The 124,574-nt window shown below is 43.1% G+C and overlaps 12 protein-coding genes across 12 annotated transcripts; 5 read left to right on the top strand and 7 right to left on the bottom strand.

Annotated features, from left to right (window-relative positions):
* Nucleotides 1-46,825: 46,825 nt before the first annotated feature.
* MYCFIDRAFT_127629 (phosphatidylinositol 3 and 4-kinase) lies at nucleotides 46,826-52,672 on the bottom strand (the record flags this gene model as incomplete). Its single annotated transcript, XM_007923440.1, has 1 exon — nucleotides 46,826-52,672. One exon carries the CDS (start codon nucleotides 52,670-52,672, stop codon nucleotides 46,826-46,828), a length of 5,847 nt encoding a protein of 1,948 aa, XP_007921631.1.
* Nucleotides 52,673-54,289: 1,617 nt separating this feature from the next.
* Nucleotides 54,290-55,147, top strand: MYCFIDRAFT_87555 (uncharacterized protein). The gene is made up of 2 exons (XM_007922762.1): nucleotides 54,290-54,680; nucleotides 54,734-55,147. The coding sequence occupies exons 1-2, from the start codon at nucleotides 54,414-54,416 to the stop codon at nucleotides 54,812-54,814; spliced, it is 348 nt and encodes a 115-aa protein (XP_007920953.1). The 5' UTR covers nucleotides 54,290-54,413; the 3' UTR covers nucleotides 54,815-55,147.
* Nucleotides 55,148-55,946: 799 nt separating this feature from the next.
* Nucleotides 55,947-56,666, top strand: MYCFIDRAFT_201633 (uncharacterized protein). Its single transcript, XM_007923439.1, has one exon. It carries the CDS (start codon nucleotides 55,985-55,987, stop codon nucleotides 56,390-56,392), a length of 408 nt encoding a protein of 135 aa, XP_007921630.1. The 5' UTR covers nucleotides 55,947-55,984; the 3' UTR covers nucleotides 56,393-56,666.
* Nucleotides 56,667-59,383: 2,717 nt separating this feature from the next.
* Nucleotides 59,384-59,795, top strand: MYCFIDRAFT_80084 (uncharacterized protein; the record flags this gene model as incomplete). The annotated part of the gene is made up of 2 exons (XM_007922352.1): nucleotides 59,384-59,464; nucleotides 59,526-59,795. The coding sequence occupies 2 exons, from the start codon at nucleotides 59,384-59,386 to the stop codon at nucleotides 59,793-59,795; spliced, it is 351 nt and encodes a 116-aa protein (XP_007920543.1).
* An 866-nt stretch (nucleotides 59,796-60,661) lies between these two features.
* MYCFIDRAFT_80083 (uncharacterized protein) lies at nucleotides 60,662-61,409 on the bottom strand (the record flags this gene model as incomplete). The annotated part of the gene is made up of 2 exons (XM_007922351.1): nucleotides 60,662-60,811; nucleotides 61,083-61,409. 2 exons carry the CDS (start codon nucleotides 61,407-61,409, stop codon nucleotides 60,662-60,664), a joined length of 477 nt encoding a protein of 158 aa, XP_007920542.1.
* An 81-nt stretch (nucleotides 61,410-61,490) lies between these two features.
* Nucleotides 61,491-61,873, top strand: MYCFIDRAFT_170287 (uncharacterized protein; the record flags this gene model as incomplete). The annotated part of the gene is made up of 4 exons (XM_007923438.1): nucleotides 61,491-61,506; nucleotides 61,558-61,718; nucleotides 61,749-61,812; nucleotides 61,839-61,873. The coding sequence occupies 4 exons, from the start codon at nucleotides 61,491-61,493 to the stop codon at nucleotides 61,871-61,873; spliced, it is 276 nt and encodes a 91-aa protein (XP_007921629.1).
* MYCFIDRAFT_213380 (uncharacterized protein) lies at nucleotides 61,864-63,409 on the bottom strand (the record flags this gene model as incomplete). The annotated part of the gene is made up of 2 exons (XM_007923437.1): nucleotides 61,864-63,073; nucleotides 63,301-63,409. The coding sequence occupies 2 exons, from the start codon at nucleotides 63,407-63,409 to the stop codon at nucleotides 61,968-61,970; spliced, it is 1,215 nt and encodes a 404-aa protein (XP_007921628.1). The 3' UTR covers nucleotides 61,864-61,967.
* Nucleotides 63,410-63,618: 209 nt separating this feature from the next.
* MYCFIDRAFT_71981 (uncharacterized protein) lies at nucleotides 63,619-66,755 on the top strand (the record flags this gene model as incomplete). The annotated part of the gene is made up of 2 exons (XM_007922143.1): nucleotides 63,619-65,651; nucleotides 65,725-66,755. The coding sequence occupies 2 exons, from the start codon at nucleotides 63,619-63,621 to the stop codon at nucleotides 65,945-65,947; spliced, it is 2,256 nt and encodes a 751-aa protein (XP_007920334.1). The 3' UTR covers nucleotides 65,948-66,755.
* Nucleotides 65,863-66,755, bottom strand: MYCFIDRAFT_209877 (uncharacterized protein). The gene is made up of 2 exons (XM_007923436.1): nucleotides 66,025-66,755; nucleotides 65,863-65,969 (listed from the first exon to the last, which is right to left on the bottom strand). The coding sequence occupies exon 1, from the start codon at nucleotides 66,582-66,584 to the stop codon at nucleotides 66,249-66,251; it is 336 nt and encodes a 111-aa protein (XP_007921627.1). The 5' UTR covers nucleotides 66,585-66,755; the 3' UTR covers nucleotides 65,863-65,969; nucleotides 66,025-66,248.
* Nucleotides 66,756-68,074: 1,319 nt separating this feature from the next.
* On the bottom strand, nucleotides 68,075-68,881 carry MYCFIDRAFT_87553 (uncharacterized protein). The gene is made up of 3 exons (XM_007922759.1): nucleotides 68,781-68,881; nucleotides 68,492-68,713; nucleotides 68,075-68,435 (listed from the first exon to the last, which is right to left on the bottom strand). Exons 1-3 carry the CDS (start codon nucleotides 68,829-68,831, stop codon nucleotides 68,154-68,156), a joined length of 555 nt encoding a protein of 184 aa, XP_007920950.1. The 5' UTR covers nucleotides 68,832-68,881; the 3' UTR covers nucleotides 68,075-68,153.
* Nucleotides 68,882-68,923: 42 nt separating this feature from the next.
* On the bottom strand, nucleotides 68,924-71,655 carry MYCFIDRAFT_185271 (uncharacterized protein; the record flags this gene model as incomplete). Its single annotated transcript, XM_007923435.1, has 7 exons — nucleotides 68,924-68,974; nucleotides 69,761-69,859; nucleotides 69,912-70,468; nucleotides 70,541-70,973; nucleotides 71,026-71,384; nucleotides 71,439-71,542; nucleotides 71,624-71,655. 7 exons carry the CDS (start codon nucleotides 71,653-71,655, stop codon nucleotides 68,924-68,926), a joined length of 1,635 nt encoding a protein of 544 aa, XP_007921626.1.
* Nucleotides 71,656-72,665: 1,010 nt separating this feature from the next.
* Nucleotides 72,666-74,039, bottom strand: MYCFIDRAFT_192802 (uncharacterized protein; the record flags this gene model as incomplete). Its single annotated transcript, XM_007923434.1, has 3 exons — nucleotides 72,666-73,466; nucleotides 73,527-73,766; nucleotides 73,950-74,039. 3 exons carry the CDS (start codon nucleotides 74,037-74,039, stop codon nucleotides 72,666-72,668), a joined length of 1,131 nt encoding a protein of 376 aa, XP_007921625.1.
* Between the last annotated feature and the right edge of the window lie 50,535 nt (nucleotides 74,040-124,574).

Raw genomic sequence — 124,574 nt, 5'->3', positions numbered from 1 at the left:
CGCTCTTTCTAGTACTAGAGCTAGCGGTAGTAGTAGTAGCCTTCTTGCGTTAATATACTATACTCGTTCTACTACTTCCGGTCTTATTATAACCCGTAGAAGTAGTAGGTCCCTTCGTACGAGTCGTTATAACTTAGTTAAGTAGACTCGGTATTATAAAAGTCGTCGAATTAATAAAGAAAGTACGTTACGAAGGTATACGAAGGCGCGCGCGGAGCGAGGATATTACGGAGGTAGTAGATATAGAGCGTAGAGGTATAGGTATCGATACGAAGGTTAAATATAGCGAGAGAGGTAGTATCGCGGTATCGCTAGGTAATAGAGTAAGCGTCGCGCAAGCCTATATTATAGTAACGTTAGAGCAAGAAAAGAAGTTAGATACGGCTAAAAAAGGCAGGTGCGGCAAACTTTGAAATATAGCCGGTATATATAGCCGGTATAGTAATAGGCAAAAGCCTCCTTTTAACAAACACTCGGCGTAATAATAGTATCCTACTATAGTATAGATATTCTTTAGTAATTGCCTTACTAGCTACAGTAATCTTATAAATAACCTAGGCCTATTACTAGGAAATATGAGAAATGTTAGGTAGGCTATACTAAACAAGCTAGTTATTTAGTAGGAAAAGGCCTACTACCATCTCTGTATGCCGGCTACGAGTGCCGGCTATCGCTCTAAATTTAACTCCGCCCTATCTCGGAGGCTAAGGTACCGAGCGGAAACCCTATAGCTTATATTTACTCGGTTGTCGCGGAGCGCTTATAGGTAAGGTATTAGAAAAGAGTATAAAAAGTATAAGAAGAGTATCCTAGGATATAGGTCGTAAGTAAATAAGAGTCGCACGCCTAGTTATTTATATAGTACGTTACTCTATACGACCTAGAGCCTATATTATCTCGTACTTCGCTTATAAGACCTCGACTCTACTAGTATACTATCGATCTCTTCCTTAGTCGCTATCTTAATCTTCTTCGAGTTGCCGGACTTAGTACGTATCTGTCGCTATATAATAGCGCTACGTATTATAGAGAATCTCTTATTAAAATTTCTCTCTCGTAGGCTTACTATCTGCCTCGTAGTATAGAAGATTAAAGTGCTAATACTAAAGAATCTCTTTATAGTTAGTATATTAGGGCTCCTTAGGACCTTTGTATTTTAGGTCTAAATAGATACGTATTATAAACGTTCTATCGCCCTTTCGCTAACTATCTACTCGGTCGCGATATACGAAGAAACTAATTTAAATATGGCTCTTCTCTATAATAGCCGAGTAAATATAGGGCGCTAGGTTTCTACTTCGTACCTTATATCTAGGTATAACGCGGGAATAAAACTAGGAGTATAGCCGGTATATATAGCTAGTAAAAGGATGCGAAAATAGGCCTCCTCCTAGGTTAATCTAACGACTAAATACAAAGTCTAACTAATCCGCTATAAACCGACGCCGAATTTTAGCTAGAAGCTATATATCTTTATATTAAAGAGTACCCCGCTTCGTATAAATAGCAAGGAGGTTATAAAGCTTAAACTCGGTTACAAGAAATGCCTCCGTAGCTTCCTAAAGAGCATTAATCGCCTTAGCCGTAAATCGTATACTAGACTAAAAATCTAATATAATTTCTCGGACGAGTCGCTAGAAGAGAGTCTTAGGGATTAAAAACTCGGTCCCTCTTTTGTCTTAGAATAGCCGGATCTAGCGAAGGGTAATAGTACCTAGTTTAAAGTACTACTTCTTTATCGTCGAGTCCTACCTTATACCCTTTTTTAATAGAAGAATAACTTTTCTTTACGATAGTCTTCGTGTACCTACTCCTTTTAGCCTTCTCTTATCTATCTAAGGCCTTCTTGTTTTTCGGTACTGTTTTCCGAGGAACCCCCTTCCCTTATATATACTACGGAGAGTCTTACTCTTCCGATATCTGGTTCTCGCTACAGTCTCCCTATACTTAGCTTGCTTTAACCTTGCGCTTTAGGCTCTAAAGGTATCTTTATATGCGCTTAGACGACGAAGGTATATCGCTAGGACCTAGAAAATTAATAAGCCTATAATCGTAAAGAGATATTCTATAATACTTCCTAGTAAGGACACGGACTATCCTAATTACGAATCTAACGATAACCGACTAGGACGGTTTAATAGAAGACTATTTAGTCTAGAGTATAAGAAGTATAAATATCTCTTTACAATTATAGGCTTATTAATTTTTCTAGGTCTTAGCGATATACCTTCGTCGCCCGAACGTATATAAAGATACCTTTAGAACTTAGAATAGAGTACGAGTAAAGTAAGCTAAGTATAGGAAGACCGTAGCGAGAACGAAATATCGGAAGAGGAATACTATATATAGTATATATAAGGGAAGGGGGTTACTCGGAAAACAGTACTACGAAATAAGAATACTTTAGGTAGATATAAGAAGGATAGAGTAGCTAAAAAGGTAGACAGACGAAGACTATTACGAAGAAAAGCTATTCTTCTATAAAAAAGGGTAAAAGGTAGGTTTAGACGATAAAGAAGCGGCGCCTTAAACCGGATACTATTACCCTTCGCGAGATCCGGCTATTCTAAGATAAAAGGTAGACCGAGCTTTTAATCTCTATAACTCCCTTCTAGCGACTTGTCTAAGTAATTATATTAGATTTTAAGTCTAGTATATAATTTACGGCTATAGCGATTAGTAATCTCTCGAAAGCTACGAAGGTATCCGGGGTTTCGTTAGTTATACTTTATCCCGTAGTCGCGGGGATTTCAACTATATATAGAATCGCACTTTCTTAGTAGGCTATACGTAAACCTCGATATAATCGTATATTCTAGTCCTATTCGGATATCTAGGTAGGTATAGTAAGGAACCGCGAGTCTAAATATTATATATATAGCCTTATCCGAGTATATTATAGCTATAGACTTTACTACCGCCGTTTTCTTATATAATCCTTAGTAAGCTAGTCTACCTTATTCTAAGGCGCGTATTCCTCGCATTCTTTCTTTCTAGTATATAAAGAGTATAGAAAACTTAGTATAGGGCGTAAAAAGGGCGAAAATATAAAGAGGGTACGTACTAAGCGGTTAACTAAGGCAGAGAGGGCGGAGAGGGTAGTAGATTATATAATAGATATATAGGCCGATATATAAAGTAATCGATTATATAGTAGACTAGAGTTTTGCTAAGAGGCTAGATTAAGGTCCTTAGTCGCAATTTACTAGTTACTAATATAGCGGAAATCTACTGTTTCTTATCTCTTATCGTACTTATATTTAGTTTCCTATTATATTTACTCTATAATAGTGCTATCGTCGACTTTTACGTATAGCCTACTTAGAAAGTGCGTCTTTATGTATAGTTTAAATCCCCGAACGTAGGCGAGGGGTAAAGTAGACTAACGCAACCCTAGATATTTCTTATAACCGAGTTTAAGCTTTCTAACCTCCTTACTATCTATACGAAGCGGGTTGCTCTTTAATATAAAAATATATAGCTTCTAGCTAAGATTTGGCGTCGGTTTATAGCGGATTAATTAGGATTTGTATTTAGTCGTTCTATTAACCTAGGAGGAGGCCTATTTTCGCATCCTTTTACTAGCTATATATACCGGCTATACTCCTAGTTTTATTCCCGCGTTATACCTAGATATAAGGTACGAAGTAGAAACCTAGCGCCTTATGTTTACTCGATTATTACAGAGACGAGCTATATTTAGACTAGTTTCTTTCTATATCCCGGCTTGCCTTAATAGTATTCGTAGTTTAACTATACTAAGAAGTAGAAGTATATATAACTAAAGAAGAAGAGAGATCGTTATACGATCTAGATATTATCGCTTACCGCTACTCGTATAGCTAGGATAACTAGGGAGGAGATCGATAGTATAAGTTAGTAGAGTCTAGCGACGACTCTACCTACGAGTCTAACGAAGAAGAACGTATAGCCCGTATAAGAGATTTTAAGATATATAGAAGCCTCGTTCTAAGATACTACCTCTACCTCCCTACTATACTTACCCGGTCGTATATAATATAGTCTTATAAGCGAAGTACGAGATAATATAGGCTCCTAGTCGTTTAGAGTAACGTACTATATAAATAACTAGGCGTACTACTATTATTTACTAACGACCTATATCCTAGGATGCTCTTCTCGTATATTTTATATACTTTTTTAATATCTTACTTATAGGCGCTCCGCGATAACCGAGTAGATATAAGGTATAGGGGTTCTACTCGGTACCTTAGCCTTCGAGATAGGGGGGAGTTAAATCTAGAGGCATAGTCGGCACTCGGAGCCGGTATATAGAGACGGTAGTAGGCCTATTCCTACTAAATAGCTAACTTATTTAGTATAGCCTACCGTAGTATAGATATTTATTATATTTCCTAGTAATAGAGTTAGGTTACTTATAAGATTACTATAGCTAGTACCTCTAGCCGGGTCTTTATACTAGATAGTTAGACTATATATAGTAGTATTATTACTATTAAAGTAGTAACTGCGGAAGATATCTAGGTAGAATTTCCTACTAAATTCCACTACCTCTTTTGGAACTATACTAATACTATTTTAGCTATTGTCCTTATAGCTATCTACGTAAATCGCGTTACGACTATAGGTAAGGATTTTAAAGCCCTAGATTAGATTCTTAAGGGTTAGAATATCTAAATTCGAGATAGTAGTAGGTAGGATAGATATTCTAGTAGGATAGATATTCTTAGTATCCTCTATAAGCGTTTCTATATACAAAATATGCCGCTATTATACGGCGCTATATAGTGCGCTATAAATACTCTCTAAGTATATATATAGTATATTATGCTTTATTAGACGTCCGAAATAAAAGTCTTCGAAAATTCTATTAGTACTAGTCTTAAAAAGGGCTTGCTTTAAGTTACATATATATTCCTATACTTGTTAGAAACCGACTAATTCTATAGTTCTAACCTGCTACTCGTATAGTTGCTTAGCAAACTAATATTAGCTAGTAACCGGCCCTATACCTATAGGCCAGTTTTGAGCCTATATAAGAGGCCTCCTTCTATAGAGTAGACAGATCATCAACCTCGTATAGTATATTGTTTATATTACACTTCTACAATGCCTATGTTATAGGGCTCTAGTTATTAGCCTAAGCGACAGTCTCGTTATCCTATCTTGCTAAATATAGCTGCCTATATTGCTATAGGTTATATTACCCTCGGTAGCCTATACTATTGCTATAAGTAGTAGTAGTAGTATTAGTTTCCGTCCTTTATTAGAGCCGAAGGTAGGGCTATCTCTTTATATCTAACAGGTTCGGGTGTATTAAAGGTGGTCTCTAGGTACGAATAGCTATAACCGAAGCGAGGGCACGATAAGAGCCTACGATACGGACGATACCGAAGTATCTTAAGGGGCCGTTACGACAAGCAGAGAAACCTCTTAACGAGGGCATCGCTTTAACCCCGAAAAGCTATAAACCCTTAGGACTGTTACAGCTTAGGGCCTAGTCTATAACTATAGCTAGCTTCTAAGGACTCGGCTCTAGGTCGAAGACCTATTTAGTACCGCTTGCTCGAGATAAGCTACCGCCCGCCTAAGGAGGAGATAGATTAATTACCTATCGGCCTTGCTTAGTTTACTAAGACTATCTATACGATAGCAATTTCTAGATTATAGGTCGGATGCCTAGACAGTTCCCCTATTAACCGGGTAGATTGCTTCGGGATTCGCTACCTCGTTCGGATAGTACTTAGCCTTCTACTAGAAAAAGAAGGTCCCCGCCCCCCCGCCTAGCTAAAGGAGATAACGATAGTTAGTAAAGTAGCTAGTTTCTAGGATCTAGGTATAAATAGAGATTATAGTTCCTTCCTCCGAGCGGCTTTTGTCTAAATTTACTAAATTGAAGCTCCTAGGGGTATCTAGGCGACCCCTAGGAGGCTAAACTCTAATGCTACCCTAGGGGTAATATTAGAAGAAAACAGCCTAGCACACTATTTTCTCGTATAGTAACATCGAAACAAACCTACAATATATACTAAAAACACTTTCCTATAGCACTTTATTTTAACTACTTTATAACAATCGAATAAGCTCTAGCGAAAGCGAGTATTACGAATTAGCGGAATCTTCGGAATCTAATAACCTACCGGACCCTATTAACAAAGAAATCAGGCGACGACTAGTTATTATAAGCGCTATCGACCTAGGGGCTATCGAGCCTTCTACGCCCGAGGCTCTCTACAATATCGTTATAAAGATAATTTAAGGGCAAACTAACCTTCTCTATTAGAATAGGCGTCGCCCGCTAGAGCCGGGAAGTAGTAGGAACCCTTTGTTCGAAGGGTAGAACGCTACGGCGTACGTAGAACGCTTTAAGGACAACTTAGCCGAGTACGGACTCGAAGAGGAGTCGGACTAGTATAAGGTCCGGTCCCTTATAAGGACTACTATTACTAAGCTTTACCGAACCCTTAGAACCCTAGTTAGCTACCTAGAAAAGGACGACAAGTCTAATACCGACTAGGAGGTCTTTAAGTAGGCCTTTATAAGGGAGTATCGGGATCGCGATAGCCGTCGCATTAAAGGCAGTCGTACGTAGCTTAAGAACCTCTATATAGAGAGGCGCACCGAAGATAACGACCTAAAGGAGCACGTCCGCGAGTTTGTTAAGTTAGCGGACGGTATCGACTAGTAGGACCTCGAGAATTCTTAGAGAACGAGGCTACTCCTTAAAGGGTTGCCGTAGTCTACGGCTAAGCGTATCTTCTGTCGCTATAAGCTTAGCGAAGCTAATCCCGAGACCTTTAGGAAGTATAAAGAGGTCCTAGAGGCTATTAAGGACGATATTAATAGCTCCGCCGATATAAAGAAGTTCATTTACGGCGAGGACCGGAATAACCTAGCCTAGGTAAGGAACGATGCCTCGGGAACTAGAGGGCTTAAGTTTCTTCCTAAATCGCAAAGTAGTCCTAGTACCGTAACTCCTACTATTACTAAGCATTCTTAGGACGTTGCGGACTTAGCTAAATCCCTAGCCTAGCTCAACCTTAATACGAAAGCACTATAGCGAGTTAGGGAGGTCCTTAATACTAGTATACTAAGGGATATACTACTAGTCTACTAGGTCTCCGATCCTAACTACCCTAAGGCCCCTTTAGTTAACGTCTATACTATACGGAAGATCTATTCTAACTTAGATAGCAAGTACTAGATATACGGCGGTTTCAAATATATTTAATTAGACTGCCCTATCTAGAAAGAGCTTCTTAAGAGGAAGCTCGTTATATAAGTAAATAGTCGGTTCTACTATACCGATACCGGCGATAAGATTGACTTCGAGTAGGATCGTAGAGCCCCGAAGCTGCCTTAACTAAGGAGTCTTCTAGAGAAGAAGTATAGTAGCAAGATCGAGTTTAAGGATACTAGGAATAGTACCCTCGCCGCTATTGCTAAACGAGAAACTTAGAAGGTTAGGGTAAAACAGGTTAAGGAGCAGAGTAGTAACGGTACTACTAAGCCTATTAAAGTTAACTTTGTTTCTTAGGACCCGGACGCAGTTACTAATGTTTACGCGGTTACTAAGAACAGCGTAGATATCTACGCTACTATAAGGTCCTAAACTTAGTCGTCCTAAACCTAGTCCTAGGGCAAGGGTAAGAGCCCGTAGAACCCTACCCGCCCTAGTACGGCAGCCCCTACTAGGATACTTAAGAAGCAGGCAGCTAATAAGGCTAAGAAACAGCGAGAATTAGTCGCTAAGACTAAGACACTCTAGACAGCCGAAGACTGTACAACCCGAGCTAGTATAGCCTCTCTAGAGGTCCTAGAGACTCCGGATATCGATATAGAGGATAATACTACCGACCTTAGTAGTACCCTAGGCCTAGCTAACCCGCCGGCCTACAAACGAAAGTTAGCCGACCTAAAGAGCTTTCGCTTTAATAGGTATATAAAGAAGTATAGTGCCGGGCCTACTAACTCCTACGATATAAAGGCAAATGCTCTCTTCTAGGCTTTATAGTTCCTAGACCTTAAGTCTAACGTGTTTATAGGAGAGCTATTAGTATATAGTTTGCCTACTAACCTGTTCTAGAGCCGAATTCCTAACGATGCTACCTTTATAAAAGACCTTGTAGCCCTCTAACGTAAATAGGGGCGAGAGGACTATATCGACGTCTCTTCCCTATAGTTCCTTCCTAAATTTTTAGGGGCCTAGGAGTTAGTAGAAGGCGAATTAGTAACCTACGAGAGCTAGGAGACTATCGATAATGCTAACGAAGAGGGGATTAAGGAGATAGGCCGAGGGGATAATAATAATACCGACCCTGCTTCGGTTTCAGTTTCTATTAAGGCTGTCCGATTTACTAGCTAATAAATCGGTCGAGTAGGACCTCCTCGACCTAAGGAACTTTACTCTATCCCTAATAATATAGACCTTTCCGTAGTTACCCGTTCCTTTACCGTCGTTCCCGCTATCTATATTTAAGTTACTATCGGAAGCTATAGTTAGTAGTTACTAGTAATGCTTAATAATAGTTTAGAGTTACTTATTATAAGTAAGCGCTAGGCTAAATAGCTCCGACTACTAATAAATAGAGATATTTCCCTTAGTATATAGGGAGTAAATAGGGAGGTTGCGCTAGTAGGTGCCTACTATAATATTATAGTAGACGCTTTCGGCATATGCTTTTCCTTTACCTTCTAGATTGCCGCTAACCCGAATACGCTAATTATTCTAGGTCGTCTATAGTCTCGTATAACCCGGGGTATCTAGCGCAACTACGACGATAGCTCCTAGGAAGGAACTATCGCTAACTAGAAGGGTAACCGAGTCGTATTTACTAGTTATATCGGAAACACTAGCTACAAGTCCTACGAGGATATCCTTGCTACTTCTAAGCGCTCTTCGGGAAACGCTATAGCGCGGTTATAAGACCGGCAATCTGCGCTATAAGTTAGTATAGCTTAAATAGGTTATATCTAGAGGTACGCCGCTCCGTACGTTAAGGCAAGTTTCTAGGCTCTATACTAAGGAGGCGAATGCTCGAAGCGATAGCGAGTATAACAACCCGGCAACGACAACCTAGTATACGAATCTCGGTAATAATGCTATCGCAATTATCGCCGCCGGAAGCGGATCTACCCGAGCCCGAATCCGAACTAACTAATTAGAGCGCCGATCGAATACTACCCTAGGGGTATTATTAGGAATCTAACGTTTTCGCCGGAATTATAAATTAGGATTACTAGCTATATACCTACCGACTTAAGGAGACTTCCGATAAAGTTTACGCGCTATTCTATTGCGCTAATCTCCGGGCCTAACGTTAAAGAGAGAGGGCTCGGGTATTACGCGCGGTTAGTATATATACCTTGTATAAGAGGGTAGCTAATAAGATTAAGCCTGTAAAGAGTAGTATATATATAACCGATAGGTCTAATCCTAGCGGAAATTCTAACTAGCGACAAAAGTGCCTTAACCGCGAAGCGATATTAATACCTAGGGATAGTCTATACGACTAGAGGTATATTACTAAAAAGTTCTCCGCTATTCCTAGGGAATCGAGGCTAACGCCGGAGAGACTATATGAGAAGGGTATGTTAGCAGGTAGATAGGGTAGTAGTAGGTACAGGTAGTATTCGATAAGGATCTAGGAGGAGAGGGAGGAAGGTAGGAGAGTTGGCCTAACGCTAAGCGCTAAGCCCTGCCTAAGGTATCGAGACCCTAGCTTCACTCGGCCTAGTTATATACTAATCACGTGTAGCCTCTTTAGCCCTAATACACGCTTCCCTTCTAAAGGCCGCGCCCTCGTAGCCTGCCTATATTCCAATCTCGACCTCTATTGCCGCCAACTTAGCAAGTCTAATAAGCTACTTAGCCCGCGCTAAATTGAACACTCAACTACCTAATTATATAACTATATCAAACCTCACTTCTAATATAACACAACATGCAACTCTAACTGCGCTATTCTTACATATAATAAAGTGATATATAACTACAAGAATTGAGGACTATCGACTAATTACAACACGAGCGCGTCTTCCCTACTGTAATAGGTAGACGTACGAGGTATTGCAGCCCTACCTCCGCTCTAAGTAATGTCGTACCGAGTTCTCTACGTCTACTCTAAAAGACCTAGAAATGTCCGCTCCGAGGGTTTGTCCGTTCTAAGGGTTGTTCTTATTGTTCGTAGTTTCGCTAGCCCTAATTAGCTAGGTTTAGTAGCCTTTAAGTGTTAATCTTATCTTATCTTTTTAAAAAACACAGCTCGTCTAGTTTCTATAGGTAAAGGCTATTGTAAGTGCAGTAGTAGAGGCTCGCCTCGCTTAAAGGGTTAGATAGATCGAGGAGTAACCTATTGTCCGCAAGATCGACCCCGGCTAGCTTAGCTCTATAGTTTTGCCCTTAGTTAGTCTATTAGTCGCTTAATCTTTTAGCTTAGTCAAAGTTTTAACTTAGCCTCAAAGTTTTAATCAAAGTTTTAATTAAAGGTGCCTTAGGCTCGTAGTGTAGGTAAGGTTGTGTCTATAGGCGTAGCGATAATAGCAAGTAATATTGACAATAGCGGCGCTAGTCGTCTTAGCGCTAACTTCACCTCGCTTCTAATCTTCTTCCTTAACTAACAATACACTCCGTAACACCGTTACTAACATAGCCGCGCCGGCCGCGCCGATTGCCTAGGCCTCGAGGCCTCGACGGAATAAGGGAACAAAAGGGGGCTCTAAGAGAAGGGTCTTATAGGGTGCGCTAGTAAGGAGGTAGAGTCCTCGAAAGAGTAGGCGATTGGTTGATGGACGCGTCGTAGTACGCCTAGTGTAGTCTTATTGTCCTAGTTTGCCGGCCTCTAATTAGTTAGCTAATAGCACCCCGGGGGTAGCATTGTTCCTAGGCGACATTATAGGCCCTTAGCCTTCTTCTTGTTCTTTACACTAGTCTAATACTTATCTAACAACTTAGTTATATCCTTAAACGAGTCTTCGGCCTCCTACGAGTCCTATTTAGATAAATAGCCTTGCTATCTTAGGAGGTACTCCTTCTTGCCTCGCCTAGTCCGATAATCTAGGATACGTTCTATAGACTACAGCTCTTTACTATCCGCTAGTATGTCTTCGTGTTTAGTAGGGGCTTCATCCCCCTCGCGTAGGTAATATAGCTTAAGGAGGGATATATAGAAGGTATTATAGATAGTGTAATAAGGAGGAAGCTACAACTAATAGGCCTATGCGGAGGAGCCCTTAACTTCTCGAATGCGGAATAGACTAATGTACCTTAGTGCCAGTTTAGGGCGTGTTTTACTATTAGGTAATAGGTGTTTGCGGATGCGGAGGTTCTTCGTACTAAGTATAACTATATCGCCTTGTTTAAAGGTTATTAGCGTGTAGTGTTTGTTATAGTAGGCCTTCTAATAGGCCTAGGCCTTTGCTAGTTTATCAGCTATTATAGCGTGAATTTCTCGCATCTTTTGAACCCTCTTAATAGCCGCTAGCGTCTTAGGTGTTGGTACTTAACGCGCTTCCCTTTCCTTGCGCTCGGCCTCGAGCGATAGGGGGTCTTATAGCATAGCAGCGTTCTAACCTATTATAGCTATGTATAGCGAAACCTTAGTAGATAAGTGTACACTATTATTGTATACGAATTCTACAGGCTATAGGAGGTTAACCTAGTCGTTAGGGTTCTCGTTAATGTAACTGCGCAGGTACTACTATAGGGTAGCATTCTGCCTCTCTGTTTAACCGTTAGTCTGTAGATGGAAGGCTATTAATAGCCGATGCTTTAGTCTCAGCTATAGGCATATCTCGCTCTAATAATAGGATGTGAATGTCGTACCCCGGTTAGAGACTATCCCCTTAGGGGTCCCCTAATAGGTATAGAAGATGTTGCTCTATAGAGCCTCTGCTATGTTAATAGTAGTCCAATCCTTCCGTACCGGGATGTATCGAGCGCCTTTAGTAAACCGATCTACTACAACAAGGATAGCATCGAAGATGTCCTTACTGCCCCTACGTTTAGTAGGTAGAAGGCCTATAATAAAGTCTATTATAAGCTCTACAAATGGCTTGTAAGGGATTGGTAATAAGGACAACTCGCTAAAAGGCTAATGTTTTAGTGCCTTAACACGTTAACATACGGCATACGTGTTAACGTATTCCTTTATATCCCGCTTACTATTTAGCTAGTAGTATGTGCGCGATAGTAGCTCGTGCGACCTCTCTATACTATAGTGACCGGCAAGCTCACTATCATAGTGTCGCTTAAGAAGCTCTTGTCGGATCGAATGTTTAGCGGGGACATAGTATCTGCCCTTAAACTTTAAATAACCTTTGTTATCGATCGACTAGTTATTACTCTTACTAGATCGAGTCTTTCGCCTACTTACAAGCTTGTCTATACGTTTAGTAGCAAAGGCGTCCCTCTGCTAAGCCCGTAATAGCTTATCTATAAACGATTGACTATCCCTATTTATAAGGTTATTTAATAGCACCCTCGCTATTAAACGAGGTACGCATTATATACATCTAATAGCACTAGTAGCCGGATTAACTGCATTAGTGCTTTAATCGCTATTACTGTATATAGCGATATCGACTAGGGAGTTATTATAACTTCTCCTATCTGTGTCCTTAGCTCTTACCTTAACACGTACTATCAATATAGCAAGAGCATTAATATGCTTTAAGCCGTCGCGGAGTCCGGTAAGCCGCTTATCCTACGCTTGCTTATTAACAATACGGGCTATAGCAATCTTATGCTATAGGGTTGGAAACAATGAATTAATAGATTGCTAAGTCCCGCTATCGTAATTAGGTCGCCTCGATAGGCTATTAGCAGGGTTGCTTACGCCTAGCCGATATAATATATCAAAATCAAACCTAGCGAGGTAGACGGCCTATCTAGCCTATCGACCTATAACCCTAGTAACCTTAGTAATGCTACGGAGGTTGTTATAGTCTATATAGACCTATATCGTATATTAGGCCCTATCGAGGTAATGCCTCTAATGCTTAAAGGCCTTAACAATAGCTAAAAGCTCTTACTCGTAGGTCTCGTAGCGACGCTCTACATCGATTATCTTTCGTAAAAAGAAGGCAATTAGGTGCTAGTAATAGTCCTTATCTGATTGCTGGGATATAATAGCCGATATAGCGAACTGTGAAGCGTTAGTCTTAATACGGATCTGCTTGCTTAGTACAAAATGGTACAGTAAGGGGACTTTAGTAAAGCGCCGCTTCAAACCGTTAAAAGCGGCTTATGCTCTGTTAGTCTATTTAAACTCTCTAGTCGGGTTAGCCTTGGTTTTAGTAAGCTCAGTTAGGGGCATTACGTGTCGTAAATAGCCCTTAATAAAGCGACGATAGAAGTTAGCAAAACCTAGGAATGATTGAAGCTCCTTAATGCTAGTAAGCGTTAGCCACTTAGTAATAGTCTTAATCCGGTTAGGATTAGCCTTAACACCCTTAGTTGACACGATAAAACTAAGGAAGGCCACCTCCTTAGCAGCAAAGGTGCATTTAGAAGGCTTGCAATACAAGCTATAGGCCCTTAGGCGATCGAGTACCTTACGGACTACAGCCTAGTATTCCGCAATGTTAGGAGAGTGTATGTAAACTAGGATGTTATCTAGGTAAACTATATAGAGGTAGTCTAATAGGCCTAACAGGGCCCGATTAATATAGGACTAGAATGTAGTAGGGGCATTAGCCAAGCCGAATAGCATAACTAAGTACTCGAAATGCCTATAACGAGTACGAAAGGCTGTCTTCCATTCATCGCCCTTACGGATACGGATGCGGTAATAGGCGTCCTTAATGTCTAATATAGTGTAGTAGTAAGCACTAGAAAGGCGATCGAGGGTCTTATTAATAAGAGGAAGTAGGTAGCGGTCTTTAATAGTAACAGCGTTAAGCCTACGATAATCAACATATAGACGTAGGCTACTATCCTTCTTTAGTATAAACAGGATAGGTACACTAGCAGGGCTATTACTATATCGAATTCGACTATTAGCTAGGTTTTCCTCTAGGTACTTACGTAGCACAGCAAGCTCTCGTTTACTAAGGTTGTAGAGGGGACTAAAAGGAACCTCTTTGCCCTCTATAATGTTAATCTTATAGTCTGTCTCTTTGAATATAGGCAATATCGATACTAAGTAGTGTTTAAACATATTAATGTAGGTCTCTCGAATAGGCTCTAGTATACGAGCAAGCTAATTAGGGTCTATGCTATTAGGGGGCACAGGTTTATCGTTATTACTACCGAGCAGGTCGGCAGTTAGATTAGCTAAGGCGGAGGCTAGTGTTAGGTTACTAATAAACAGGACCCTAATATTATTAGGACACTCGCTAATGTCGATGTATTTAATATCCTCTTTCCGAGCGATTCCAAATCGCTATTGTTAGCTGCCTAAGTCTATAACTACAGCATAGTACTTGAGAACAGGGTTACTAATAACAATGTTAGATAGGAGGCTGTCTATATCCACCGCGTAGGCAGTAAAGTTTAGTAGGCGCTTATTGCCGAGGTCGTCCTTTAGGGCTATATAGACATAGTAGGCCCTATAGGTTAAGTGCCGAGCGTCATTAAACTAAGCAAGGGTTAGTAGGTTAGTCCTAGGCAGTTGTCGAAGGTCTAATTGCTTAGCTAGGCGATGGCTAATAAGGGCACCGACTGAATTTCCTAGATCTAGTGTAACCTTAGTCTTGTAGTTAGTCCTATACGTATCCGATACGAGACAGGTACGTATAATAGCTAGCACAATGTCGATAGTCTTACGCCGCACAAGGCTAACAGTTAGTGCGGCGCTTACTCTTTTTTCAACTAATAAGAAGATTGGCCTATAGGGGTAGCGTTGGCTGCTAAAAGGTGCTTTCGGTATTCGGCGGCAGTACGGTCGATTCGGGCCTAGTCCTTAGGTTTGTCGCATTAGCCTAGTAGATAGCTAGTGCTATTACAATTGAAGCACTTTAGTCCGGTTAGGGGATTACTATAGCTGTTGCCGCTATTGTTAGCCGAGCGATTAGTACTATAGGGATACGAGCCCCTTCTACGGCCCCTATCGCGGCCTCCTCTATATAGCCGCCGGCTACGGCCTCTTCCACGATCGTTACTGTTCCTATTATTAGCATTGTTGTCCTAGTAGGAACCTTAGTTTCCTCCGCGGCTACCACGGTTGCTACGGTTAGTACTAGCTAGTCGGATCCTTGATTCTAGTCGCTGCTAGAGCTAAATAGCCCGTTCGGCTGTTTCTACTTCGACTATGAATTGAATGCGCGTTAGATTAGTCTGTTCGAACACACGGCGGCGGTCCAATTTAAGGACTAATTCCTATCTCAATTTAGGGCGTATTTCGGAGATCTAGATAGAATTAGTTTTAGTCGGAAGGTCATCTTCGAGGGTCTTTAAATAGGCCTCAAATAAGCGAGCCGATTGATTAGTCTTTTGTTTAGCTCGAAGGTACTAATCCTAAGCGTATTGTTGCCTTAGTATAGGGTTTCTAAGGGTGTCTAATATAATGGTTTTATAGGTCTGCTACTAAACAGTAGTCTAGTCATTAAGGGAGTCAAAATGGTTATCCTAGGTGCGTTTTAGGTCGCCGTTAATGTACTATATAGTATAGACGACTAGTAAATAGTCATTTAGTAGAGCCCTTAGTGCATTTCGTTAGTTAAGCTTATAGTTACGAATATAGTCGTTGTATTGCTTTCGACTAGAGCTATTAAATACAGTGCAATCCTTGAGTTTAGCATCCTTCTTCTAGACTAGGACTAATAGTGAGGAAGGCCCTACTGTCGGCTTAGTGTTAGTTGTTAGGGCTTCCTATAGGCGGCGGATCTCGAGAAGATTATCCTTTAGCTATTGTTCTTAACGTAGGGCAGTAAGCCTATTTTAGGTAGCTTCTTAAAGTCTCCCTACTAGTTGAGGACTAAAGGCTAGTTGGCTATATCGACGATTAACAATGTTGTTAAGAATGTCGTCGATAGGCAATTCTAGGTCGTTACCTAGAACTATAGGTTCTTCGGCAGGCCTAGTAGCAGGCTCTTTAGTAGGCACCTTAGTAGGTGCTTCGGTAGGCACTCTAGTAGGTACTGTGCCGCTAGCGTTGTTATTACTAACGCTGCTAGCGGCAGTACGGTTGTTGTTGCTTCGTAATAAGCCGGCTATTGTAATAGGGGGTAACACTAATAATGTATTATTAGCCCCTAAGATGCGGAAGTAGCGGAATTAGTAGATATCGGTCTAGTATGCTTAACTTAGTGTAATAGGCCGTATAGAAGGCCTTGCTTGATAATTGGTACGGTTGTTTTAGTAGAATAGTACGTGTAGGTCCCGTTCTTCGGGCGTAATATAGTTAAATCGATAGTTTTCGTAGCTATACCGCTAAAAGCTTAAAATAAGGACTATCTAGCTGCTACCCTCAAAGGGTAGATCGAATACTATATAAGAAGGGTATATTAGTAGGTAGATAGGGTAGTAGTAGGTACAGGTAGTATTCGATAAGGATCTAGGAGGAGAGGGAGGAAGGCAGGAGAGTTAGCCTAACGCCAAGCGCCAAGCCCTACCTAAGGCATCGAGACCCTAGCTTCACTCGGCCTAGTCACATGCTAATTACGTATAGCCTCTTTAGCCCTAACAGACTAGCGAATATTAAACCTAGTATCGAGCTTTCGGATCTTAAACTAGATTTGCTATACGAGCTTCTATACAACCGCGAAGCCGTATTAGTATATAACTTTACGCATCTAGGTAGGATTAACCCGGAGGTTACCCCTCTATAGAGGATCCGAACGATCGAGTATAAGCCTTAGGCTTACCTAGGGTTTAAGCTAAACCTAAGCCTAAGAGGTATAGTTAAGGACATAATACGGCAGCGTATAAAGGCTACACCTTAGAGCCTTCCTATGCCTCGTATCGCAATCTATACTTCCTAGTTTAGAAGAAGATAGCTCCTAGGGAGCTAAAGAAGTATCGGCTAATTAACGCTACCTAGAAGTTTAACGTAGTTACGATTAGAGATACTAATCTTCCTCCGGAGACTAATAGGTTCTTAGAAGCCTTTGCTAACTGTATAGTAGCCTCGCTAGTTGATATATTCTCGGGCTACGACTAGATACCTCTCTACCCTAATAGCCGGGACCTTACTAGTTTCGAGACACCTCTTAGGCTATATAGGCAAACTACCCTTCCCTAAGGGGCAACTAACTCCGTAGCCTAGTTCGTTCGTATTATAAACTAAGTCCTCGCGGCCTATATCTCCTATATAGCGATGCCTTTCCTCGACGATATCGGTATTAAGGGCCCTAAAACTAGGTACGATAATAAAGAAGTAGAGCCTAGCATCCGTAGGTTCTTTCTCGAATATATTTAGAACCTCGATAGTGTCCTCTACGACCTAGAGCGAGCTAACCTAACGGTATATAGGGAGAAGCTTTAGCTCCTATACAAGCGTATAAACATTATCGGGTTTGTTACTAATAAGAACGGCCGCTATCCTAACAATGTACGGGTCCTAAAGATTGTATCCTAGCTAGACCCTACCTATTAGAAAGATGTCCGGATCTAGCTTAGAGTAGTCTCCTACTTCCGTATCTAAGTCGAAAACTTTACGTTAGTATATAAGCCTCTATACGCCTTACTTAAGAAGGATACAGAGTTTAAATAGACCTCCGTTTACTAAGCCGCTAAGGATAAGGTTACTAAGGCACTTATTAGCGCGCCTGCGCTTACCTCTATTAACTACTCGGAAGGCGCGGGTCTACTAATTGTTGCTATCGACTCGAGCGGGGAAGGCTACGGCGAGATACTAATATAGTGTAATCGTAAGGAGCCCTTCTTACGTTACCCTATCCGGTACGAGTCCGGTCTATAGAAACCTATCGAGGCCCGATATAATGCTAGCAAGCGGGAGTGCCTTAGTATCTATAAAGCTCTTAAGAAGTTCCGACCTTAGCTCTTTAGAGTATTCTTTCGCCTAGAAGTCGACGCTTAGACGCTAGTCTATTAACTTAACCGTATAGCCTCCGACCTACCTAACTCTACGATAGCTTAGTAGGTTGCCTAGATCTATTTGTTTAATTTCGACGTCTTCTATGTTCCTAGTAAGAAGTATACTAGACCGGATAGCCTTTCTAGAAGGCCTACTATAGAAGAAGATATCGCCGAGATAATAGAAGAAGAGGATATCGACGCGGTTATTAACCGCACCTTCTTTACTACCTTCTATATTAATGCTATACCGGTAATTACTAGGCCTACTACCGACGACTAACCTACTAACTAGACTAACGAAGACCCTACTACTAACGACGAGGGCTAGGACGATACTAAGGCGGGCGAACTAGGCAGAGATAATATCCTTAATAGGGTCTACTCCGACGACTCCTATAATATCGCCTACTTCCTTACCTATACGAAGAGAGCTCCCGGTCTATTAAAGAGTTAATACTATCGTATTATTCGCTATTCTCGGAGATTCCTTATTAAGGATCGCATCCTTTAGCGATAGGCTATAGTTAATACACCGCTCTAGCGTATTATTAACGATCTGGCAGCCCGATAAGAAATCCTTCGTTCCGTTTACGATAAGCTCGGCTATCGGGCAGCGGAGGGCACCTTCGATATCCTTCGTCGACGCTACTAGTAGGACGGCGTATAGGCTAATGTCTCCCGCTACTATAAGAGCTATCCTAAGTGCAACTTTAGGAACAGCTACCGACGTCTAGGAGAGCTACGTATCCCTACTACCTAGTTAGTTAGGGAGCGGTAGTATAGCGATAGGGTCTATCTTAGCCGCAATAATAGCCTATATATTATTCGAGAGGGTCTTTCTCGATAGCCGGAGGCCTATTATTTCTATAAGGGTTGCGGTGCTATTAATGCCTGTAATATAGCTACCTTCCTATTTAAGGATCTGTTTTACCGCTAGGGAACACCTTACGAGGTTATCTTAGACAACGCTACGAATAATATAGCTAAGGAGGTTTAAGCGCTACTTGTTTCGTACGGGGCTAAGAACGTTCGTATCTCCCTATACTATCCCTAGTCGAATACTATTATTAAGCGCGGCTATCGGTCGTTAATTAATGCCCTGTCTAAGATAACTAATAGTAGCGACAGATTAGTTCCTATTTCTACCCGCGTCCTAGCCCTTCTCTAGGCGGACCGAACTACTATTGTCGATACGACTAGACTTATACTAGCGGAACTTATAATTAGGAGGGACGCCGTTCTTCCTATTAAATTGTCCTACCGCACGCACGGCGTTTACGATTAGGGGTCTGTTCGTACTAGGGTAGATCTTCTTACCCTACGGGCTAAGGCTCTTAAGGATATAACTACGACTTCTTAAGAGGGTCTTGCTCGACAACGTCGGCTTCGGGAAGAGGCTAAGCAGTATTTTAATAACTATAATGCTATTAATTAGGAACCTCTAAAGGTTGGCGATATAGTCCTTCTATACCGGTCCGAACTAGAGTATAGTTACTCCTATAAGCTAGCCTTTAAGTAGAAGGGTCCTTATAGAGTAAAGGAGGTCCTTTACTCGGGTTCTGTAAGAAGGGTATGTTAGCAGGTAGATAGGGTAGTAGTAGGTACGAGTAGTATTCGATAGAGAACTAGGAGGAGAAGGAGGAAGGTAGGCTAGTTGGCCTAACGCTAAGCGCCAAGCCCTGCCTAAGGTACTAAGACCCTAGCTTCACTCGAGCTAGTTATATGCTAATTACGTATAGCCTCTAACACACGCTTCCCTTCTAAAGGCCGCGCCCTCGTAGCCTTTCTATATTCTAACCTCGACCTCCGTTGCTACTAACTCAGCAAGTCTAATAAGCTGCTTAGCCGCGCTGAATTGAACACTTAACTACCTGATTATGTAACTATGTCAAACCTTACTTTCAACACAATGTCCAACTCTAACTGCGCTATCCCTATATACAATGAACTATGAAGTAATATGTATCTATAAGAATTAAGGGCCTTCGACTAATTACAATACGAGCGCGTCTTCCCTACTATAACAGGTAGACGTACGAGGTATTGCAGCCCTGCCTCCGCTCTGCGTAATGTCGTACCGAGTTCTTTGCGTCTACTCTTAAAAGACCTAGCAATGTCCGCTTCCGAGGGTTTGTCCGTTCCGAGGGTTATTGTTCTTATTGTTCGTAGTTTCGCTAGCCCTAATTAGCTAGGTTTAGCAGCCTTCAAGTGTTAATCTTATCTTATCTTTTCAAAAAACACAGCTCGTCTAGTTTCTATAGGTGAAGGCTATTATAAGTGCAGTAGTAGAGGTTCGCCTCGCTTAAAGGGTTAGATAGATCGAGGAGTAACCTATTATCCGCAAGATCGACCCCGGCTAGCTTAGCTCTATAGTTTTTGCCCTTAGTTAGTTAGTCCATTAGTCGCTCAATCTTTTAACTTAGTCAAAGTTTTAACTTAGCCTCAAAGTTTTAATCAAACCTTTAACGGGCTTAAAGCTTTGATCAAAGTTTTGATTAAAGGTGCCTTAGGCTCGTAGTGTAGGTAAGGTTGTATCTGTAGGCGCAGCGACAATAGCAAGTGATGTTGATAATAGCAGCGCTAGTCGTCTTAGCGCTAACTTTACCTTCTTCAACCAATAATAGCTCGGCAATACCGTTACTAATATAGCGGTATCCTTCCTTTCTCAAACAGTACACACCCCGCAACACTGTTACTAATATAGCCGCGCCGGCTACGCCGGCCGCGCCGATTGCCTAGGCCTCGAGGCCTCGACGGAATAAGGGAACGAGAGGGGGACCTATAGGGCGCGTTAGTAAAGAGGTAGAATCCTTGAAAGAGTAGGCAATTAGTTAACGCGTCGTAGCGCGCTTGTTAACACTCGGTGCGCGTTTACTATAGTAGTGTAGTCTTATTGTCCTTTGTTGCTGACAATTGCTTGCTTCTAATTGGTTAGCTAATAGCACCCCGGGGGTAGCATTAATCCTAGGCCTTAGTAGTGACATTATAAGCTTTTAGCCTTCTTCTTGTTCTTTACGCTAGTCTAATACTTATCCAACAACTCGGTTATATCCTTAAAGGAGTCTTTAGCTTCCTATAAGTCCCATTCTAGTAAATAGCCTTGCTATCTTAGTAGGTACTCCTTCTTGCCTTGCCTAGTCCGGTAGTTTAGGATACGTTCTATAGACTATAGCTCTTTACTATCCGCTAGTATGTCTTCGTGTTTAGTAGGGGCTTCATCCCCCTCGCGCAGGTAATATAGCTTAAGGAGGGATATATAGAAGGTGTTATAGATAGTATAATAAGGAGGAAGCTACAACTAATAGGCCTATGCGGAGGAGCCCTTAACTTCTCGAATACGGAATGGACTAATGTACCTTAGTGCCAGTTTGGGGCGTGTTTTGCTATTAGGTAATAGGTGTTTGCGGATACGGAGGTTCTTCGTACTAAGCATAACTATATCGCCTTGTTTAAAGGTTATTAGCGTGTAGTGTTTGTTATAGTAGGCCTTCTAATAGGCCTGGGCCTTTGCTAGTTTGTTAGCCATTATAGCGTGAATTTCTCGTATCTTTTGAACCCTCTTAATAGCCGCTAGCGTCTTAGGTGTTGGTACTTAACGCGCTTCCCTTTCCTTACGCTCGGCCTCGAGCGATAGGGGGTCTTGTAGCATAGTAGCGTTCTAACCTATTATAGCTATATATAGCGAAACTTTAGTAGATAAGTGTATACTGTTGTTATATACGAATTCTGTAGGCTATAGGAGGTTGACCTAGTCGTTAGGGTTCTCGTTAATGTAACTACGCAGGTACTGCTACAGGGTAGCATTCTGCTTCTCTGTTTAACCGTTAGTCTGTAGATAGAAGGCTGTTAATAGCCGATGCTTCAGTCTCAGCTATAGGCATATCTCGCTCTAATAATAGGATGTGAATGTCGTGCCCCGGTTAGAGACTATCCCCTTAGGGGTCCCCTAATAGGTATAGAAGATGTTGCTCTATAGAGCCTCTACTATATCAATAGCAGTCTAATCCTTCCGTGCCGGGATGTATCGAGCGCCTTTAGTAAACCGATCTACTATAATAAGGATAGCATCGAAGATGTCCTTGCTGCCCCTGCGTTTAGTAGGTAGAAGGCCTATAATGAAGTCTATTATAAGCTCTGCAAATAGCTTATAAGGGATTAGTAATAAGGACAACTCGCCAAAAGGCTAATGTTTTAGTGCCTTAATACGTTGATATACGGCACACGTATTAACGTATTCCTTTATGTCCCGCTTACTATTTAGCTAGTAGTATATGCGCGATAGTAGCTCGTGCGACCTCTCTATACTATAGTAACCGGCAAGCTCACTATTATAGTGTCGCTTAAGAAGCTCTTATCGGATCGAATGTTTAGCGGGGATATAGTATCTGCCCTTGAACTTCAAATAACCTTTGTTATCGATCGACTAATTGTTACTCTTGCTAGATCGGGTCTTTCGCCTACTTACAAGCTTGTCTATACGTTTAGTAGCAAAGGCGTCCCTCTACTAAGCCCGTAACAGCTTATCTATAAACGATTGACTATCCCTATTTGCAAGGTCATTTAATAGTACCCTCGCTGTTGAACGAGGTACGCATTGTATGTATCTAATAGCACTAGTAGCCGGATCAACTGTATTAGTGCTTTAATCGCTGTTACTATATATAGCGATATCGACTAGGGAGTTATTATAACTTCTCCTGTCTGTGTCCTTAGCTCTTACCTTAACACGCACTGTTAATATAGCAAGAGCATTAATATGCTTTAAGCCGTCGCGGAGTCCGGTAAGCCGCTTATCCTGCGCGTGCTTATTAATAACACGGGCTATAGCAATCTTATGCTACAGGGTTAGAAACAATGAATTGATAGATTGCTAAGTCCCGCTGTCGTAATTAGGTCGCCTCGATAGGCTATTAGCAGGGTTGCTTACGCCTAGCCGATGTAACACATTAAAATCAAACCTAGCGAGGTAGACGGCCTATCTAGCCTATCGACCTATAACTCTAGTAACCTTAGTAATGCTACGGAGGTTGTTATAGTCTGTATAGACCTGTATCGTATGTTAGGCCCTATCGAGGTAATGCCTCTAATACTTAAAGGCCTCGACAATAGCTAAGAGCTCTTACTCGTAGGTCTCGTAGCGACGCTCTATATCGATTATCTTTCGTGAAAAGAAGGCAATTAGGTGCTAGTGATAGTCCTTATCTAATTGCTAGGACATAATAGCCGATATAGCGAACTGTAAAGCGTTAGTCTCAATACGGATCTGCTTACTTAGTACAAAATAGTATAGTAAGGGGACTTTAGTAAAGCGCCGCTTCAAACCGTTAAAAGCGGCTTGTGCTCTGTTAGTCTATTTGAACTCTCTAGTCGGGTTAGCCTTAGTTTTAGTAAGCTCAGTTAGGGGCATTACGTGTCGTGAATAGCCCTTAATAAAGCGACGATAGAAGTTAGCAAAACCTAGGAATAATTGAAGCTCCTTAATACTAGTAGGCGTTAGCTACTTAGTAATAGTCTTAATCCGGTTAGGATTAGCCTTGACACCCTCAGTTAATACGATGAAACTAAGGAAGGCTACCTCCTTAGTAGCAAAGGTGCATTTAGAAGGCTTGTAATACAAGCTATAGGCCCTTAGGCGATCGAGTACCTTGCGGACTGTAGCCTAGTGTTCCGCAATGTTAGGAGAGTGTGTATAAACTAGGATGTTATCTAGGTAAACTATACAGAGGTAATCTAATAGGCCTAACAGGGCCCGATTGATATAGGACTGGAATGTAGTAGGGGCATTGGCTAAGCCGAATAGCATAACTAAGTACTCGAAATGCCTATAACGAGTGCGAAAGGCTGTCTTCTATTTATCGCCCTTGCGGATACGGATGCGGTAATAGGCGTCCTTAATGTCTAATATAGTGTAGTAGTAAGCACTAGAAAGGCGATCGAGGGTCTTATTAATAAGAGGAAGTAGGCAGCGGTCTTTGATAGTAACAGCGTTAAGCCTACGATAATTAACACATAGACGTAGGCTACTATCCTTCTTTAGTACGAACAGGATAGGTACACTAGCAGGGCTGTTGCTGTATCGAATTCGACTATTAGCTAGGTTTTCCTCTAGGTACTTACGCAGCATAGCAAGCTCTCGTTCACTAAGGTTGTAGAGGGGACTAAAAGGAACCTCTTTGCCCTCTATAATATTAATCTTATAGTCTGTCTCTTTGAACATAGGCAATGTCGATGCTAAGTAGTGTTTAAACACATTAATGTAGGTCTCTCGAATAGGCTCTAGTATACGAGTAAGCTAATTAGGGTCTATGCCATTAGGGGGCACAGGTTTATCGTTATTACTACCGAGTAGGTCGGCAGTTGGATTAGCTAAGGCGGAGGCTAGTATCAGGTTACTAATAAACAGGACCCTAATATTATTAGGACACTCGCTAATATCGATGTGTTTAATGTCCTCTTTCCGAGCGATTCTAAATCGCTATTGTTAGCTGCCTAAGTCTATAACTATAGCATAGTACTTGAGAATAGGGTTGCTAATAACAATATCAGATAGGAGGCTGTCTATGTCTACCGCGTAGGCAGTAAAGTTCAGTAGGCGCTTATTGCCGAGGTCGTCCTTCAGAGCTATATAGACATAGTAGGCCCTATAGGTTAAGTGCCGAGCGTTATTAAACTAAGCAAGGGTTGGCAGGTTAGTCCTAGGCAGTTGTCGAAGGTCTAATTGCTTAGCTAGGCGATAGCTAATAAGGGCACTAACTGAATTTCCTAGATCTAGTGTAACCTTAGTCTTGTAGTTAGTCCTATACGTATCCGATACGAGACAGGTACGTGTAATAGCTAGTACAATGTCGATAGTCTTACGCCGCACAAGGCTAACAGTTAGTGCGGCGCTTACTCTTTTTTCGACTAATAAGAAGATTAGCCTACAGGGGTAGCGTTAGCTGCTAAAAGGTGCTTTCGGTGTTCGGCGGTAGCACGGTCGATTCGGGCCTAGTCCTTGGGTTTGTCGCATTGGCCTAGTAGATAGCTAGTACTGTCACAATTAAAGCACTTTAGTCCGGTTAGGGGATTGCTATAGCTGTTGCCGCTATTGTTAGCCGAGCGATTAGTACTATAGGGATACGAGCCCCTTCTACGGCCCCTATCGCGGCCTCCTCTATATAGCCGCCGGCTACGGCCTCTTCTACGATCGTTACTGTTCCTATTGTTAGCATTGTTGTCCTAGTAGGAACCTTGGTTTCCTCCGCGGCTACTACGGTTGCTACGGTTAGTACTAGCTAGTCGGATCCTTAATTCTAGTCGCTGCTAGAGCTAAATAGCCCGTTCGGCTGTTTCCACTTCGACTATGAATTGAATGCGCGTTAGATTAGTCTGTTCGAACACACGGCGGCGGTCCAATTTAAGGACCAATTCCTATCTCAATTTAGGGCGTATTTCGGAGATCTAGATAGAATCAGTTTTAGTCGGGAGGTCATCTTCGAGGGTCTTTAAATAGGCCTTAAATGAGCGAGCCGATTGATTAGTCTTTTGTTTAGCTCGAAGGTATTGGTCCTAAGCGTGTTATTGCCTTAGTATAGGGTTTCTAAGGGTGTCTAGCATAATAGTCTTGTAGTCTTGCTACTAAACAGCGGTCTAGTCGTAAAGGGAATCAAAATAGTCATCCTATATACGCTTTAGGTCGCTATTAATGTACTGCATAGCGTGTACGACTAAGGAATAGTCGTCTGGTAGCGCTCTTAGTGCGTTGCGCTAGTTGAGCTTACAGTTACGGATGTAGTCGTTGTACTGCTTTCGGCTAGAGCTATTAAATACGGTGCAGTCCTTGAGTTTAGCATCCTTCTTTTAGACTAGAACTAATAGCGAGGAAGGCCCTACTGTCGGCTTAGTGTTGGTTGTTAGGGCCTCCTAAAGGCGGCGAATCTCGAGGAGATTATCCTTTAGCTATTGTTCTTAACGTAGGGCAGTAAGCCTGTTTTAGGTAGCTTCTTAAAGTCTCGCTACTAGCTAGGGCCCAAAGGCTAGTTAGCTATATCGACGGTTGACAATATTGTTAAGAATGTCGTCGATAGGCAATTCTAGGTCGTTACCTAGAATTACAGGTTCTTCTTTAATAGGCTCTCCGGTAGGCCCTTTAGTAGGAGGCACTTTAGCAGGCACTTTAGCGGGAACTGTGCTACTAGCGTTATTATTGCTAGCGCTGCTAGCGGCAGCACGGTTGTTATTGCTTCGTAATAAGCCCGCTATTGTAAGGGGTGACACTAATGATGTATTATAGGCCCCTAAGATGCGGATGTGGCGGAATTAGTAGATATCGGCTTAGTGCGATTAACTCGGTATAATAGGCCGTATAGAAGGCCTTGCTTAATAATTGGTACGGTTGTTTCGATAGAATGGTACGTGTAGGTCCCGTTCTTCGGGCGCAATATAGTCAGATTGGTTATTGTAGCTACACCGCTAAAAGCTTGAAATAAGGACTATCTAGCTACTGCCCTCAAAGGGTAGATCGAATACTATATAAGAAGGGTATATTAGTAGGTAGATAGGGTAGTGGTAGGTACGAGTAGTATTCGATAGAGAACTAGGAGGAGAAGGAGGAAGGCAGGCTAGTTAGCCTAACGCTAAGCGCTAAGCCCTGCCTAAGGTACTAAGACCCTAGCTTCACTCGAGCCAGTTACATGCCAATCACGTATAGCCTCTAACAGGTTCCGTATACCTTCTTTAGGAGCTAGATAGTGCTACCTTAAAGTACACTTACCCTCGGGCTAATCTAAAGAAGATCGTTAAGTTACGAGAACCTACCCGCCCTCCGCCGACCGAGGAGGAAGTTAGTGCCTCTATAGACCCTCTACCGTCCTTAGATACCTATCGGGAGGAGGATCCTACCGCTATTCTAGATCCTGTTCTGCTTAAGAACTATGCCTATCCCTAGATTCGTCTTAGTAAGCTATTAGGAATAACTTAAGAACAAAGGGAGGGTTATATACGGATTAACTATATATAGAGCGTTTCCGATATTAATTCCGATTCTAATAGTAAACTAGACTTCTAGCTATCTAACTCTAACTCCGAGGAACCTAACTAGTCTAGCGATAAAGACCGCCTAGAATTATAGCTAGACGACCCCGAGACTAAATAATCGCATATCCTTTCCTACCTCTACTACGTTGCTTTCCTTACCTCTATTAACTATTCTCCGCGCTGTTAATATAGCGCTGCTCTTTAGCTTTAGTCCTTACTACCTGTTCCTAGTTCCTACGGATGTTAATACTCTTAGTTATTACCCTCCTTTGCTTTTACCTTATCTATTGTTTTGCTCTTTTGTCTTTTGCCTTCGATTGATATTACTATAGGTTTACTCTTTTTGTGTTTCCTTAGAAAAGAACTATACGAGGCATAACTTCCGAATAATACCCCGGGGGTAGCATTCGGAAGCTAGCCGAACCTAATCTCCCGCCCTTCTAGGACTACTTCCCTCTAGTTTCCTAGTCTCTAGCAACCGCCCTTAGGTAGCAACGATAATAAGATACTCCGCTAGAGAAGATTGTTCCTACCCTAATTAGTATTAGTTACGTAGGACACTAAGAAAGAGAGGATCCCTCTCCCTTCCTAGCTCTTAGATAGACGTAGTAACCTAGGCCTATAGCCTCTAAGAATAGGGACCTTAGGCCGCTAAGCTTAGTGTCTAGAAGAAAGAAGAACGTACGGGCTACGTTTATATACCTGCTACTATAAAAGGTAATGCTATATCTATAACGATAGTGCTATAGGCTAATATAAGCTATACTAGGCCTAGGCGATTTGCTCCTAGTTGCCGAGCATCTCTAGAGAAAAGCTAATGCTACCCCGGGGATATTATTAGTCCCGCTAGCCTTACTACTATAGATTACTACTAGGTACTCGAACTAACTAGTTACATTTCGAGTACGCGGGAATCTACGAAAGCTAGAGGTTAATAAAGGCGCATAGTTGCTACTAGTAATTAGCTAGATCGATTGTTAAACTTTAGCCGCTCTACTAATAAAGGAGTCTCGTATATAGCTTTACTTTTTAGGGTCTATATATAATCGTTATCCGTTTGCTTTACCGGAACATACGGACTACGCTACCTTCGTATCCTATTTAAGGCGAGCCTTCTAAGCTCTTTCTTCTACTCGAATACTAACTAACTTACTACCGCCTACCCCCTCCCCCCCTCTTCTATCTAAACCCTTTAATTATTATTAACAAGCTACGAACGTTTTTGCAAGCTCGTTACTAACTCCTTTCCGCTCCGGTCGACTAAGATGTCTTCCGGCGCCCTAAATCCGCTAGGCGCTAGTAGTAGTAGCAACCTACTAGCCCTAAACCTAGGCGTACTAGTCCCGATCGAAGCCCCCTCCGATAGCGCCTTAGTCGCTATAACTAGCCTCGAGTACTGTTTCTAGATCGTTACTACTATCGACGACCCCTAAAAGAAGATTAAGACCGCTCGTACCTTGCTACGCGTTATCGATCGAAACATTAAGAAGGCTACTATCTTAGTATCGTACGGTATAAACAACTTACGCTAGGACATTAGTAAGCGTATCTTTAAGCGAGACGTTCTTTAGGATATAGAGCTTTATTAAGCCTTTCCTATCGTCTATAGCCTCGAGACGGCGGGCACTACGATTCGTATACGCTTTACGAACCTTAATTAAGCCTTCGAGTAGTAGGGAGGTCCGAGTAGTCTCCTAAAGAGCCTTATTAACTTCGCCTACGATAGATAAGAGCGTACTAAGCAGGTTGCGTCGTTCGTTAATAAGTATCCGGTCTATCGCGAGGGAGTAGAGTACCTTTCCCGTACTATAATCTATCGAGTCTCTACTACTAGTAAGAAGTACGGTAAGTAATTAGTTAACTTAACCTTCGTACTTAACGACTTTACGATAGCCTACTAGAAGCGGTATAAGGACGCTATTACCGAGGTAGATCTTAACGCCTAGTCTACTAAAGATCTACTAAAAGAGAAGGGCTATCGTATTAATAGTATAGGCTTTATTGTTAAGGGTTAAGAGGCTCCTATCGTAGATATTCTCGAACGTAAGGTCCTTCGCCTTAAGATAGAAGCCGATACGGCTACTAGTCTAGCGCTCGCTATAGAAATGTAGGTATAAGATCGCCGCTCGACCCGCAACCGTAAGGTCCCTTAAGAAGTTTAAGATAAGCGCGCTAAGGTAGAAGCAGCGCGTTAGAAGGCGTTGCAGGCTCGCTAGGCATTCTAGAAGGCCGCTAAGAAGTCTACTACACCTTCTAGTACTAACTATAGTAACTCGGATATTAATATACTAGATACGCTACTAGAAGATAGTGTTTCCTCCGAAGGTTCCTCTAGTAAGCGTAGGTATAGAGGCCTCTCGCCGATGCTATTAACTAAGAACATCTATAGTTCCTATAAGGGTAACTCTATCGCATATCTTATTACCGAGATCGATATAGTTTATAAGGCCGATATAGGCAAAGTATCTGTCGCTCTGTCTATCTATTAGCAGTACGACGACCTTAGTAAGCTAGGCGAAGATCCGTTTACTATATATACTAGCTATATTAAGAAGGCCGCTAAGGCATATAGTCTCTATGCTAGTGCTAAGACGAGTGTCCTTATTAGCCGCCTATTAAAGATTAGACGTAATGTCGCTAATTAAGATACCTTCGCTACCCTTAAGGCTAATTAGGCCTATACTAACTAGTTTCCTAGACGCCCTGTTGCCGCCCCGATATCTCTAGGACTCTACGCGTTTAATCCTACTAGTACTATTACTCGCGCCCTTACGCTAACGGATCGCTAGAGCAAGTTCGTTACTAGTATCCTTAGCTAAGGTACCTCCTTCGACCGCTTTCGCTAGACTAGCAACACTATCTTCCCTTAAGTCTTTAGTTAGTTATAAGAGCCTTATAGAGTATACCTTCCTTTTCTTATCGATCTAATATAGGAGGAGTTTAAAATATACCTTTAGTATATGTATATAATGCCTAAGTCTAAGTAAGAAGGCCGCAATGCCCTTTAAACTTATAGTATAAGCAACTAAATCGTCCGCTAGTACCCTGCCCTATAGCTCTTAGCCGTCGCCCTTCGACCTAATTACGTATACGAGCTTATCTCCGTCCCTAAGCCTACTAAGTTCTTTAAGGTTAGCGGTACTTATAAGAACTGTCCTTCTAAGGAGTCTGCTCGTCTCGGATAAGGTATAGTTAAGCTCGCAGCTAGCGAGGGTGCTAGTTACCTATATATTAAGGTCTGCCTTATATCTAAGGATAAGACTAGCTACTCTACTATTGTCGAAGGCATATATTAGCCCGAGGTCTTTACGAACTAGGTTAAGAAGCTTAAGGCTCGTAGCCTAGTCCTACTAAGCAAGATCGGCAAGCTTACTAATAAGTACCTTACCGACGACGACCTCGACTATATATTCGATAGTTAGCCTAATAGTAAGGGGCGTAAAGCGGAGTAGATCCTTAACCCTCTAAAGGAGTACGAGGTCTCTATTTAGATACTACACCTACTATATAGATAGATATTTCATTTGCCTATTGTAGTGCCTTCCGGCCTATATAGGTCTGTTTCTATAAATTGTTTTAGGTAGGAAACCAACTTAGTTAGTAAAAACCTCCCTCCTATCCTATTTATAAGTGTTGATCTTCCTCGTTTCCTTATTTTCCTTCCTCTAGGATATACTAGTATTATAGTTGTTACCCTCTAACTACCTTGCCTACTGCCTTACCCTTCTTTCCCCCTCTTCTTCCCTCCTTCTTATCTACTCCTTAGTTTCCCTTACTAGTGCGAATTGTTGTACGAATCCCTGTTTAATAATCTACTTTACTATCCTCTTTAGGTCTTCTTTGCTCTAGATTAGCTTATCGTATTCCCTTTCTATTGCTTTTTGTCTCTAATTACTTCTACCTTCTAACTATTAAGGGCAGACTAGCAGTATATACTTAGGGTTCTAAGATTGGTAGCTATATTAGCAAGCTCTGCTTTTAATTCCTAGGACGTTTCTTCTAAATAGGTAAGATCTGAGTCTAATATGTTTAGATCTGATTTAGATAGCTAGGCTTGCTTCGGCCCTATTTAGGTCCTTATAGAGCTAGTAGTTGTATTGACCAAATTTGATTAGTGCCTTTAGGGTTCCTAGTTTAGCTTGTATTTTATTCCATTCCTACTCCTATAGGTGTCTAGCAATTGATTCTACTAGGCTTTGTTTCTCTCCCTTTGGCTTGTCTTCCTTTAGCTTTATATTTAGTCCCTAAAGCTCTTTCTCTAGCATTTCTCTTATTAAGACTCTATATTGCTCTAGGTCTTTAACTTTCTAGGGAGTTATTTGTAGTCTGTCTCGCCTCCTAGTCCTAATGCACTAGGCTTTTATCTTGTCTAGTGCCCTTTAGATAGTCTGTTAGACTAGGTATTCTATTATCTTTGCTGCATATTAGTGTCTTAGTCCCTTAAAGTATTGTTTGACTAGTAGGATCCCTAATTCTATTTCTACTACCCTTATTAGTATAGTTTTATATGCTCCTAGGATTTTCTTTAGGCTTTGGGTTTAGGACCTGCTAACTAGTTGCTCAATCCTCTTTAGTGTTTTCTCCTAGGCTATCTATATCTATGCTCTATATAGTATTGCTAGCTTGATAATTGCTTTGTATATAACTTTGGCTTTCTCGAATGTAGCCCCCTATATAGAGGCTATAAGCCTATTAATGGATTGTATATTAGCATCTGCCCTCTACTTTACCTTCTTTACTTATAGTCCCTAATTCAGTTTTAGATCTAGCTAGATCCCTAGTACCCTAAGCTCTACTAATAGTTAGGTTTCAAAGCCTTAGATAGTAATTGATTGCTTTATATTATAGGTTGATTTAGCCTTGCTAAAGTAGATAAGCTAGTACTTTTCTAGGGCGAATTTTGCCCTATACCTCCTTGCCTATTTTTTATACTCCTAGTACTTCTCTTCTAGGATCTTGCAGTTAGTTTCTATTGTCTTAAACTAGGCTAGGATGTTTGTATTATCTATAAACCCTAATGCTAATGTGTTTTTTAATTCTAGGAGTAGGAGTAGGTTGTTACGGATCTGATTGGTTAGAGTCCTTACATAATCTTAGAGCGACGCTAAGACTAGTAGGCTGAGCTATCGCTCTATCTTACTAGGAGCGATAGGAGCGGTCGAGAGCGACAGCGTCGCTTACGTCGCTTACGACTATAGACAAGATGTCTCCTTTGTATTTAGGAACGCCGGAATGCCCTTATAGCTCGAGGCGTTCAACTTATATTACCTATTTACTAATTGGAATTACCTTTATACTAATTATTCTGTCTCTACCTCCCGCTTATATTAGCCTCTCTAAAGAAGCCTCGGCTTATACGTAATAAGAAGTCACCTAACGATCTGTCGCGAGTAACCGTAACACTTTAAACGCCCTTAGGATAAGTGCCTTATTATAAGTCGGAAGGGGAACTCCCGCCCTTAGCGAGACAGGCAGTACTCGACGTACTACCTCTAGTACTAGCAATACACTCGGAACCTATACCGGAAACGATTCTCTCAAGATCGGAAAGCTAGACTTTTATTACGGCGACCGAGACAAGTTCGATACCTAGGTTAGCTAGATAGATATGTATTTCATGTTCAATTAGGTTTAAGATAACTTAAAGCCAGTCTTCGCAACGACGTTTATACGAGGCAGGGCTCAGTATTAGGTTAAACCGTTTCTTAGGACCTATCTAGATAGCAACGGGACCGACAATTCGGATAGAATCTTCGCAAGCTACGAAAATCTTAAGCGTGCGATAAAGAAGGTCTTTAGATCTTCTAACGAAGTTGCTACCGCAGTTAGGGTTATCTAATATTTGACTTAGAAGGGGTTATATGCCGATTACGCCGCTAAATTTTAGGAATACGCCTAACTTACGGATTAGGACGACGAAGCTCTTATAACAATATATCGGCGAGGTCTTAAGGATAACGTTAAAGACGAGCTTATACGCGACGGTAGAAAAATAGATAATATAGGAACATTAGTTAAGGTTACGATCGATCTCGACGATAGGCTCTACGAACGAGCTTTAGAACGACGTTACGATTCCAAAACTTCTAGAAAAGCTAGTTATACTCCTAGATACGATAATAGACGAAACTATAGTACCTACGATAAACTAAAGGGGAACAACTACTACGGTACGCAACTAATAGAGCTAGACGCTACCTAGAAGGGTCGAGCAATTAAAGGAAGAAAAGGCAAGAGTTCGCCTAAGAAAGCAGGAAGATTAACTTACTATACGTATAGCAAGGAAGGCTATATAGCACGGAACTACCGCGGTAAGAATATAGTGCGACGCGAACAGTTTAATATAATATAACGAAAGGACTCGGGTAGAGAAGGCTACCGAATAGTAGTAGAGCTATACTCTATTAATAACGCGCCGAGGACCTACGTAGAGGTCGTAAAGAAAGAGCTACGACAAATCTGTATAATAGCACGACGATAAGAACCCGTATATAGAGCCCTTTACTAGAGATTCTATTACGACGACTAATGCTAAATTCATTATTCTACTAAAGTAGAAGCAGGATTCTTCCCTTAGATTAGGCGACTCGTACGAGAAGATACGAAATCCTAGTTAGAAGAAGAAACGATTAATAAATCTTGCTTAGATGCCGACGATAAAGAAAACCGAGATCCGGAAGCTTCATTCCCTCCCGGGGAGGAGTTAGGAGCTATCCTAGAAGTACCGGAGTCCCCTTAGCAAGAGGAGGAATAGCAAGAAGATTTAGAAGGAAGTCTAGATACCGAGGAAGAAACTACGAATAAAGAAAGTAAAGACGAATTCGGGATTAACGACGATACGATCCTTACGTTTACAATAGATACACCTATAGCAGCGCGAACAATCGCCTTACATTTAGTACGCAAATACGAGGAAATGTTTCTAAAGGTTAACGGACAACGGAGGGTCGATCCTATCCAATTTGATTATTTCTAGATAAGCTTACGGGCAAAATTCTAGAATCACCCCTAGATACCTATAGACTATACGTACTATAACTTCATTACGGAGCGAGTACCGATAGGAAGCACAATTACGCCCTACGGATACGTCCTACCCGACGAAAGGACGATTATTACTCAAGATATACGTTAGACGGTCTAGCGATTAAATTAGCAATACCGAAAGGCTATAGTAGCGTAGGGACGGGATGAATGCAACGATACCCTCGAGGAAAAATTATATACCGAAGAAGCACGAACGGTAGGACTACGGATCCGTAACTAGTTAGAACAACGTTAGGCTATTAATTAGTCGGGAAACGGACTAACTCTCTAGATTAGAGCGTTCTAAGAGAGTTCCTTAATACCGAAAGCGCTTAAGTATTAATAGTAGTCTTCCGCACAAAAGTTATCGTTAACGGGCACCCGACGAGTATATTAATAGATTCCGGAGCGAGCGGGAACTTTGCCTCCGAATTATTCGTTAAAAGCTAAGGGATCGCAACCCGAAGTAGAAGAGAAGGAGCGTATAAACTTATAGTAGTAGATAGGTTACCGCTACCTAGTATAGAACGAGAAACGATACCGTTACTACTAGCTATCTAATAGCACTACGAGGAGATTGTCTTAGATGTTACTAATATAGCTAGTTATAACATTATATTAGGTATACCTTAGTTGAGAAAGTATAACCTAGTCGTAGACTAGAGAAAAGGAGTACTTACATTTAAGGAATGCGACTGTATAATCGGCATTCAACCTATATAGCGGCAGCGTTCGCAGGCAGATAAGATTGACAAACGCAGGGCGACTCGTAAGACGTTTACGTCGACAGGAATTACGGAGAACCGTATTCAACCCGGATCGATACTACCGTTAGGTTAGGAGGGTTACAATAATAATTATAGGAAGGATAGAAGTTATACGCTATCGAAGAATAAAGCTAGAATCTCGGACCTAGACATTCCTAAAGAGTATACTAAGTAGAAGCGACTCTTTAAAGAGGAGAGAGGCAAGGTAGCCTTACCTAAACACTAACTATAGGATTATAAAATACACTTACAGCCTAGGAAAGAGCCTCTATAGGGACCCTTATACGCAATGTCTAAGAAAGAGCTCAAAACCCTAGACAAGTAGCTAAAAAAGAAATTAGAAAAAGGCTAGATACGGAAGTCGACATCCTCGGCAGCCTTACTAGTAATGTTCGTTCCGAAAGCCGGATTAGACGAAGGACGGCTAGTAGTCGATTTTAGACGACTTAACGATATTACAATTAAGAATCGGTACCTACTACCGAATATCGAAGAAATGCAAGACCGATTAACTAGATTAGACTAGTATACGAAGATTGACCTACGCGATGCGTTTTACGCAATACGTATAGCAGCTAGATACGAATAGATAACAGCATTCCGAACAAGATATAGGCTTTACGAATTCTTAGTTATGCCTATAGGACTTACAAATGCCCTAGCGTTATATTAAGACCTTATAAACGAAGTCCTCCGAGACCTTCTAGATATATGCGTTATCGCATATATAGACGATATCTTAGTCTATACTAAAGGAGCTCTCGCGGACTATATACGAATAGTGTAGGACGTCTTTAAACGATTTACTTAAGTAGGATTTAAGACTGCACCTAAGAAATGCGAATTCTATAAGAAGGAAGTTAAATTCCTAGGATTTATTATTAGTACTACAGGAATCAGGATCGATCTAGAAAAAACCAAGTTAATACAGGAATAGCTAACGCCTACATGCGTTAAAGACGTACAATTATTCCTAGGATTAGCTAACTATAATAGAAAATTCATCGAGGGCTACTCTAAGATAGCGGCACCCCTTACGGAGCTTATAAAGAAAGATAAGAAATAGAACTAGAGCACGAAGGAAGACGAAGCGTTTAGGCAGCTAAAGAAGCAATGCGTTTCTACGCTAACGCTACGATTATTCGATAGGAGTAAGGCGGTCTAGATAGAAATAGACGCGTCGGATAGGGCTATAGGAGCATACCTTATATAGGAGCATAACGGGAAACGATACCCGGTAGCCTATTACTTAAGAAAGATATCACCCGCGGAATAGAACTACGATATCTATAATAAGGAGCTACTTGCAATAGTTGCATTACTGCAATACTAGCGAGTATACGCGGAAGGAGCACCGAGTCTTACGATTCTTTCTAATTATAAGAATCTGACTTACTTTACTACGACTAAAGTACTAACCCGAAGATAGGCCCGCTAGTCGGAACTACTAGGGCAGTACAAGTTCGAAATCCGCTATACCCTAGGACGCGAGAACGGACGAGCCGACGCACTAAGCCGCCGTAGCGACTATATAGAAGGTTACGAACTAGTGTAGCAGCAGATATTAAAAGCAAACTAAGACGGAAGCCTTAGTACTAATACAAAAGAATTCAACTATATTATACGAGTTCTTTAGGATATAGAAGAACAGTTCCTAATCGAATATAGGAAATACTAAGTACCTAAGGAACGAGTTACGGAGTGTATACGACAACACTACGACGGACTAGAAAATGGACACCCTAGAGTTTCAAAAACAATAGAACTAGTTAAGCGAAGCTTCGGATTCCTATACATACAACAACGAGTTCTAGAATATATTAAGAAATGTCTACAATGTTAGCGTAACAAGGCTAATAGACACGCTAAATATAGACATATCTAATTTAGGACGCTACTAGATAAACTATAGGACGAAGTTACAATAGACTTTATTACGAAACTACTAAAGTCTAAGGATCCGGTTATAGGACATAGCTACGACATAATACTTGTTATAGTCGATAGGCTTACGAAATACGTACACTTTATTCCTGCCAACGAAGCAAGTACGGCAGAGCAACTCGGATACCTCGTACTAGATAGACTTGTACGATACTACGGATTTCTAAAGACCTATATTACGGACAGAGACAAGCTCTTTACGTTAAACTACTAGAAGACGCTTACAGCGACGCTTGGAATTAAGCACAAGCTATTAACGGCATACTATCTACAGACAGACGGCTAAACGGAAGTTAAGAATTAGGCCTTAGAGGTATACTTACGGCACTACGTTAATTACGTATAAAACAATTAGGCATCGCTATTGCCTATAGCATAACTTGTACTAAACAACCAACAATCTGAGACTACGAAAGAGACACTATTCTTCGCTAATTTTAGGAAACATCCGCAGCTATTCGGGGAACAGTATTTATAGCATCTATATACGGATAAAGCGATAGTCGCTTTAGAACACTTAAAGCAGGTATATAAGGAATTATAAAGGGCAATTGCCGAGTCTTAAGAAAAGATTACGGGGCTATATAATACTAAACGAAAAATAGCACCTTAGCTAAAGAAGGGGGATAAGGTCTACCTCCTAATAAAGAATCTGAAAACCCGGAGATCGACTAAGAAACTAGACTACGTTAAAGTCGGGCCATTTCTGATTAATAAGCCTAAAGGACTAGTTAATTACCGACTTAAACTACCGGACGACGCGAAAATCCACCTAGTATTCTATATCTCTATGCTAGAACCTATAGACGCCGAAACACTATATTAAGAAACATTTCACTTCTAACCTAAGGAAGAAAACGAGTTTAAAGTCGAGGAAATCCTAGATTAGCAAGGTTAGAAATACCTTATTAAATGGAAAGGATACCTACATTCAGAAAACACCTAGGAACTAAAAGAAAACCTGCAGAACTGTTAGCAGATAATCAAAAAATATTAAAACCGGACAAAAAAGAAATAACTAGTATAGGAATTGAACCTACGACCTCTTAGACCCTATCGATTATAGCGCCTTAGAGTTCTTAACGACCTAGGGTAGTATAGCTCGAGGAGCGGGGACTCTAATAGCGTACCTAGCAACCATGTCTTTTATAGCTAAGAATTATACTACTAGACTAACTAGCTAGAAGATAAAATAGACAGGAAACATTAAAAATATATACCTTTAAGACACTAGACTCTCGGCACTCCTACTAGGAATTTTAGAGGTAGGCTAGGACGTCCTATCTAGACGACTCTAGTTATAAAGCGACATCTATAATCGGCTATCTAGGGGAAACGGCTCGTTAGTAGGCAACGAGAATATTATCGGCTCTATAGGCGAAGAGCCTAGCTCTCTTTCGAGCTCCTCCGCCTATTAAATAGAGGCTTCCTCTGCCTTAAGAGCTTGTACCTCCCGATCTTCCTTTATACGTAGCGACTTACGTAAGCGACGGACCTTTGCGCGATGCTCGAAAAGCTTCCGCGTAAGGAGGTCTTCCTCCTCTTCGGCCGCTTCGAGATCTTTAGCTATCTTTAGGCGCGCCTTCCGGATTTTTTTATACTCTATACGAGTAACTTATATATTATAGGACTAGCCGTATAGGGCGTACTCGGAGCAGCGGCCGGAACGGAGATCGACTTTGTAGGATTTATCGGCCTATTCGCAATAAAAGCAGCGGATCGGCATTTCGAGGCAGTCGGCAAGGATATTATTTACGATATTTTCCTTACGCTAACGAGAAGACAAGTCCTTTAATAACTTTAGTATAGCAAAGAAGTTAGAATTAGAAAGTTCCGGAATAAGGGACTATCCCGCTTAAGGAGGGGGATAGTATTACGGATCTAATTAGTTAGAGTCCTTATATAATCTTAGAGCGACGCTAAGACTAGTAGGCTAAGCTATCGCTCTATCTTACTAGGAGCGATAGGAGCGGTCGAGAGCGACAGCGTCGCTTACGTCGCTTACGACTATAGACAAGATGTCTCCTTTGTATTTAGGAACGCCGGAATGCCCTTATAGCTCGAGGCGTTCAACTTATATTACCTACTTACTAATTGGAATTACCTTTGTACCAATTATTCTGTCTCTACCTCCCGCTTATATTAGCCTCTCTAAAGAAGCCTCGGCTTGTACGTAATAAGAAGTCACCTGACGATCTATCGCGAGTAACCGTAACATAGGTCTACTATAAAGATAAGGAAGAGGATTAGGGAGAGTATTAATCCTTAGGGGATTCCCTTTTTAGTTAGCATTGGGTCTGATTTGAATTTGCCTAGAATAAGCTATGTTGATCTTTCCTATAGGAAGGACTAGATAAATTAGACTATCCAGTTTAGTATAGCTTTCTGTTTAAGTATATATAGGAGCCTTTTATAGGAGACATTATTAAAGGCTCCTAAGATGTTAAGGGAGAGGAGGGTTACTACCTAGTTTTGACTATAGTGCTAGATATGCTTAATCTATTCTGTAATTAGTTCTATAGCTATTAGTGTTAACCTCTTCTTTCTTCCTCCTATCTAGCCTTTAGGAAGGATGTTCCTTTCCTCGGCAAAGGTTATTAGCCTTTTAGCGACAATTTTTTCTAGCACCTTGCCTATTATGTTAAGTAGGGCTATTAGTCTGTAGGCCTTAAGCTATATATAGTCTTCCTTCTAGGGCTTCCTTAGCACTACTGTTAGGGACTTCCTAAATAGTCTTAGGTAGTGTCCTAGTACTAGGCTTTATGAAAAGATATTGGCTAGTACTAGGGCTAGCTCCTTCCTATATGCTTTTAGAAGTTTGTTATAGATCTTGTCTTCTCCTAGTGCCTTATTGCCTAGAATTTTCTTTAGGATCCTTTTAATAGTTTCGGGTTTAACCTAGGTGTCTCTTAGTATGCCTAGTAGTAGAGTCTCCTATTCTTTCTCCTTTATATCTAATAGGTCTGCTTATACTTTTCTATAGAAGAAGTGTTAGCCTAGGGCTCTTACTTTCCCTTCTATTGTAGTCTGTATTTGTCCTTATTAGTCTACAATGTCCGGGAATTGTAGTAGCATATCCTTGTCCTGTTTAGGTCTCTTTACCTATTTAGCTATTCTCTATATCTCCTCTAGTTTCTTTGTAATCATTCCTATTATAGATCTCTATTCTTGTATCTTGTATTTCTTAATCTAGATCTTCTTTTCCTAGTAGGCTTTATTATAGTTGTCCTATACTTCTTAGGTATAGGTTTGTGTCTACTGCCTCCTAGCCTTCCTTACTACTTTAACCTTCTTTATATACTTACTAGTCTAGTATAGTTGCTAGTATAGTGAATGTTTCTTTGCTAGGGTATACTTTCTAGCTACCTATTTTAGGATTCCTATTAGTTCTTCTACTGCCTTGTTAATGTCCTCTAGCCTTAGTAGGTGCTTTGTTAAGAGTTCCTCTAGTTTTGGGTCCCTTTCTAGTTCCTCCCTAATCCTACCCTACTAGGTACCTTTCTAATTGAGCTTCTCCTCTAGTTCCCTTTCCTAATTAGCTTAGACATTCAGCTCAATCTGTACTAAGAAGTAGTCTAATAATTCTTCTAGTTCCTAGTTAACCCTATATCTTATAATCCTGTTCCTAATCTAATGTAATATAAAGTATAGGTCTAGTATACTACTACTTCCTCTTGCCTCCTAAGTAATTAGTCCCTTTAGGGTAACAATTTCTATTCCTTCCCTCTCTAATATATCAATTAGTCTTCCTACTAGGAAGTAGTAAGCTAGGGTAAAGTCTAAGCCCTAGAGGGGGTAGTAGAGGTTGAAATCCCTAAGTAGGATTTAGTAGGTATTCCCCTAGATAACTCTAGGTAGTCTTTCTAGGGTTTTTAGTTAGGTACTGCTTCTTAAGTCTAGTAGTAGGTTGTATATATAGTAGACTTAGAGTATACCTTAGGATGTCTCTACTTAAACTAATATTAGGTCCCTATCTTCCTATAGTATAGCCTACTAGGTTTCTATATCTATCTCCTTGCTAATATAGATGTATATCCTTAGGGCTCCCTAGTTATAGATAATTAGGTAGTATCTTAGGTCTTTGACTATTGCTAGTCTCTTTATATATAGGTTGAGCTAGGGCTCTTAGATTGCAATAATGTAATGTTCTTTTAGGTTTAGTACTTAAAGGAAGCTCCTCTGTACCTTATCTTTGCTCTTATTAACATTGTACTGTATAATGTTTAGTAATGTTGCAATGTTTATTAGGTTTTATCTATATCATTTCCCTATAAGTTTTCCTTTAGTCTTCCCTTACTTTAGACTAACATTTGACTAAGCTTTGTCTGCCCTACTTCCTTTCCTATAATGTTAAGGTATCTTAGTCTCCCTAGTTGCTAGTGACTCTCTTATACTAGTAAGGCCCTAAATGTGAACCTATTATCTTACCTAGACCTCTTTTATAGCACTTAGCTAGGTTGCTTCTGTACCTAGCTGCCCTAGCTTATTGTATATTTTTTTAGTATATTGATTCTAGCTTCCTTTGCCTTCCTTGCTGCCTATATTCTTACTAGGCATTCCTTCGCCTAAGAGGGGTATCTTTTAGTGTAGTATATATATCTTGCTTCTCCCTTGTATGCTTTATATTCTTTGACCTAGTAATCCCCTATATAATAGGAGCAGGTATTAGTTGTCTTTATACACTTAGCTGCTAAGTGTCTATAGTATTAACATTTGAAGTACTGCATTATCCTATAGTTGCTTCTATATATCTCTGTTTCCAATCTTTTAAAGTCCTAGAACAACCCTTAGTCTAGCACTATATTAGCTTGCTCTACACTCCCTACCTAGATAATTAGGGAAGACTGCTTCTTAGTCTCTTCGATTTTCCTTTTAATCTATGCCACTTTTGTAATCTTTAGGCCTAGGTATATAGCTTAGTTTTGTCTTTATAGGCTCTTAATATCCTGTTCTTCCTTAAAGCGTCTTATTATGCCGTAGGCTATAATTATGAATTGTTATTAGGAGACCTTTGCTGTTTTCCCTATCTTGGTCGTCTATTCTTTTTGTGTTTCTAGCTTCTTTTTGTCCTGCTCTTATACTATAAATAGCTTGATTACCCCTTTACCTTCGTTCCTAGCCCTAATTACCTCTTTAACTACAATTCTTTCTACAATCTCTTTCCCTATAAGTCCTTAGATGTCCTTTTGCTCCTATAGGTCCGTAATGTAGACTCTAACTACTGTCCTCGGGGGTTTTAGCGCCTCCTAACTAGCTACTGCTATCTAGGTGCGGTAGTTTAGGCTTGTCTCCTATTGTTTCTTCGTAATCCTTGCTGCGACTGTATTAGCTACCTTTGTAATTACGTAGCTTGCCTAGTTGTAGATTGCTTTCAGTCCTCTAAGGAGTTCTAAGATTATTATCCTATATGCCCTCTTAGGGGTTCTTCTATCTTCCGCCTTTAGTACCTCCTCTGCCTTAGTATATAGTGCTTTCTATTCGTCCTCCCTTCCTTCTTAACTGTCTTCCCTTCGTCTCTAATTGTTCGCTACCATTCGTACTACTCTAGGCTTGTTCGAACTATATAATTTATCGGTTTTTAAGAAGTGTTATACCTACTATATAGTAATCTAAAGACTAAGAGCAACCGTATATTAATTAACCTAGGCTACTCTCGCGTTATTAACGGTACTAAGGTTAAGGGCTACGAGAACTTAATAGTCTCTTAGGTTGCTAAAGCGCACCGCAATCTAACCGCCCTCCTAGCCTCTAACTCCTTTATACTATTCGCTTTCCCTACGGCTATCTTAGTCGAAGGCCTCGGCTATATCTCCGACGCCCTAGTTAGTAGGATTCCTTAGTTAAGTTACGTTATTTAGAACGAAGTTAAATAGATCCTCTAGCCTAATAACGAAGGACTTAAGGAATATCTATACGATTAGGAGAATGCTACGACGGAAAAGGCTACTAACCTCCTCGTTAATTAAGCTCTCTATAAGGGATAGTACTTCGGTACTAATAGCTTTAACGTATACAGAGGAGATTTCGAGAGCCGACTAGCAGATAAGGTTATTGCTAGTAAGGATTACGACGCGTTAAAGCAATAGTAAGTCTATATAGTATTGCTTAGGAAGTTGTTTTTATATAATTATAGTATCTAGGATAAATGCTACCCCGGGGGTGTTATTACGGAGTTCTGAAAATAGCCTTAGCTAAGAGCGCTAAGGATGTATATATATTTGTTTTAAGCGCGCAATATAAAGCGTGTCTAGTTAGATACAAAGAAAGGGAGGGATATTAGCTAGTAACCGGCCCTATATCTATAGGCTAGTTTTAAGCCTATATAAGAGGCCTCCTTCTATAGAGTAGACAGATTATCAACCTCGTATAGTATATTGTTTATATCACACTTCTATAATGCCTATATTGTAGGGCTCTAGTTATTAGCCTAAGCGACAGTCTCGTTATCCTATCTTACTAAACATAGCTGCCTATATTGCTATAGGTCATATTACCCTCGGTAGCCTATACTATTGCTATAAGTAGTAGTAGTAGTGTTAGTTTCCGTCCTTTACTAACTTAAACTAACCTAGAATTTCGGCTTAGTAAACTAAACCAAACTAACCCGAACTACTACGGGGTATAGCAATGCTAGTACGCTAACCTACGATAGTATATAATACTATCTTAGGCCGACTATAGTAAACGTTTATAGCACTACTTAGGGCTGCCTAGTTAGCGGTAGCTAAATATTTTAGTTATAGTAAAACATACTTCTCTAGATACTATCGATATACTACTCGTCTACGCCGCGGACTATAGTAATAGCACGAGCCTTACTAGCGTCCTAGTCTAATATACTACAATTCGGAAATATAATATAGTCGGCGACCTTAGTATTAGCTAGAATTAGATCGTATAGCAGGTATACAAACTAGTCTTCTAGATATATACGATCGAGTAGCAAATCCTTATTATTAAACTAACCTATAAAATAGAAATAGGCACTAGTAGTAGTGCGATTGCTACCGACTTTAAAGTAGTAGACATAAGTACTATTACCCTTCCCGGCCTACTAGTACAGAAAGCCGATTATCTCTAGGTTATAGCCTATACTGTCCTATTTAGTATAGGCGAGCGGGTAGGTAATACCTAGCTAAAGCACCTATATCTATACGATTAGCTATATATCTAGCTTACTACGTTAAAAGTACAGCATAGCATTAGAGCAATTCGATACCAGTTAGAAACATACCTCGCCGACCTTAGTATACTAAACTAAAAAAGCGGGTTACTAGTAGATCCGTAGACTATACCCGATAGAATAGCACTATTAGCCGGAAAGCGGGTAAGTAGCGTATTATCTCCCGAGTAATACGAGACCTAATACTAGGCTACGCTAGAGATCAAGATACAGTTTAATATTAGTTAGTCGGTATATAGGCCTATACGGTAGTATATATATATATATATATATATATAAATCAAAATAGGGTAGTATTAAACTAGAGTACTACTACTTCTATACGTTTATATAATTCAATATATATAACGTATTCGACAGAACAGTATATAGGCCTTAGGGCGTTATAAGATACGTACTAGCGCTAGTATATAGCTAACTTAAAAAGAATACCTAAACCTACTTTTTAAAGACTATACCTTTATTCTATTAACAGTAGGGGATAATAACGCCCTACTGCTATAGCTAAAGACTAGAGAATAGGTATAGTACTAGTAGTAGCATCTGTCCTATATAAAAAACCAGCCTACTAGTAACGCTATAGTATAATATCAATCGGTATCTCTATGTCTTTTAGACTAAAACTAGCAGTTATAAAATTCTAGGTATCTATACTAAAAAGGACCTACCCGCTATATACTAGTTTTAATTATTTTAATCTAGGTAACTTTACTAATATAGCCCCTATTATTTCAAACTTTCTATACTAATTCGTCTAAGCTGTAGCTTCTACTACCTATATATCCTAGTATATATATAATTATTGTTAGTTTCTAGCTGTTAGTACTTATTAGTACTAGTATAGCTTCTATTATTCTTAGGATATAACCGCTAGCCTTTCGTTATCCCCCTTTTTTTTTAGTTAAGCTACCTTTGTTAGACTCTAGAAGCCTCGAAAGCAGTTACGATATTGTAAAGGGCAACCTATAGCTATAGTACGGCGTATACAGGAAGTTACGAGTGTAGAGAAGATTTGGCTATAGTTAGATTTTAAGTCTAACTATAGCCGGGGCTTTTAACCTGTAGCTAGTTCTATGCTTATATACGTGCCTATATAGGTAATAATCATCCTATATTTATCCTATGCCCGTGCCTATGCCTATATCTATGCCCTTATCCTATAAGGATAACGACGTTGTAGTTCTTAGTATAGTTGCAGGTATCGGCACTAAGGTTGCAGTCTGTTATAGGCGTTAGTATAGGGATTGCTATAGCTAAAGCTCTAGACTTACTCTTCTTAGCCTTCTTAGCCTAGCAACCTAGGTAAGGCACTATAGCCTCGGGGAACTCGGTACAGAAGTCGCGGTTAGCCTTAGTCTAATCAATCTATATAGGCGTTAGTATAGGTAAAGGTATATACGTAACTATTTATACCTTGCTATACTTGCTGCGCCGGACGACGAAGGGCCTATTTAAGTTAGTATATAACTAGCGGTATAGGCATAGATCGGCATATACATCTCGCTATTACTCTTAGACTTAGACTTAGTCTCTAAGTCTTCGATTGTCTCGGTAGATTTGGCCGGTACTTTACCCTTAGCTTTGCCCTTACTCGGTATACCTAGGGCGTCGGGGCTATATACGGATTAGTATAAGTAAAGGTAAGGGTAAAGATATAGCTATACTTAACCTCGTACAGATCCTAGGCATTGTCGAAGAAATCTAAGGGATATATTAGTAAATAGCTTTGCCTATAGAGCTGCCTAAACCTACTAATGCACTTTTTTGTCTTAGTCTTAGGCGTGTACCGACTACTACGGTCCTTCTCCTTAGGCTACTCGACTTTTCCCTTATACTATATATGCGTTAGTATAGGTAAAGCTCTAGGTAGGGAGCTACGTATACTATAGATAATGTGTATAGCGAGAGCCGTAGTGTCGCGGCAGATAGTCTATAAGGTATTAGCTTTAGGTATACGTATAGGCAAAGATAGAGTTATATACTATAGAAGCCCTTCTCTTCGTATAACTCCTTTAGCGTCTCTTTGTCTTTGTCTTTTCTATTATAGTATTAGTAATAACTAGTAATATAGGTATAATACTATATATACCTATCGCTATTCTTCTAGGTAGCTAGGAAGCGACCGAAGTTCTTAGATTCTACCGGTATACGACAAGTTACCTTACCTATATAGGTATATACGGCCTCCTAGTTAGTCTTTAGGCAGATCTATAGGCATTAGTTTAGCCTATTGCATAGGTAGAAGAGAGATTATATACTACGATTTCTATCTTAGGTATATTAAATAACTCGCCCTATAAGAGGCGCTTCTTGTATTTACGGTAGGAGCTCTATATAGATATAAGTATAGGTAGATATATGCCCTAGTCTCTATACTTACGGATTGCTCTAGTAGGGTATTATTCTAAGCAACGGTCTTAATGTCTTACGGCATATTAGGAGGTATATATAGAGCTATAGGCTTAGGTATAGTAGTATAGGGGAACTCGGTTAGCTACGATATCGAAGTCGCCTTATTAGCTCGTCGCGTATATATATAGGTATATATAAAGGAATAGGAGTAGGGGCTAGGGGTAGATACGTACTAGTAGTATATTATAGAAAGAAAGGAAGAGAGTATGCGCGCAAAGATGCGCGTATAGATATCGCGTAACGCTTAGCGTAATAGAAGATCCTAGCGTAATAAAACTTTCGCGTACGGGACGCACCCGCTTTAGCGTCTACGGATCCCTACATCGATAGTCAACTCCGCGTTTAGCGTAGTCAAGCGCACTTGTCTCACGCGCGGCGTGCGTGTCCGAGTCGTATTCGTCCCAACATCACTCGTCACAAACATTTCAGAAAGGGAGATCCCTCCCGATTCAGCAGTCACTACCACTCAACATCTTCTAGAACATCTACTGCATTCTCACAAGAACGAACACCAACCTAGACATCAAAAAGGTCAGCCAAGTCGTGTATCACGAAAATAGAAGCACGTAAGAAATCTACGCCAGCCAACGTACCGATGTACATGCTCGCGAGGTTGAAGTGGCTCGTGGCTTGCTGAATCAGAGCATCGACATACCCTTCCACGCTGAGCGGAACGCTCTCGCCTTTCAACAGGCCTTTCAGCTTCGTTGCCACGCTTTCGAGGATGTCTGCCGGCGTCTCGGGCACTCCAGCTGTGAATCTCTTCTTCTTTCCTCCCACGAAGTCCGTTGTCGGGTCGTAGAGGAATGTCTCAAGGACCGTCATCAGAGTGTCGCGTTCTTGTCGCAGCAGGCCAAGCGTCAGCTCCGAAGACTTCCGGAATGGTCCCTCGTAGCCATATGGTCCCATCGCGTCAACCATGTTGTGCGTCAATCTGAACGGCACCAGCTCCGGCTTCTCGAATGTCTGGCCTTTGTCAAAGAGACAGTTGAAATCCACATGGAACACTCCACCCGTGCTCTCTTCCAGCAGAATATTCTCGCCGTGACGATCTCCCAACCCGAGAATGTGTCCCACCATCGACATGACTGCTGCTGACCGAGAGTAGCGGATTCGTGAGTTGAACCATGTCTCGGGCTCCGGGTAAGTCTCGGTGAACCACTCATGCAACGCAGGCGTGAATTGCTTCAGCACCTCCTCTGCGAATATGTGCGCGTTCTCGTGACTGGCACATGCGCGGTCCAGGCTTTTCTTGATGTCGTTGTAATTCGGCCTCACGCCCTTGCGCGAGTAGAGTCCCAGGAGAATATCGCGGATAGGCTTGATTCCTTCCACCCACTCCAAAATTCCAGATTCTTCACTCAACGGCGTCACAGCATACGTCTTGATGTACAAGCGTCGCTTGCTGCTGTCGGTATTCCTCTTGAGCGCCCGGTTGATAATCCCGTTAAACTCCATGAGACGCTGGTCTTTCCTCAGGTCGTCCTTCGGCTTGCAGAGAAGTCCGTAGAGCCTGCCGTCGGAGCCACGCACAGTGATCTTGCGCGGCCGTTGCAGTGAGTTCAACACGAGGACATTATCCTCAAAACCTGCTATCGTGATCTTGTCTTGAGCAAAAGCCTTGTGCTTCCGGATCGTCTCGCTGTTGGATACGGCCGGCGCGGTAGCTGTCAAAGTCGCCTCCACCGGCACGACAAGGTTGCTCGGCGCAAGCTTGGCGTTGAACGACAGATCCTTGGTCAAGCTCACACCCGTAGCTCGGTTCTCGATCGGCTGCTCGCAAGCCAGCAAGAGGCCATCACAAAGCTTAATGCCCTGTGCGATGAGGCTGCGTAAATCGATGGCTGAAGCGTCGTTCTTCGGCTTGTTCTTGGGGTCTTTCAGCTTGTTCAATACCTCTTGGCCTCGATCCACTCTTGTCCGATCGGAAGATTTGACGACAGCAAGTAAGCTCCACAAAGTCTGACTGGGATGATTTGCAGCGATTCTGGTGAGGATGTTGCATATCTGCTTCCACACATCGGGATGAGGATGTGTGATCCGCGAAATCAATTGTGGCAAGGCGTGATAGAAGACGTACGGCGGTACCCGATCAAAGTACTTCTGCAATTGCTTGTTACAAGCCTGGAGCGATCTCACTCGCTTGTCGAAAGTGGCCTGTTCATCTTTCGGCGTGCGCTTCTCCGCATCCATCCCGAGCTGGAGCCAGAGAGTCAAGATACGCGGAATGGTCTCATGCCAGTATTTATTGCCGAATGGTATCGATCGCAAGGAATTTTCGATCACAAGTTTGGTCAGATCTCCAGTCAAGAACGCTTGGGTCTGCTTGTCCCGAGGAAGCGCTTTCTGAGCCTCAAGCAATTTGGTGTAGTGTTTGCCCAGGTAGTAATGACCTTTCTCCCATCGCTGATGGCGGCGAGCGGCGAGCTGGTAGCGGTCCGTCATATCTTTGGTTTGACTCTGGCCAGAAGCGTCAAGCCACTTTGCAAGTAGAAGCATGGCCTTGCCAGCCAGAGGGTTCTGCTTGAAGCCATTGATTTCGCTGAGGTTAATCGACAAGTTGCCATCCGTCCTAGCTTCAGATGATGTCTCTTCTCCATCAAAGATTCCAGAATCGATAGTAGCTTGCAGAGACTGTATGGCTTGACGCTGGTGTCCCTCATGCCAGAGCAGTCTTGCTTCTTCGATCTTGGCGCCTTTATCCTCGCAATCGTACGCTTTCAGGACTGCATTATATGCACTGTTAATGTTCTTGGACTGCCTAGCCAGTCGAGCAGTGGCCAGCCATAGAGCTCCGGCTTTATTTTGCGAGTACGATTCGGGTCGCAAGCGCATCGCTGCACGACGAATGCCAAGAATGTACTGCTTGTCGTGAACATATGCCCCGACAGCATTCAATCTCTTCTCAAAAGTCTTCATCAGAGCTGATGAACCATCTCGATCAGTCGCCATTAATGCTTCCATCTCGTAAAGAACGTGCAGTTTGACCATTTCAGAGTGACACGTCTGGAGCGAATCAGTGGAAGACATAGACAAACTCTCCACGATCGACTGTCTTAGACTCTTCACTTCGTCATTAAGCGACTCGCGCGCCTCCCCGGCGGCGCGTACCAATGAGCGTCCGATGCCTAGGTTAAAGTCGAGTGATTCGTCTCTCGGGAGCAAAAGAAGCCGTTGCTCAAGACCGCAGAAATCTTGAGTCATCCAGCATGCCTCAGCAGCCAAGGGAAGATGAATTCTGATAGCATCGTGCAAAACGTCCGGGTCCTGGCTTGCATCTAGAAAGCTATTGGCGTATCTGAGCAAAGGTGCGTACTGGCCAGTCTCTTGTAGACATCTCAGAAGGTCATGTTGTAGGTCAGTGCGTGTTGGATTATCTGCCAGCTGTAGCTCGTACCAAGCTTGAGCAGCAGTCCAGCGTCCAGCCTTGGCATGATTGATGGTTTGCTGTTCTTCAGTTACAAGTGGTAGGTGGGCCGCAATGCCCTCCAAGCCGTCGGGCTCATCAATGTGACCGTAGATGTCCTGGAGTCTTTCATACATGAGCTCTTCCTTCTCGCTTTGTTTTGCAGTTGGGATGAGGGGTGACTGTCCAGGAGGAATAGAGCGTGATCGTTCCTGCCGAATGTGCTGCTCCCAATGGAAGAGAGCTCGTGCATAAGAGCGACAGTCCATAGCCTGGTCAGCGATGATCGCAGCAGGAATCGAAGTCAAAAATCTCTCCACGGTGTCGATTTGTCCCATATCTCTCGCTTCGTCGAATTCGTTAGGGGAATGCCCAGTCTTGTATGCTGCAGCCCTCGTTTCGCCCAACTCTTTCCGCTTCTCTCTCAGCCATGTAGACATGTAATCCAGCACTGCAAAGACACTCTCGCTGCAGAGTTGAATGGTTTCTTGTTGACTAGAAGAGGAAGGAGAGGACTTGAGCACGCTCATGAATTCTTCAACCAGCTGTTGGAACTCGGTCTCGGTACCACCAATTATGACATTCAATGCAGCGTAGGGGAAGACAAAGCGAGCGATGCCCAGATCGTTTCCACGAATGATTCTTGCGAGAAGCTCGAATATTGCCTTTGCATTGTCACCTTTGCCTTTAAACATGAGATCGTAAGTGATGGATCTCAACCAGTGTCCGTGGCTGTCATCTGCTGAGAAATTCGGATATGAGCGATTTGGTGCGCTTGGAGTGCTGCCACTGCTGACCCGATATTTGGACGTCAAGAGCGGCGTCAAAGTGGTGCGAACCTGCTCGGGCATTTCGTTCCAGCGATTGAAAGCTCCAGGTACCTGTGAGGATCGTGGACGCAAAGCGGCGACTTCTGTGAAGTTGCAAAAGCCAAGTAGCTCTTGCATGGTGTATGCGACAAAGCCCTGCGCACGTGCATTGGTGACCGATTTGAAGGATTTTACGAGAACGTCCTCCAGAAGAGAGACCACCCAGTCAATGACTTCGCTTGCTTTGTCAAAGTTGGACAGAACTAGAAGATTTCTCTTCTTCCGGGAAGCTTCGACTCTGTTAGGGTCCAAACAACCTATAATGCCGAGTGCCTTGCCGCACTGTCTGGCGACATGCACATCTGTACTTGAATGCTTTACAGTTGCGTCAAGAAGCGCACAGAGAAGGTCCGCCAAAACAGGCGATGGATGCTCGCTCGCTGCTGTATCGTGAACGAAATCTTGATTCTTTTCAAGGAAGGGCACCAGCTCGTGAATAGCCTGCAAAGTGACCATGCCGCTGTCATCTTTTAGGCGCTTTGCAAAGGCTTTGCAGTGACTTTCAACGCTCTCCTGAATTTTGAGTCGCTCGAACTCTGCGGCAAACTTGGACAGGAGGGGGATTCCTTCGAGCGATGGTAAAGTCATGATATTTTCCTGAAGCATAGTGTTGTGGGATTTGACCAGTTGTTCGAGCATCTCATGTGTCTTTCGCTGAAGATCAGGCGAGATCGCTGACCAATATCGGGCAATGAGCACGAACGTTTCGTCGACAATCTCGGGAATGTCTTCATCCTCCAGTACAGGTATCATGGTGAGCCAAGCATCGTATGCAACCTCACACAGCTCTGGCTGTTCCAAACCGGAGTGCAAGCAGGACCGTATTTGAGGTAAAGCGAATGAGAGCTTGCCCTTGCCCAGTATCAGCATATCCGCTAAGCCTTTGAGACACCTGATTTTCTCGGGCGTTGACTCTGCCCCGGAAACATTCTCCAGCACTCCTGAGAAATGCGTCAGGATTCCAAGAACCTGGTTTTCAAGAAATTGGCTGACAGCCTTAGAGGATTTCGAGTGGGCCTTGCGCTGACCTGGAGCTCTCTCGACAATATGTGCCAACGTCTGGAAAGCCTGGTAAGCTCTCGACTTCCTTTCCACGCCCTCGTCTCCGCATAATTTGAGCATTTCACAAGCCACCAACACAGCATCGACTTTGACCAGACTTCCAATGTCCGCTTGTCGAAGTTCGGGTGCCACCTCCACCAAGCAAGCGAAGGCCGAGTCTTCTGCATCACTTGCTGATTGCGAAAGTAAGAGTGCGAGAATCGAGGCCAGGTTGGAGATTGGCTGCGTGCAAATGTCATAGATGGTACTGCCATTTCCACGGGCGCGAGCGATCCTTTGTAGCACGTCTTTCTTCTTGATTAGAACCAAGTAAGGCAAGGTTTGTTGCTGAGTCAATATGAGGAAGGCGTCTACGTCCATGTTCAGCAAATCGCACAGCTGTTGAGTCTTTTGCGGTCTGCTGTGGAGATCTTGCACCACCGTAACTGCTATCGATCTCCAGAATGGCGAGAAGAGGTCTTTCGGCGCTTGACCTCGAGCTGCAGCTATAAGTTCCATCTCATTGAAGGCAAGAGCACAGACCAAGGGATTGCTGTGCCCAAGGTACTCTACCAAGCGCAGTAGGACCAAATTTAGCTCCGCGTCTTCGCAAGACAAGGCTACTTGGCCCCAAGCGGCGATGAGGGTCTCTTGCTCGTTGGCAATGTTGCGATCCGAGAGCTTACGGAGCCACTCTAGTGCAAGTTGGCGATTCTGGCTTCGAATGCTTTCCGGCAAGCTTTGACGCAGAAAACATGCGATGCTTTGTGCAGCGGCAAGTCGTAGCTCTCGCAGCGAGCTTTGAATGGCGTTCAGCACGTGGTTTCCGAAAGATGATGACGCCAGTGAGGTGCACACAGGATCGGAAGAGCGCTCCACGCAAGCCCGAACGGCCAGCACAGACAAGATTCTTGGTCGTTTTGTATCGTGTAAATCTCGAACCTCGAGCAAACGCGAGATTGTACCGATTGCTGCATCAAGCTCGACCTCCGCCAACTCTGCCAAGACTTGCCAGGCTGTGCATTTTTGGTCCTCGCTCAAAGTCATGTAGACTGAAGGAGCAACATCTGGCAGAGCAGACAGATCTGCTGTTTCCACCACTGTCAGATGTTGGGCAGCGCGTCGACAGATCACGGCATCCCTTGCATCAGATCCGTCTTCAGACACTCTCCTGCGCTTCCGCAGCCTTGGACGTCGACCTGGGCAGCCTTGTGCGATGGCCAAGTGTTTAAAGCTGGTCTCGAGGTCACCATCTGTCATACTGTCTTCTCTGCGCAGTGAATCTCTCAAGGTTGCAATGTGGTCTGGTGCGTCTTCTTGTGTCTCGAAATGGCCATACCAGGTCGCGATCGCAATTTTAAGATCTTCTTGCATCCCAGCCCAATGTTCGCTGCTGGTCATTGAGCGTAGAGCCGTCAATATGGCGTCCTTTGCAAGATGTGCATTTTGGCCCAGAATATCCAGAAGCGCAGAGGCCAACATTTTCTGATTCGAAGCTGAAAGCTGCAGCGTATCGATCTTTTCGATGAGGGTTGCGGACAGGGCCCAATTGAAGGGTGCGTGCAAAAGCTGCTCAAGCGCTCTATCCCAAAGCTGCATCCTGAGCAATCCAGACCTGCGGCCCAGTAGAACTTGCTGTGCGCGAAGATATGCATCCTGCCGCCAGAATGCGTCTAATGCTTCGACTTGAAGGATTTCCAGGGCAACCAAAAACGCTCTGGTGGGGTCGGAAATGGAGGTAGTGTTTCCCTGCGGCATTGTGATACTATTCTCTGTATTCGAGCACAACTTGGAAAAGGACCTAGCCGGTGGCAATTTCAAGTCTATGCCATCGTTTGATGTTTGTGATTCAACGCAGATGCTGAGAATTTCTGTGAAATGAAATGAGCCAGAATCCACTTACCAATAAAGATCCACATACCGTCCACACAGTCCTGCAGCACGCTTCTGAGTACAAACACCTGCTGCCAGAGGTCGAGAGACGACCCCAGAGACGACAAGAGCGATTCAAGGAGCCTTCGAGAGGGCACATGCTCGCACTTTGGACGGCCACAAATGCCGATCAATGCAAGCAGAATAGTCAAGACGAGAGGTGGCTCGCTGGGAGACTGTCGAGCCTGCAAGACTTCGGGCTGCCGCGAGACGGTGGTCTCGATGACGGCAATGCTGTCCGCAGCCTGCTGGAGGAGAACATCCCAATCTGCGAACGGATTGTCGGCCGTCAGAGGAGTCAGACCAGCCTGGACCACCACGCTCACGAGTTGGGCGTTGACGTTGACATCTGGCTCCTGGGCGCCTTGATTGTGCAGTATTTCGTGCAAGAGACCTCGAAATACTGCACTGTCGTCCTTGGGCTGGCTCGTTGGCGGTCGAGTCTGGTTCTGGACAATTTGTGCTGCCAAAGTAGACGGCGGAGGCCCGTTGCCATTGGCATAGGAGCCATGTGTCGTCGAATGAGTTCGGCGAGCCATGTCGCCGGCGCGCTGAGATGTATCAACGCATTTCGTGTGTTGATGGAGTCAGGCAGATCGGTGTCTCGCGAAACGCGGAGAGGAAGCGCGCGCTTCGGAAGTTCGGATCTCGGCCGGGCGAAGACGGGAAGTGAACCTGATTTTGAACTCATGAACGGTGTCTCACGATGCTCACAATACTCTCTGTTCGAACATACTCCGCCACAGCCTGAAGTCGTCACGAAACTCTTCAAACCCAGCGAATTAGTCAATTACGACGCTCAAGCGGCCGAGCGAATCCCAATAAGTTGACGCAGTTATACGCCATTCCACTCATCATGCCGGTTTTCCCATCCAAAAAGTTCCGGCCTGCATCCTACCAATCGACAATCGCAGCACGATATCGCGCAGCACTTGCACGGCATCCTTTCGCGCTATTCGGTCTCCCATTCATAGCCACCATGCTGCTTGGGAGCTTCTTCCTCACCCCCGCCACAGCCCTGCGATACGAACGACATGATCGGAAGGTCAGGCAATTGACGAAAGACGAGGAGCTTGGCCTAGGGAAGGATAAGAGGAGGATAGACTTGAAAGAGGAGTACTATGTGAGTCGGCAATGTAGGTATCATTGGTGTGACACCAGCTGATAAGAACCCAGAAATTGGCTGCTAAAGATCTCGACAATTGGGAGCAGAAACGTGTGAAACGACTCCCAGGCGAGCACGACGGCGTGTTTTGAACTTCTTTGAGACCCACGCTGCAGTATGACGACACGTAGAACGAGTTCATGATGACCTGAGCAGTACACAAACTCAGTATCAAGGCGCATGACGATTTCTGCGGCGCCCTCTCGATGAGACCCGGCAGCGAGGCCAACGAGGCTTGGACGTTATCCCACGAAGTCAACGCCAGTCGATGGCGCGATTTTTCAATAAAGCGCCGGGTCTCGGCATTCTGGCGATCGAGCCCGCACGGTAGCGGCACCGAGAATGCTTTCGAGACCTCAGAGATTGCATGAAGCAGGTCTCGCAATGCGGTCAGCTCACTTGGCCTATGAATCCTCTGGCATTGCTTCAAAACTTCCCGGACATACTCTTCTCGCCATCTAAAGTGTACTGTGTTTCGTAGCCCCTACATGGTAGAGGGCTGGGCAGATTCGTGGACGCCTGTAGAGAGTCTGTCCACAAGAGTCGGACGGTCGCGATCCTCTATCAAATTTGTGACTGTAACTTCGACTGGGTGCAAACGAAGAAGTCTGCTTCCTCAGGCCAGGGTTTTGCGAATCGAGACTTGAGAGACAACATTGTTCTTTGGCAGACTCGAATTCTAATTCACGGCAGAAGATAGTCCGGCTGAAGCAGTACTCAGGTATAGAGGAGAGGATATAGCTGCAGCAGTGAACAGGGAAGTCGTGTTGGCGAGCATGGCTGCTCTCGCAATACTAGCTGTAGTGGCCATTTGACGTTCGTAAGCTGTCCGTCAGAACCGGTTCTTCTTGCAACTTGACATCAGCAACCCACCGTATGGAGCGACTTGTTAGCCTGTGGTGCTTGCCATTCTAGCAAGTGAAACGCTGATGCACTAGCGCGACTTCCTGCTTGCTAGCCAGCGGGCTTCATCGATGCCATCACAACAAAACACCACCTCAAATGACGGGGCAGGCGACCAAGTCCCACAACCTCGACGGTGAGTGTCGCTGGCGCCTTGGATGACATGCCATCGCTGACCCAGTGCTTCATAGATGGCCCCGCCATTTTCAAACATCACAGCTGCGGAGAGAGTCTTCGGCATCGTCGAACTACTTGAGAAAATCATGCTCACATTGCCACGCTGCGATCTCTTCACCGTACAGCGAGTCAGCACCACCTTCAAAGACACCGTCCAGCAATCGCACAAGCTACGAGATGAGATGTGCAAACCACTCTGCGCAGCACCAAGCAAGAACGGCGAAATGTTCTTTCTCCCCAGACCCATTCAACGCGCGACAATGGCATCGTTCTTCATCGGTTTCCACCAGATCGGAAAGTACCGTGGCTACGACTCCTGCATTGACTACGTCTTCCAACCAGACTATCGTTCGTCTTACCTTCAAAAGAGATTCTTGGCTGGCCAGGATCTTGATACGAACGAGTCGTGGCGTCACATGCACTTCTCCAGCGTCAAGGGAAAAGTGAAGATCATTGTTTGGGCGCATTGTTGGGCGAAGCTGGGAGATATCGTTGTGGAGGAAGGTGTAACGCTTGGTGAAGTGGTCGACAAGGCTCGGGCAGTCCTCATACGTGCTGCGGAAGGGAGGTGCGAAATTTCTCGGGCTTGACTGACAGCTGGAATGCATTGCTGTGACCACTCATATCCTCTCAAGTCTAGAGGATCTGGAAAGACTGGGAGCGTAGTGGCTTATCCTCGCTGGCAGAGGGAGAGAACTTGAATGATTTTCTGTGCGACGATTGTGTCCCGCTCAAGGGGAATCTTCTTCTCGTAGCGGCGTCATCTGCCATCATCAACATGACAATCGTCGGCGCATCTATGACTGTCAAGCGGCGCTGCAAAGCGTGGCCTTCGGTAGTCTGCTCATTAAATCCATTTGATCCAATGGCCATGTCCCGAAAGTGGTACGGTCCAGGGTCGCGTTCGCGCAGTTTGAAGGAGACTTGGGGGGTTGTCTTATACATTCGTAACACGTAATAAGGAATGCGAGGAAGCAAAGAATGGCTCGCCACCGAAATGTGGCCATTGCTTCAGGCTGGGAATCGCGTGTGTGTGGAGAAGTCGCAAGCAGGCTGGAGGATACAAAACAACATCGACCACGAATATCAAGGCAAAATGCCGCCTCTCATACCCCTTGATCTGCAACATCCTCGCTCAGCAAGATGTGCGGGTGCCCGGCAATCCCGCCCTGCAGTGGCCTCTAATCACACTAGCCTGTAGAGACCGACCACGATTCGCAGTTCCTGGGCACGAGGATGCACGACATCGCGGCAGTCCTAGACCCCGTTGACAGCCAAAAGCTTGTCTCGACATGCATCGCGTTAGACCGCCATCGACACGAGCCTAACAAGAATCGGCATTGCCAGATCGAGACCTGCGAAGGGCCAAGAGATACTTATAGAAAGGCAGCTTGACTTCTTGCTTGAACCTCACTCCTTGATGAGAGCGCATACCATGATGTGTTTCGGAGCATGAAAGTGCTTCTCCAGACGTTCTCGTATATATATGGTCCCCGAGGCGAGAATGGAGGAAATTCAGCTCGCGATGGATCAGGATGTTTTGGCTTTCGTCTCCTCCACAGTGTCAACTCGCATGTTTCTGGGCCCTCGGACGTAGATTGGTGAAGGATCCAAGTCCGATTCTGGAGAAACGATCTCAGCCTTCAACACAAGAAGCGTGCCAGTGGCTCCCTGCAACACGCATTTGCCCATGCTCCAACGTTCTATGCACGTGTCGACCTGCTGTCTCGACTGTCGATCCATGGTCTACGCAAGCCAAGTCACATCCCATTCACCCTTTTGCCATTGGCGAGGCAAAGCATGCGCGGTGTACAGCTTCCAGGCTGCTCGTCTACGGCAGACTTGCCCCCGGCGAAATAGAATACTCCATGTAGCCGAACATTACCCCGGACTTCAGCCTTGTGCGATGATCTCACCAGCAACAGGGAAATTGATTGCTGTATCATGGATTCATGAGGAGAGCCGCTTCAATCTCGGCCGCAATCTCGTCGGATCGTCTCGAAGACAGGAAGACGTCACGAATGACGTGCGCAACAGAGTGCAACAATGCCAACAGTGCTGCTGATCACGACAATGTCTGCGAGGAGAGAGGCTGCGAGCAGTCTGGTTCGTAGCAAGGATCCCTGCAAACCCTTGTTGTGTACGGGCGGGCTTCCGGGTTGTCTCGGCTCAATGGTCCCTTCCTGGTGCTAGGACGACATCAAGTCCGGTCAAACAAGTCCAGATGCCCTTCAGGAACACATGATACCTACTTCCTGGGACAGGCTTCGGCAGAATCACAGGATTTCATCATCGGGGCATCAGCGCGGGCTTTCTAAGGGGAAATTGTTGTCCGCGATACCACGATGGCTATAAGAGCCTCGTAGATAATGAGCTTCATTGTTTGGGCTGCTCATCCGCTCGTCAATGGTCACCCGAATCTCCACAGGTGCATCGCTACTTGACACGATACAGGAGTCTTCCAGAACGCGAAAGGCTGAACGTGTAAGACAACTGCTGCAAAGACGGCAACATTATTCTAACGGACTCTGAGCAGCATTGGCACCATGTGCTTTGTGAATATGATCACCTGGCTAGAATGTGGACACTTCCGCGTGCTCCATGAGATGTGTGCAGATGCTGCCCAGAGCAAGCCTCCCAAGTTCTGCCTCAGTGCTCACGAACCTGTCGCTACCGACATTCCTCGCACGGCCGGCGTCTGCCCCGATGTCCAGAAGCATCCATCACTTCCTGAGCAAAGCAGAGCTCCATCGATCATGGGCATCACAACGACTTCGGGACGAGGAAATCTTCGGTACCGAAACAGCGGGTAGCGACGACAGCAACAAGCATGGACACGCGACTCAGCCTAGTGGAGAACGAGTCAGGATCTTGAGATTTACAAAGGACGGAGACGACTTTACGAATGATGAACATGTTGGAACTGTTAGCAGATTGAATCAGAGCACGCAATCAGCAGCCGCGGATCCAACGTGACGCGTGAGAAGGAGCAAGCAAAGAAGATCGATGATAACCCGGACGGCGCCGTGTAACCTACAACATGGCGAACTTTGCAGTTTATATAGCGGAATTCAAATATGGCATCGCAGTGGTAGGATGCATATGCAAAGAAACATCCATTGCCGCGTTTCAGACGATGGACACAGACTCACAATTGTAAGCTTAGGTTGAGCTCCGTGTTGAAGCGTCGACGCATGGTCCCACTTTTGCAGCTTTCGAAATGAATCGCGACCTGCTCAACCGAAAAGAAAAAAAAACTTACTGCTTAGATAACTTTGCCGATATGCGAGATGCTTGTTTGGGACCTGCACGACTCACGGTCAATAATTCAGCTGTCATTACCTATAATTGCGGCTCCTGAACTTTGCATGAGAGAAAAGTGAACGTCAGCGAAATGCCATTGACCTGTCCGCGACTACAACTGCCCGAGATCTAACGTCAAGACAGTAGCGAAACAGCGACTAATAAGAAACACTGGAGCAAAATCGCACAACAACACCTCCAAGAATCCACTCCCGATCGGAATGATCTCAATGCGGCAGCAGATCCCCCCAACTCAAGAACATGATCCCCAAGCAATAATGACCGAAGCAGAATTCTTCACGCTCTGCAATCTAGACCAGACTTCCGAGCGAGGACAACAGACATATCACCTCATGAGGGTAAGCAAGACACCATCCACGCCCATTCGAAACCCTAGCTCACCCGCCGCCCTTCCCTCAGCAAGAAGCAACCGCGGGTCTAGATCGAATGACCTTGACCGCGAGATCCACGCCTGGAACTACTGAGTTCAATGGACATACGATTCTGGCTTCGATGCTGTCGGAGGCGGCGATACAATTTGAGATTCAAAGGATTTGGCAGTTTGCACTTCCCGAGACGAGGGATGTGTATGAAGGTGGGAGGATGGGGAATGGGAATGAGGAGAATTGGATTATCAGGTGGATGCTGTGGAGGGAGATTGTTATTAGGAGGGATGGCTTGGGTGATTGATTGATTGATGGGGGGGATTTTGTGTATGGGTGGGAAGGGAGGCTGATGTGGTGGTGGTGAGGTTGCGAGTATCAACGGCCACGAGACGTCTTGTGTAAGTATGGACGCTGGTGCTTTTCGGGGATTCAACGTATCAAACACCTCGGTATCAACTGTTGATTTGAAAGCGTCCTCCGAGTTAGCGAGCCTCTTGTGCCATTTAGGATCTCATGAAACGAATCCACCAGCGGTATTAGTCGTCCAGTCGTGAGAGCTGATATGGGCAGGTGGCAGCTCTCTGTACGCAGTCTTGTTGATTGCCATCGGCGCCTAGACTCTCGTATAATGGAAGTTCAGGGAAGGTAGATCATTAGCGAGAGACTTGCAAGTCGAGGCAGACGAGCACTTTTCAAGCAGCTCGACGACACCAAGTGCTTTGGAGTTTACGCACGACGGGTTTGAGTTAAAGCGATACTAACCTCTCTATTGTGCTAATCACGCCGCTGGAGACTCGACCCATGTGCTATGTGTATTCTAGAAATTTTGCGAATGTCTATGCTTCAGTCGTTCATTTCCTCGTTAGCGAATGCTCCCGCATGAAGAGGACTGAGAAGGGAACTGTCGATGTGTTTCCGACTCGTACACTTTGCTACAGCACATCGCTGACCAAGAATTGACAATGGGATCGATGAGATATCGTGGCATTGGTCTGCATATCAAGTTCTGGATGGCCATCTCTATGTGTCACATCGCCATAAGATACTTTTGAACCCTCTGATGCTTCTTCTCCCGGCCTGCTCTCAGATCTCACGACCAAGCTCATCTCAATATCCCATGCGTATCTCAAACAACCGCTGACCTACCAGGCAGTTCTTCTCTGCCATTACTCAGGCATCGAGAGTCCGGTTGAAGACTTGTTCGAGAAGACTGTCCAGCAGAATGCCTGGGGCATCGAGGAACACGTAATCGTGCTCTCCCTCGGGCATCTTCTCTGGCACAAATTCTCGGAGTTTCCCAAATGTGAAGCCGGTTCTCCTCTGTTGACCAATCTAATGCAACAACTTTACCAAAATCCATAGTGTTGGCGGATATAAAGACGACGTGGAAGGGCGGCTGCGTGACGTTATCGAGCTCTGGGCCTTGTCGTAGCAAGTCTTGGATCATTTTTTCGGAGAAGGTGTAGTAGCTCCCAATTTGCGGTCGTGTCTGGAATCCTCCTCCCCAGGTTTGGGGTCTTCTTGATTTTCTGATGTCGCCAAGGCGTGGAGGATACGTGTAGGGGACCTTGAATGCGGGATGCTGCTGTACAATTGCCAGGCTACACTGCTCGTGAGTCTGGCTGTGCGCCAGCGACAGCATGCTACGCTGCTCGTGAGCCTGGTTGTTCGCCAGCGACACGATCTTCAATCCGCTGTACTCCCAGAAGTTTTTGACACTGCCTACAACCGCTCTAGTCGGCTCGATAGGCTCGAGGAAGCAGATCTGCCGAAGCTGCTTCGAGGTCGCGATGACTTCTTTCCAGTCCTTACAGACGCGTTTGAGTTTGGTAATGTCCTTGACGTCAAGATTGACAAGTATCATTTCGAGCAGCTCAGTGACGCAAAAGGTGCGGCTTGCAGCACTACGGTCGGCCATGTTGATCCTTGAATAAAACAATCAGTATAGGCCAGCGCGTAGAAGATCAGGACAAATACCTTATTGAGCTAGATTACGACTATGCTTATCGACCTTGGTAGCGAAATTCGTAGTAATCCAGGATAAAGTTAGGATGATTGAATCGAAGGCGCTATCAAAGTAGAAAGCGCTATCAAAGTCCAAGGCGCTGTTAAAGTCCAAGGCGCTATTGAAGTTGAAGTCGAAGTCGAAGCTCGAAGTCGCCATTTAAGTCCAAGTCGCCAGACCCTGAACAGGGATAATTGCGCTAGCGCGGACTGTCAGCTGTCAGTGAAGTGAAGTTGGAAAGAGCTACCTCAGTTGATCGCGAAATCCCCTCATCCAGCGCATATGGGCAATGCCAGCAGCAATATCAGATACAGAGGTGGCACTGCACTGCGGACTCGAGAGGACAGAATATCGACAGCGCTAATTTAGCACACTGAATCATCTTTGATATTAACACATACCGCTTTCAGTGCCACTGAATGCTTATATAAAGTCCGTGCTAGTTCGACTGCATGCATCTGGCTGCTTGGTTTATGACTGTCCGTCGACAACATCAACGACAGTGCCCGATTCCACAGCGGCCGTCACTGGCGTGGAGGCACCGCTCTCCGCCTTCGCCTCCTCCGTCTTCTTCTTGGCAGCGAGTTGCCAGCTAGGTATGGCAGCCTTGCCACCTAGCAATCTGCTATAAGGAGTCTGCGATCGCTCTTGCGTGGAAGTGGCGGAGAAGGCAGACATTGAATTATTGCTCGACTGCGAAGATGTCGTGCTTGAACCGTTGCTCGTGCTGCTGGTCGTCTCCGCGCGAGCTGGTTGCTCTGGTACCGGTGCACTTTGCTGACCGGCACTCACGCCATTGACTGGGCCTCCACTGCCAAGCACATGTCCATTCGTTGGCGGTTGTGAAGAGTACGATGGCGGTATTCGAGATTGCGATGGTGGTGCTCCGCCACCTTGCATTCTGTTCCCAACCAGCGTCTTCAAGCTTTTCATTTCCGTTACGAGGTCCTTCAACCTGCCATCCTGCTGTTCTCTTTCCTTCTCCAATGCTCTTGGAATGCTGTCCCTGACTTCGGCCAATTCTCTTGCTATTCTCTTCGACTCCATTTCGCGATCTTCATTCGCTTGCTTCATGCGAGACACTACAGCTTCCACCTCCCCTAAAGCTGCATCCAGACGTGACTTTCGCTCAGACTCTGCTTCCTTAAGCTCTCTCGTGTCAGTGGAGAGTTGGTCCAGTAATGCGAAGGCTTTTTCAAAAGAATCATCCATAGACTTCTTGTCTGCCTCTAATTGCGGAGGTGTTGGGGGAGCGATCAGAGGGTAGACATAGCGTTTCGCGGTCCAGTACATTGCGTAGCCCACGATTCCCATCACATTCGCAGCGATGAAGTAATCTCGCCAGTCTCGCTGCGGCTGCGGGGGTTGCGGAGGAGGCCATTGGGGTGGGTAACCTTGATTATAGTATGGTTGCTGGTATTGCTGCGGAGGTTGTCTGTACGCTACATTTGATGCCGGTGCGGCCAAGCCGGCGCGGGCGAGGGATACATCTACTTCTTCTTGGGTAAGACCCTTTGATTTGAGGAAGTCGATTCGTTGTTCAAGAGGTGCTTGCGCGGATTGCTCGTCTTGTAGGACTGCCAGTCATTAGTATGGGGTGGTTTGCATGGCAGCGTGAGAGTAGACGAACAGACTAAGGCATCTTTGACGACGCCCTCGCGGACCGTCATCTCTGCTGTGAGCCACCAATCTCAAGACCTTGAAGTAGAGAGTCCTGCTTATTTCTGTGTAGCACAGTAGAGTCTGTTGTAGCGAGTAGACAGTCGCGCGCGCGTGATGAGCAGTAGCAGTAGAGAGAGCGTACATGCAGATCCCGAGGTTCGTCGTCGGCCCTCCCAGCCTTCACTTGGCCCCACCTGAGAAGCTTGGCATGACGGCCCGGTCTCCGCTTTTCCGTGTGATCCTGGAAGCATGTTTGTTTACTTTCGCGTCCGCCGCTGGGCAACGACATCCCGAATTTCATACATCACTCACAACCGGCCATACACACTGCGATCGCTCAACAACTGCCATTCGTAATGAGACAGTAGATCAGTTGCGACATATTGCCCACAGATACGAAACTTCTTGGACGTTGCGCCGCTGGGAAACGCGCGGCGATAGAGTGCGCAAAACCCAAACCATGTCTGCGCAGAAACGAATGTCGCAGGAACCAGGACTGTTCAGTGTGCGAAGGCAGCGCGAATCGCTGGCGCCTCTCAGTCACAATGCAACTACTGGAATACCAATGCCAGCCAGCGCGATGAAACGATCGAGTTCGGGACTTGGACAGGTGCCCGCAACGACAACGCATGCGCGCTCGACATCGGGCTCGAGGATGAGTCTGGCGCCAGGGCGGCCGTCTCAACCAATGTTCCACAGATCATCTTCTGGCGACAACTTGGCAGGAATGGGCTTTTCTACAGTACAGCGACCGAATACACAGAACTTCTTCTCGAGCACAGGCGGACGGAAGAGCTTCGCGCCTGTTTCGAGCACGCCAGCACATCCGATTCAGTTCCAAGATACCGCGAGGCGAAGCAGTGTCTACAGTGCACGACCTTCAGCAGGATTAGGACCTGCAGGACATCAGAGCTTCTTCGCGACTGCTCCGCCTGTCAATGGCATCCCCACCGACCCACGACGATTACGCGACAAGCAGGTGCAGCAGGTGATGGGAACGGAAATCATGGAATTTCTTACCCAACGCAATTTCGAAATGGACATGAAGCACAGCTTGACACACAAGACCATGACAAGTCCAACGCAGAAGGACTTCAACCTGATGTTCCAATTCTTGTACCACCAGATCGACCCAGCATACCGCTTCCAGAAGAACATCGACGCTGAAGTCCCGCCTTTACTGAAACAGATGCGATACCCGTTCGAGAAGAATATTTCAAAAAGTCAGCTTGCAGCAGTCGGAGGCAATAATTGGCACACATTCTTGGGACTTTTATATTGGATGATGCAGCTCGCGAAAATGATGGAGCAGTACAGTACAGGTATCTGGGACGATGCGTGCATCGAGGCTGGATTTGATGTTAGCGCTGATCGAATTACCTTTGACTTCTTGTCGGGAGCATACAAGGAATGGCTCTCCATTGAGGATGATGACGACGAGGAAGAGGAAGCAAAGAGAAGAATAGAACCACATATCCAAGCCATGGCAGTCAAGTTCGAGCAGGCCAATGCTGCGAATCTAGAACAGGTCAAGCAGCTGGAAGCGGAGTCGAAGTCGCTGCAGGACCAGATTGATGAGCTGAGCAAATCCGCTCCAAGATTAGCGAAGCTGGAGGAGACGATCAAGATTCTGGAAGAGGACAAGCAGAAGTTTGAGCAATACAACTCCAGCATGGACGCCAAGGTGGAGAAGTACAATCATCGAGCTGAGCTGCTGCAACAGGAGATTGAGAAGTGCGAGGCTGAAATGGCGGAGGCAGAAGCAGAACGGACTGATCTTCAGCGAAAAGTCGATGAGCAAGGTTTGTCGATACAGGACATCGACCGCATGAACAGCGAGCGAGAACGACTTGTGAAGGGGGTCGAGACGACACAAGCGCGATTGGAGGAAGCCAAAGAGAGAACAGCGCAGAAAGAATCTGAAACTGGCGCGAAGCTGGACGAGCTGGAAGGTAGCGTGCAGAGGTACAATGCTGTTGGATATCAGATCGGCATAATACCTGCGACCGCCTCGAATGCACACGGCAACGACTACGAGCTTCGCTTGCGAGTCAACGATGGTCCGGATTTCACAGCATCTGGAACAGCATCTCACGACTCCGACCGCCTCCTGCAAGATTCCAACAACGGCTATCAACCCCAGCACCTCTTGCCATCGCCTGATCTCAAAGCCACAAAGCGGCTACTCCAGGATTTGCGCAAAGAGATTTCCGAGCGAAGAAATGCCAGTTTAGAAGAAGACATGGCCAAGGTCGACATGCTCGATAAGACGAGGGAAGCGCTCGAAGATAAATTCGCAGAACTCGAGACCCTGAAGCATCGCGTTGGAGCTGCTCAAGAAGAATTTGAGAAGATGCGCGAAATCACCAGCGCGCAATCCATGGCTTCCGAAGCTCAAATCGAGAAGATGGAAAAAGAGCTCAACAAGATGCGCGCAACGCTAGGAGAGAGCGTGCAATTGATGGAGCAAAGGGAGATGAACGTGAACCTTGAGTGAGTACCAACCAACCAACCCTTGAAACGCAGCAGGCGATGAGATATGATACTAACCTGTGCTTGTTTCTAGGTACGAACAACTCACCTTCCGCGCCGCAGAGCTCAGAGAAGAACTGCACACCGAGCTCGAACGCATGATCAAATACGTCGTGGATTTCAAAATCCATATCCAGCAGAAGTTGGAGGAGTATGAAGATTTCGTTGCGGTGGAGCTTGAACATGAGTTCAAAGAAGCTGAAGAGGCTGAAGCGGGGTTGGGAGCCGAAGCTGATCCTGATGCCATGGAAGAGTAGGCTTGTGGTTTTGATGCTGATGCTTTAATGATGATGAGATCGTCGGTTGGCGTTGCTAGGGATTTTGGGAGAGATACCTCTTTGCGGAATTGTCGATATCGTTCTTTTAGAGGGCATTCATTGAGCATGTGCATCTTGGGCCATTCACGTGTTACGCCTTCGCCTTAGAATCCCTTTCCTGTGGCTTCCTCGTTGGTGCCACTGGGAGAGCCGCTAGATGGCCTTCAACGCGACTGCAACTTGCCGATGCCGGTGTTCTACCCTTCGACTACAGGGTGTCACTTGCGTAGAGGAGCCCGCTCTAGGGCGCCTTCTTTTCATGGCCTTCGGGGCACTGAGGTCTGCTCTCAAATGTACTCTCGCCAAACAGTGCCCAATAAAAGATTCCTACATTTGAAGACGAGGATGGCTGCGGTTCGCAATCCGTTCCCCCTGCACTTCTTGTGTGTACTGTAGGTGACACCCCGTAGAATCCTGCCTCATTGCGCTGTCTCGTTGGACAGATGGTCAGAACAGAAGGCATGCGTAGAAGTTGTGAAGCGCATAACTTTACGATCTGTCGTTTTCGCATGTGTGCCTTGGGTGTTCGAACGCAGCGTGATAATGGAATGCTGTGGCGGTATCCATTCTGTCGCATGATGTGGCCTCGTCGCAATGACAGTCAAGGTCCGGAAATGTAGCTCAAAGCTTCCGTTGGGATGCGTCGAAGAGATATATGCTTTCCTTCATGTATGCACTTTCACAAGTGGTGCATCTTCAGGTAGTCTTTCCCTTGTTGATTTTATGTAGCGCTCGATAACAGGCCCACGGAGACCGGCCCAGCTGAGCTGATATTTCTTTCGCGGTCTTGCCTTCTCTACGAAGCTGCAAGAGCTGCTCCCTGTCACTTTCACTCCATCTGAACCATCGAATTGGTCCGATAAATCTCTGCAAAGCCCCTCTACATGAAGCCGTTGATCGACCAGGTAGGTGCTCTGACATTTTGTTGCGAGGCACACCCTTTTCTGCCAGATCGCGCAACTTGTTTATCTCCGAAGGGCTCCAACGACTCGGGACGGTTCTGACAGGTCGGTTTCTCACTCCCATAGTAATTCGGGAGATAAAAGCAGTACTTATTCCGGGCCGGTCAGACATGGACTGTTGAATTTCTGGCAAAGACTTGCCCTGAGCGCATAGAAGCTTCATGCGCTCGATGTGCTGATCAGATAGGAAGTATTTCGGGTTGAAAGATCTTCCGCTCAATCGTTCGTACTGCAATCGATTGTGCACGCCACCTGGGCTGCGACCTATAGTCTTGCCAATGTAGGCACAGGATTTCCCTTCCTCGCGAAGAGCATTGGCGCGATCAAATTCCTCTTGTGTCCAAGGTTTCTTGGTGCGGTGCGGGAAACCCTTGCTTAGGCCAGCTTCCCGCCGTAGTCTTAGCACACGAGACTTGACACTTGCGCGAGAAAAGCCAAGTGTGGCCGCAAGGGCTTGGACATCACATTCCTTCAATTCATCATGCATCACGCTCTTCAGCTGACTATCCTCTTGCTCAGTCCAGAACCGCATGACTCGGGTTGCGGGAGCACTGCCCGTTCGACTGATCAAACGAAGCCTGGACAAAGTTGCAGTGTAGGAGCGCTGGAGTGCGACAGCAATGTCTCGAGGAGGCTTGCCTTGCTGATGGAGGGACGAGAGCAGTTCAATGTCTTCGGATCGCCATAGCTGTCCGTTTAAAGCTGCTGTATGGCTGCCGTGGGATTGCCGACGAAGACTGCCCTTAACGAAGCAGGATTTGGGAGGGAGAGAGGGCGCGTGGGTGGTGCAAATAGGAGCGAGGGCCGATGGGTTGACAGGGCGCGGGCGCGGGCGTAGTGCGAGTCGCAGAATTGGCAACATACTGGTGCTCTCGAGATTTGGGCATAGGAGGCAGGAGGCAGGAGGCAGTGGTTGAGAGAAACGGATAACGTTACAGTAAACATGAAGTCAAACCCGCGCCGAAAACCGGGGTCCAGGCTTCTTGGCATATTTATAGCCTGGTCCCTACTACTCTCTGAGTCTCTGCATTTTGGCTTCATTTTTTTCCACTCTAGGAAACGTGCCACCTACATGAATCATGTTTGCTGCAGAAACGTGATAATTAAATCCCCCACATCCACGGACCGTGTTCATTTCATTATCACCTATCCAAAGATTCCAAAACCTCCCATCCCAACCCCCATCAATCAAAAACACTCTTCCCATTATAAATATCCCCATACTGAACTTTCGCAGAATCATTAGCCTTATTCTCACGATAAACAGAAGAGAACTCCGAGAAAGGCCCATTATAGTCCTTCGCAATCCAATCGCCGTATAGGGCCTTCGAAGTATTGGACGCCTCATTGTTGACGTATTGATGCTTCAGCGTCTTGGATTGCGGGATGTCCTTGTCGCTGATATGAGGGGTGGCATCCACTGCTGGTGTCTGGAGTTGCTCGAGATTCGCAAGGTACACGGAGATCTAGATTCCATGCGTCGTGAGCTACTGATCGAGAATGGGATTGAAGGATGACCAACCTGAGCCGCGAGTCGATCAAGATCTGTGGAGTCTTGAACATTCAACGCATCCTCTAGGTCGAAGCAAAGGCGTTGAAGGGATTTCTTTGCTGCTACTGGAGGACCAGGGCTGATGACCTGTGGAGTTTTGGTCCACTGCTCAAAACGCATTTGAGCCTGACCGAGAGCTCGGGAACGTGTGAAGGCTCCATCGTGGTACAGAGCCATGAAATGGTTGTTCACCTGATCGATGAGAAGTCAACTTGTCTAGCTTCTATGAATCGTCAGCTGAAGTGCTAGAACTACCTACATCTTTGATGAGCCACTCAAGCTCCGTCACAGGTATCGTCTCAACAGCCATAATATCGAAATCTGTATTAAGAATGTCCCACTATTTTCGAAATAATCGCAGAGCGGAAAGGCTGTAGCAAACAAGAGCAGCTGAGGCTAGACTCACATTTTTATACTATCGGCGCTACCCTCACGCCATGCAGAGGCGGCCTCCTGCAAGAGGGTGGCTTAAGGCATGATATGCAGGGATCAGAATCCTTCGCTTCATGTGGGCGCTTGAGCTGTGGAGGCGATGCTGCTTGTCTTTCTTGATGAGAAATTTTGGGGAAAAGACGGCTAGGACAGGGGAAATAAGATGCTTGGTTGGCGACGCGAAAGGCTGAAACTTGCCAAGAAGAAATCCCGGCATCCCCTTAACCGCCTTCTGGGTTAAGTCCGACGAACTGTTGTACATATAAGATCTGAGTGACCTGGTTGGTCAGATCCGCTTTGCATAAGTACGCACTGATAGAATTTGTATGAGAAGTGGACTAGAATCCCAGTTTAACCGACGAACGCTCCGAGGCGACGAGTTAACCAAGGGCATGAAGGTGGCAGTGCAAGGCTTGCGGGCCAGGGAGCCGCCCGCTCTATCAGCTTGGACGCAGAAGTCAGTAGTGCTTTGCTCGTCAACATAGCTGACGAGAATAGTGTAATTGAGGTGTGAATGAAGTAGGGAAGCAAGTGCATAGCTAAATCCAGTCAGTATTATAATCCTCCACGTCTGCATGATCCCGAAACGAGCGTAAGCCATGTTCAGAACTACTGCTGCTTCATGCAATCTGGCCCTCACTCGGTGGTCTCCTTGTGAACAGCAGCCTCCAGGGCTCGTGGCGCAGGCATCACCTCATCATTATCTGCCTTCTCTTGATGAAGGCTTCCCGTCTCATAGCTGTCTTTAGGGGCATTATCGTTGCCACGAGCAGGCGCTTCTTCGATGCTATCCTGGGCCTCAACAGCATCACCAGTACCTGCCTCCCTGCGGATACGATTGATTTCTTCTGGTGGTGGCGCAATCCACTTCGATGACTTCCAAGGCAAGACATTGGACAAGAACATCTATAGATTGTCAGTGCCGATTCTTTGTCCTGTGGGGAATGTGGACGCTTACCGTGTCAATCTCTTCAAGAGTTCGACCTTGACCCTCGATGACGAAGAAGTAGACGATCAGTCCACCAAGTATATTGCAACCTGCGAAGACATAGCCATAGCGAAAGTCGATCGCGCCAGTAATAAAAGGCGTGAAGAAAGCAAGCAGGAAATTCCAAAGCCAGTTGGAGGCAGTCGAGAATGCCATGCCCTTGGCTCGGTACCTCGATGGGTAGATTTCGCCGCAAATTGTCCAGATCATCGGACCCCAGGTCGTAGCGAAACCGAAGATAAAGAACGCTGCCATGACGATCATTGCTGTAGCTGCCGACTCTGTCCGATCAGGCTGATCACGATCCAAGGAGAAATGCCCGACACTTGCAAAGATCAAGAACATGATGAACATCCACGTGCTACCGACCATCAACGACCTGCGACGGCCGTAGTGCTCGACAATATATAGACCATAGAATGTCGTGCCGAAGTTGATGCCATTCAAGATCATCTGCGTGACGAACGAGTTGTCGATGCCTGTGCCTTTGAAAATCACTGTCCCGTAGTAGAAGAAGTAATTGGCACCTATTGACCATGGTCATCGACCGTTAGCGAATGTTTCCGATAAACATGCGTCGTGGCCTTGCGCGAGCTTACCTGTCAACTGTTGGAACATCTGAAGGCCTATGCCAAGCAGGATCCGGTAGGCCATCTTGGGCGCGAAAAGCATTCGGTACCACTCTTGCAAAGCGCTGCCTTGAGCCTGTTCGGCGCGAAGCTTTTGCTCGATCTCCTCAAGCTCGACGTAAATGGTGTAATGATTGGCTGGTGCGCCATAGACGTTCATCATAGTCTGCTTGGCGTGCTCAGTCTTGCCTTTGCGATATTCATATCTTGGCGTTTCGGGGAAGGCAAGAATGCCAACGCCGAGTATCACTGCCCAGATAAAGCCGACACCCATGGGAATGCGCCAGGATGCAGCCTTATAGCGCTGATGCTCGTAGCAACCATAATTTATGCAGGCTGCCAAGAAGATACCGAAGGTGATGAACAGCTGGTAGCTGGAGATCAGCGCGCCTCGAATGTGTCTCTGGTAGAATCGAGTCAGTGAAAGTTGATTTGCGATCTAGACTGCTTCGTACCGGACCTGTCTCCGCCATGTACATAGGCACCTGAAGCGATAGCGCACCAACGCCGAAGCCCGCGACCAGACGCCCGAGCATCACTTGGTACCACTTGTCGGTGGCAGCAATTTGCACGATGGTGCCGACACAGAAGATGAAGCACCAGAAAGTGATCGTGTACTTTCGCCCTGCGAGATCTGCAAGAGGTCCACCAACCAGGGCTCCGGTCAAGGTGCCAATTGACAGCAGGCCAACGATGAGGCCAGAGCGAACATTGCTGAAGTAGTGCTCCCCGGCATGTTCTCCGCTAGTGTGCAATTGACCAAAACGTCGCTGGAAATCGGGCATACCCAAAAAGCCAGATATTTGACCAGTGTCTGGTAGATGGGTTAGTCATGGAAATACAGTTCACGCAAAGCAAGATGACTCGCCATAGCCAAAGATGAAGCCTCCCATAGAGATTAGAACGCCCATGTAGAAGGAAGCCCATGTTATGCGCGGCAATGGGCTGTAGTCCAGATCTGTCAAACTTTTCCTGCCATGTGTAGACTCAGTGTGACCAGGGTTGAACTGATCATAGTGAACATGAGTCGTGAAAAAGGCACTTTTCTCGAACTTTGGCACGCGAAACTTAGGCGGATTGACCATCTTGTCGAAGCTGGGGAATCCAGGGAAGGCCCACGTGGAGCAGAGGCAGTGTCTTCAGGAACAAGCAGGAAGTCAGAAAGTCAGATGCCCAAGAGGTGACGACAGATCTTATAGGTGAGTACGTAGCATCTGTTTTCTCCTCAATGAGATCGAGCATGTGAGCATGCCTAACCGATGTAACGACGGATGTCGACGGCATACCAGCTCTATCGGGGCAGCGCAATCGCTATTGGTGATCATACCACAGTGGTCTCGAAGAGGCAGTAAGCACACGAGGTCATCGTCCACGGCGCGTGATGGAGAGAAGATTGAAGCTGAGCCAAGCTTCAGGAGCCGGAATCGGCTGCTCGTGATGCCGGTGCGTTCTCAATGGCATGCATGGCATACAGATGTGAATTTTCGTCTGCATTTCTCGACAGCTGCCATTAACATCCGTCTGCGTACTGATTGCATGCCAGCGTTTGGACTCGTTCCCACGACGCACTCTTGGAGATCAATCGGCACAGTGGTATGCCCTGTATGCGCTTAGAATATGCATTGCTCATCGAAGATTACTGCGCAACACACCGGAAGCGGCGGAGTCGTGTTCGAGCTTGCAATACATGTCAGCTAAGCATCACTTGATCGCCAAAAGCTTCTCTGACGCAATTCTTCTCTTTTTGCTTCGCCTTCCAAGCTGACGGGTGCGGGCGAACAGCGTCCGTCTAGGCATTCCATAGAATATGCCACGATGTCTCGCATTGGGAAGTGGAGAGATGACCTGCATGTATATTTTGATGGAGCGAGAGATTATGATGAGCCAGGGATGATGTCTTGCGAATGCGCACAGTATATGATGATACCTAACGTAGGGCAGGAAGTAGGAGGCGGTGGTTGTTGGTTGTTGGTTGTTGCCCAGTGGATGTTGTGATCGGGATTTTCAGTGGGCTCCCCACTTTTTGATTATGTAAGTACTGAGTCATCCTTAGTCATCCAACGCCTGAACATTCGTCGCCTTGCCTCTCCCATTGTTACTCTGCAATGACCTCCTGCTCCTCCTCCGCCTTCCCATACTCTAACTCCGCCTCCACTCTCTCTACCTCACCCCGCGCCCGTTTCACCCGGCCGCCTTTTCGCTCCAGGTGATTGGTCCACAATCTACGTGGAGTAGGAGGCTTCCACCAGCTCAGCCTCGAGATTATTCTCTTCCCTCGCGCCTTAATCTTTTCGGTCAACGCTCTCGCCCTTGTGCGCCGCCTGTCTGATCGGGTGTCATGCTGAGATGAAACGACCTCCCAAACTGCCCTCATCTTGGCATGTGAGCAGAACTCAGTGTTCTTGTTGGAGGAGTTTCCCTCGCCGCGTCGACCAATATTGGCGGTGTCGTGGTTCCTCATGAAGTCGACAATCTCGAGCGCGATCGTCAGATCAGGCAATCTCGTGCCTGGATCCGGGGAAGGTATGCCACCTCCTGGCCTCTTGCCATCTATCACGCCAGTGACGCTGTCAGACTTGCCACGGCTCGACTTGCGGTGAATTGTTTCAATGCACTGTTTGACATCCAATTGCACCTCTTTGGCTGCGTCCTTCATTCTTTCCTGGATGGAAATATCGAGCTTTTCTTCCAGCTTTTCGCCCTCGCCATTCTGGATTTTTGCCTTGAACTCTTGGTTTAGCAAAGGATTCTCGATTCGTTCGCCGGTCAGCCATGGCACAAAGTAATCATAGGTTTCAAGCCTGGTCATCAGCTTCCACGCTTCATCTTCTCCCTTAGGCTGGCCTAATGTTGACTTCCAGAAAGGAGGGAGAACGCGAGCATGTATCTCTTCTCCCTTAGAAGGAGGCTGTATAAGTTCAATGAAAATTGGAAGCATCGAATAAACGAAGCGTACATCAAGGCCCATTTCCTCGGCGGTATTAGTAATGGTGACTCGCAGTTGGCGCTCCCTGGCCTGGTTCTTGGTATTAGAGCTCTGGAATTTGCCGCAGTAAAATTGGGCCAGTTCGACGAAATGGATGAGTTCTTTCTTCGTTAAGAACTCCTCCTTCTCGAGAGATGCTTCGACGTTTAGCTCGACCGCGACGCAGAATAGGAGGAATTTTCGCAGTAGCTCGTTGTAGGACGGCGTAGGCTTAATAGCAGGAGTCTCTGATGTTGACTTCGTCTTTAGATCGAGGCAAATTGATTCCAACGGGCCTAGCGAGGGGGTTCTCGAGTCGCGACGCCTATAGTTCTGAGCTTCAAGCGTAAGCGGTAGCGATAGTCTAGGGCCAAGCATGAACATGACTGTTAACGCGCAATGTTGACTGCATACCGGATTCTTTGAAGAGGAGGGTACTAGGCAATCGGGTGGGCAACCATTATGCGAGGGCGTGGGAGTGAAGTAGTCGGTTTTGTTGGACATGTTGGCTATAGTGATCGCAATGCGGAGATCTATTCTCTAACTTGTTTACTGCTTCGCAGATGTTCGGCGATTCCTGTGTGCGATGTCGCGCGCTATAAGAAGGAAGAGTTGTATATAGTAAAAGGTAGGATTTTGGACGTGACTGAAAAGGACAACCTCACCTGCAGCCTAGTAAGCTTCAACTAATTATGTCCTCATTCGCGGTGGATACACAGCCTAACCCACAGCCTTACTACGTTCTCAGGCTTTAGCACCCAATCACACCCCTTTGAATACACCTATAGGTCCCATTGCCGACACCCTTATACTTACAGCCGAAAAGGTTCGCAATCCCGCAGCTCTTCCCAGCAGTGAACTGTATTCCTCTAATCAACGCTACATCACTCGACAACCAAACCACAAGGCATACAACCAGTGCCCACATTATAAGCTCGCCAAGAAAATCTACCACGTTCGTAGCCTTGATGCGAAAAGGTTCCTAAATCTAGACCCGATTCTCGCCCGCATACCATCTCCGCGAACCCTCGACTTCTGCAATGTGCATATCGGTGTATACTTTCCTCGCACCAGATGCAACGTAAAGCCACTTTACAGCTTGTCTTTGAGACTCGAAGTCGTCGAACGTAGCGCTGATTAGTGAGATATCGACCGGGTATTGACGAGAGTTTGCCAAAATAGAGTGTCTGATATCGTTATTGAAGATTTTGGTTATAAGCGGCACGAGACCGTGGAGGATTTTCGATAGTCGTCTCCAGCAGTGCAGCGGGACCGATATTGGTGCGATAAAAGCGATGAAGGAGATCAAAAGCTACCCACGTTAGCTGCATACGAATTGCGAGAAGACTGGGGAAAAAAAACTTACCGCGAGAGCATTCAAGCATAGCAATCTCGGAAACAGAGCGATATCATATTTTACGGCTTCCCAGAGCTCGCTCAAAACTATAGGAAGACGATGATAGCCCCAAAGGAGCTCGGCGTGCAGGCTAGCGGCAATTTCTCCGAGCGTGGGAGGAGGTTTGCGTTTGTTGTTTAATGCCATGTTTAACTTGGCATGTTGGGGAAGCAATCTGGGGCAGAAAGAAAAGTAATTATGGCACAGTATGGAATCCTGCAGTCTTGCTTCACTGATGTTTCTCTCAGACTATGGCGTATACAAAGAGGAGTCACAGACCTGAACAGAATTGCTCTCAAACTCTTAATGAGATGAGACAGCGAATACCGGGAGGTGGATATACATTCTACTCACGCTTCTCATCTCTCTTGGAGCTTTGCATTTAGGAAGGGCAAGTTGAGACCCAAACGCCTTCGAGCTTGAAGTCCCCAATAAGAAAGCAAAAAACTTTGGGTGAACATAGACTACGCTTACCCTTTCCTTCTCGTTCAGACCTTTGCAGACAGGAAGAATAAGTTAAGATCTGGACAGCTTCGCTCTTACGTTCTCCGATGAGACGGCGAAAACATTCAGGTGAAAATGGACACGATGCACGCTTCTTATCTCCAGAATTCGAGCTCCTGCTCATTCCCCTGGCTTTCTGCCTATAAGCTCCGCTCTCAGTTCTTCACTAACATAGCGAAACCATCCAGGTAAAAATAGACTCCACTCACGCTTCCCGTCGTTCAAAACCCGAAGTCCTGCTTACGCTTCTAGATTTCTACTCCTGCTCTTCGCCTCGAGTTTCCCAACGAGACAGCAAGCCCCGTTAGGTAGGTATAGACTCAACTTACACTTTCCATTTCTTAACACCTATACTCCTGCTCGTGCTTGTAACTTTCTACTTACGCTCTTGGCCCTCAATTTTTCTTAAAGATCGCGGAATCTAGTAGGTAAGCAAAGACTTTACTTTACAAAATTTTACGAGACTAGAAGATGTTTGTAAGAGGACTAATCGGCCGTCTCTACGAGCTAGGTATATATCTCGGGGAGCTTGGTGGCATCGCTGACAAGTAGCATTGTGGGCGAGATGCGCAGCACAGAACCTGTAGGGTGCGTCAGGCGATGCACCTATGGCAACATCCTTCGTTGCCTTACCATGACGCCTGTGCAGCTCCGCTTCGACCTGAGACTCGTCTTCTTTCAGATTGTGGTAAGCAAGCCATAATCTGGTCATCGAGGCCCAGAAGGGTCCTGGAAAGCTCCGAAGAGGTGAGAGGACGCGGGATCGGATGTACTGCTCGAGAACGGCAGCAGCAAGAAGGATAAGGGGAGCTATATAAAGTGAGTGCAAAGCGAGCACAACCGTGCTGTCGGCCATTATTGGAATGTTTGCAGCGAGAATTTGCGCTCGTTCAGCAGTTGCGGGCGGGCGCAGTTGAAAAGAGATGGCAGCAGCAAAGGGGGTAAAGCGGACTGATCGCTGTCACATATGCATGAAGCTCTTCGCGTAGCATGATACAGTCGCTGACAAGTCCATGTGTGGTTGTAGTGGACGCCAATGCAGAGGCTGGTCCAGCTCCGAGCGGAGGGCATTATATCCTCGCGTTCTCACTGGGCAGAGGTCTTGATTTGAGCTGGGCACGAGCATGGGTCGTATATTGAGGTGCATATTCTACTGCGAGGCGGAGTTGGAGGAGGTGGTGTCGGCGGGAACACAAATCCTGGCGTCCTTGGCGACGGCGATGACCCTCGAAAGCCAAGACCTTGTCTTCGAACGTCGCGTCGTTCTTTCCGCCTTTTCTTTTACTGAACGAGACCTCCAGTGCGGGAAGTCTATGTACTTGAAGCGCTGTATCTGAAAGAATCGATTCGCACGGTATGAATATCGAGATGGAATCGCCGAGTCCAGGGCATAGGACAGCCCAGCCGTGAATCAAGGAGGTGGTATGCAACACACACACACACTCGTGGGAACAACAACCTGTATTATGGGACACAGCCATGGACTTACACATCAGCGCTTCATCATCTCAAGCTCAGCATCAGGCCATGATCGGGCTGACGAATGCCGACGATGCTGTGCCATCGCAGCCGGGATGAAGCGCTATAGTCATTGCTGCGAAGTTGAGCCATGTGCAACAGAACAGCTGCAAAGTGAAGCTCACTTTTCCTCGGTCTGTCGAATCACTGATACACTCGGCACCATCACTCTCACACTATTCAGCTACCATGGTACACAACAGCAGCAGACGCGGCTCTAGAGCTAGACATGACATCGAGACTACAGCGCCCTCAAAGCCCATTGAGCGCATGCAACGCGCTCGCAAAGAGAAGGACGAGTCAGAAATATTCCTCCACATATCTGTCGAGCGCAAGGACGATCAAGAAGTGGACACCGGGTTTGTGTGCTTGGATAGCACCTACAATATGGACATCGCCGTCTATACGCTCAATGAAGACGTGCGGTGGCCGAGAGAATGGACGACTTGAGCAATCCGGAAACGCAAGGAGCGAGAAAATCATACTTGAGTTGGCACCTCCAGACTCTTCGGCTACATGTATCAGCCGAAGCTATCAAGCATACGAGCCACCGTTATCTGCAGAATGTGCATGCACCTGCTCACCATGGTTCCCAGCATGAACATGCCCTCCTTATGACGACCTTGCTCAGGTTCTCCCGAAGAAATTTTATCACCGTCTCCGCACCCTTCAGCCTCCTCCTGATACACCCGCAAAGCCCTCACGCTCCAATACGCCTCCCGAAACGCCTCCGGATGATCTCTCACCCAATCTTCACACGTCCTCCCAGTCTTCGCCGCACAACTAGTATTCCCATGCCCGTACTCTGGCGGCCAAGTACTATTCACCGACACACTCGTATTCCACTGCTTCCCTCCCGCCCAACCCCCACAAAATGTAATATCAAAAACAATCGAATGATTTTTGAAGTTTTTTCCAATATCACACGTCAGATCAAATCGACTCAACGGTAACCCCCAAGTTTTCGGATGCGGGAACTTTCCTAGTGGTCCGTTGATGTCTTCTCGAACGCTATGTCGAGGGAAGAACCAGATGGAGATGTGGTCGTGTGTCCATTCTGTGGCGTAGATCCCGCCTTTCTTCGGTAGGCCTAGTAGTAGGCTCTTTAGTAGGAGGCACTTTAGTAGGTGCTTTAGTAGGCACTTTAGTACGGGTGTACAGCGAGTGTAGAGAATTTCTCCGGAATAGGGGTGAGTATATGATGTTCTGTTCTTGAGGAAGCAACCTGGACCGGTATGGAGGGACATGCGGTTTGCGCGGAATTCGTTGATGCCTTCGATGATGTCGATTTCGCCGCCATTAGGCCAGGATGGGTTGTAGGTCCAGAATGCTGGCCTGTTCTTACGCTCAGTCAAGCTTTGTGAGAGTATTTTTATGGCATGGCTGACCACACTCCGCAGATACTTCCTGGAATGTGATCTAGATCGACCACGATGAGGCCATGGTTATACGTCTTCTTGCTCTCGATGCGTACACTTGGCCGTCCAACCGGAGCGACCACATCGCTGTCGGCTCTTATACTTGATGTAAACTGTGATGTATTCAGAAGAGGGCTAATCTATCCGTGGCTTCCGTTCCTGCCGCCACCTCTACGAGGTGGTTGCAAGCCACCTTATAATCTCCACTTTTTCGACAAGTTACATTATAATATAGGTAGATTGGCACTAAATCGAGCAAACAAGACCTGTAGAATATAATGAAGACCTCTACATATAATATGGACCATTAGGTAGTGTTGTAGGTCTACTATATTGCTGTGTTTGCTTACTATTCTTAGGTAATGCTAGGGAAACCGGCTATAGCGAGGAAACTGGCAATGGTGGTAACGACCTAATAGGCAAGTCGCACCTACTAGATAGACTACGTAGTGGTATAGCAGGCTGTATATGCTGCTAGACAGGTATTAGCTCATCGTCGTTACTTAGTCTACTGCTATAATCGCTGCTATCTATTATGCTATTGTCTCTTCTAAACTGCTTTATTAAGCGCTTCTTAGCCGCCTGCCTTATAGCAACTATAGCTTGTTGCTATCTACGCTCTTCTTCCTTATAAGTCTAAATAATAAGCTTGTATAAGGGCTTAAGTAGACCTTCTTCTTTAGTATCCGGATTAATGTTACTACTAGGCTTACTACCGCAGGTAAGCACGTTATAGACGGAAACTATAGTCTTCTTAGCTCCGGCGATTTTAACTGTTATACGTAGAATAGGAAAGACCTTAAGCGCTTCTAGTAGTAGTAGCTTAGTTAGCTTGTATGTCTTTACTAACTAACCGCTAGTAGACTATAGATTATAGCCTGTTTTACGCAATAGTTAGACCTTAACTTTCGTATTAGGACGACTGTTAACGCTTACATTAAGAGCCTTGCGATAGCGCTTCTTATAGTTAGTCTATAACGTTCTCGAGCGCCTTGCCTTATCCCTAGCCTATTAAAGTGCTACTTGTTCGTCGTTAAACCTCCGCTTCTTAATAGCCTTCCTTGCCTTCGAAGTATATAATAGACCGCTAGCAATAATAGGCCTTAAAGAGGCCTCTTCTCGTCGTTTACGTGCTCGAGTTGCCGCCTCGGTTTAAGAGAGGTCGAAGGTTGCTTAGGCGGCTAATTGAGTGTTAACCTTAGTATATGTAAATAGCCGCCTAACTACCCCGGCGGATAGTAACGATAGGAGGCCTTCGAGCCTCTATTAGAGGAAGTTAGTATATCTTGTAGTAGTCCGCACACTTATTAATCCGGTCTAGCTCTCTACTGCTAGCTAAGGCACCTCTAGGTTATAGAGGCGTTAAGGAATAGTCGGCGAATAGTTATCTCCGCGGAGGTATTCTAGGCTTCCGACTAAGTCTATAACTCGGTCTATATAGTCGATAGCAAGCGCGTCTAATCGTTCGCGCTTCTGCTAATATTGTATAGTATTACTAGCGTTGTATTCGAGCCTAAGGAACTCTATAGCGCGCTCCGGATCGTACGGAAAGAGACCTGTCTTGCGGAAAGAGGATTTAATACTACTCGGCTTAAAGGTGTTAGTTCGAATAGAGTCGATTGCGGCTATGAACTCGGTTACGCTAAACTGTATACAACTAGTGCGTGTAGCGTCTATTACAGCTTGCTTATAATAGTGTTTGAATAGCTAGAATAGGACTATATCTAGTAGTTAAAGGAAGTGTAAAGTGTAAGCTAGTAGGCCGAAGACTACTATCTTGTAAGACTATGCAAATTCTAAGAACTCCTAGAAGTCGTAAGAGCTATAATTATCGCATATTAGTATACGCTATTAGTCCTAGTTAGCTATATATCGTTTCGAATACTTGTAGAAGTGCTAAATGTAGTAATAGGCCGAGTTGTCGTTTAAATACCTACTTTCTGTTATATTAACTAGGGTCGAGCCGGACAGGTTAGTAAACTATCGTTCTTATAACACCTTGCTAGCAGCGATTAATATAGGCGGTATATAGTCACCTGCGGCATTAACTGATTTAATAGAGGTTATATGCTTCCGGTTAGTCTTAGACGCGCTCTAAGAGCGACGTTTTAGGTCTATTATAACGACGTATTCCTTGCCTCTAATGCTAATCCGGAAACTAGTCTCGTCGAAGTTCTATATAAGACGTAGATTAGCAATCTCATAGTATACTATTGTCTGTTATAGCCGTGTATACTATCGTCTTATCCGATTAGGTTTATAAGCCTCCTTCCTTGCTATTTCAATCGGCTTCTATAACACCTAGTAAAGCCTATATTCCTTTATAAACCTCTTCGTCTAGCGCCTATCGACTAAAGGTAGATTAAGTAGATCTATAGCATTACGAAGAAGGATTTCGTTAGCAATGTAGTATAATAGCCGTATAGGTATGTCTAGGCCTATAACCTCGCGTCTACGGCAGTATTCGAGGAGGGCTGCTTGCTAAGTAGGCTTTATCTTTATGTTTGGTAGCTGTCGCTTAGTTAGCGCACTACGACTACTACGACGACCTATAGCATTTAGATATCGAAAGCGAAGCTTCTAATAGCTAACGTGCTCGTCGGTAGACTATTGTTTAATGTTAGGCACGTAATCGTCGTAGTCTTAGTAGAAGGATAGTATCTTATCTAAAACCGCCTAAATGCGGGCTTCTTTATGCGCGTATAGCGTTAGTTTGGCGACAGGGCGGCGTATACGCGCACTAGCGGTGTTATAGACTCGAGGCATTGTTAGAAATTCGATAAGTACGTAGTAAAGCGATTAGGAAAGCGAAATAGTAGTTATAATGGTAGTATAGTTGTATTATAATGTAACTTGTCGAAAAAGTAGAAATTATAAGGTAGCTTGCAACTACTATAGAAAGCCTAAAGATGAAGTATGTATAGTTGCAGCCTTAGGCATTATGCACGTAATAGCTAGCTATACACACACTCTCTAAGTTACCCCCTTATCGCGTGCATATAGCTAAACAAGCAAACCACTAAGGCAAACAAAGGGGTATTAGGTATAGAAACAACTAGACCACTTTTAGGCTAATTAAACAAACAAACAAACAAACAAACACTTAGAGTATATACCTAGATATTAGAGTCTATTACGTACCTAATATTACGGTTACTCGCGACAGATCGTTAGGTAACTTCTTATTACGTGCAAGCCGAGGCTTCTTTAGAGAGGCTAATATAAGCGGGAGGTAGAGACAGAATAATTAGTATAAAGGTAATTCTAATTAGTAAGTAGGTAATATAAGTTAAACGCCTCGAGCTATAAGGGCATTCCGGCGTTCCTAAATACAAAGGAGATATCTTGTCTATAGTTGTAAGCGACGTAAGCGACGCTATCGCTCTCGACCGCTTCTATCGCTCCTAGTAAAATAGAGCGATAGCTTAGCCTACTAGTCTTAGCGTCGCTCTAAGATTATATAAGGACTCTAACTAATTAGATCCGTAACACTATCCCCCTCCTTAAGCGGAATAGTCCCTTATTCCGGGACTTTCTAATTCTAACTTCTTTATTATACTAAAGTTATCTAAGGATTTGTCTTCTCGCTAGCGTAAGGAAAATATCGTAAATAATATCCTCGCCGACTACCTCGAAATGCCGATCCGCTACTTTTATTACGAATAGGCCGGTAAATCCTATAAAGTCGATCTTCGTTCCGGTCGCTACTCCGAGTGCGCCCTATACGGCTAGTCCTATAATATATAAGTTACTTATATAGAGTATAAAAAAATCCGGAAGGCGCGCCTAAAGATAGCTAAAGATCTTAAAGCGGCCGAAGAGGAGGAGGACCTCCTTACGCGGAAGCTTTTCGAGTATCGCGTAAAGGTCCGTCGCTTACGTAAGTCGCTATATATAAAGGAGGATCGGGAGATACAAGCTCTTAAAGCAGAGGAAGCCTCTATTTAATAGGCGGAGGAGCTCGAAAGAGAGCTAGGCTCTTCGCCTATAGAGCCGATAATACTCTCGTTACCTACTAACGAGCCGTTTCCCCTAGATAGCCGATTATAGATATCGCCTTATAACTAGAGTCGTCTAGATAGGACATCCTAGCCTATCTCTAAAATCCCTAGTAGGAGTGCCGAGAGTCTAGTGTCCTAAAGGTATATATTTTTAATGTTTCCTATCTATTTTATCTTCTAGCTAGTTAGTCTAGTAGTATAATTCTTAGCTACAAAAGATATAGTTGCTAGGTACGCTATTAGAGTCCCCGCTCCTCGAGCTATACTGCCCTAGGTCGTTAAGAACTCTAAGGCGCTATAATCGATAGGGTCTAAGAGGTCGTAGGTTTAATTTCTATACTAGTTATTTCCTTTTTGTCCGGTTCTGATATTTTTTAATTATCTACTAATAGTTCTATAGGTTTTCTTTTAGTTCCTAAGTGTTTTCTAAATGTAGGTATTCTTTCTATTTAATAAGGTATTTCTAACCTTGCTAATCTAGGATTTCCTCGACTTTAAACTTATTTTCTTCTTTAGGTTAGAAGTAAAATGTTTCTTAATACAGTTTTTCGGCGTCTATAGGTTCTAGTATAGAGATATAGAATACTAGGTAGATTTTCGCGTCGTCCGGTAGTTTAAGTCGGTAACTAACTAGTCCTTTAGGCTTATTAATTAAAAATGGCCCGACTTTAACGTAGTCTAGTTTCTTAGTCGATCTCCGGGTTTTTAGATTCTGTTAGGGCTAAAGAGGCTACACGTAATTAGCATATAACTAGGCTAAGTGAAGCTAGGGTCTTAGTGCCTTAGGCAGGGCTTAGCGCTTAGCAATAGGCTAACTTGCCTACCCTCCTCCCTCTCCTCTTAGATCTCTATCGAATACTACTTGTACCTACTACTACCCTATCTACCTGCTAATATACCCTTCTTATACAGTATTCGATCTACCCTTTAAGGGTAGTAGCTAGATAGTCCTTATTTTAAGCTTTTAGCGGTATAGCTACGAACAAGACTAATCTAACTATATTACGCCCGAAGAACGGGACCTATACGTACTATTCTATCGAAACAACCGTACCAATTATTAAGCAAGACCTTCTATACGGCCTATTATACTAAGTCAATCGTAATAGACTAATATCTACTAATTCCGCTATATCCGCATCTTAGGGGCTAATAATACATTATTATTGTTACCCCCTATTACAATAGCCGGCTTATTACGAAGCAACAACAACCGTACTGCCGCTAGCAGCGCTAGTAACGACAACGCTAGTAGCACAGTACCTACTAAAGTGCCTACTAAGGTACCTGCTAAAGTACCTACTAAAGAGCCTACTACTAGGCCTGCCGAAGAACCTGTAATTCTAGGCGACGACCTAGAGTTGCCTATTAACGACATTCTTAATAACATTGTCAACCGTCGATATAGCTAACTAGCCTTTAGCCCTCAACTATTAGGGAGACTTTAAGAAGCTACTTAAAATAGGCTTACTAGTACCCTACGTTAAGAATAGTAGCTAAAGGATAACCTCCTCGAGCTCCGTTACCTTTAAGGAGCCCTAACGACTACTGCTAAACCTAAAGTAGGACCTTCTTTACTACCTATCTAAAAGAAGGATACTAAGCTTAAGGACTATACCGTATTTAACGGCTCTAGTCGTAAGCAATACAATAATTACATACGCGATTATAAACTCAACTAACGAAATATACCGAGGGCTCTTCTAGACGACTATTTATTAGTTATCTACGCTATATAGTACATCGATAGCGACCTAAAACGTACCTAGGATAACCATTTTAATTCCCTCGATAATTAGACCGCCGTTTAGTAGCAAACCTACAAAACTATTATACTAGACACCCTTAGAAACCCTATACTAAGGCAACAACATACTTAGGACCTATATCTTCGAGCTAAATAGAAGACTAATCAATCGGCTCGCTTATTTAAGGCCTATTTGAAAACCCTTAAAGACGACCTTCCGCCTAAGACTAATTCTATATAGATCTCGGAAATACGCCCTAAGCTTAGGTAGGAGCTTATTCTCGAATTAGACCGTCGCCGTGTGTTCGAAAAAGCTAACCTAATACGTATTTAATTTATAGTCGAAGTAGAAATAGCCGAACGAGCTATCTAGCTCTAATAACGACTAGAATCGAGGATCCGACTAGCTAGTACTAACCGTAGCAACCGTAGCCGCGGAGGAAACTAAGGTTCCTACTATAATAACAATACTAACAATAGGAACAGTAACAGCGACCATAGAAGAGGCTGTAGCCGGCGGCTATATAGAGGAGGCTGCGATAGGGGCCGTAGAAGGGGCTCGTATCCCTATAATGCTAACCGCTCGGCTAATAATAGCAATAATAGCTACGGCAACCTACTAACCGGATTGAAGTGCTTTAACTATAACAGTACTAGCTATCTCCTAGGCTAATGCGACAAACCTAGGGATTAGGCCCGGATTGACCGTACCTCCGCTAAGTATAAGAAGCACCTCTTAGCCGCTAACGCTACCCCTATAGGCTAACCTTCGAAAAAAGAGTAAGCGCCGTACTAACTGTTAGCCTTATACGGCGTAAGACTATCGATATTGTACTAGCTATTATACGTACCTATCTTATATCTAGGCGCGATACTAACTATAAGGCAAAGGTTATACTAGACCCCGGAAATTCAGTTAGCGCCCTTATTAACTATCGCTTAGCTAAGTAATTAGACCTCCGACAATTGCCTAGAACTAACATGCTAACCCTTACTTGGTTTAATAACGCTCGGCACTTAACCTATAGGGCCTACTATATTCCTATAGTTCTAAAAGACGACCTCGGAAATAAACGCCTACTAAACTTTACTGCTTACGCGGTAGATATAGACAGCCTCCTATCCGACATTGTTATTAGCAACCCTGTTCTTAAGTACTATGCTATAGTTATAGATTTAGGCAGTTAACAATAGCGATTTAGAATCGCTAGAAAAGAGGATATTAAACACATCGATATTAGCGAATGTCCTAATAATATTAGGGTCCTGTTTATTAGCAACCTAACCCCCGCCTTAGCTAATCTAACTGCCGACCTACTCGGTAGTAATAACGATAAACTAGTGCCCCCTAATAGCATAGATCCTAAACAACTTAAGCGTATACTAGAACCCATTCGAGAGACCTATATTAATGTGTTTAAACACTACTTAGCATCGACATTGCCTATGTTTAAAGAGACGGATTATAAGATTGATATTATAGAGGGTAAGGAGGTTCCTTTTAGCCCCCTCTACAACCTTAGTAAACGAGAGCTTGCTATGCTACGTAAGTACCTAGAGGAAAACCTAGCTAATAGTCGAATTCGATATAGTAACAGCCCTGCTAGTATACCTATCCTGTTCGTACTAAAGAAGGATAGCGGCCTACGTTTATGTGTTAATTATAGAGGGCTTAACGCTATTACTATTAAAGACCGCTATCTACTCCCGCTTATTAATAAGACCCTCGACCGCCTTTCTAGTACCTACTACTATACTATATTAGACATTAAGGACGCCTATTACCGCATCTGTATTCGCAAGGGCGATAAATAGAAGACAGCCTTCCGCACTCGCTATAGCTATTTCGAGTACTTAGTTATGCTATTCGGGCTAGCTAATGCCCCTGCTACATTCTAGTCCTATATTAATCGGGCCCTTTCGGGCCTATTAGACTATCTCTATATAGTTTACCTAGATAACATCCTAGTTTACATACATTTACCTAATATTATAGAACACTAGGCCGTAGTACGTAAGGTCCTCGACCGCCTATAAGCCTATAGACTATATTACAAACCTTCTAAATACACCTTTGCTACTAAAGAGGTGTTATTCCTTAGCTTCCTTATTTTAACCGAGGGTGTTAAGGCTAATCCTAATCGGATTAAAACAATTACTAAATAGCCTGTTCCTACGTCTATTAAGGAGCTTTAATCGTTCCTCGGCTTCGCCAATTTCTACCGCCGTTTTATTAAAGGCTATTCGAGGCATATAATGCTATTAACTAAGCTTACTAAGACTAAGGCAAACCCTTCTAGAGAGTTTAGGTAGACTAACAAAACACAAGCCGCTTTTAACGGTCTAAAGAAGCAGTTTACTAAAGTCCCCTTATTGTACTATTTCGTACTAAGTAAGTAGATCCGGATTGAGACTAACGCTTTATAGTTCGCTATATTAGCTATTATATTACAATAGGCTAATAACACCTATTAGCACCCGATTGCCTTCTTTTTACGAAAGATAATCGATATAGAGCGTCGCTACGAGACCTATAAGTAAGAGCTCTTAGCTATTATCGAGGCCTTTAAGCATTAGAGGCACTATCTCGATAGTATACAGTATACTATTTAGGTCTATATAGACTATAACAACCTCCGTAGTATTACTAAGGTTACTAGGGTTATAGGTCGATAGGCTAGATAGGCCGTCTACCTCGCTAGGTTTGATTTTAATATATTATATCGGCTAGGCGTAAGCAACCCTACTAATAGCCTATCGAGGCGACCTAATTACGATAGCGAGACCTAATACATCAATTCTTTATTTCTAACCCTATAGTATAAGATTGCTATAGCCCGTATTGTTAATAAGTAAGCGTAGGATAAGCGGACTTCCGGACCCCGCGGCGGTAACAAATACTATAGCGGAGTTGTCGTTCTTCTAGTGCACGTTAAGAAGGACGTAGATCGCTCGAGCTATAATAACTCGATTAAAGATATTACTATCTATAGCGACAGTACTATAGAAGAGGTTATAGTAGTTCTAGCTGCTAGTACTATTAGATATATATAATGCGTACCTCGTTCGATAGTACGGGTGCTGTTAAATAACCTTATAAATAGGGATAGTTAATCGTTTATAGATAAGCTATTACGTACTTAGTAGAGGGACGCCTTTGCTATCGAGCGTATTAATAAGCTTGTAAGTAGGCGGGCGACTCGATCTAGTAAGAGTAATAACAATTAGTCGATCGACGATAAAGGTTACTTAAAGTTCAAGGGCAGGTATTATGTCCCCGCTAAACAATCGATTAGATAAGAGCTTTTAAAGAGGCACTATAATAGTAAGCTCGCTAGTTACTATAGTATAGAGAGGTCGCACGAGTTACTATCGCGTACATACTACTAGCTAAATAGTAAGCGGCATATAAAGGAGTATATATAGACCTATATAGTATGCTAGCGAGTTAAAGCACTAAAGCACTTACTATTTAGCGAGTTGTCTTCACTTCCTGTTCCTAGGAAGCTATTTGCTAAGCTTATAATAGACTTTATTATAGGCCTTCCTCCTACTAAGCGTAGGGATAGTAAGGATGTGTATAATACTATCCTTATTATAGTAGATCGATTTACTAAAGGCGCTCGATATATCCCGGCGCGCAAGGATTAGACTGCTATTAATATAGTAGAGGCGCTATAGACTAACATCTTCTACACCTATTAGGGAACCCCTAAGGGGATCGTATCCGATCGTAGATCGATACTAACATCTTACTATTAGAGCGAGATTTGCTTGCAGCTAAGACTAAAGCATCGGCTATTAATAGCCTTCTATCTATAGACTAACGGTTAAATAGAGAGGCAGAATGCTACCCTATAGCAGTACCTGCGTAGTTATATTAACGAGAACCCTAACGACTAGGTTAACCTCCTACAACTAGCTAAATTCGTATATAATAACAGTGTCTACTTATCGACTAAGGTATTACTATATATAGCTATAATAGGCTAGAACGCTGCTATACTACAAGACCTACTATCGCTCGAGGCCGAGCGTAAGGAAAGGGAAGCGCGTTAAGTACCGGAAACACTAGCGGCAATAGAACGTGTCTAGAAGATACGAGAAATCTACGCTAAGATAGCTAAGAAGCTAACAAGGGCTTAAGAGTACTAAAAGGCCTACTACGATAAGCGCTATATACTAATAACCTTTAAATAAGGCGATATAGTTATGCTAAGTACTAAGAACCTCCGTATCCGCAAACACCTATTACCTAACGGCAAAACAAGACCTAAGCTTGCACCGAGATACATTAGCCTATTCCGCATTCGAGAAGTTAAGGGCTCTTCCGTATAGGCCTATTAGTTATAGCTTCCACCCTATTATACTATCTATAACACCTTCTATATATCCCTCCTTAAACTATACTACTAGCGCGAAGGCGATAAAGCGCCTACTAAGTTAGAAGAAGTCTTAGCTAATAGTAAAGAACTGTAGTCCGTAGAGCGCATACTAAAGCATCGGACTAGATAAGGCAAGAAGGAGTACCTTCTAAGATAGTAAGGCTACTTACCTAAATAAGACTCGTAGGAGGCTAAAGACTCTTTTAAGGATATAACTGAGTTGTTAGACGAGTATTAGACTAGTGTAAAGGACAAGAAGAAGGTTAAGAGGCTATAATGTTACTATTAGGGCCTAGGATTAATGCTACCCCCGGGGTGCTATTAGCTAACTAATTAGAGACAAGTAATTATTAGCAACAAAGGACAATAAGACTATACTAGGCGCGCTACGACGCGTTAATTAATTAATCGCATGCTCTTTTAAGGACTCTATCTCTTTACTAACGCGCCCTATAGGTCCCCCTCTTACTCCTTTATTCTATCGAGGCCTCGAGGCCTAGGCGATCGGCGAGGACGGCGTCGCGCTTATAACGGCGCGGCCGGCGCGACTATGTTAGTAACGGTGTTACGGAGTATGTTGCTATTTAAGAAAGGAAGGACACAGCTATATTAGTAACGGTATTGCCGAGTTGTTATTAGTTAAAGAAGGAAATTGGAAGAAGGTAAAGTTAGCGCTAAGACGACTAGCGCTGCTATTATTAACATTACTTACTATTATCGCTGCGCCTATAGACACAACCTTACCTATACTACGAGCCTAAGGCACCTTTAATCAAAACTTTGATTAAAAGCTTTAAGCCTATTAAAGGTTTGATTAAAACTTTAAGGCCAAGTTAAAACTTTAACTAAGTTAAAAGATTAAGCGACTAATAGACTAACTAAGGGCAAAAACTATAGAGCTAAGCTAGCCGGGGTCGATCTTACGGATAATAGGTTACTCCTCGATCTATCTAATCCTTTAAGCGAGGCGAACCTCTACTACTACACTTACAATAGCCTTTACCTATAGAAACTAGAAGAACTAAGTTTTTTAAAAAGAGATGATTAGTTGACACTTAAAGGCTACCAAACCTAACTAATTAGGGCTAGTGAAACTACGATAGTAAATAATAGCCCTCGTAATAATAAGAACAACCCTCGGAACGGACAACCCTCGGAAGCGGACATTGCTAGGTCTTTTAAGAGTAGACGTAAAGAACTCGATACGACATTACTTAGAACGGAGGCAGTGCTGCAATACCTCGTACGTCTACCTATTATAGTAGGGAAGACGCGCTCGTATTATAATTAGTCGAAAGCCTTCAATTCTTGTAGATACATATCACTTTATAGTTTATTATATATAGAGATAGCGCAGTTAGAGTTGTACATTATGTTGTTTAGAGGTAAGGTTTGATATAGTTATATAATTAGGTAGTTAAGTGTTTAATTTAGCGCGGGCTAAGCAGTTTATTAGACTTGCTAAGTTAGCGGCAATAGAGGTCGTAGAATATAGACAGGCTACGAGGGCGCGGCCTTTAGAAGGGAAGCGTATATTAGGGCTAAAGAGGCTATACGTAATTGGTACGTAACTAGGCCAAGTGAAGCTAGGGTCTTAGTGCCTTAGGCAGGGCTTAGCGCTTAGTAATAGGCTAACTTGCCTGCCCTCCTCCCTCTCCTCTTAGATCTCTATCGAATACTACTTGTACCTACTACTACCCTATCTACCTACTAATATACCCTTCTTACAGATTCTTTATTAGGAGGTAGACCTTATCCCCCTTTTTTAGCTAAGGTGCTATTTTTCGTTTAGCATTATATAGTTCTATAATCTTTTCTTAAGACTCGGCAATTGCCCTTTGCAATTCTTTATATACCTGCTTCAAGTCTTCTAAAGCGACTATCGCTTTATCCGCGTATAGATACTATAAATACTGTTCCCCGAACAGCTGCGGATGTTTCCTAAAATTAGCGAAGAATAGTGTCTCTTTCGTAGTCTTAGATTGTTAGTTGTTTAGTGTAAGTTGTGCTATAGGTAATAGCGATGCCTAATTGTTTTATGCGTAATTGACGTAGTACCGTAAGTATACCTCTAAGGCCTAATTCTTGACTTCCGTTTAGCCGTCTATCTATAGATAGTATACCGTTAATAGCTTGTGCTTAATTCTAAGTATCGCTGTAAGCGTCTTCTAGTAGTTTAACGTAAAGAGCTTATCTCTATCCGTAATGTAGGTCTTTAGAAATCCGTAGTATCGTACAAGTCTATCTAGTACGAGGTATCCGAGTTGCTCTACCGTACTTGCTTCGTTAGTAGGAATAAAGTGTATATATTTCGTAAGCCTATCGACTATAACAAGTATTATATCGTAGCTATATCCTATAACCGGATCCTTAGACTTCGGTAGTTTCGTAATAAAGTCTATTGTAACTTCGTCCTACGGTTTATCTAGTAGCGTCCTAAATTAGATATATCTATATCTAGCGTGTCTATTAGCCTTGTTACGCTAACATTGTAGACATTTCTTAATATATTCTAGAACTCGTTGTCGTATATATAGGAATCCGAAGCTTCGCTTAACTAGTTCTATTGTTTTTGAAACTCTAGGGTGTCTAATTTCTAGTCCGTCGTAGTATTGTCGTATATACTCTGTAACTCGTTCCTTAGGTACTTAGTATTTCCTATATTCGATTAGGAACTGTTCTTCTATATCCTAAAGAACTCGTATAATATAGTTAAATTCTTTTATATTAGCACTAAGGCTTCCGTCTTAGTTTGCCTTTAATATCTGCTGCTATACTAGTTCGTAACCCTCTATATAGTCGCTACGGCGGCTTAGTGCGTCGGCTCGTCCGTTCTCGCGTCCTAGGGTATAGCGGATTTCGAACTTGTATTGTCCTAGTAGCTCCGACTAGCGGGCCTGTCTTCGGGTTAGTACTTTAGTCGTAGTAAAGTAAGTTAGATTCTTATAATTAGAAAGAATCGTAAGACTTAGTGCTCCTTCCGCGTATACTCGCTAGTATTGCAGTAATGCAACTATTGCAAGTAGCTCCTTATTATAGATATCGTAGTTCTATTCCGCGGGTAATATCTTTCTCGAGTAATAGGCTACTAGGTATCGTTTCCCGTTATGCTCCTATATAAGGCATGCTCCTATAGCCCTATCCGACGCGTCTATTTCTATCTAGACCGCCTTATTTCTATCGAATAATCGTAGCGTTAGCGTAGAAACGCATTGCTTCTTTAGCTACCTAAACGCTTCGTCTTCTTTCGTACTCTAGTTCTATTTCTTGTCTTTCTTTATAAGCTCCGTAAGGGGTGCCGCTATCTTAGAGTAGCCCTCGATGAATTTTCTATTATAGTTAGCTAATCCTAGGAATAATTGTACGTCTTTAACGCATATAGGCGTTAGCTATTCCTATATTGACTTGGCTTTTTCTAGATCGATCCTAATTCCTATAGTACTAATAATAAATCCTAGGAACTTAACTTCCTTCTTATAGAATTCGCATTTCTTAGGTACAGTCTTAAATCCTACTTAAGTAAATCGTTTAAAGACGTCCTGTACTATTCGTATATAGTCCGCGAGAGCTCCCTTAGTATAGACTAAGATATCGTCTATATATGCGATAACGTATATATCTAGAAGGTCTCGGAGGACTTCGTTTATAAGGTCTTAATATAACGCTAGGGCATTTATAAGTCCTATAGGCATAACCAAGAATTCGTAAAGCCTATATCTTGTTCGGAATGCTATTATCTATTCGTATCTAGCTGCTATACGTATTACGTAAAACGTATCGCGTAGGTTAATCTTCGTATACTAGTCTAATCTAGTTAATCGGTCTTGCATTTCTTCGATATTCGGTAGTAGGTACCGATTCTTAATTGTGATGTCGTTAAGTCGTCTAAAATCGACTACTAGCCGTCCTTCGTCTAATCCGGCTTTCGGAACGAATATTACTAGTAAGGCTACCGAGGATATCGACTTCTATATCTAGCCTTTTTCTAATTTCTCTTTTAGCTACTTGTCTAGGGTTTTAAGCTCTTTCTTAGACATTGCGTATAAGGGCCCCTATAGAGGCTCTTTCCTAGGCTATAAGTGTATCTTATAATCCTATAGTTAGTGTTTAGGTAAGGCTGCCTTGCCTCTCTCCTCTTTAAAGAGTCGCTTCTACTTACTATACTCTTTAGGAATATCTAGGTCCGAGATTCTAGTTTTATTCTTCGATAGCGTATAACTTCTATCCTTCCCGTAATTATTATTATAACCCTCCTAACCTAACGGTAGTATCGATCCGGGTTGAATACGGTTCTCCGTAATTCCTATCGACGTAAACGTCTTACGAGTCGCCCTACGTTTATTAATCTTATCTGCCTACGAACGCTACCGCTATATAGGTTGAATGCCGATTATATAGTCGCATTCCTTAAATATAAGTACTCCTCTTCTCTAGTCTACGACTAGGTTATACTTTCTTAACTAAGGTATACCTAATACAATATTATAACTAGCTATGTTAGTAACATCTAAGACAATCTCCTCGTAGTACTATTAGATAGCTAGTAGTAACGGTATCGTTTCTCGTTTTATACTAGGTAGCGGTAACCTATCTACTACTATAAGTTTATACGCTCCTTCTCTTCTACTTCGGATTGCGATCCCTCGGCTTTTAACGAATAATTCGGAGGCAAAGTTCCCGCTCGCTCCGGAATCTATTAATGCACTCGTCGGGTGCCCGTTAACGATAACTTTTGTATAGAAGACTGCTATTAATGCTTAAGCGCTTTCGGTATTAAGGAACTCTCTTAGAACGCTCTAATCTAGAGAGTTAGTCCGTTTCCCGACTAATTAGTAGCCTAACGTTGTTCTAACTAGTTACGGATCCGTAGTCCTACCGTTCGTGCTTCTTCCGTATATAATTTTTCCTCGAGGGTATCGTTGTATATATCCCGTCCCTACGCTACTATAGCCTTTCGGTATTGCTAATTTAATCGCTAGACCGTCTAACGCATATCTTAAGTAATAATCGTCCTTTCGTCGGGTAGGACGTATCCGTAGGGCGTAATTATACTTCCTATCGGTACTCGCTCCGTAATAAAGTTATAGTATGTATAGTCTATAGGTATCCGGGGGTAATTCTAGAATTTTGCCCGTAAGCTTATCTAGAAATAATTAAATTAGATAGGATCGACCTTCCGTTGTCCGTTAACCTTTAGAAACATTTCCTCGTATTTACGTACTAGATACAAGGCGATTGTTCGCGCTACTATAGGTATATCTATTATAAACGTAAGGATCGTATCGTCGTTAATCCCGAATTCGTCTTTACTTTCTTTATTCGTAGTTTCTTCCTCGGTATCTAGACTTCCTTCTAAATCTTCTTACTATTCCTCCTCTTACTAAGGGGACTCCGGTACTTCTAGGATAGCTCCTAACTCCTCCCTAGGAGGGAATAAAGCTTCCGGATCTCGGTTTTCTTTATCGTCGGTATCTAAGTAAGATTTATTAATCGTTTCTTCTTCTAACTAGGATTTCGTATCTTCTCGTACGAGTCGCCTAATCTAAGGGAAGAATCCTGCTTCTACTTTAGTAGAATAATGAATTTAGTATTAGTCGTCGTAATAGAATCTCTAGTAAAGGGTTCTATATACGGGTTCTTATCGTCGTGCTATTATATAGATTTGTCGTAGCTCTTTCTTTACGACCTCTATATAGGTCCTCGGCGCGTTATTAATAGAGTATAGCTCTACTACTATTCGGTAGCCTTCTCTACCCGAGTCCTTTCGTTGTATTATATTAAACTGTTCGCGTCGTACTATATTCTTACCGTAGCAGTTCCGTGCTATATAGCCTTCCTTACTATACGTATAGTAAGTCAATCTTCCTACTTTCTTAGGCGAACTCTTGCCTTTTCTTCCTTTAATTACTCGACCCTTCTAGGTAGCGTCTAGCTCTATTAGTTGCGTACCGTAGTAGTTATTCCCCTTTGGTTTATCGTAGGTACTATAGTTTCGTCTATTATCGTATCTAGGAGTATAACTAGCCTTTCTAGAAGTCTTAGAATCGTAACGTTGTTCTAAAGCTCGTTCGTAGAGCCTATCGTCGAGATCGATCGTAACCTTAACTAATGTTCCTATATTATCCATTTTTCTACCGTCGCGTATAAGCTCGTCTTTAACGTTATCCTTAAGACCTCGCCGATATAATGTTATAAAAGCTTCGTCGTCCTAATCCGTAAGTTAGGCGTATTCCTAAAATTTAGCGGCGTAATCGGTATATAACCCCTTCTAAGTTAAGTATTAGATAACCCTAACTGCGGTAGCAACCTCGTTAGAAGATCTAAAGACCTTCTTTATCGTACGCTTAAGATTTTCGTAGCTTGCGAAGATTCTATCCGAATTGTCGGTCCCGTTGCTATCTAGATAGGTCCTAAGAAATAGTTTAACCTAATACTAAGCCCTACCTCGTATAAACGTTGTTACGAAGACTAGCTTTAAGTTGTCTTAAACCTAGTTAAATATAAAATACATATCTATCTAGCTAACCTAGGTATCGAACTTGTCTCGGTCGCCGTAATAAAAGTCTAGCTTTCCGATCTTAAGAGAATCGTTTCTAGTATAGGTTCCTAGTGCATTACTAACACTAGAGGTAGTACGTCGAGTACTGCCTATCTCGCTAGGGCGGGAGTTCCCCTTCCGACTTATAATAAGGCACTTATCCTAAGGGCGTTCAAAGTGTTACAGTTACTCGCGACAGATCGTTAGGTAACTTCTTATTACGTGTAAGCCGAGGCTTCTTTAGAGAGGCTAATACAAGCGGGAGGCAGAGACAGAATAATTAGTATAAAGGTAATTCTAATTAGTAAGTAGGTAACATAAGTTGAACGCCTCGAGCTATAAGGGCATTCCGGCGTTCCTAAATACAAAGGAGATATCTTGTCTATAGTCGTAAGCGACGTAAGCGACGCTATCGCTCTCGACCGCTCCTATCGCTCCTAGTAAGATAGAGCGACAGCTTAGCCTACTAGTCTTAGCGTCGCTCTAAGATTATATAAGGACTCTAACTAATTAGATCCGTAATACCTAATACCTAAGGCTGCAACTACTACACTCTATCTTCGGACTTCTATATAGATTAGTCCTTCTTCTAATATATTAGTTACATTAAGTAGTTATAAGCCCCCTACGTTTCTAACGCATTCTATACGTTTTCTAATAGTTAATCCGACTACTACGTAGATAGCGCTTATTACTAAAAATTGCGCCGATACTAATATCGTCGCCGCCGCCGCCGCCCTCGAGTGTTCTAGTAGGTACTAGTCCGACTCGAGTCGGTTACTATTAGTATTAGCTGTCCGCTATATTAGTATTAGCTATCCGCTATACTAGAATATAGGCGCGCCTATCGGCTACCCCTCGAGATAAGTCTATAGTCTCTATCTATACTATCGCCGTCGCTGTCCGCAATAGCTCCCCCTATAACCTCTAGCGCTTATATAAGCAACATTCCTAAGCTAAAGAATAAAGAGAATTACCTATTATAGTCGTACGCCGCTAAAGGCGCTCTTAAAGGTATGTCGGTCTAGCGCTATATACAAGGTACCCGCTAGCGACCCCTTTCTAAGGCCTCTAGTAAGTCTTCTAAGGAGTTTAAAGACCGCTAAGATAAATAGGACTCTAAAGATCAAACAGTACGTACCTAGATCTTTGCTAATTATATTAGTAACATTTAACAATTACTGCTTAGTCTGTCTATATCCTAGGAAGTATAGGACTTCCTTAAGAAGAAATATACTAGTAAAGGTAGGTCTACTAAATTCATACTCTACTAGGAATATATTACCCTTCGGTATAATAGCAAGGACATTAAGAAGTTCTATAATAAGTATAAGAAGAAGCTTAGTACCTTAAAGGATACTAAATTAGCTATTAGCTAGTATTAGGCTGTCTATATATTTATTATATAGATCTCTCTATTCTATAAGGCTTTTATATAGATACGCCGAGAGTAGATACGCGCCTTAGAATACACTATTAATAACAATACCCTTAATAATATTATTAGCGCGTTGCTTAATAAGAATATAGCTTAATTGAACTAGGCCTAATATAATAGCTTCTTTAGTCTTTAGCGCTAACTATAATAGTAAAGTAGCAATAGTAACAATAATAGCGGTCGAGGTAACTCGAACCGTAGCGGTCGTAGTAGCCGCGGAAATAGCAACAATAGTCGTAGTCGTAGTAGAAACAGCTAGAATAGTTAGAATCGCGAGAAGTGCTTATACTGCTAAGGCGCTTACCTATCCGATCGGTGCTATACTAAATACCCTTACCTAAAGGAAGAAGACCGTCTTCGTCGCGAGAAGCAGAAGGCTAAGAAGAAGCAACAATAGGCGTTAACTGCTTAGTAGTAGCCGCTATCTAGTTAGAATAGTACTTAGGGGCTGTATACGGCTAATGCTACCCCGGGGGTGTTATTAGGCCTAAGCGACAATTACGCCTTTACTGCAAACACTATAGTTACTATTAGCGACTAGGTGTCTATAGCTCTTACTACTAACACTCGGACTACTAATTAGGTTGTCGACTTAGGTACTAGCATATATATAGTTAATAACCCTTTATTACTTATTAAATATAAAGGCTATTATATTCCTGTCCGGTTTAGTAGCAATACGAAGCACGCTACGATAGTCGGAATAGCTTAGACTAAAGTAGTTAATAAGCGTAGTGTAAGCAGTATAAAGTTGTCTAATACACTATATATACTAGGTCTAGTAGCTAACCTCCTGTCTACTAAGAAGCTTACCGATAAGGGCTGTTTCTATTAGAACGACAAGCGCGTACTATTTACTATTGTTAACGGCTCGGAGGTTACTATTGCTTAGATATACCGAAAGAATGGTCTCCCCTATCTGTATATACTAACCTCTAGTCTAGATAGTAAAGTAGTTGCCCTTTTGTTAAAGAAGGGGGTACCTATAGGCACTATAGATAAATAGCATCTGCGATATAGCTATATTCATTACCGCAAGCTGCTAAGAATAGAATCTAAGAGTTAGATTGTTATTACTAGTGCTAAGAAGGACTTCCGCAACTGCATTGCCTATCGTATAGCTATATTATACAAGGAATACAATCGGCTACTACGCGTACGACTATCTACGATCTATTACATTGTCTGTATAGATATAGTTACTATTACTAACCCTAGTCTGTTATAGGAACGCTACTTTACGCTGTTTATATGCGCTAAGTTAGGCTATCGTTACGAGTATACTAGCTTACTTAAGTTAGGGGCTGTAGTAGCTATTAAGGAACATCGTATATACGTCCGTATATAAACTAGCTATTCGATCCTAATCTACCGCCTCGATAGAGGGGGTAAATACGGCGGAAATCAGCTGTTAAGCTAGGCTCGTAATTAGGGCATTATACTACAGGTTACAGCTCCTTATTCTTCTACTTAGAATAGCCTTACTAAGGTTAGCAATTACATCGTATATACAACTGCGAGAAAGATAATACTATAGGCCAACCTTCCTAAGTTCCTATAGCTATATACTATTGCCTCCGCTATATAGGTCCTTAATATTACGCTAACCGCTAACGGAGGAAGCCTATATACTATTGTCGCTAAGGAGCTTAATTAGTTACGAATATAGCCGCGTCTTTAGCACCTTCGAGCGTATAGCTATACGTTAATTGCCTACGATTATAGTATTGCTCGTAGAAAGAAGATAGATAGCAGAGGCCTAGTTAGCAAGCTAGTTAGCTATGCTAAGGGCTCTATAGACTCCGGAAAACACATAATTTACCTACCTAATTAGTATAAGGTTATCGCTTCTAAGGACGTCTAGTTTATTAAGTTAGGGGGTGACCTTAACCTCCTACTTCTAGATAGTATAAAGCTATATACTAACACTAACGACTTGTCTAAGAACGAGTTTGTTACCCTTAAGTCTATTATGCCGGCTTTATTCAATTCTATAAGCAACGAGGCTCCGTTACCTACCGAGGCTACTAGTATAGTCTAGCGGCTTCTAGCTTAATAGGAAGAACAGCCTACATAAGGACCTACATAGGAGGTAACTAATAAGGTCGCTAGTCCGTTGCCACTCGACGATAACCTACTAGCTATTTAACCGCCTTTAAGTAATAAAGATAGCTTTTAGTTAGCCGAGGAAGAGCTAGCATATAATCTAAACGCTAAGAAGGGCGAGCCTAGCTAGCTACCTAAATTTGAGCGACTAGACAACGTTAGTAGTCGTTCTATACGCAAGATACGAAGCAATAAGAGCGCTCGTAAACTGCTATATAGTTATCTAGCCGATTATAGTATTAAGCGGTCGACTCGACGTATAATAGCTAATATACCGATAGCCTATATTAAGGGCTTTATAGCTTCCTATTATATTGCTAAATAGTCTAATAAGCCTAAGGAAGCTATTCCAATTCCGAAGAGCTTTAAGGCCGCTAAGGAGTCGCAATACTAGCTATAATAGAAGGAGGCCTATAAGGCTAAATATAAGTTACTAATCGACAACTATATATAGGTTTATATATCTCGGTTAGAGGTACTAGAAGGCAAGAAGGTTGTCCGTAGCCGATAGGTCTTTACTATCAAGCGAGACGCTAATAGCAATATAAGCCGGTTTAAGGCTCGTTAGGTCGTCCGTAGCTTTATATAGGTTAAAGGACAGGATTATAACGAGACCTATACGGCCGTTACTAAGCCGTATACACTTCGAGCCTTGTTTGGCCTAATTGTACACTATAACTTAGAAGCTAAGCAGTACGATATTCTAACTGCCTTCCTTAACGCACTTATTAGTAACAAGTATAAGATCTACGTTAAACAGCTATACGGCTTTAAAGAACTTAATATATCTAGGCTAGGTCCTATAGCCTTAGGCTACGATTACGTGCCCGAGCGTTCTTAGCACAGCCGATCTCTCTCTTCCGTAGAACCCTTCGTAGATATCTAATCTACTAGTGTTCTTACATTTAGTAGTTATAAGCCCCTAGGGCTTCTAAATACCTCCGATTATCATTTAATAATACACTTACGGTAATATACAGCCCTTGCAATTAACACCGCCGATACAGTCGCCGTCGAAATCGACTCGCTATATACGCCGTTTACTCCTTCCGCTCTAGACCTGCTTACGATAGCGATCTTATGTCTACGATAGACAGCGCCTCTTTCTCGTAGGTTCTAGGAGAATTTCTAGTAGAAGAGAAGAAACTAGTTATTAATATAGTATTACAATCTCTATATTCGTATAACAGTTCCTTACTAAACTTAGGCTTTAAGCTTAAAGGCAAGGTTAACTATAAAACCTTCGCAAATAGGGCCGAATACGCACTCTGCGGTATTAGTCTGTTTAAGTACGTCGACGGTACCCGCACCGCGCCTATACGAGAAAGCAACGAGTTACTAAGTGCATTCGAAGCCCGAGAAGACGAATTCGACGCGAAATCCTCCTAAGCCCGTACCTTCTTATATACTAACTGTGTTTCCTATATACAATTAATATTAGTAGGTCTTAAGAGCGGCAAAGAAGTATAGGACCGACTTAAGTTAGACTACGAGCCTAGTAGCCTAGCAACTAAGTATGCTAGATACGTTAAATAGTAGGGTCTATAGTATAACGGTAACGGTAAGAAGTTAGAAACCTTCTGCAATAAATACAGGTTAAAGACTTAATAGTTGTCTAAAGGCGACCTTAAGATCTCCGAGAAGCAAGGCATCTATTAGTTCCTTATCTACCTCGGTGCTATACCGGACCTTACTTAGTTCACTATAGCTAAGCGCGATCTTCTAAGAGATAAGACCCGATTAGCGACACTTACTCTTAATAGCCTCATTTCCGACGTAATAGACAAGAATATAGCAAAGGACAATAAAGCTATATATGCAGCTAACTTCGCTAAAGCTAACGTTAACTAAACTAATCGTCGCAACAAAGACAACGATAAGAACAAGCCTAGCAAGAAATGCGCAAATTACCTAAAGTCTACTAACTATACTACTAAAGAATGTCGCGGTAGTAAGAAGAAGGACGATAAGTCAAACTCTAATAATAATTAGTAGAAAGCTAGCGGCTAGAGAGGCAATGCTAATATAACTTTCAATACTCGCTCCGACAATATCGACGATAGCGATAGTAAGCAATAGGCTTACTATGCCTTAGTATAGTAAATAATAATGTCTCCCTTTAGTTACCGCTCCTTTATAATAGTTACTAACTTCAACCTACCTAATTTTAATCTCTCTTAAGACATTGTCTTAAACTAAGAAACTAGGGCTAATCTCTACTATGCGTAAAGCTAAGCAGATTAGATCGTTGACTCCGGCATAACTACGTATATAACAAACGACGCCTTAAGAATAGTAAAGGGCATTAACTGCTCTTTAGGCATTCAAACAGGCAAGGGTCGTCTTATAGGCTAGTTATACGGCGTAATAGCACTTAATGTAGTTAATAACTTCGGCGTTAAAGAGATACGACTTATAGGTACATTATATGTTCTAGGACTCGCTACAAACCTTATATCTACTAAGATGCTTAGAAACAAGGGTTGCTACTATCGCAACGACAAGAGCTAGTTCTTCGAATACCGCGGTAATAAGTAGGTGCCTGTAGCATATATCGATACTGTTAACGGCCTTCTATTGCTGCGAGTAGCTAATACTCTACGTACTATAAATATGTCTAAATCCGACCTCCTATCTCGGCCGGAAGTTAGCATTATCCGTTAACTAGCTAACAATTGACAACTACGGTAGCCGCATATAGCATTTAATGCTCCGGCGGCACTAACGTTTCTACCTGATTAATAAGCAGTCGCTCTTACTTCTTTAACGACATCTACTAAGCTTCGAGCAATAAGAGATATTATATACCGCAAGTTTAGACATCTTTATCCTCGTATAATCGATTAGCTTATTAAGATAGGCTAAATTAAACTTATTAGCAGTAAGAAAGAATTCTACGACTATATAGCATACTACAAGGCTCTTACTAAGAAAGTCTTTAGTAGGCTAATTAAGAAGCGACTACGATATATATATACGAAAGTGTATATAGACGTTGTTTCTGTCTCTAATCGAGGACTTAAAGGCGAGTACTACTATACGCTATTTACTAACGCTACCTCTATATACAGACATCTATATACAGCTGCGCGAAAGAATGCTATAGCTTAGCATATAAAAGTCTACCGTGCGTATATCTTCGGCTAGACGCAAATTAAGATACTAATCTATATTATTAATAGCGGTCTCGAATATAGCGGCAACGCGCTTACTAATATTGCTAACGCTAAAGGCTTCCGTCTTTATATAATAGCACCGCATTCGTTAGAACAAAACGGTCGTGCTAAGGTTAGCAACTACATCGTAAATACTAAGACTCGCAAGATTATAATATACGCTAACTTGCTAAAGTCGCTATAGCTAGAAATCGTATAGACTTTAGTCTAGCTCCTTAACATTACGCTAAGCTAGGTTCTTAATAATACTTTACCTTACGAAATAGTTGCTAGAGAGCTAGGGGTACTAGATCCTATACCGGACTATAGCTACCTTAGAGCGATAGGCTGCAGGTACGTTATACTAGACTATAGTATTGCTCGTAGAGCGAAGTTTGACTCTAGAGGTATTAATAGTCAACTTGTTAGGTATAAAGGCCTAACAACCTTTAGAGTCTATATTAAAGTATAGAAGACTGTTAAGGTTCTACGCTCTAAGGATGTACAGTTTATTAAAGAAGATAGCCTAATTTCAATACCGATAGACAGTAAGCCTAACGACACTTAATACGATAAGGAACACATACTCAACTTTAAAGACATCTTTCCGTATATACCAAATCTAATTACTATAATAATAGCACCTATAGAGGCACCTATAGAGTCTAGGGGTATAACTACTAGGGGTGCAACGGAAAGCGGTGTTATAGGAGGCGATACTAAAGGCACTATAGAAAGCGCTATAGAAGACAAAGCTGCTAATAATAACCTTCTAGATGAAATAAATCAATAGCAACTACGTCGTCGCTCGATAGCACAACGCTAAGCCTTAAAGGCTACAACTTTAATATCCTTAACATCTTCGAAGCAGTTAGGCAAGTAGCGGCAGATGCCCTTTATACTGCTAAACTAAGCAGAGTTTATAGAGCCCGAGCTATATATTAAAGCTAATAAGGAAGAAACCGCATCTAAGCTGCTATAGGAAGTGTTAGACGTAAGCGAATACGGTAAACTTACTAATCTATTGCTAGAGACACAGCTACTATTATAGCGGTTACTAACACTAATACCTAAGGAAGATAAAGAGACCTTTACGCTACTAGGCTATCTAGCGGGCCTCGACACCTTATTAAACGAAGCCTTAAGCTCTCTATTATAGTTACGAGAATCTTAGCTAAGACGACCGTTATAGCTATAATAATAGGCTTAAGCAACACCTGTAGCTTTAGTAACTCTAACGCTTCCGCTAGGCATCGCACGTCTACGCCGAATACGATTTAACGATAGTCCGATCTTACTACCTCGTTTTAAGCTATTAGCAGCATTAGTTCTATTATCTCCGCCGTATTTCGAGCGATTAGGCGCATCCTCTCCGCCGTCTTTACTACCGCTACCGCAGCCTTAATAGCAGGCACCGCCGACACCGCCGCTATAATAATAAGACCTAAATCAACGCCTACGCGCACCGCGGCGGACAAAGCAAGAGCTATATAGCATAGAGCCTATAAGGCAACAACCTCCTCGTAGAGCTTATAGAAAGCCTCGCGATAAATAGATAGGATATTATAAGACTAAACATCTCGACTTCGATCTTAATCGCCGACAACGACGAGCGCTATATTACTCGCTTACTAATTACGAGCGAAAGCAGCTTAAGGATCTGCTATACGCAACTATTACTGCCTTCGTAGCCGTAGTTAAGGATCCGGACACATTAGCTTACGATATCCGTATACTAAAGAGCGCTAAGGAGGCTAGATCTATACCTAAATAGCTACAATAGTAGGAGGCAATACAAGCTAAGAAGAATACACTTAACGCCGTTAACGGAAACAATACCTAGTTTACAATTAACAAGGGTAACCTTCTACCTAGCACTAATGTACTAAAAGGACGCTAGGTATTTACAATCAAGCTAGACGCTAATAGCCGCATCTGTCGCTTTAAAGCCCGGTAGGTAGTCCGCGGCTTTACTTAGATTTAAGGTATCGACTACGACGAGATATACTTACTAGTAGTTAAATTATCGACACTTAGAGTACTATTTAGTATAATTGTATACTACGACCTAGAGTGCAAATAATACGATATTATTACTGCCTTCCTTAACGCTCTAATCAATAGCCGCAAAATCTACGTAGAGATGCTATACGGCTTCGAAGACAAGAATAACCCGCAGGTTTGCCTATTGCTCCGTACTCTATATAGACTTAAATAGTTACCTCTGCTATAGTACGAAGAATTAAAGAAGTTCCTTATTTAGCTTAAGTTTACTCCTATTCCGAGCGATATATATGTGTTCAAACACGCTTCTAGATTACTTATTTGCATCTACGTTAACGATATGCTTATTATCGTATATAGCCTCTAAGCACTCGAAGCTATCGCTACGCTCTTTAAAGACAAGTAGGCTCTTCGAGAACTTAGTAATCTTTATTACTTCCTCGGAATGCGAGTTATCCGCGATAGAGCGAAGAAGACTATCTACGTTGTCTAAGATAGATATTTAAATAAGCTAGCATAGAAATACAACCTACTCCCTAGTATATTTAAGGCACCGGCTTTACCTATAGACTCTCGGAATAAGCTTCGTAAAGCTCCAGACTCCTATATAGCTAAGAAAGCACTAAAAGAGAGATATTAGGTACTAGTAGGTAAAGTGCTCTAGCTAGTTATAATTACTCGCGTAGAATGCACGTATAAAACAGGCATTAGATCGCGGTACCTCTCTAACCCTACGATAGAACACTATACTATAGTGTTCCGTATTCTAAAGTACCTTATCGGTTACTATAACCGTAGCCTTATGTTTGATAGTACCGCACTATTTGATCTTTATAGCTACGCTAACGTAGTATAGGCCGACGACTTAGATATACGTCGCTCTATAGGGGGGTATTGCTTTACTCTTAGTAATAGTCTTATTACCTAGAAGAGCGGTAGACAACTACTTGTTACACTCTCTTTAATAGAAGCCGAATATGTCTAACTATCTCTAGTATCTAAGGAGGGCATAGCACTCGGCAATCTTATTACCGAGCTCGATAGCTTTAAGGATAAAGTAGTATTCCCTATTACTATCTACGAAGACAATATTCCTACTATTAACATTACTAAGCGCACTGCTAGCATTAATAGCCGTACGCGGTATATCGATATACGCTTCTATTTTATTCGCGAGAAGATTTAAGAGAGCAAGATTATAGTTAACTAGATTAGCACTAATTAACAGAAGGCCGACGGTCTTACTAAAGCGCTTAATCGCTACAAGTATAAAGCATTCGTTTAGTAACTAAACCTCGTCGACTGTATAGTTGCTATTAAAACGTCTAAGTAGCACTACATTTAGTATTAACGGAGTTTCTCGACCGCTTATTAGCTATTACTAGAAACCTCGCTAATCGTACGCTTTAACTTATTAAATAGTCATTTGCGTAAGTAACAGATCTACGGCGTATGCCTTATTACGACTTACGAGTCCCGGCTTTATCGCAGTCTCGCCTATAGAATTGGCTTATAGTATATATATTTTATATAGTATAGACATACGACAACCGGGAGGCGCTATAGAAGGGATAGGCAGTAGCCCCTTATATAAACAATAGGTATATTATAGCTGTGTTGCAATAACAATACTCGCGTAGGGAGTAACTTAATATATCTAGGCTAGGTCCTACAGCCTTAGGCTACGATTACGTGCCCGAGCGTTCTTAGTACAGCCGATCTCTCTCTTCCGTAGAACCCTTCGTAGACATCTAATCTACTAGTGTTCTTACATTTAGTAAAGACCGTAGTAGTAAGGGCATAGTTTGCCTACTGCTAAAGGCACTATATAGTCTAAAGCAGTTACTAATGCTATAGTATAAAGAGCTTCGGAAGTACTTAAAGAGCCTAGACTTTATACTAATAATAACTAACGTATATATATTTAAACACGTTCTTAGCGGCTCGATTATCGTTATCTACGTCGACGATATAATTATTATCGCCTATAGCCTATTAGTACTAGAGGCCGTTGCTTAGTTACTAAAGGACCGTTTTAATATGCGAGAACTAGGCGACCTATACTACTATCTCGGCATGCGGATTATCCGTAACCGCGGTTAGCGTACTATTTACGTCGTTTAAGATGCCTATTTAAATAGGCTTAGTAAGAAATATAGTATGCGTAGCCGTATCGGTCTAGCTACTCCAATAGCACCTCGCTATATTAAGACGTCTATTTAACGCGCACCTAAGGGCTATATAGCTAGTGCCGCCTTTAAGACTTAGTATTAAGAAGGTGTTAGCGAGGCGCTATAGCTAGCTATAATTATACGACCTAATGCTTGCTACACTACGGGCCTATTATTACGATTTATCTCTAACCCGACTAAAGAATATTATACCGCACTCCTTTAGCTAATTAAGTACCTAGTTAGCACCCTCAACCGCGGTATGCGCTTCTAAGGCATATAGAACGATAAGCTGAACTTTACTAGTTACTATAACGCCTTATAGGCTAACGATCTAGTTACCCGCCGCTCTATAGGCGGCTTCTACTTTACTATTATAGGCGGACCTCTATTGTATAAGTCCGGCCGCTAGACACTCGTTATACTATTATTAACTAAAGCTAAGTATATTTAACTTACTATAGGGGCTAAGGAAGCAGTTGCCTTAGCTCGCTTATTAAAGGAGATTAGCTATAAGGGCTATATTCTCCTAGTAATACTCTACGAGGACAATTAGTCCGCTATTACTATTACTAAATCGACTACTATTAATAGCCGTACGAAGCATATAGATGCTCGTGTTTACTACATTCGCGAAAAGATTGCTAATAGTTCTATCGTCGTCTAATAGATTAGTATATACGATTAGATAGCCGATAGCTTTACTAAGCCGCTTAACAAGATTAAGTACGGCTGCTTTATTAAACAACTGAACCTAGTGGATTGTAAGGCCGCTATTAAGAGCACTGCAAAGCTAGCTACTAAGTACTAAGAAGAAAGGGCCTTTGTTTGCTTTGTCTATGTAACCTAAGAGTAGTCTAGTTTGTTTACCTGTTTCTGCTTACCTAATACCCCTTGTTTGCTTTGCTAATAGAATAGCTATTGTGTTGTTTGTTTGTTTTATTCTATAGCGATATGTACGTGCTAAGGGGGTAACTTAGAGTGTATGCCTAGGTATTAGGGTCTATTACGTACCTAATACCTAAGGCTACAACTGCTATACTCTATCTTCGGACTTCTACATAGATTAGTCCTTCTTCTAATACATTAGTTATATCAAGTTAAACAATATTTCGCCGACCTAGGACTAATACTACCCCCGGGGTGTTATTAGCAAACTATCTATTTAGTACTTAGTAGTAGGCTAAGCGGCGCTCTTAATCGCAGCCTTACAATCTACTAAGTTTAACTACTAAACAAAGCGACTATACTTAAGCTTGTTAAGCGGCTTAGTAAAGCTATTAGCGATCTAGTCGTATATACTAATCTAGGTAATAACGATAGTGCTATTAGCAATCTTCTCGCGGATGTAGTAGACCCTAGCATCTATATGCTTAGTACGGCTATTAACACTCGTTAACTAAGTAATAGCGATTGCTAACTGATTGTCCTCGTATAGCGTAACAGGCTTAATAGTGCCCTTATAACTAATCTCTTATAGTAATCGAGCTAAAGCAACGGCCTCCTTAGCGCTAGTTATTAACTAGACATACTTAGCCTCTATAGACGACAGAGTAACTAAGGTCTAGCGGCCTAACTTGTATAGTAGTAGTCTACTAGCGAGCGTGAAGTAGAAGCCTCCTATAGAGCGACGAGTAACCGGATTATCTACCTAGGAAGCGTTACAATATCTAGCAAAGTTAAGCTTATCGCTCTATATGCCTTAGAAACACAGACTACGGCTTAGAGTGCCAACTAGGTACTTAATAAGCTAAAGAAGTGCGGTATAGTGTTCCTTAGTCGGGTTAGAAATATATCGTAATAATAGGCCTATAGTATAGCAAGCATTAGGCCGAGTAATTATCGCTAGCTATAGTGCTTTACTAACTCCTTCTTAATACTAAGTCTTAAAGGCAGCGCTAGCAGTATAGCCCTTAGGTGTACGCTAAATCGATGTCTTAACGTATCGAGATGCTATTAGTATAGTAGGAGCTACTCGGCCCTATATGCTATACTTCTTACTAAGCCTATTCAAATAGGCATCTTAAACGACGTAAATAGTACGCTAATCGCGGTTACGAATAATCCGCATACCTAGATAGTAGTACAGGTCGCCTAGCTCTTATATATTAAAACGGTCCTTTAGTAACTAAGCTACTGCCTCTAGTACTAATAGAGTATAGGCGATAATAATTATATTATCTACGTAGATAACAATAATAGAGCCGCTAATAATGTGTTTGAACATACATACATTAGCTACTATCGGCACGAAGTCTAGGCTCTTTAGGTACTTTCGAAGCTCTTCGTACTATAGCATTAGTAACTGCTTTAGACTATATAGTGCCTTTAGTAATAGGCAAACTATGCCCTTTCTACTACGGTCCTTAAAGCCGTATAGTTATTCGACGTAGATCTTATACTTATTACCGATAAGTGCATTAAGGAAGGCCGTTAGAATGTCGTATTACTTAGCCTCTAGGTCGTAATAAGCAATTAGGCTAAATAGTGCTCGTAGTATAGAAGGCTTAGTAACGGCTGTATAGGTCTCGTTATAATCCTATCCTTCAACCTATATAAAGCCGCGGATAACCTAACGAGCCTTAAAGCGGCTTACCTTACCGTTAGCATTACGCTTAATAGTAAACACCTATCGGCTACGGACAACCTTGCGACCTCTAGGCACTTCTAGTCGAGAAACGTATACCTACGTATAGTTATCGATTAGTAACTTGTATTTAGCCTTATAGGCTTCCTTCTATTGTAGCTAATATAGTAACTAAGTCGCCTCCTTATAGCTCTTCGGAATAGGAATAGTGTCTCTATTAGACTATTTAGCAATGTAATAGGAAGCTATAAAACCCTTAATATAGGCTATCGGTATATTAGCTATTATACGTCGAGTTAACCGCTTAACACTACAATTAGCTAGATAGCTATATAATAGGTTACGAGCCGACTTGTTGCTCCGTGTCTTACGCGTAGAACGATTACTAACAGCTTTAGCTAGTCGCTCAAACTTAGGCAACTAGCCTAGCTCGCCCTTCTTAGCGTTTAGATTATATACTAGCTCTTCCTCGGCTAACTAAAAGCTATCTTTATTACTTAAAGCTAGTAGTTAAACGTCTAGAAGGTCATCGTCGAGTAGCAACGGACTAGCGACCTTATTAGTTACCTCTATGTCCTAAGCAGGCTCGTCTAGAGGCTCTTCTTACTAGGCTAGAAGCTGCTAGACTATACTAGCGGCTTCCTATAGCGACGGTGCCTCGTTGCTTATAGCATTAAACAGAGCCGGTATAATAGACTCGAGTATAACAAACTCGTTCTTAGCTAGGTTATTAGGATTAGCGTATAGGTTTATGCCCTCTAGAAGCGACAACTTATCGTCCCCTAACTTAATAAACTAGACATCCTTCGAGGCAATAACCTTATATTCGTTAGATAAGTAGATTATATATTTACTAGAGTCTACTAAGTCCTTTGCATAACTAACCAGTTTGCTAAGCCTTCTACGAGTGTTAAACTTCTTGCTACGAGCTATACTATAGTCGTAGACAATAGTAGTATAGCTATAGGCTCGAAGGTATTAAAGGCGTAGCTGCTTCCGAGACTAATTAAGCTCCCTAGCTACAATAGTATAGGGGCTAAGACCTTCTAAGTTTCTAGGAGTAATATTAAGGACCTATATAGCAGTAGTAACTATATACGGCTATAGGGCCTTTAGCGAATTCGCATAGAGCATTATCTTCCGAGCGGTCGTGTATATAATATAGTTACTAACCTTAGCTAGGCTATTCTAAGTAAAAGAATAAGGTACTGTAACCTATAGTACAATACCCTAATTACGAGCCTAGCTTAATAGCTAATTTCCGCTGTATTTACCCTCTCTATCGAGGCGGTAGATTAGGATCGAATAGCTAGTTTGTATACGGACGTATATACGATAATCCTTAATAGCTACTATAGCCCCTAACTTTAGTAAGCTAGTATATTCGTGTCGATAGGCTAACTTAGCGCATGTAAACAATGTGAAGTAGCGTTCCTATAATAGACTAGGGTTAGTAATAGTAACTACATCTATACAGACAATATAATAGATCGTAGATAGTCGTACGCGTAGTAGCCGATTGTATTCCTTATATAATATAGCTATACGACAGGCAATGCAGTTACGGAAGTCCTTCTTAGCACTAGTAATAACAATCTAGCCCTTAGACTCTATTCTTAGCAGCTTACGGTAATAAATATAGCTATATCGCAGATGCTACTCTTCTATCGTACCTGTTAGCACCCCCTTCTTCGATAGAAGCGCAACAACTTAGCTATCCGGTCCGGAGGTTAGTATATACAGATAGGGGAGACCATTCTTTCGGTATGTCTAAGCAATAGTGACCTCCGAGCCGTTAACAACAGTAAACAGTACGCGCTTATCGTTCCGATAGAAACAGCCCTTATCGGCAAGCTTCTTAGTAGATAGGAGGTTAGCTACTAGACCTAGCATATATAGTGTATTAGACAACTTTATGCTGCTTATACTACGCTTATTAACTACCTTAGTCTAAGCTATTCCGACTATCGTAGCGTGCTTCGTATTACTACTAAACCGGATAGGAATATAACAGCCTTTATATTTAATAAGCAATAAAGGGTCGTTAACTATGTACATACTAGTACCTAAGTCAATAACCCAATTAGTAGTACGTATACTAGTAGTAAGAGCCGTAGAAACTAGGTCGCTTATAGTAACTGTAGCTATAAAGGCGTAATTGTAGCTTAGGTCTAATAACACCCCCGGGGTAGCATTAGCCGCATACAGCCCCTAAGCACTATTCTAACTAGATAGCGGCTACTACTAAGCAGTTAGTCTACGCTGCTACTATTGCTATACCCCCTTCTTCTTAGCCTTCTACTATTTACGACGCAGTCGGTCTTCCTCCTTTAGGTAAGGGTACTTAGTATAGTAGCGGTTAGAAGGGTGTAATCCCTAATAATAGGCGCACTTCTTACGGTTAGACTAATAACTATTCTAGTTGCTTCTACCGCGGCTACGACTATTATTGCTATTTCCGCGGCTACCGCGACCGCTACGGTTCGAGTTACCTCGACCGCTATTGTTATTGCTATTACTACCTTGCTATTATAGTTAGCGCTAAAGACTAAAGAAGCTATTATATTAGGCCTAGTTCAATTAAGCTACATTCTTATCAAGTAACGCGCTAATAATATTGTTAAGGGTATTATTATTAATAGTATATTCTAAGGCGCGCATCTGCTCTCGGCGTATCTATATAAAAGCCTCGTAGAATAGAGAGATCTATATAATAAACATATAGACAGCCTAATACTAGCTAATAGCTAATTTAGTGTCCTTTAAGGCACTAAGCTTCTTCTTATACTTATTGCAGAACTTCTTAATATCCTTACTATTATACCGAAGGGTAATATATTCCTAGTAGAGCATAAATTTAGTAGACCTACCTTTACTAGTGTATTTCTTCTTAAGGAAGTCCTATACTTCCTAGGATATAGATAGACTAAGTAGTAATTGCTAAATGTTACTAACACAATTAGCAAAGATCTAGGTACGTGCTGTTTAATCTTTAGAGTCCTATTTATCTTAGCGGTCTTTAAACTCCTTAGAAGACTTACTAGAGGCCTTAGAAAGGGGTCGCTAACGGGTGCCTTATATATAGCGCTAGACCGACATACCTTTAAAGGCGCCTTTAGCGGTATACGACTATAATAGGTAATTCTCCTTATTCTTTAGCTTAGGAATGTTGCTTATATAAGCGCTAGAGGTTGTAGGGGGAGCTATTACGGATAGCGACGGCGATAATATAGAAAGAGACTATTATAGACTCGTCTTAAGGGGCGGCCGATAGGCGCGCCTACGTTCTAGTATAGCGGACAGCTAACACTAATATAGCGGACAGCTAACACTAATAGTAACCGACTCGAGTCGGACTAGTACCTACTAGAATACTCGAGAGCGGCGGCAGCGGCGACGATATTAGTGTCGGCGTAATTTTTAGTAACGAGCGCTATCTACGTAGTAGTCGGATTGACTATTAGAAAACGTATAGAATACGTTAGAAACGCAGGGGGCTTATAACTACTTAATATAAACTGTAATATATTTAGAAGAGGGCTAATCTATAGAAAGCCTAAAGATAAAGTATATACAGTTGCAGCCTTAGGCATTATGCACGTAATAGCTAGCTATACACACACTCTCTAAGTCTTATAATAATATTAGCGGAAGTGTTGCTAATTAAACTCTGTTCGACATAGTCTATATAGTTCTTATATAGAACGAAACCTTCTATTAGATCTTTATCTTCCTAGAAACGGAACTTGTCGAAAAACGCGCTATGCTCGTCGACCTCGAAGTAGTTATCCTATAGGACGTAACTTAAATATGCTTTTCTAAGAAGGAGGGCACAAAATATAACCGGAGCTAACGAAGATAGCATCGTATTAAGACGACAATTTGCCGTAAGCAAAGGAGATTATTTTAGCCTTCTTCACTCCGTATTACGATATAGTATTACTCCTATGCGTCTATGTTGTATAACTTAGCTACTTCTCTAGTTAAGTATAACGAAGTGCTATAGAGGCTATCTAATAACAGGTTAGCAAGTTTTAACGAGGCTTTAAGAAGTAAAATGTAAAACAGCACTAGGAGTTCAACTTAGTGCATTCGAAAGTAGATAATTGTACTATAGCTGCTATAAGAGAGGTGCTATTTTCAAGCTAGGAGACAAGAATTATCGAGACTTTATTGCTCTAGATCCTTAGGATTGTTCCTTAGATAGAGACTCCTATAAATCACGCTAAGCAGTAATTTCTATATAATTTCAATAGTAGCACAATTTCTCGGTATATAAAAAAAATGCGGTGTTCGATAGTCGTTAATACGATGTCGTAGGCTACCTCCTCTTAGGCGCTCTATATTGTAGTTGTTATAGCTACGTTATTAAGATTCTACGTAATACTGTTTCCTTAGGCATATATATACTAACCAGATACGGCAAGCGTAAAGCTCTAGCGGAGCGCCTAAAGTCAAACCGGGCTACCTCTATAGATATAATCGTATACTAAAGTTATTGTAAATTCTATAGCTTAATAACTACGCAAATTCGCGGAAAGTAGTCGGTAGTATAGTTGTGCGCCTTAAAGCAATCTATAAAGTTGTCTATACAAAGTTATCGCGAAAATGTTAGTTAAAAGATTAATTCTTAGTCTTCTAAAACAACTTAATCGTATACGTTACGGAAACTTTTTTACCGATCGCGACGATCCTATCGATAGGATCGCTTAGGATCCTTAGGATCCTTAGGATCCTTAGGATCGTACGTTAAAGATCTTGTCTAATAGGATCGTCGCGATCTAGAAATTCTAGCAAATCTGTTCGTAGTAAGAATTTTATTCTTTACCGTCCGACTCGTATATCGAGTCGGGCTCGAGTCGTCGCATATACTAGTACTAGCATTTGAATTACATTTTCTATCGGATCTGTATATTATACGATTGTTGCTTCTACTAACATCTAACGTTTATACGTATACTCGGGTAACTACTAGCATTTGTATACGTCTACTATATATACTAAGTTAGTACCGACTTAGCGACCGACTCGTATAGTATTAATAGATTTCGTTATATTATATAGGGCATCTATTTATTACGGTTAATAAGAATGTATTCTATTCGTCCTCTACGGCTATATTAAAGCGATATACCTCTACCTTCTTTCGTTTGTTTCCTTTCGACTTCTTCTTCTCTTTTACTATATATCTCCTAATTCTTCGATCCTACGTCTCCTCGTTAAATACTATCTCCTTAACTTTGCCGCCGTCCGCCTCTATATCCGCCTACTATATCTACTCCCCCTCTTCTAGCCCTAATACATCCCTAACGCGATTACTTACCGCCGCGAATGAAGTCTTGTCTATTATATAAGACTAGTCGGAATACCTACTGTTCTTATAGTAATTAGCGCGTAATCCTTCCCTATTGCTATTACCGCGGTATATCTATACCTTTAGTATTAATTGTCTTTAGTTCTATTGTATTCTATTGTCTCGGTTGCACTTATACCGTTGCCTCCCCGTACCGAAGCAAACGGATTAGCAGCCCCCGTCGGCTCCTAATCTGTCGCTTAGAAACTGCTCTATAGTATAGGCAGTCTAACATCGTTTTTCTTAGGTAGGGCCTCCGCCTCCGCTAACCTATCTATCGTATTGTCGCCGGCTTTGAGTTGTTTACTTAATTGTTGCCCGGCAGACGCTTTAGGACCTGTCGATTATATTAGTAGGTAAGAGAAACACGGCGCTCGTAGACTACTCTTACTATAGCGCTCGATCGATCCGCCTTTATCGTCGGAATCTAAAACGACGTCGATTGCTACAAGTGTATCGATGTCGTTACGTACGCTCTCGAAGTTATTTATTAATAATTTAGGGGTATCCTATACTCTGCCTATATACCGTACGTATATCTTCTACGCTTTCGATAACCGAAGGTTACGAGCAGCTTAATCCGTCGCATTCTACGTAGTTATCCGATCTAGGAACGGCTAGTGTATTAACTTATAATCTAGGGCTAGCTAGATCGCTTTACCTCTAACTTTAGTTAAATGCGACTCTATCGACTATCCGGTTAGTATTCTACTAAGTACTATAGCGGTAGATAATATTATAAAAGGGGTGACTTTATAGTAGTACTATTTAATATATATCTTCTAGCCTCGCCGATCCTACCGGAGTAGTATACCCGCTAGACATTTATATATAAGCTTACTAAGGTAGCGCGCAGCATATGTCGACCGTTAGCTATTATCTAGTAACTATGCTATTTTAGAGAGAGTCTTACTAGTTTCTCGTCGTAGTACTCGAAGATTTAGTTGTCGAGCATCCTCTTAGCGTATACTATCCTTTTTAGAGTGTCGGTTATTACGATCGGTGCTTAGTTTATTAAGGTTAATCGGATATAGGTGTTAATATAGCCTCGCTCCTTTCGTATAGCTTCTCGCAACTATTCTAATATTAGTCTCGATACTATTATATCGGGATCTCTACCGACTACTTAGACTACGTCTCTCGACGGTATATAGCTACCCGGCTATAGCACTATTATACGTAAAGCTAGTAATCGATCGTAGTTTTTACTATATACCTCCTTAATTGTTTCGTCTACCTATACTAGGGTTTAGGTAGTAGGAAACATCGTCTTATATCCTCGGGCCCTAGTTAACATAATAGCGAATAGTTTACGACGCGTCTCGTTATACAAGATTTGCTCCCTTGCTTCGAGTAAGCCCTTCTTTCGATTCAAACGTTCTTTACTAGAAGTTGTTAAGCCTTTGTCTCGCTTCTTACGTCGTTTTAATAGCTTTGTATCGTCGCTCTAATCCGCCCTATCGTCGCCGTACTTCCGTTTTAGCCTTGCTAGATCTTTGCTATTCTTGCCCTTATACTAGTTACGTTAGTCCTCTGTTACCGTGCTCTAGTATACGTTACCTTTATGAATTTCGATCTAATGCTAGTCGCTATATATAAACGAGTATCCTCCCTATTTTCTTCTTTAAATCTAGTATCCCTATCCGACTCTATCGAGTTAGATAACGACTTAGTTCTGTATTTATCTTCTTCGTAGTTGCGACCTATCCTAAGTGTACTATAACGAGTAGTAGTATTATTGCGAATCTAACGTAGTATATATTAGACTATACGCGTCTTCGTACTTGTTTACCCTACGAAAAGGGGGGTATTAAATTGCGGTTTCATCTTCTGCTCCTATATAGACTGCCCGAGTCGCTGTCTATAATCGCTTATTAGTCCTATCGGATATGCCCCGCTAACGCTAAAGCATAATCGTAGCCTATAGACTATTCGCTATTTTCGTACCTTGTCGACGCTAGCCCGATTCGGTCGCAAGTCGGATTCGGGAACTATTAATCTAGCGCTATTATTAGTCTAGCGGTAATTATTGCAGTCTATACCGACGGTATATAGTAACACTATCGATATTGCACTAAAGCAATCGGCGTATTTAGACTATTTATTCCTCGCTCGGTCGCTACTATAGTATATATAGATATATGTTCTTTATCGGTAAATTAATCGGCGTTAGCTAATCCGCTAGGTCGAATATATACCTTCGAAGCCGCCTCGTAGTATTACGGGTTAGTTAGAACTATCTCTATCGGCGTGTTTAGCTAATTCGAGGTTAATAATACCGTAGAGGCCCTATACTCGATAGATGCAATTCTAACTAGATTAGCTAGAGGTATGCAATCTACCCTAGTACGACGACTGCTAGTCGCAGCCGATTTAGCCTTTCCTTAACTATCGCGCTACCCCGAGTCCGCTATCGCTATAGCGCAATTAGGGTACTTAAATATAGGCCGAGATTAAATAGATAAAGGAAGAGATCGCGGCGCTTAAGACTACTATACGTAATATACTTACTATATATTAGTATATGTCTAAGATTAAAGCGTAGTGCTTATCGTAGTCGGGGCATCTTGCCTTCTGTTTAATAAATAGATTAGTGCCTATTACTATTAGAGTAGGACTTCTATATCGGACTTAGTAAAATTAATTATTTATCTTGCTTTTCTACGTTTATATTTACGCTCGTTCTGCCTCCTTAATTTGCCTATAGATTGCAAATCGCAGCTGTAGGCCTCTGCCTAATATATCGGATAGACTAGCCCTCTACTATCGCTTGTTATTAATTCGAACGTATCTATATTAGTCGCTTATCTAATGCAAGGCGTCGACGCCGGCTTCGAAACTACAATCTACCCGTAGTATCTTAACTGATCGTTCGAGGTCTATATTATCGACTCCTACTAACGCGCGGCCTCTAACTATAGGCTAGCGATAATCGAGTTTACATAGTCGATATATAGGTTTTACCTTCCCGTTCTGCTCTTACACTGTAACTATGCTCTGCTATACATTATTTAGTACGCGGTACGGCGGCACCGCTCTAGATCCTTCTAGTGTCGCTAGTCTAGTATCCGTAGATATAGCAATTTCCGCGTAATCGCTAGTATCGCCGACTCTACGCGTTGTTACGCGCACCGTTTTTCGTCTCGTCCGTTAGCGATAATTAGAACAAATCTTATATACTAGGCATCTAAACGTAGTCTGTCCCTCTACCGTACGGATCTGCTTTACTACCTTAGGGAACTCTTCTTCGTATTTCTCGTCTATTAATACTAGGTCGTATAGGTAACCTTGCGTCCTTCGGCGTTCCGGCAATAATAGTAATCGGAACGTACTACTAATCTAACTAGACTCCTAAATTGACCTCTCGACGCTAGCGTAAAATGCGTAGTATATCGACGGCGATAGGCTAAGGCCGCGGGTAATACCGCCTATTGAATATTAATCGCGAGGTAGTTAAGTACGTAGCATTCTCGAAGGCGGTAGTTGTATATATAGCGTAGTAGAAAGTCGACGTTAGTTAGTAGTAGAAACTAGAACTACTCTAATCGCGGGGTTTGCTAATACCGACTCGGGCCCTAATTCGGTATCGAATCGGGTACTAAGCCTACTAGGCAACTTCTACATCCTCTATTACTAACTTCGGTAGCGGGTTCGGCAAATTACGTTATCTATTATCTCGCTTCTTAACCTTACGCCTAGTGTATTATATTACCGCGGATTTATATACGGTCGTTTATTCGGCCTCCTACTTAGACTACTACTCTAGTATACGATCTATAGAATATTTCGATCGTTTTATACCTTTGTTTGCTACTCGTTATAGCTAAATATATGCCTTTTTACCGCCGATAGAGTTAGTAGTATCTATAGAAAATATACTATCTTAATCGTTAGCTCGAACTATCTATATGCCCTACTCTCGGGTCCTAAGACTAACCGCCTTCCTAGCCTATACCCTCGTACTATAGCGGGTCTAGTCTACTCGCTATCGTATAATAATTGTTAGTTACTATAAGGATACAGATCGGTTAATTTAGCTGCATTGCGTAGCTTATAAGCACTCGCGTCTCGCGCCGGCGATCGCAGTCGTAACTCTGCTATAGATAGGCTTATATTTACATTACTAACTTTCGATTACTTGTTACGTAGTACTATATTTACTACGACTTGTTAGTCCTATATCTAGAACCGTCTATCGTATAGGGGTTTATACTACAACGATTATCTATAGCCTTATTACTTCGGTTACTAGTTGCGTAACTAAACTATTATATGCTTAAGCGCTAGATACCTTACTTCGTCGATTTATTAGCTAGTTAGGCCCGACTCGCTAACCGACCCGGTTACGAGGTAGGTATTTAAAGTCGTTACCTTTCCTTATTACTGCCTTCTTTAATATTTACTATTAACTCGTACTAATATACCTATTCTATATATATGCACCCCCTTACCCTCCCTATCGCACGTATAGTATATTATTTCCTTCGCTAATGCCCTATTCTAACTCGTATATAGGCCGCACTATGTAACTTAGCCGTCGTGCTCGACTAGCGTTAAGCTAGTATATATAGATACTCGTTGTATAACGCAACTCTAACGGCTCGCGTTAGGGTCGGCGGATATAAGCAGCTCTCCGCTCCTATTCTTACCTCCGCCGACCCTAACGTATAGCGAATTTTACTAACTCTATTAGTTTATCTGCTACTCTCGGATAGTATACGTCGTTGTCGATCTATAGTCCCTAACCTCTGTTATATAAGTATCACTAATTAGTATAACCTGTTATATACTAATGCTATATACTAGTTATAAACTCGTCGCCTACTGCCTTTACCGAGATAGTAGTCTCTACGAATATCGAGGACTAGCTAAAGGATAACGAGCTACTAATTAAAGCCTTAAATAGCGGCAAAGACGTCCCTAAACATATTATACTAAACCTGTATAGTATCGACAAGCCTCTTCTTACGTTAGTAATAAAAAGGCTCCTTCCGCATTTAGAGAAACATTTTTCATTTAACTAGTTAAAGGGGAAGTAGAGTCGCTAGCCCGTTAAGGGGCATTATAAGGAGGAGAAAGCTATAGTATACGCTATTGCTAGCAACCTCAACTATCCTACTAAACCTAGACGTGCGCTATTAATGCCCGAATAGTACTTTAAAGATCCTAAACAGGCTCCGAAGTAGTACGTTAGGGGAATGCTTCCGTAGGACAATGCAAATAGTCCGAATAATAAAATTCAGAGGTCTATAGTCTACTTAGTATGCCGCCTTACATAGAAGGTTATAAGGGACAAGTTTACCCCGCCGGCCGGTAATAATACTAAAGAGGAAGACGTATCCGAGAGCGAGACTAATAGATCCCGACAAACTACGCCTTCTATACCTAAGCGTAGAGCAAGTTCTACCTCTGCTAGTAAGACTAGTAGAGCCGGTCGGGTATTTAAGAGAATAACGCTAGGAGATTCGCACGGTAGCAAGGATACTAATCTAGTAATGTCCGACGCGCTACGCCCTATTAAGCCGAACCGGGCTAAGATTACGTTATAGTTTAGTATTGTCGACTAGCGGTTACCTTTAACGGCAGACTACGACGTATTTAGCCTAAATTAGTCTATCCTATAATCGAAGACTTCTAATAATATTAGTATAAAGGATTTGTTGCGGCTCTAGCTCGTACGAGAGTTATTACTATCGCCCGAATAGTAGAAGTACGAATTCTTCGTAGTAATCGATCTAGCTCGCGGCCCTAAAGGTCTTTCTAAATGTAAGACTAATCCGATATTCCACTCCCTAGCTATAGAGATATATAATAGCTTAGATACTAGGATTTCTACTAGACTCGATTTCCTCGTCGGCAAAAATATAACGGACTATACTAGGATACCTTCTATATATCGTCGACCGTCCCTACTTAAGGCTTCTAGAACTATCGACCTAGCTTAGTACGGTGCTTCTATAGCCGGTAATCCTGCCGAAATCAATGTCGGTTAGAGTCCGTAGTCGCCTACGAAATCGGCTATTAAGCAAGCTAAGGACGACCGACTCGCTCGTAAGGATCGCGCCGATCGCGAGCGCTATAAACAGCTTATCGCGGATAGATTCTGGAGGATATATAAAGAGTAGGAGGCAGCTCGGCAGGCAGCCGCGCGAAAAGCTATAGCCGACGTCGCCGCGGATATAATAGCGATTTAGTAGGCTGTCGATAAGGTAGTTAAGGAGGTGCTCCGCGACAACGGTTATAATAGGAATACTGCTTTACTTCTAGTCGCCCTCGACGATTCGGTTCGAACGGCCGTCCGTTCCGTATAGCCCGATGCGATAGAGCATATAGTAAAGGCCTATATTGCTTCTACTCTACCTAAGATATAGCACGCTTTAAATAGACTAGTACTATCCCTAGTACAACCTCCGGCGTAGACAAATGCTAGTAACAATACTAAGGATAATAGAAAAATTAAATCGAGCAAAGCCGACAATACTAATAGTAAGAAGGCCGGAGATATAATCGACTCGAAGCGAGATCGAATTCGCTAGAAATAGATCGAGTCGTTACCGAGTTAGATCGTATCGCTACTAGATCCGAATAAGCCTAAACTCGCCGTACGACTACCGGGTACGTAAGTAGAAGTCTAAGCCGACCCTCTACCGATCTAGACGTTAGTAGATTTTGTCGATTAGATCTCGTCGGCGATACCTAGCTAGTCGATAGATTTAGATATAGAAACCGACGTCGAGAAGTAGTTGTCTAGTAACGTATACTCCTATCTCGACGCTAAGAACTTTAAGTTAATATACGATTTTAGACTACTCGATCCCTCTTAGACTTCGCCGTATATAGGCGTTGTTCCGCCTAATTAGAGATCGACTCGTCCGTTAAAGTCTTACTAATTCTATACAATCACCTAGACGCTTCTAGCTTCCGTTACTAGCGCGGACTTCTATATTAGCGGTATAGACGTAGGTATAGGTAAGACGGCATATACGTTAGGGTACGTCGCTATAACCTCGATATAGTAGAGGGTATAGAGTAATAACGGGCTATTAACTGCTAACGCCTATCCCTTTCGGCTATCCAATTCGTCGGTTAACCTAGAACTTCGGCTAAATAAGAAAATTGCGTTCGATCCGTAGGTATTAGCTAGCGGTACAAAGCCGGTTATCCGCCCTAGCGTTTACGTTGTCTATATTCCGAAGTAGCTAGCCGAAAACTAGATATATAAGATCGACAACTTTATACTACCCGGAGCTATATTCGTATATCTTATAAAAGACTCTAGTAAGCTAACGAAAGATAAGAGACGTAATAGAGCTAGTCCGTAGAACTATAACTAGGTCGTGTATATCGAGGACGTTCTTTATCTCGATTATATAGCGCTCCCGACTCGGCTAGAACTAGAATAGGTATTCGGTATAAAGGTTGTAGATAAGTAGTAGTTTAAAAAAGGCGTCCCGGTACGCTTATTGCTTAAATACGAGGATATAGAAGTACCCCCTTATTTATAGTACTATAAATAGATCGTCCTTACTACCTCGACTATAATATCTAACGTACTAGATTTCATAACGTACGAACGAGCTAAGAAATAGAAGTCCTAGACACGGTCGGAGAAATCTAATTCGAAACCGCCGCTACTTCGTATACTAGCTACGACTATTATCGTCGACGAGTTTTATATTACTAAGATATATAGCGCTAAAGAGTAGACTGCCGTCGCTAGTCTTATAGGCTATCCTTTCGTTCTCGGCCTAAGTAGCACTCCCTTTAGTAAACTATCTAATTTGGCTGTTATTATAACTGCCTCGGTATAGAGACACGTTAATGCCTACGATACAAAGGGGTACCTCTGCCCTGTTTAGTCGCCTTCTATAGTACAGTTTAATTTCGTCGACTAATCGCTATCGACTAAAGAGACGCGCGATATAGAACGTAACTTCTAGTTTAGCGACAATAGTAATATCTCCGACTCGGCTAGGCATATTAGCAATTAGGTTTCTAAGTACTTACAATCCGAATACTCTAACGCGATAGTAGGTCGAATAGAACTAAGTATTACGGATAAAGATACTCGGGCGCTAGACAAGTTTCGCCCTTAGTTGCTAACGAAAATAGTTCGCCTTAAGAAGACGCTAATATAGCAACCTATACCTAATACTCCGCGCGTACCGGCTATCGATTGTCTACTATATTCCCATTTTGATATCGGCTTACAATTTAAATCTATAGAAGATCTAGCACTAAGCGAGTAGGTCGAAGAATAGAAGGCAGCGGAAGATACTAAATTCATACACGTGTCTAAGATAATACAGGTCTTTACTGTATTTCTATCGCTACTTCTCGCACTATAGGGGGGCGATACGGACTTAATTAAGGAACTTAGTGCTTTTACACTATAGGACATTAAAAACATACTTCCTAGGATACGCGACTACAGTCTATCGGATCCCTACCTCTAGGACTATATACTAATACTGTATAACGAGCCGGTTATAGTGTCGCTACGGCATATTATCCGAATTAAGCGTAGCAAGCAGCGCTAGCACGGGCATAGAAGTAAGATTGTGCTAGCTAGCTTTAAGCCGTAGAATGTCTTCGTTTTAGACTTAGTACGTATCTATCTACCCCCCCCCTATCTACTAAGCATACAAGACTAACATTTTTGTAGTATCTTTAGTAGCTAGCTATATAGAAAAAAGACTCCGAGTATTACGATAATATCCTAAGCACTAGTAATATAGCATATAGAATCCTTATCGATACTTAGAGTAGCTAGACCGATACTACTAGGGCCGACCTTATTAAAGAGTTCGTATCTACGAGGAACAAGGTAAATAGATATAGCGACGAGAAGTGGCTTATAGTAGCATATACAAGCTAGATTATAACTAGTATAAACCTCCCCCCTACGGACACCGTTATTATTATCGACAATTACTAGACTCCGGAGGCTAATATTTAAATAGGTAGAAGAGTATCTCGCGCGGCCGGCGTTTAGAGGGCAGATTTTACAGAGTCGTACCGATTTGTAATAGTATCGGTTGTAATTATATAGGCAGTATAGGTTACAAGCAGACAGGTACGAGCTTAGGATATATAATAATCGCTCGGCTTCGAGAAGGAAAAAAAGAGGAAAAAGGGTAAAGTATAATAGGATATAGCTATAGCGTACGTCGGCGCTAGTATTACGAGCGGGGGAAGTAGTATATAGAGTCGACGTCGATATAGCAGATACGCTATAAAATATTAACATAAGTAAAGCAAGCCTAACGTTGTATTTATCCGCGCCTAATATTAATAACTACTACTATAGGTACAAATTAGCGATACGACTCGACAACCGACTTAGGGTACGAGTCGGCAAGCCTATATATTAGGAAGCGACCTAGACTACCGCTCTGCCCTTTAAATTAGCGATGCGACTCGATAACCGACTAGCTGTCCGACTTAGTCCGGCTTAGGTTACTAATCGGCAAACCGACGCATTAGGAAGCTACCTAACCTACCGCCCTACCCTTCCTATCCCCTCTTACTATACATCCGTATAGCATATTTCCCTATATTCCGTTACTACCTTCTTTGCGTATCGAGCATAATATTATTATATGCCTATTGTTTTTGTAATAGAAACGTAACCTTTTTACGCAATTGCTCTAACTCTAGTACTAACCGCTCTACCTCGTCTTGTAGTTCTTTATTCGTCTTCTATCGTATAAATAGCGGCGATCTATTCTTGCGGATATATAGCGCTACCCTACCCGAGATTCGAATGCTTCGTTTAATCTATCTAACTAGGTTCTCTACGTTAGGAAAGGCTAACTAGCTACTACGTTTGTCGACTCGATTAAGTGCTAACGACTTAACCGCGTACTACGATTCTTAACTATCCTTTACCTTATCTATATTATCGAAGTTCCCTATCGTTCTAGTATTAAGTAGAACATATATAGTATAGACCCTAGGCTAGGAAATCGAACATAGTCGACTAGGTTACGTAGTATAGGCGATCGGTTAAACAACCCCGTAACCGTAGCTAGAGCGATTAGCAACTAGCGCGCTAGCTAGAACTATACTCGGCGCTACGACACTATTTACTATATAGCGCTACTATTATACGTACGGAGCTAGACTATAGCCGGCGATAAGGAGCATTGCGAGGAGGACGCTACGGCTACGGCTATCGCGGGCCTCTAGCAGAACAAGAAGCTAAACCCTATCTACTACGCGGCGCCGCTATTATACTACGGAGCAAGATTACAGCTAGGGCAAAGGCGTAGGTAAAGTTAAGCTCGAGACACGAACTACGGCTACGGCTATCGCGGGCCTCTAGTAGAATAAGAAGCTAAACCCTATCTACTACGCGGCGCCGCTATTATACTACGGAGTAAGATTATAGCTAGGGCAAAGGCGTAGGTAAAGTTAAGCTCGAGATACGAACTACGGCTACGGCTATCGCGGGCCTCTAGTAGAACAAGAACCTAAACCCTATCTACTACGCGGCGCCGCTATTATACTACGGAGCTAGATTATAGCTAGGTTAAAGGCGGCAAGAGTATCGCGGGAGGACAACCGAGTCGCCTTACTTACTCTCGGAGTATCCTATAACTATACCTTTATTATTCTCGCTATACATTGCTCCGACGTATACAACCTAGCGTAATGCCGTTAGGTTAGACAATAAGAGACCGTTTGTCCGGCTAGAGGGCTATAAGGAAGCTTAG

Source organism: Pseudocercospora fijiensis (genome assembly GCF_000340215.1).
Source record: "Pseudocercospora fijiensis CIRAD86 unplaced genomic scaffold MYCFIscaffold_1, whole genome shotgun sequence".
Classification (NCBI taxonomy): Eukaryota; Fungi; Ascomycota; class Dothideomycetes; order Mycosphaerellales; family Mycosphaerellaceae; genus Pseudocercospora; species Pseudocercospora fijiensis.
Note: the sequence above shows the minus strand (reverse complement) of the source record. Positions and strands in the feature narration are given on the sequence as shown.

Coding starts and splice junctions, on each gene's coding strand:
- MYCFIDRAFT_87555 (XM_007922762.1), top strand. CDS start 54,414: ATGCCGGTTTTCCCATCCAAAAAGTTCCGGCCTGCATCCTACCAATCG. Junction 54,681..54,733: donor ACTTGAAAGAGGAGTACTAT/GTGAGTCGGCAA, acceptor ATAAGAACCCAG/AAATTGGCTGCTAAAGATCT.
- MYCFIDRAFT_209877 (XM_007923436.1), bottom strand. CDS start 66,584: ATGCGACAGAATGGATACCGCCACAGCATTCCATTATCACGCTGCGTT.
- MYCFIDRAFT_87553 (XM_007922759.1), bottom strand. CDS start 68,831: ATGGCTGTTGAGACGATACCTGTGACGGAGCTTGAGTGGCTCATCAAA. Junction 68,714..68,780: donor TTGAGTGGCTCATCAAAGAT/GTAGGTAGTTCT, acceptor CTCATCGATCAG/GTGAACAACCATTTCATGGC. Junction 68,436..68,491: donor TTGATCGACTCGCGGCTCAG/GTTGGTCATCCT, acceptor CATGGAATCTAG/ATCTCCGTGTACCTTGCGAA.
- MYCFIDRAFT_201633 (XM_007923439.1), top strand. CDS start 55,985: ATGTGCAAACCACTCTGCGCAGCACCAAGCAAGAACGGCGAAATGTTC.